This window comes from Aegilops tauschii, chromosome 5, assembly GCF_002575655.3.
Source record: "Aegilops tauschii subsp. strangulata cultivar AL8/78 chromosome 5, Aet v6.0, whole genome shotgun sequence".
In the NCBI taxonomy this organism is placed as follows: domain Eukaryota; kingdom Viridiplantae; phylum Streptophyta; class Magnoliopsida; order Poales; family Poaceae; genus Aegilops; species Aegilops tauschii.
The window spans coordinates 390,849,656-390,993,542 of NC_053039.3; the positions used below are offsets into that span (position 1 = coordinate 390,849,656).

General features: G+C 46.4%; 9 protein-coding genes and 1 pseudogene across 12 annotated transcripts; 6 read left to right on the forward strand and 4 right to left on the reverse strand.

Moving 5' to 3' along the window:
- The first annotated feature begins 7,577 nt into the window (after nucleotides 1–7,577).
- On the forward strand, nucleotides 7,578–9,392 carry LOC109773716 (splicing factor U2af small subunit A). 2 transcript variants are annotated; one of them, XM_020332426.4, is made up of 2 exons: nucleotides 7,578–7,712; nucleotides 7,900–9,392. In XM_020332426.4, exon 2 carries the CDS (start codon nucleotides 8,055–8,057, stop codon nucleotides 9,159–9,161), a length of 1,107 nt encoding a protein of 368 aa, XP_020188015.1. In that variant the 5' UTR covers nucleotides 7,578–7,712; nucleotides 7,900–8,054; the 3' UTR covers nucleotides 9,162–9,392. The 2 variants fall into 2 exon arrangements, with proteins under 2 accessions (XP_020188015.1, XP_020188016.1); XM_020332427.4 differs by having other exon boundaries at nucleotides 7,610–7,712; nucleotides 8,176–9,392.
- An 881-nt stretch (nucleotides 9,393–10,273) lies between these two features.
- Nucleotides 10,274–10,901, forward strand: LOC109773717 (uncharacterized). Its single transcript, XM_020332428.4, has one exon. The coding sequence runs from the start codon at nucleotides 10,328–10,330 to the stop codon at nucleotides 10,742–10,744; it is 417 nt and encodes a 138-aa protein (XP_020188017.1). The 5' UTR covers nucleotides 10,274–10,327; the 3' UTR covers nucleotides 10,745–10,901.
- Nucleotides 10,902–13,140: 2,239 nt separating this feature from the next.
- On the forward strand, nucleotides 13,141–13,917 carry LOC109773725 (uncharacterized). The gene has a single exon (XM_020332437.4). The coding sequence runs from the start codon at nucleotides 13,377–13,379 to the stop codon at nucleotides 13,791–13,793; it is 417 nt and encodes a 138-aa protein (XP_020188026.1). The 5' UTR covers nucleotides 13,141–13,376; the 3' UTR covers nucleotides 13,794–13,917.
- A 2,752-nt stretch (nucleotides 13,918–16,669) lies between these two features.
- On the forward strand, nucleotides 16,670–17,356 carry LOC109773726 (uncharacterized). Its single transcript, XM_020332438.4, has one exon. The coding sequence runs from the start codon at nucleotides 16,738–16,740 to the stop codon at nucleotides 17,152–17,154; it is 417 nt and encodes a 138-aa protein (XP_020188027.1). The 5' UTR covers nucleotides 16,670–16,737; the 3' UTR covers nucleotides 17,155–17,356.
- Nucleotides 17,357–29,381: 12,025 nt separating this feature from the next.
- On the forward strand, nucleotides 29,382–33,363 carry LOC109773728 (uncharacterized). The gene has a single exon (XM_073500470.1). It carries the CDS (start codon nucleotides 29,858–29,860, stop codon nucleotides 30,560–30,562), a length of 705 nt encoding a protein of 234 aa, XP_073356571.1. The 5' UTR covers nucleotides 29,382–29,857; the 3' UTR covers nucleotides 30,563–33,363.
- Nucleotides 31,787–33,276, reverse strand: LOC109773737 (E3 ubiquitin-protein ligase UPL5-like; annotated as a pseudogene).
- A 6,447-nt stretch (nucleotides 33,364–39,810) lies between the features above and the next one.
- LOC109773729 (uncharacterized protein At5g01610-like) lies at nucleotides 39,811–40,236 on the forward strand. The gene has a single exon (XM_020332440.1). It carries the CDS (start codon nucleotides 39,811–39,813, stop codon nucleotides 40,234–40,236), a length of 426 nt encoding a protein of 141 aa, XP_020188029.1.
- A 662-nt stretch (nucleotides 40,237–40,898) lies between these two features.
- Nucleotides 40,899–43,967, reverse strand: LOC109773718 (uncharacterized). Of its 3 annotated transcripts, XR_012184965.1 has the most exons (7): nucleotides 43,343–43,967; nucleotides 43,154–43,259; nucleotides 43,054–43,070; nucleotides 42,737–42,895; nucleotides 41,611–42,324; nucleotides 41,350–41,471; nucleotides 40,899–41,264 (listed from the first exon to the last, which is right to left on the reverse strand). XR_012184965.1 is itself a non-coding variant. In XM_045229002.2 (6 exons), exons 4-6 carry the CDS (start codon nucleotides 42,064–42,066, stop codon nucleotides 41,219–41,221), a joined length of 624 nt encoding a protein of 207 aa, XP_045084937.1. In that variant the 5' UTR covers nucleotides 42,067–42,324; nucleotides 42,737–42,895; nucleotides 43,054–43,259; nucleotides 43,343–43,962; the 3' UTR covers nucleotides 40,899–41,218. The 3 variants fall into 3 exon arrangements, 1 of the variants encoding a protein (XP_045084937.1); XR_002235404.4 differs by lacking the exon at nucleotides 43,054–43,070 and having other exon boundaries at nucleotides 43,191–43,259; XM_045229002.2 differs by having other exon boundaries at nucleotides 43,054–43,259; nucleotides 43,343–43,962.
- Nucleotides 43,968–45,638: 1,671 nt separating this feature from the next.
- LOC141022904 (uncharacterized) lies at nucleotides 45,639–46,541 on the reverse strand. Its single transcript, XM_073499184.1, has 3 exons — nucleotides 46,414–46,541; nucleotides 46,331–46,346; nucleotides 45,639–46,145 (listed from the first exon to the last, which is right to left on the reverse strand). Exons 1-3 carry the CDS (start codon nucleotides 46,539–46,541, stop codon nucleotides 45,639–45,641), a joined length of 651 nt encoding a protein of 216 aa, XP_073355285.1.
- A 545-nt stretch (nucleotides 46,542–47,086) lies between these two features.
- LOC141022406 (uncharacterized) lies at nucleotides 47,087–94,692 on the reverse strand. Its single transcript, XM_073498646.1, has 2 exons — nucleotides 94,067–94,692; nucleotides 47,087–47,753 (listed from the first exon to the last, which is right to left on the reverse strand). The coding sequence occupies exons 1-2, from the start codon at nucleotides 94,598–94,600 to the stop codon at nucleotides 47,523–47,525; spliced, it is 765 nt and encodes a 254-aa protein (XP_073354747.1). The 5' UTR covers nucleotides 94,601–94,692; the 3' UTR covers nucleotides 47,087–47,522.
- Between the last annotated feature and the right edge of the window lie 49,195 nt (nucleotides 94,693–143,887).

The window sequence follows — 143,887 nt, forward strand, 5'->3', positions numbered from 1 at the left end:
TCAGTATGCCACCTACTTTGACGTGATAAAGGCTAAGAAGAACCTCTTTGTCAATGTTCATTCCATCAACATGGATGCTATGGAGAAGGACCCGGAGTACTTTGGTGATGCCCTTCAGATGTGCTCTCAGTTGAACATTCTCAGGATCATGCAGTTCAACAAGGACTTTGATGCAGATTTGGTGGCTCAGTTCTATGCCACTGTCCACCTAGGAACTGATGTAGACAGGACTCTGACTTGGATGACTAATGGGAAGTTGCTAGCTGTCAAGTGGAAGGCCTTCATGGAGTTGCTTGAGGTGGAAGATCAAGGGCTCGAGACTCCAGTCAGGTTCCGTCCTCACCACAATGTTACCTCCACTCACAAGCAAGCCCTCTGGCCCTACTGTACTCTGAAGATCAACCCTGAGACCAAGAAGGAAACCTATGAGCTGTCTGCCTTTCTGGACATCCTTCACCGTATCTTCCGCGAGACTCTCTTCCCTCGTATCGGGAATCTGGACATGGTTCACTCCTATCTCGTGGACATGCTTCTCTTCTGCCAGCGTGAGAAGGAAGCAAACACTAGCGAGTCCCTGGACATCTCTCATGTTATGTGGTCTGAACTTCTGTCTGCTGTTTCTGAGCGCAAGTGCCCGATTTATGCTCCGTTTATCATGTTGCTCATTGAGAAGTCCGGAGAAGTACCTATCCCGAGGAATTGCTGGAAACTGGAGAGTTGGTTTCTCATGAGATCAAGCGTCTGAGGAAGAAGGACAATTGGGGCACCTCCATTCCTAAATCTGGGGTTCCTTCTTCTGCTGCTGCCATGGAGACCGAGGGCGAGGCTGATACTGGTGTTGACCATGACTATGTGCCTTATGAGGCAGAGCCCTCTTGGGCAAAGAAGCTCAAGCTCAAGATGAAGAAGTTGTTCTGCATGGAGTCTCACGGTCAGTACATGACACATGTGGCTGAGAAGAATGCCAGGGGACGCCACAAGGAGCTTATGCGTCAGTTAGGTGCGACAGTCACCAGCGGCTCTGAGGGTCACATCACTGAGGAGGAGGAGTGGATCCAGCAGCACTGTCCGTGGACCGATTCAGATGCCGAGCAGTTTCCGACCGAGGACGGCGGTGCAGACGATCACGCGGAGTACTGATGTTCGAGATCCTCAGCATGCTCTCACCTGGAGCCGTAGGAGCGCTCTTTGCCCCTTTTAGTGTCTCGATGCCAAAGGGGGAGAGAGTTTAGGGATTTGCGTCGTTGTGTTGCGAGTGTGTTGCGAGTGTGTCTGTGTGCTTTCGTTGTGTTTGCTTCCATTTGCTTTGTTTGGTTTTGTGTTCCGTGAGACCTAAGTTCCAGACATATGGTGTGAGACATATGCTACCTTATCCTTATCATATCTTTATCTATGTCTCTTGTCATTTAGTATCTCATGAGTAGCTTGCTTACTATGTCATATTTCCTGCTCTCATGTATCACGCTTAGGTTGTTGGTCTCTAAAATACAGGGGGAGTGTTGATCCTAGTATGTGTGCCGTGCAGTCCAAAGCACTTATCTTGATGGCACACATCTAGGGGGAGCCCGTCTATATTTTAGAGATTTGGGGTCTGCTTATGTCCTTGTCTGTTCCCGTTTGTGCAAATCCCGTATTGTCATCAATCCACCAAAAAGGGGGAGATTGTAAGGGCATTTGTATCCCTTAGATGTTTTGGTGATTGATGACAATGCTTTTGCGGACTAATCGTGTGCATTGAGTTTTTCAGAGATTCATCCTTTGGCACGAGACGGTTCCCTCCCCTCGGAGTTTGAAGCGAAGACGGTGTAGTCTTTTGAATTAGTTTGGTGGACTAGTTTCGTAGGGATCACCGTACTATCAAGAGGAGGTCCGCTTTGGAAAGGCTAGGGTGGAATCATCACGTACACTTCCTTTGCACACCCTCCGAGCCTTTCCGCTTCGTTGATGAGCTTGTTCCCCTCTCTCAGTGTGCCCTCTCTGGTCCCAGCGGTAGTACCGCGGGCCGGAGCGGTAGTACCGCTTGGGTGCTACAAGCGGCAGTACCGCTCCACAGCGGTAGTACCGCTGTAGCCCCCAGCCGTAGTACCGCTGCGGGTTCGTGCTAGTACCGCCTCGATTCGAGGGGTCTTTTTCCGTGTCGGGTTTTACGGTACTAGCCGCGGCAGTGGGGGCGGTAGTACTGCTCGTGTGCGGTAGTACCGCCCTGACCACCGCGGTAGTACCGCTCTGGGCCCAGCGGCAGTACCACGAGGGGGAGCGGTAGTACCGCTGGCCAAGCGGTAGTACCGCTCTCTGCGGGGCTAAAGTGGGGGGTAATGGTTGGATTGCTTCCCCCACTATAAAAGGGGGTCTTCTTCCCCAAAGTTGACTCACCTCTTCCCCCAAAAGCTCCGTTGTTGCTCCAAGCTCCATTTTCGCCCGATCTCTCTCCCTAGCCAATCAAACTTGTTGATTTGCTCGGGATTGGTTGAGAAGGCCCCGATCTACACTTCCACCAAGAGATATTTGATTTCCCCCACTTATCCCTAGCGGATCTTGTTACTCTTGGGTGTTTGAGCACCCTAGACGGTTGAGGTCACCGCGGAGCCATAGTCCATTGTGGTGAAGCTTTGTGGTGTTGTTGGGAGCCTCCAATTAAGTTGTGGAGATTGCCCCAACCTTGTTTGTAAAGGTTTGGTCGCCGCCTTCAAGGGCACCAATAGTGGAATCACGGCATCTCGCATTGTGTGAGGGCGTGAGGAGAATACGGTGGCCCTAGTGGCTTCTTGGGGAGCATTGTGCCTCCGCACCGCTCTAACGGAGACGTACTTCCCCTCAAAAGGAAGGAACTTCGGTAACACATCCTTGTCTTCACCGGCTCCACTCTTGGTTATCTCTTACCTTTACTCGTGCACGCTTATATTGTGTTGTATCCCTTTCTTGCTTGTGCGCTTGTTGTTGTTGCATCATATAGATTGCTCACCTAGTTGCATATCTAGACAACCTACTTTGATGCAAAGTTTAAATTAGTAAAGAAAAGCTAAAAATTGTTAGTTGCCTATTCACCCCCCTCTAGTCAACTATATCGATCCTTTCAAAAGTAATCCAGGAGTGGATCACTGGACAGCGGTCAAGAACATCCTGAAATACCTGAAAAGGACTAAGGATATGTTTCTCGTTTATGGAGGTGACAAAGAGCTAGTCGTAAAAGGTTACGTCGATGCAAGCTTTGACACTGATCCGAACGATTCTAAATCGCAAACCGGATACGTGTTTACATTGAACGGTGGAGCTGTCAGTTGGCGCAGTTCTAAACAAAGCGTTGTGGCGGGATCTATGTGTGAAGCGGAGTACATAGTTGCTTCAGAAGCAGCAAATGAAGGAGTCTGGATGAAGGAGTTCATATCCGATCTAGGTGTCATACCTAGTGCATCGGGTCCAATGAAAATCTTTTGTGACAATACTGGTGCAATTCCTGGCAAAGGAATCCAGATTTCACAAGAGAACCAAGCACATCAAGAGACGCTTCAACTCCATCTGGGATCAAGTCCAGGTGGGAGACATAGAAATTTGCAAGATACATACAGATCTGAATGTTGCAGACCTGTTGACTAAGCCTCTTCCACGAGCAAAACATGATCAGCACCAAGGCTCCATGGGTGTTAGAATCATTACTGTGTAATCTAGATTACTGACTCTAGTGCAAGTGGGAGACTGAAGGAAATATGCCCTAGAGGCAATAATAAAGTTATTATTTATTTCGTTATATCATGATATATGTTTATTATTCATGCTAGAATTGTATTAACCGGAAACATAATACTTGTGTGAATACATAGACAAACAGAGTGTCACTAGTATGCCTCTACTTGACTAGCTCGTTGATCAAAGATGGTTATGTTTCCTAGCCATAGACATGAGTTGTCATTTGATTAACGGGATCACATCATTAGGAGAATGATGTGATTGACTTGACCCATTCCGTTAGCTTAGCACTTGATCGTTTAGTATTCTGCTATTGCTTTCTTCATGACTTAAACATGTTCCTATGACTATGAGATTATGCAACTCCCGTTTACCGGAGGAACACTTTGTGTGCTACCAAATGTCACAACGTAACTGGGTGATTATAAAGGTGCTCTACAGGTGTCTCCAAAGGTACTTGTTGGGTTGGCGTATTTCGAGATTAGGATTTGTCACTCCGATTGTCGGAGAGGTATCTCTGGGCCCTCTCGGTAATGCACATCACTATAAGCCTTGCAAGCAATGTGACTAATAAGTTAGTTGCGGGATGATGTATTACGGAACAAGTAAAGAGACTTGCCGGTAATGAGATTGAACTAGGTATTGAGATACCGACGATCGAATCTCGGGCAAGTAACATACCGATGACAAAGGGAACGACGTATGTTGTTATGCGGTTTGATCGATAAAGATCTTCGTAGAATATGTAGGAGCCAATATGAGCATCCAGGTTCCGCTATTGGTTATTGACCGGAGACGTGTCTCGGTCATGTCTACATAGTTCTCGAACCCGTAGGGTCCGCACGCTTAAAGTTAGATGACGATCGGTATTATGAGTTTTGTGTTTTGATGTACCGAAGGTAGTTCGGAGTCCCGGATATGATCACGGACATGACGAGGAGTCTCGAAATGGTCGAGACATAAAGATTGATATATTGGAAGCCTATATTTGGATGTCGGAAGTGTTCCGGGTGAAATCGGGATTTTACCGGAGTACCGAGGGTTACCGGAACCCCCCGGGAAAGTAATGGGCCTATTGGGCCTTAGTGGAGAAGAGGAGGGGCGGCTAGGGCTGGCCGCACGCCCCCTCCCCCTCTAGTCCGAATTGGACAAGGAGGGGGGGCGGCGCCCCCTTTCCTTCCCCCTCTCTCCTTCCCTTCCTTTCCCCCTCCTACTCCAACTAGGAAAAGAGGTAGTCCTACTCCCGGTGGGAGTAGGACTCCTCCCTGGCGTGCCCTCCTCCTGGCCGGCCGCCTCCTCCCCTTGCTCCTTTATATACGGGGGCAGGGGGCACCTCTAGACACACAAGTTGATCTGTTGATCTATTCCAGCCGTGTGTGGTGCCCCCCTCCACCATATTCCACCTCGGTCATATCGTAGCGGTGCTTAGGCGAAGCCCTGCGTCGGTAGCAACATCATCACCGTCACCACGCCATCGTGCTGACGGAACTCTCTCGTGAAGCTCTGCTGGATCGGAGTTCGCGGGACGTCATCGAGCTGAACGTGTGCTGAACTCGGAGGTGCCGTACGTTCGGTACTTGGATCGGTCGGATCGTGAAGACGTACGACTACATCAACCGCGTTGTGCTAACGCTTCCGCTTTTGGTCTACGAGGGTACGTGGACAACACTCTCCCCTCTCGTTGCTATGCATCACCATGATCCTGTGTGTGCGTAGGAAATTTTTTGAAATTACTACATTCCTCAACACATACCACAGAGAGTTTGAGCATCAATTCAGCTCTAAATGGACAAGAGTAGATGGGCAAGGCAGTGTTCATATCAAGCATGTTTGGAACGATGTGTGGCGGCTACGGATTCCAGGGAAAGTGAAGCACTTTGTATGGAAGGTATTACATGGTGTTCTTCCCTGTTTTTGTGTGCTTGCTGGACGTCATATCCCCTGTTCAGCTCAATGCCCAGTGTGTTTAGTGGGGGTTGAGGATATACAACACTGTTTGTTTCATTGTCATCGAGCGAAAGAAATTTGGATGCAGCTTGGCCTAAAGGAAGCAGTACAGAGGGCGGTAGTTGATGATAGATCTGGATCAATTACCATGGAAATACTGATGAAATTACCGGATGGATCAGCTGAAATCCCAAATGCCGAGTTGGTAGCCGTCGCTGCATGGTACATCTGGTGGCAACGTCATCAACGTGTCAAGGGTATTGAGGTTCAAACACAGAAAGGACAGCTTTGTCGATCAGGGTCCTAGGGACTAATTATATCAGGTCGGTATCACCTAAAATGCCAAGCAGAAAGGATGGTTGCATGTGGAAGAAGCCAAGTCACGGTGTGGTGAAAATAAATGTGGACGCATCGTTTCATGGAGATATTTTGTCAGGTGCTTCTGGAGCCATAGCTCATGATGAAAAAGGAGATTTTATTGCTGCTGCAAATTGGTTTATCCCACATATACAAGACGTTGATGCTGCTGAACTTACTGCTATCAGGAGCGGTCTTTTTCTAGCGGCTAGCGTCGGGTGCAATTTAGTCGAAGTTGAATCAGATTGCTTATTTGCCGTGGACACCTTGAACTCCATGGATTATTTGGGTCCTCATGTGGCAATAGTGGCTGATTGCAATCAGCTAACGATGGAGTTCCGAGGCATTTCTTTCAAGCATTGCTACCGTGAGGCAAATCAAGTGGCGGATGAGTTAGCAAAGAATTCTTTTGTTAGTAGATCCTCTAGTTCTTGGGAATCTGTGATTCCAGATTTTATTTCTAATTCTCTTGTAAACGACATGTCTATTATTTGAGAAGTAAAGTGTTTTACCGGTAAAAAAAAGGTTCACAAGAAATACAAAGCACCACAAACATAATAAAAAAATACATTGAGGTCCCTGGACCACCAAACAACCACAACCAACGCTAGAATGAACCGTCGACGTGCTGCTGTCACCGCTCACATACCGGAGCTGCCCTAACCTTGTTAATGAAAGATGATAAGTCTTCATGCACGTTCTTCTAAGGACCAACTCCTAGAGCCGCAGTCGACGTCGTTGAACTCTTGAATCGATCTAAAGAACCTAACATCAAATCTTGTCATCACGTACGTGACGAGAAACCTTAACCTTGCGGTCATGAAAGTCGACATTAATCTATGCCAGCTCCATCGAATCCATCCCGAGGGATGGACTCGAGGAGGATCAGAGCCTGAAAGGCCGACTCGATGATGAAGCTCTGCCCCTGCAACGAGTAAAATCCTAACCTATCTACTAGCCCGAGCGAGGCACTAGGATTTTCCTCCTCACCATCGGCCTCCGGAGCAGCAGGCACATGGGGAGGCAAATCCACAAGCTCGTCGACAGAGATGAAGGGGAGGAAGGCCTTGCCCTAGTCGCCTTGCGAGAAGGGAAATAAATTTTTTTAAGGTTTTTTTTCTTTATAGGGTTTAACAGATTCTCCTACGTGTAGTATCCGGTTTTAAAGCATGTTTGGTTTGTAGCAAAAACTGGTTGGCCAATGTTTTGGCAAGTTAACATTTGTCAATGCAAAAAAATTCTAAAATTTGGCAACTTTATAGAAATTGATAACAATTTAGTAGGCCTTTTTGAGAGAGAGCAAGCAAAATTTCTTTTGAGAAACACCAACAATTTAGTAGGCAACCAATTGATTTATTTTTTATTTTTTTGAAATGCAATTGATAATATTATTACCCTGCCCACACACGGGCGATGTCAACCGCTCATAATTGGACTTTTTCTTTTAACCTCTCACAATTGGACTTGATGGGCTTACAATGTTCAACACATAAAAGACCCACCTCGCTGGACCGGGCCAGCGATGGGCTGTCCCATAACCCCTGGAAGGTTCTAGCAGTCTCCAGCCTACCACATCTCCACCGTCCGAAACCCAACCAACGTCCAGATACGCCGCCACGGCCTTTATATCCGCTTTTCCAGATGCTACTGGAACAGCTATCCAAAACAAATCTGCCCTGCTCCACCTTCTGCTTCCCCTCCGGCGACGGCGGCGCTGATCTCCGGTAAGCCGCCGCCTCCTCCTCCGCGCCCGTACATCGCCTATAGTAGATCTATACATGCATCTTGTAGGTTCGAAAGGATTGTGTTGCCCGTGCCCGCGCATCACGCTCGTTCTTTTTTTCTCTCGGTTCGAACGGATCGGATTGATTGACGATGCTTTCGTGTGTCTTCTCTGTCGATTCTTATCAGGTCGGGAGATAGGTTCTTCCCCCCTCGCGAATCGAGGAGATAAATAAAGTTATGGATTAGTCTTACTCTCGTTTAGTTCCGTTTTCTTTCGATCTGATCCGGAATTTAAGTGCCTGCTGATTTTGAAGGTTTCGTCAGTTTCCACCGGAATTGGGATGAATTGCATGCAGTATCAAGTTCTTGTCCCCCCTCCTTTGAATTATCTGGAATGTTATCCCGTTAATCTTGGCTGCAACTTCGTGTGTTTGATTTGTGATTCGTGTGGTGGGAGTGCAGAGATCTGTAGCTTCTCTCCGGGGGGGGCGAACCCAGGGGGCGCCGCCATGGCCGAGCACCTCGCGTCTATCTTCGGCACGGAGAAGGACCGCGTGAACTGCCCGTTCTACTTCAAGATCGGCGCGTGCCGGCACGGCGACCGCTGCTCCCGCCTGCACAACAAGCCGTCCGTCTCGCCCACGCTGCTGCTCTGCAACATGTACCAGCGCCCCGACATGATCACCCCGGGCGTGGACGCGCAGGGCAACCCCATCGACCCCGTCAAGATCCAGGGCGACTTCGAGGACTTCTACGAGGACATCTTCGACGAGCTCAGCAAGCACGGCGAGGTCGAGAACCTGCACGTCTGCGACAACCTCGCCGACCACCTGATTGGCAACGTGTACGTGCAGTTCAGGGAGGAGGACCAGGCCGCCAAGGCCCTCCAGGCGCTGCAGGGGAGGTTCTACTCGGGCCGCCCCATCATCGCTGAGTTCTCGCCCGTCACCGACTTCCGGGAGGCCACCTGCCGGCAGTTCGAGGAGCACAACTGCAACCGTGGAGGGTACTGCAACTTCATGCATGTCAAGGAGATTGGCAGGGACCTGAGGAAGAGGCTCTATGGGCACCTGCATAGGTCCAGGAGGAGCCACAGCAGGAGCCCGAGCCCCTACCGTCACCACGCCAGGGACCGTGATCGCTCCTCACGGTCTAGGGACCGCGGCGACTACTATGGAGGCAGCCTGGACCGTGGTGACTACGGCGACTACTACCACCACAGCCGGAGGAGCAGCGAGAGGAATCGCAACTATGACAGCGATGGGAGCAGGCGGCGCCGGCGACACAGGTCTAGGACTAGGAGCCCGGTCAGGGAGGGCAGCGAGGAGAGGAGGGCAAAGATTGAGCAGTGGAACCGTGAAAGGGAGGCGCCTGCCAGGCAGGGCAGCGAGGAGAGGAGGGCGAAGATCGAGCAGTGGAACCGCGAAAGGGAGACTGCTCAGGCGTGAGATCTCCTGTCTGACTGCAGGTTGCAGTGTTGCCTTGTTCACCGGATGTTCTGCTTGCTTGTCTGATCTTGTAATGGTAGATGGAGTTGGATTGTGGTCCTAGTGAACTTACTTGGATGCCTGATGTAACATCTTCAGTGTTGTTCTTGTTGAACTTCCTCTATGGATTTGTTGATGGAACATATTTCGTGTTGAACTTGTTATTGTTATGATTGTAGTGTGTTCCCTGAATGTTCTTTTGCTCAGATTTCTTGTTTCGGTCTAAATGCATTAGGGATTGAAATTTTGTACCACTCGAGATCAACTTATGTTCCTTAAGATTTCCTGCCAGTTTAAAAGGCACAGAGTTTAGCACTCAAGTTTAAGTTGCAGGTGGGAAACTTTTGGCGAATAATGCTCGCCAAAATCAGATCGTCCGAGACTATTTCCCAGTTTAGGTTCAGGTAGATGCGGAAAACAAGTTTTTCTCAGGCACGCATTGCTATGTGAAAACAAGTTCAGCATTCGTCACGAAGCTTGTTCAAGTGCGATTGCAATGGGCACTGAATTTTGTATCACTCGAGATCCCCAGCTCATGTTTCTTTCAAGAATCTTGAGTTTTTCTTTACTTGGTACGGATCACAGGAACTTCTACACTATGGTCACAGGGACTTTTACACTATGATCTTTTAAGAATCTTGGACAAGATCACAGGGATTTTTACACTATGATCTTTAAAGAATCTTGGACAAGATCATAGGGATTTTTACACCATGGTCAATTTAGTCGCTCGAGATCAGAGGTTCTTATATAAGCAATGGTCAATTTAGTCATCCGTGACCAGCTCAACTCCAGTGTTCTGCTGTGCAGTTCAGCACAAAGTCATTTCAATGGTCAGATGTGGCTGGACAATCCAAAATCATTTGTTTGTGACGACGTAATAATGCTCACTCCAAAGGGGAGACGTTCTTCATTTCTTTTCAGAAAAAAGAAATATACGAAAGAAGAATAAGTCCATAGAGGAGAGTTGCCGGTCTCACTGGGCTCTTCGAAGCCGCTACAGCTTGCAGCATCTATATAAGGCAGCACCATAGGGTCCTAATCTATCACTTACAACAAGCTCGTCTGCCAATTCACAAACCTAAAACCCTGCTTTCTACGCAAACCAGTCCTAGACAAGTGCTCCAATGGCGTCCCAGCTGGTCGAGAGCCACCGTGCCGGGGCCGAGGTCATCAAGGGGGGCGAAGTCTGCAAGAAGAAGTCTGTCGAGCTCCTTGAAGAGCTCGGCCTCCCTAAAGGCCTCTTTCCAATGGACGACATCGAGGAGATCGGGTACAACCGCGAGAGCGGGTTCGTTTGGATGCTTCAGAAGAAGAAGAGCGAGCACACCTTCAAGAAGATTAACCAGACCGTCTCCTACGACATCGAGGTGACCGCTTTTGTGGAGAAGGGCAAGATCAAGAAGGTCACAGGGGTCAAGTTCGAGGACCTGTCTTTGGTCGAGGTCTATGTGGATGAGTCTTCTGCTGATAAGGTCACCGTCAAGACCGACACCGGTCTGTCTGACACCCATGATGCGGTCGCGTTCGCTCTCGGAGAATAGGGAGCTAAGTAGAAATGGCACAAAATAAAGTCAGTGAATGGTTCGACACTATGGTTCGCATGTCATGCAAAAGTATCTTTCCGTTTTCTTGTAATCTAAAGGCTGCTGCGTGAATGTTGCTCCCTTTGGGCTGGTAATCTTTCGACAGTGAATTGAATAATTGCATTTATAGTTCTATACCCCCTCCTCTATCCCACATCGATGACTCTCAACTTTCATCTCAGTGAATGGTTTAGAATCTTCAAATCGATGTGAAAAACAAGTTTTTTCTTAAGCACATATTTTTATGTGAAAACAAGTCCTTCTCTCGAATGTTGTTTTGTAGTATTAGAAGAACACTGAGAAAAAGGCAAAGGGAAAAAAATGGGACAAAAGCAGAAACCAGAGCAAACCTAAACTAGCCAAAATCTAAGACTAGCAAAGAGAATGACACAACCAAGACAGAGCAAAGTTCACACTGCTATGGTTGAGGCTGCATGATCCATAGATTATTTTCTCTTTCTAAGTTCAGGTTGATGTGAAAACAAGTTGCTTTAATGATGCATCATTCGCCACGGTCTAGAGACTATGGAGGCAGCTTGGACCGCGGCGACTATGGTGGCTACTACCCAGGCCCGTATGTGGGCAGGTGCAACCGGAGCAGCTGCACAGGGCCCCCAGAATCTTGGGGCCCCAATTTTTTAAAGTACTGCTACGTTATTACTACTCATCAGGTGTATTAATAAGAGACTAAGCAAGTCATGGCCACACTTGCCCACGGCCCAGTCATGTCACAGCCTCACCTTCACGGGAGTCAAAGCAGTCTGCATGCGTTGCAATCCTTCGTCTCCTCGGCTCGTCCCTCGATTCTTCTCCAGTGGATTCATAATTTTTTTGGAAACAGAGCCATTGATGGCTATGAACTGCTGCTTCGTTTGGCTATACGGTGCTACTACCTCATAGGAGTACTTATAAATTGGGTGGATTTGTATTGATTCCGCGTTCTCTCTTTCAAAGTCTCATCCCTCAGAGCAGATCAACCAGACTTTCTTTTCTTTCTCTTGGTTGAGGTGCAGAGCAATCGGAGTCCTATGTGCCATCATTTCTTCATGGTGTGTATTCCTCAACAACAACAAAACCGTTTGGGTTATTTGTCCCTTTTTGTTTTGTACACCCCTGTTCTTAAGTTAATTTGCTGCTCTTTCATGAATTTATTCATCCGGCTGGCATAATAATAGTTCAAAGTAATAAAGATTTTCTTTTGGCCTGTAAATGGGGCCTAAAATGTGATTACGCACCGGGGCCCGGATTTCTGAGGTACGGCCCTGCTACTACCACCATAGCCGGAGGAGCAGTGAGAGGAATCGCAACTATGACAGCCATGGGAGCAGGCGGCAGCGACGCAGGTCTATGACTAGGAGCCCGGTCAGGCAGGGCAGCGAGGAGAGGAGGGCGAAGATTGAGCGGTGGAACCGTGAAAGGGATACGGTGCAGGCGTGAGACCTCCGGTCTGACTGCAGGTTGCCTTGTTCACCGGATGTTCTGCTTGCTTGTCTGATCTTATAATGGTAGATGGAGTTAGATTGTGGTCCTAGCGAACTTACTCGGATGCCTGATGTAACATCTTCAGTGTGGTTCTTGTTGAACCTCCTCTTTGGATGTGTTGATGGAACATATTTGGTTTTGAATTTGTTATTGTTATGACTATAGTGTTCTCTGAATGTTCCTTTGTAAGCATTCGGTGCATTGCTTTGCTCACATACCTTCGGGATTGCATTTCTGTATCACTCGGCATCAACTTATGTTCCATCAGATTTCCTGCCAGTTAAATGGAGCAGAGGTTAGCACTGGAGGCTATGTTGCAGATGGGAAACTTTGGCAGATGGTGCATATAGACATCTAATCTAGCTTTTCAGCTTGCGGCATTGTTGAATAGTTACTGACTTTCTGTGTTGTTGATTTTTATTCTGGCCATCAGAGAAAATTTCCCGGTTTTAGGTTCAGGTAGATGTGGAAAACAAGTCTTTCTTAGGCACGCAGTGTTATGTGAATACTAGTTCAGCATTCATCGTATTGCTTTGGTCACAAAGCTTGTTCGAGTGTAAGTGCAATGGGAGCTGAACTTTGTATCACTCGAGATCGCCAACTCATGTTTCTTGTAAGAATCTATTTTTTTTCTTACTTGGGACGGAGCTCAGCTTCCTAATTGGACAAGAGCACTGGGACTTCTACACTCTGGTCAATTTAGTCGCTCGAGATCAAAAGACTTGAAGATTCTTCTTGTGTAAGCAATGGCCAATTAGTCATCCTTGACCAGTGTTCTGGTGTGGAGTTCAGCATAAGGCATTTCAATGGTCAGATATGGCTGGACGTAATGAGCTAACTCCAAACGGGATACGTTCATCTTTTTTCTTTAAAACAAGAATTATCTGAAAGAAGTCCATAAAAGACAACTGCCGGTCTCACTGGGTTGGCGCGCGCAGCCGCGCATGAATCCATCCGAGAGGCCTTTAGGAGCCGTTACAGTTTGCACCATCTATATAAGGCAGCACCATCAGATCCTGGTCTATCAAGTACCACAAGCTCATCTGCCAATTCACAAACCTAGAAAACCACTCCAAAGCAAACAAGCACCAGCTAAGAAGGTGCTCAAATGGCGTCCCAGCTGGTTGAGAGCCACCGTGCCGGCGCCGAGGTCCACAAGGGGAACGATATCTGCAAGAAGAAGACCGTCGAGCTTCTCGAAGTGCTTGGCCTCCCGAAAGGCCTCTTTCCTATGGATGACATCGAGGAGGTCGGGCACAACTGTGAGAGTGGGTTTGTGTGGATACTTCAGAAGAAGAAGAAAGAGCACATGTTCAACAAGCTCAACCAGACCGTCTCCTACGACACTGAGGTGACCGCTTTTGTGGAAAAGGGCAAGATGAAGAAGGTCACCGGGGTCAAGGTCGAGGAGTTTTCTTTGGTCGAGGTCTATGTGGATGAGTCGTCTCCTGATAAGGTCACCATCAAGACCGATACCGGTCTGTCTGACACCCATGATGCGGCCGTGTTCGCTCTCGGAGAATAGGGAGCTACTAGTTAAAAAGGCCAGAAGAATAAAGTTAGTGAATGGTTCGGCGCAGCAGTTCACATGTTATGCAGAAGTATATGCTTTCGTTTTCTTGTTGATCTAATAAAGGTTGTTGCATGAATGTTGCTCCCTTTCAGCCCATGTTATGCAGAAATATAGGTTTCCGTTTTCTTTGTAATGTAATAAAGGATGTTGCATGAATGTTGCTTCCTTTCAGCCCGTAAGCGTTCGCCAAATGTAATGAATAACACTTATACCGTGTCCTATACCCCATATCGACCACTCTCAGCTTCCCACTGTTGTCCCTATCTTTGTGTGCCAGAGAATAACGGCCTTATCAACCAATAATTAAGCAAGGCTTTGAAATACAACATGAACCATGACATGCACAGAAGAATTCTAATGATTCTCGGTATTTGTATTTTCATGTTGATTTTAACATTTCATAATTTTAGATGTATGTTATATCAGTTTCTAAAAAAAAACAAGGAGATCGACAGCAAGGCTCGAATAGAAACATTGTGGAACAATTTCCTGTTTTGTTGATTTTAATTTTCTCGCTAATATCAAATCATCGGAGTTTATTTCCACATTTATGGTTCAGATCGATGTGAAAAACAATATATTTTTTTTCTTAGGTTGCGTGGAAAGATTGCTGAGAAAATGCAAAGGAAAAAAAGAGGACAAAAGCAGAAACCAGAGCAAGCCAAAACTAGCCAAATTTAAGTACTGGTAAAAGAGAATGACAAAACCAACACAGAGCAGAACTCCTACTGCTATGGTTGAGGATTAGATTATCGAAACTGCTCCACACACAATGTTTCTGCCCGATCTATGCATGACCTGAAAATCCAGCAGCCGGTACCCTGCTCATTCATGCGCATGTCCGGCTGGATTTATGTGTCGTGTGTGAATTGTCTGAATTCTGTCGTCCGTATAGCACTGCTATTAGATTATTTTCTAATTCCAAGTTCAGGTTGATGCGAAAACAAGTTGCTCACGACATTTTTAATGTTCCTCCATTACATCTCTAAAGGTTTGTTTATAGACAACATAAAACGGAAAGAACTCATCATGCCACAACCCTCTACTCAGTTGAGAACAGGAAGGGTTCGAAATCAGTTAGTTTGAGGCTAAGTTTGTGACTGTTGAAATGCTAAAAAATGCTAAATTGTCTTACAATTTGATGTGGAAAATACCTATAAAATGGTTAAGTTTGTGATTGCTAAACTATGGATTTTTTTAGATTTGTGAGGAAAAACAGCCATGAAATATGCAAAAGTAAACTATTCCAAACATTTAAGTAGGCAAAAATAATTCGGTGAATGGAACCACCAAAACCTATGAAGATTTCAAGCTAGTCTATTCTTTAATGGGAAATGATTCCTTTCAACCGGTCGACCTCGTGCGAGCGTTCACCACCTCCGCGTCCGTTAGATGGGCTCTTAATCAGACAGTCAGGAGCTAACCCCTTCGTATCCACGTTCTACAACTGGTCCGTTATTTCATAAAGTGGTTATGCAACTAGCCCCTTGTTGCAAACCGACCAGAGGTTAGATCCTGCAGCGGCCGGGACTATGGAGGGTGACAGCGGCTGGGACTAGGGAGGGCAGCGGCGCAGGCTTACCGGCAGACCCCCCGCGGCGGAGATGACGATGGGATCTCCGCCGATGATGGCCAGCCTCTGTACGGATCCAGAGATCCCTTTTTCCCTGTTCCTGTAGGCCGGCGCAAGTGGTAGGTGGTGGTCGCCGGTGGTGGTGGTGGTGCTCCCCGACGGCGGTGATTCGTGCTCCCCAGCGTGCTTCTGAAACCATGGGAGCGACAACACTCTTTGTTGTGGTCAGTGGCGGCGCGCTCGACTCAAGCAACGGCAGCGTTGTTTCTGCACATTTTTTCATTTTAAAATTTTCTGCAACATTACCTATGTTGCAAAAGTTCTCCCACCACATCGCCGTTGTTGAAAAAAAAAGTAAAGACAAGAAAAAAAATTCTGCAACACAACCTATGTTACAAAAAAAAATCCCGCAACACAATCTATGTTGCAAGAAAAACTGTAACATAACTTCTATTTGTAAATGCTTCCCAACAAGCCCTCTATTGCAAAATAAAGTAAGACGTTCGGCCGTCTGATTGTGTCAGATCCCACGGCTCGCGAGGCGGCGGACCGGCCGACGCATAGCAGCCCCTTTCTTTAATAGCATACTTTTTTAACGAGTCAAAAGACTTATTATTTTCATTAATTGAGAGAAGAGTGAGAATTGCCCGCTTAATTAAGGAGAAATAGGGTAAAAATCAATACAACCTAACCCACGTAACATGAGCACGAGCGACCGACCTGGCCACTGACAAGGAGACCACGGAGGATGGTTACAACAGAATATTAGAGAGGTATACATGTCCACGTGACTTTAACACTGAACCTGTTGTTGGATGCTTGCTCTAGAGGGATCAACTCCTCTGCAACGTTCACCAGATGAGACAAAACGAACACTGCTTTGGTTCCTTCTTGCAGAACTATGGAAAGCACATTGCTTCCATGCGCGCACGTACGATTCCTTCGACCGCACGCAGCTGCGATGACACACCAATATACGCAATGGTCAATTCAGTCATCCGTGACCAGCTCAACTCAGAGTGTTCTGCTGTGGAGTTCAGCATAAGGCATTTCAATGGTCAGATATGGCTGGACGTAATGAGCTAACTCCAGAGGGGAGACGTTCATCTTTTTCCTTCAAAACAAGAAGTATCTGAGAGAAGTCCACGTAGGAGAGCTGCCGGTCTCAATGGGTTGGCGCCGGCGTAGCAGCTTCAAAGAGGCTCTTCGCAGCCTGTACAACTTGCAGCATCTATATAAGGCAGCGCCATCGGGTACTGATCTATCACGTTCAACAAGCTCATCTACCAATCCAGCAAACTAGCTAAAACCCACTTCTCCAAAATGGCGTCCCAGCTTGTCGAGAGCCACCGCCCCGGTGCCGAGGTCCACAAGGGGAACGATATCTGCAAGAAGAAGACGGTTGAGCTTCTCGAAGAGCTCGGCCTCCCAAAAGGCCTCTTTCCTATGGATGACATCGAGGAGGTCGGGCACAACTGTGAGAGTGGGTTCGTGTGGATACTTCAGAAGAAGAAGCTAGAGCACACGTTCAACAAGCTCAACCAGACCGTCTCCTACGACACTGAGGTGACCGCTTTTGTGGAAAAGGGCAAGATGAAGAAGGTCACCGGGGTCAAGATCGAGGACATGTCTTTGGTCGAGGTCTATGTGGATGAGTCTTCTGCTGATAAGGTTACCATCAAGACCAACACCGGTCTGTCTGACACCCATGATGCGGCCGTGTTCGCTCTCGGAGAATAGGGAGCTACTATTTACAAAGGCCAGAAGAATAAAGTCAGAATGGTTCGGCACTGCAGTTCAAATGTTATGCAGAAGTATATGTTTCCGTTTTCTTTGTAATCTAATAAAGGCTGTTGCATGAATGTTGCTTCCTTTCAGCCCATGTTATGCAGAAATTTATGTTTCCGTTTTCTTTGTAATGTAATAAAGGATGTTGCACGAATGTTGCTTCCTTTCAGCCCGTAAGCGTACTCCAAATGTAATGAATAACACTTATACCGCCTCCTATATCCCACATCGACCACTCTCAACTTCCCGATGTTGTCCCTATCTTTGTGTGTGAGAGAGTAAGGGCCTTATCAACAAATAATTAAGCAAGGCTTTGAAATACAACATGAACCATGACATGCACAGAAGAAATCTAATTTTGATTCTCGATATCTGGATTTTCATGTTGATTTTAACATTTCAAAATTTTGATAGCAGTGTCTAAAAAAAAGAGATCGACAGCAAGGCTCAAACGGAAACATTGTGGAATAATTTCCTGTTTTGTTGATTTTAATTTTCTCGCTAATATCGAATCATCGGAGTTTATTTCCACATTTATGGTTCAAACCGATGTTCTTGTGTTGAAAGATTTTTATGCGAAAAGAAGTTCTTGTCTTGAATATTTTCTTGTGTTGAAAGATTGCAGAGAAAATGCAAAGGAAAAAAGAGAGGACAAAAGTAGAAACCAGAGCAAGCCAAATGTTGAGTATATTGATTATTAGGAAAGACGAGATAGACTAGGATTTGTTCTTGCATTGTCTTGTACTTCAAGTTGGTCTTTGTACTTCTATATGTATGCCCACGAGGCTCAAGCAATACAACAAATTATTCCACCAATCCCTCTCTCTCCCTACTAACATGGTATCACCCTAACCGACCCAAACCCTAGCCGCTGCCCGAGGCTTCCGCCCGCGCGCCGCCCCCGGGGCGGTCGGCCTCCATGACCACCGCCAGGGGCCGCGCCACCCATACCTAGGGTTCGTCCGCCGTTCATGTTGACCGGCTGCCCTAGAGAGTCTTTTTCCCGATCCTTTGATCTGGGTTTTCTCTCTCTCTCTCGTCAGTCGCTTTGATCGGCATTTTCTTTTTGGTCTTCCGATCTTTGCTTGATCGGTTTGCGTCGTCCACCGCCACCGTCGACCCCCGTGCGCCTCTACTCCGACACCGGCGTGACTGGCAAGCTTCTTCACCGACACGGCGGCCTCGCGCGACATGCGGCCCCTCACAACAGTCGTCCGCACGCCGGCCCGCTCGTCGATCTACGTCGGCTGTCAGCGCCCTCTTCGACCGGGACACCTGCATCGCCCCGACCCGGCGGCCTCGCACCATGCGGCGGACCATCATAGCCGCCGTACGCGCACCGGCCTGCCCATCGGTCCACGCCACCCGCCTCCGCCAAGTCCGCACGGCGGCCCTGCGGTCTACCTCGCCGGCCGCGTCCCCGACGGCGTCAGGCTCGCCGACCGTCTCCGCTCGGGCGCCGCTGCTCCGTTGGTCGCTCGGGCCTCGCTGCCCAAGGCCGGCGCTGCTTCCGCAGTCCAGGTGCCGGTCGCACGACGTCCCACGCCGTCCGTCATCGCCGGCTTCATCTCGGACCCTATCGCCACCCCGCCTCCACCGAGCGCCGTCCCTGACCTCGCACGCGATCGGCTTGATCACCTGCTCGCCGCCGCGCTCCGCCTCATCTACGCCCCACGACCGACATGGCCCGTCGGTTGCTCGTGCCTCCGCAGGTCCCGTGAAGATCGTGTTGGAAATATGCCCTAGAGGCAATAATAAATAGGTTATTATTATATTTCCTTGTTCATGATAATCGTTTATTATCCATGCTAGAATTGTATTGATAGGAAACTCAGATACATGTGTGGATACATAGACAACACCATGTCCCTAGTAAGCCTCTAGTTGACTAGCTCGTTGATCAATAGATGGTTACGGTTTCCTGACCATGGACATTGGATGTCGTTGATAACGGGATCACATCATTAGGAGAATGATGTGATGGACGAGACCCAATCCTAAGCCTAGCACAAGATCGTGTAGTTCGTTTGCTTAGAGCTTTTCTAATGTCAAGTATCATTTCCTTAGACCATGAGATTGTGCAACTCCCGGATACCGTAGGAATGCTTTGGGTGTACCAAACGTCACAACGTAACTGGGTGGCTATAAAGGTACACTACAGGTATCTCCGAAAGTGTCTGTTGGGTTGGCACGAATCGAGACTGGGATTTGTCACTCCGTATAAACGGAGAGGTATCTCTGGGCCCACTCGGTAGGACATCATCATAATGTGCACAATGTGACCAAGGAGTTGATCACGGGATGATGTGAGTTACGGAACGAGTAAAGAGACTTGCCGGTAACGAGATTGAACAAGGTATAGGGATACCGACGATCGAATCTCGGGCAAGTAACATATCGATAGACAAAGGGAATTGCATACGGGATTGATTGAATCCCCGACATCGTGGTTCATCCGATGAGATCATCGTGGAACATGTGGGAGCCAACATGGGTATCCAGATCCCGCTGTTGGTTATTGACCGGAGAACGTCTCGGTCATGTCTGCATGGTTCCCGAACCCGTAGGGTCTACACGCTTAAGGTTCGATGACGCTAGGGTTATAGGGAAAGCATGTACGTGGTTACCGAATGTTGTTCGGAGTCCCGGATGAGATCCCGGACGTCACGAGGAGTTCCGGAATGGTCCGGAGGTAAAGATTTATATATAGGAAGTATGGTTTTGGCCACCGGAAGTGTTCCGGGCATCACCGGTAATGTACCGGGACCACCGGAGGGGTCCGGGGGTCCACCGGGAGGGGCCACGGGGCCCCGGAGGCATACATGGGCCAAGTGTGAGAAGGGACCAGCCCCTAGGTGGGCTGGGGCGCCTCCCCACCAAGGCCCATGCGCCTGGAGAGAAGAGGGGGCAAACCCTAGGGCAGATGGGCCCTAAAGGCCCATGCCTGGTGCGCCTCCCTCTCCCCCCCACTTGGCCGCCACCCTAGATGGGTTTTGGGGCTGCCGCACCCCTTGGGGTGGAAACCCTAGAGGGGGCGCAGCCCCCTCCCTCTCCCCTATATATAGTTGAGGCATTGGGGGCTGCAAACACATGAGTTTTCCTCTCCCTGGCGCAGCCCTACCTCCTCCTCCTCCTCTCCCGCGGTGCTTGGCGAAGCCCTGCAGGATTGCCACGCTCCTCCATCACCACCACGCCATCGTGCTGCTGCTGGATGGAGTCTTCCCCGACCTCTCCCTCTCTCCTTGCTGGATCAAGGCGTGGGAGACGTCACCGGGCTGCACGTGTGTTGAACGCGGAGGCACCGTTCTTCGGTGCTTAGATCGGAATCAACCGCGATCTGAATCGCTACGAGTACGACTCCCTCATCCGCGTTCTTGCAACGCTTCCGCATCGCGATCTACAATGGTATGTAGATGCACTCTCCTTCCCCTCGTTGCTAGATTACTCCATAGATTGATCTTGGTGATGCGTAGAAAATTTTGAATTTCTGCTACATTCCCCAACAGTGGTATCAGAGCCAGGTTTATGCGTAGTTTCTATGCACGAGTAGAACACAAAGTAGTTGTGGGCGTCGATGTTGTCAATTCTTCTTGCCGCTACTAGTCTTATCTTGTTTCGGCGGCATTGTGGGATGAAGCGGCCCGGACCGACCTTACACGTACGCTTACGTGAGACAGGTTCCACCGACTGACATGCACTAGTTGCATAAGGTGGCTAGCGGGTGTCTGTCTCTCCCACTTTAGTCGGAACGGATTCGATGAAAAGGGTCCTTATGAAGGGTAAATAGAAATTGGCATATCACGTTGTGGTTTTACGTAGGTAAGAAACGTTCTTGCTAGAAACCTATACAAGCCACGTAAAAACTTGCAACAACAATTAGAGGACGTCTAACTTGTTTTTGCAGCATGTGCTATGTGATGTGATATGGCCAGAAGATGTGATGAATGATATATGTGATGTATGAGATTGATCATATTCTTGTAATAGGAATCACGACTTGCATGTCGATGAGTATGACAACCGGCAGGAGCCATAGGAGTTGTCTTTATTTTTTGTATGACCTGCGTGTCATTGAATAACGCCATGTAAATTACTTTACTTTATTGCTAAGCGCGTTAGCCATAGAAGTAGAAGTAATCGTTGGCGTGACAACTTCATGAAGACACAATGATGGAGATCATGATGATGGAGATCATGGTGTCATGCCGGTGACAAAGATGATCATGGTGCCCCGAAGATGGAGATCAAAGGAGCAAAATGATATTGGCCATATCATGTCACTATTTGATTGCATGTGATGTTTATCATGTTATGCATCTTATTTGCTTAAGAACGACGGTAGTAAGTAAGATGATCCCTTATAATAATTTCAAGAAAGTGTTCCCCCTAACTGTGCACCGTTGCGAAGGTTCGTTGTTTCGAAGCACCACGTGATGATCGGGTGTGATAGATTCTAACGTTCGAATATAACGGGTGTTGACGAGCCTAACATGTACAGACATGGCCTCGGAACACATGCGAAACACTTAGGTTGACTTGACGAGCCTAGCATGTACAGACATGGCCTCGGAACACAAGAGACCGAAAGGTCGAACATGAGTCGTATAGCAGATACGATCAACATGGAGATGTTCACCGATGATGACTAGTCCGTCTCACGTGATGATCGGACACGGCCTAGTTTGACTCGGATCATGTATCACTTAGATGACTAGAGGGATGTCTATCTGAGTGGGAGTTCAATAATCAGATGAACTTCATTATCATGAACATAGTCAAAAGGTCTTTGCGAATTATGTCATACGCTTTAGTTCTACTGTTTAAGATATGATCCTAGAGAAAATTTAGTTGAAAGTTGGTAGTAGCAATTATGCGGACTGGGTCCGTAAACTGAGGATTGTCCTCATTGCTGCACAGAAGGCTTATGTCCTTAATGCACCGCTCGGTGTGCTGAACCTCAGCGTCGTCTGTAGATGTTACGAGACATCTGACATACACGTTTTGATGACTACGTGATAGTTCAGTGCGTAATGCTAACGGTTTAGAATTGTGGCACTAGAGACGTTTTTGAAACGTCGCAGAACATGTGAGATGTTCCGAAGACTGAAATTGGGATTTCAGACTAATGCCCAAGTCAAGAGGTATGAGACCTCTGACAAGTTTCTTAAGCCTGCAAACTAAGGGAGAAAAGCTCAATCGTTGAGCATGTGCTCAGATTGTCTGAGTACTACAATCACTTGAATCGAGTGTGAGTTAATCTTCCAGATGAGATAGTGATGGTTCTCCATAGTCACTGCCACCAAGCTAGTAGAGCTTTGTGATGAACTATAACATATCAGGGATAGACATGATGATCCTTGAGCAACTCGCGATGTTTGACACCGCGAAAGTAGAAATCAAGAAGGAGCATCAATTGTTGATGGTTAGTAAAACCACTAGTTTCTAGAAGGGCAAGGGCAAAGGGGATACTTCATGAAACAGCAAATCATTTGCCGCTCTAGTGAAGAATCCCAAGGTTGAACCCAAACCCGAGACTAAGTGCTTCTGAAATGAGGGGAACGGTCACTGAAGCAGTACTACCCTAGATACTTGGTAGATGAGAAGGCAGGCAAGGTCGACAGAAGTATATTGGATATACGTTATATGAATGTGTACTTTACTAGTACTCCTAGCAGCACCAGGGTATTAGATACCGGTTCGGTTGCTAAGTGTTAGTAACCCGAAATAAAAGCTGCGGAATAAACGGAGACTAGCTAAAGGTGAGATGACGATATGTGTTGGAAGTGTTTCCAAGGTTGATGTGATCAAGCATCGGATGCTCCCTCTACCATCGAGATTGGTGTTAAACCTAAATAATTGTTATTTGGTGTTTGCGTTGAGCATAAACATGATTGGATTATGTTTATTGCAATACAGTTATTCATTTAAGGAGAATAATGGTTACTCTGTTTATTTGAATAATACCTTCAATGGTCTTGCACCTAAAATGAATCTCGATCGTAGTGATACACATGTTCATGCCAAAAGTAATGATAGTACCACATACTTGTGGCACTGCTATTTGAGTCATATTGGGATAAAACGCATGAAGAAGCTCCATGTAGATGGATCTTTGGACTCACTCGTTTTTGAAAAGATTGAGACATGCGAACCATGTCTGTTGGTATATATGCATGAAGAAACTCCATGCAGATGGATCGTTTGGACTCACTTGATTTTGAATCACTTGAGACATGCAAATCATACCACATGGGCAAAATGACTGAAAGGCCTCGTTTTCAGTAAGATGGAACAAGAAAGCAACTTGTTGGAAGTAATACATTTTGATGTGTGCAGTCCAATGAGTGCTGAGGCACGCAGTGGATATCGATATGTTCTTACTTTACAGATGATTTGAGTAGATGCTGAGAATATTTACTTGATGAAACACAAGTCTGAATTATTGAAAGGTTCAAGTAATTTCAGAGTGAAGTTGAAGATCGTGGTGACAAGAGGATAAAATGTCTATGATATGATCATAGAGATATCTGAGTTACGAGTTTGGCACACAATTAAGACATTGTGAAAAGTGTTTCACAATTAATACCGCCTGGAACACCACAGTGTGATGTGTGTCCGAACATCATAACTGCACCCTATTGGATATGGTGCATACCATGATGTCTCTTATCGAATTACCACTATCGTTTATGGGTTAGGCATTAGAGACAACCGCATTCACTTTAATAGGGCACCACGCAATTCCGTTGAGACGACACCGTTTAGAGAAACCTAAGTTGTCGTTTCTTAAAAGTTTGGGGCTGCGATGCTTATGTGAAAAAGTTTCAGGCTGATAAGCTCGAACCCAAAGCGGATAAATGCGTCTTCATAGAATACCCAAAAACAGTTGGGTATACCTCCTATTTCAGATCTGGAAGCAAAAGTAATTGCTTCTAGAAACAGGTCCTTTCTCGAGGAAAAGTTTCTCTCGAAAGAATTGAGTGGGAGGATGGTGGAGACTTGATAAGGTTATTGAACCGTCACTTCAACTAGTGTGTAGCAGGGCACAGGAAGTTGTTCCTGTGGCACCTACACCAATTGAAGTGGAAGCTTATGATAGTGATCATGAAACTTCGGATCAAGTCACTACCAAACCTCGTAGGACGACGAGGATGCGTGCTACTTCAGAGTGGTACGTGATCCTGTCTGAGATATCATGTTGTTGGACAATACTGAACCTACGAGCTATGGAGAAGCGATGGTGGGCCCATATTCCGACAAATGGTTAGAAGCCATGAAATCCGAGATAAATGGATCTATGAGAAAAAGACGGACGTGGACGGTAATGTTACCGTCTATGAAGCTCGACTTGTGGCAAAGAGTATTTCCACAAGTTCAAGGAGTTGACTACGATGAGATTTTCTCATCCGTAGCGATGCTTAAGTCCGTCGGAATCATGTTAGCATTAGCTGCATTTGTGAAATCTGGCAGATGGATGTCAAAATAAGTTTCCTTACCAGTTTTCGTAAGGAAAGGTTGTATGTGATACAATCAGAAAGGTTTTGTCGATCCTAAGGATGCTAAAAGGTATGCTAGCTCCAGCGATCCTTCCATGGATTAGAGCAAGCATCTCGGAGTCAGAATATACACTTTGATGGAGTGATCAAAGTTTTTGGGTTTATACAAAGTTTGTGAGAAACTTGTATTTACAATAAAGTGAGTGGGAGCACTACAACATTTCTGATAAGTATATGTGAATGACATATTGTTGATCCGAAATGATGTAATATTTCTGGAAAGCATAAAGGGTTGTTTGAAAGGAGTTTTTCAAAGGAAGACCTGGATAAAAGCTGCTTACATATTGGGCATCAAGATCTATAGAGATAGATCAAGACGCCCGATGATACTTTCAAAGAACGCACACCTTGACATGATTTTGAAAGAGTTCAAAAATAGATCAGCAAAGAAGGAGTTCTTGGCTGTGTTACAAGGTGTGAGTATTGAGTAAGACTCAAGACCTGACCACAGCAGAAGAGAGAGAAAGGACGAAGGTCGTCCCCTATGCTTCAGACGTAGGCTCTACAGTATGCTATGTTGTGTACCGCACATGAAGTGTGCCTTGCCATGAGTTGGTCAAGGGGTACAATAGTGATCCGAGAATGGATCACATGACAGCAGTCGAACTTATCCTTAGTATATAGTGGACTAAGGAATTTTCTCGATTATGGAGGTGAAAAGAGTTCGTCGTAAAGGGTTACGTCGATGCGAACTTTGACACTAATCCGGATGACTCTGAGTAGTAAACCGGATTCGTATAGTAGAGCAATTATTTGAAATGGCTCCAAATAGCGCGTGGTAGCATCCACAAGATGACATAGATATTCGTAAAGCACACGGGGATATGAAAGGTTCAGACCCTTCGACTAATAACCTCTCTCACAAGCATAACATGATCAAACCAGAACTCATTGAGTGTTAATCACATAGTGATGTGAACTAGATTGTTGACTCTAGTAAACTCTTTGGATGTTGGTCACATGGTGATGTGACCTATGAGTGTTAATCACATGGTGATGTGGACTAGATTATTGACTCTAGTGCAAGTGGGAGACTGTTGGAAATATGCCCTAGAGGCAATAATAAATAGGTTATTATTATATTTCCTTGTTCATGATAATCGTTTATTATCCATGCTAGAATTGTATTGATAGGAAACTCAGATACATGTGTGGATACATAGACAACACCATGTCCCTAGTAAGCCTCTAGTTGACTAGCTCGTTGATCAATAGATGGTTACGGTTTCCTGACCATGGACATTGGATGTCGTTGATAACGGGATCACATCATTAGGAGAATGATGTGATGGACGAGACCCAATCCTAAGCCTAGCACAAGATCGTGTAGTTCGTTTGCTTAGAGCTTTTCTAATGTCAAGTATCATTTCCTTAGACCATGAGATTGTGCAACTCCCGGATACCGTAGGAATGCTTTGGGTGTACCAAACGTCACAACGTAACTGGGTGGCTATAAAGGTACACTACAGGTATCTCCGAAAGTGTCTGTTGGGTTGGCACGAATCGAGACTGGGATTTGTCAATCCGTATAAACGGAGAGGTATCTCTGGGCCCACTCGGTAGGACATCATCATAATGTGCACAATGTGACCAAGGAGTTGATCACGGGATGATGTGAGTTACGGAACGAGTAAAGAGACTTGCCGGTAACGAGATTGAACAAGGTATAGGGATACCGACGATCGAATCTCGGGCAAGTAACATATCGATAGACAAAGGGAATTGCATACGGGATTGATTGAATCCCCGACATCGTGGTTCATCCGATGAGATCATCGTGGAACATGTGGGAGCCAACATGGGTATCCAGATCCCGCTGTTGGTTATTGACCGGAGAACGTCTCGGTCATGTCTGCATGGTTCCCGAACCCGTAGGGTCTACACGCTTAAGGTTCGATGACGCTAGGGTTATAGGGAAAGCATGTACGTGGTTACCGAATGTTGTTCGGAGTCCCGGATGAGATCCCGGACGTCACGAGGAGTTCCGGAATGGTCCGGAGGTAAAGATTTATATATAGGAAGTATGGTTTTGGCCACCGGAAGTGTTCCGGGCATCACCGGTAATGTACCGGGACCCCGGAGGGGTCCGGGGGTCCACCGGGAGGGGCCACGGGGCCCCGAAGGCATACATGGGCCAAGTGTGAGAAGGGACCAGCCCCTAGGTGGGCTGGGGCGCCTCCCCACCAAGGCCCATGCGCCTGGAGAGAAGAGGGGGCAAACCCTAGGGCAGATGGGCCCTAAAGGCCCATGCCTGGTGCGCCTCCCTCCCCCCCACTTGGCCGCCACCCTAGATGGGTTTTGGGGCTGCCGCACCCCTTGGGGTGGAAACCCTAGAGGGGGCGCAGCCCCCTCCCTCTCCCCTATATATAGTTGAGGCATTGGGGGCTGCAAACACATGAGTTTTCCTCTCCCTGGCGCAGCCCTACCTCCTCCTCCTCCTCTCCCGCGGTGCTTGGCGAAGCCCTGCGGGATTGCCACGCTCCTCCATCACCACCACGCCATCGTGCTGCTGCTGGATGGAGTCTTCCCCGACCTCTCCCTCTCTCCTTGCTGGATCAAGGCGTGGGAGACGTCACCGGGCTGCACGTGTGTTGAACGCGGAGGCACCGTTCTTCGGTGCTTAGATCGGAATCAACCGCGATCTGAATCGCTACGAGTACGACTCCCTCATCCGCGTTCTTGCAACGCTTCCGCATCGCGATCTACAATGGTATGTAGATGCACTCTCCTTCCCCTCGTTGCTAGATTACTCCATAGATTGATCTTGGTGATGCGTAGAAAATTTTGAATTTCTGCTACGTTCCCCAACAGATCGTCCCCGGGTTCACCGCGGCCCTCCACCATCGAGCAACGAGCTGCTGCTGCGTCGCCCCGTGGTTCTCCTCGTGGCTGCATCGACTTGCGCGTCGCCCCTTTGGGTCGTAATGCCACGATACGCGGTTCCCGCCGCCGCCCCGAGGCCGTCCCCGTGGTTGCACCGACCCGCGCGTCGCCGCTGCATCGCCCCTTCGGGCCTTAGTGCCGTGATACGCGGTCCCCGCCGCCGCCCCGACCCGCCCGCCGCCGTTGCGTCGCCCCTTCGGGCCGTAGCATCGCGGCCTGCAGTCCACCGCCATCCCCGCACGTCGACCTCTCGTGGTATGCGCCGTGCCGCCTCCCTTGGCGCGGGAACGCCACTGTCCGCGCCGGTCTTCGTCACGTTGTTGGGTTCTCATTGCCTACTTCGGGCATCGCCGTCGCTACCCGCGTAGCCGCCGCCTGTCCACCTCCTTCGTCTTCGTCCAGCACCAGCCCGTCGCCAGCGTCACCGTCATCTACCCCGACCACTTCATCTACTCCGACAACCGCGGATGACATCGACCCCGTGCCAATTGGCGTAGCAACCGTCGTCAATTCCTTCTCTGCTGGCCTCTCCGACTTCTTCGACGTGGCGTACAGATCGTGCAGGTCCCAGTCTACGCATGCCCGATGCTGGCAACACCGAAGCATGCCTTCGTCCATGATGTGTCCCGGGCCTGGCAAACCTGGTGCGACGTTTTCGTCAACTTCGTCTTCGCCCGTCTACGCATGCCCGGTGCTGGCAACACCGGTGCATGCCTTCGTCTATGATGTGTCCCCGGGCTTGGCAACCCCAGGGCGACGCATCGTCTCTTCTTCCCGGCGCACCACTACTTCGACACCACTGCGCCCATGACTAACTCGGCGCCTCCTTGCGCCCGCGGCTCCACGGCGACTTCCTCGACACCGGCTACCCCGACTCGACATCGACCACGGCGTTCTTCTCACGGCTACCTCGACCACGGATACACCACTCTACGCTCTCGGCTACCTTGACAAACGGCACAAAGGGCTACCGCATTACTTGAGCAACCTCGTCTGTTTTCACACCAGCCACGGCTTCCGCGATGCATCGCCCATTACGACTTGGGGGGGGGGGGGGCGTTGTCGGCTTACCTTCGGATTCTTCTCCAGTCTCACCGTCTGCGTTGCTACCGTTGTGACTGCGGGGGAATGTTGGGTATATTGATTAGAAAAGACGAGATAGACTAGGATTTGTTCCTGCCTTATCTTGTACTCCAAGTTGGTCTTTGTACTCCTATATATATGGCCACGAGGTTCAAGCAATACAACAAACTATCCCACCAATCCCTCTCTCTCCCTTCTAACACCAAAATTAGCCAAAATTTAAGAACTAGTAAAAGAGAATGACAAAACCAACACAGAGCAAAACTCCTACTGCTATGGTTGAGGATTAGATTATTTTCTAATTCTAAGTTCACGTTGATGTGAAAACAAGTTGCTCACAACATTTTTAATGTTCCGCCATTACATCTCTAAAGGTTTGGTTACAGACAACATAAAACGGAAAGCACTCATCACGCCACAACCCTCTACTCAGTTGAGAACGGGAAGGGTTAGAAATTAGTTAGTTTTGACTTTTGAGGCTAAGTTTGTCACAGTTGAAATGCTAAATTATCTTACAATTTGATGGGGAAAATGCCTATAAAAAGGCTAAGCTTATGATTGCTAAACTATGGATTTTTTTCAATTTAGTGAGGAAAAACAGCCATGAAATATGCAAAAGTAAGCTATTCCAAACATTTAAATAGGCAAAAATAATTCGGTGAATGGAACTACCAAAATCTACGAAGATTTCAAGCTAGTCTATTCTTTAATAGCATATCTTTTTAGCAAGGCAAAATACTAGTTATTTTCATCAATTAAGAAGAGAGCGAGAATTGCCTGCTTAATTAACGGGAAAGAGCACCAGCGACCGACCTGGCCACTGACAAGGAGACCCCAAAGCATGGTTACAACTTACAACAGAATATCGGAGAGGTACATGTCCACGTGACTTTAACACTGAACCTGCAGTTGGACGCTTGCCCTAGACATGCTAGGGATCAACTCCTCGTGCTTTCGATCACACGGTACCTCTGCATCGTTCACCAGATGAGACAAAACGATCTCTGCTTTGGTTCCTTCTTGCAGCTGCGATGACACACCAATATACGCAATGGTCAATTCAGTCATGCGTGACCAGCTCAACTCCAGTGTTCTGGTGTGGAATTTAGCATAAGGCATTTCAATGGTCAGATATGGCTGAACGTAATGAGCTAACTCCAAAGGAGATACGTTCATTTTTCTTCTTCAAAACAGGAAGTATCTGGAAGAGGAAGTCCACAGAGGAGAGCTGCTGGTCTCACTGGGCTGGCGCGCACGTAGCAGCTTCGAAGAGGCTCTTCGCAGCCAGTACAACTTGCAGCATCTATATAAGGCAGCACCATCGGATCCTGATCTATCACCTTCAACAAGCTCATCTACCAACCCAGCAAACTAAAACCCCACTTCCCAAGCAAACAATTCCTAGACAAGACACTGCTCAAATGGCATCCCAGCTGGTCGAGAGCCACCGTGCCGGTGCCGAGGTCCACAAGGGGAACGATATCTGCAAGAAGAAGACGGTCGAGCTTCTCGAAGAGCTCGGCCTCCCAAAAGGCCTCTTTCCTATGGATGACATCGAGGAGGTCGGGCACAACTGTGAGACTGGGTTCGTCTGGATAGTCCAGAAGAAGAAGAAAGAACACACCTTCCGGAAGATCAACCAGACCGTCTCCTACGACACCAAGGTGACCGCTTTTGTGGAGAAGGGCAAGATCAAGGAGGTCACCGGGGTCAAGATCGAGGCGCTCTCTTTGGTCGAGGTCTCTGTGGATGAGTCTTCTGCTGATAAGGTCACTGTCAAGACCGACACCGGTCTGTCTGACACCCATGATGCGTCCGCGTTCGCGCTCTGTGAATAGGGAGCTACTAGCTAAAAAGACCAGAAGAATAAAGTCAGTGAATGGTTCGGCACTACAGTTCACGTGTTATGGAGAAGTATATGTTTCCGTTGTCTTTGTAATCTAATAAAAGGCTGCTACATGAATGTTGCTTCCTTTCAGCCCGTAAGCATTCGCCAAATGTAATGAATAACACTTATATCGCCTTCTATATCCCACTTCGACCACTCTCAACTTCCCACTGTTGTCCCTATCTTTGTGTGTGAGAGAATAAGGGCCTGATCAAACAAATAATTAAGCAAGGCTTTGAAATACAACATGAACCATGACATGCACAGAAGAATTCTAATTTTGATTCTCGGTATCTGGATTTTCATGTTAATTTTAACATTTCATAATTGTAGATGTATGTTGTATCAGTGTCTCAAACAAACAAAGAGAGCGACAGCGAGGCTGGGATGGCAACATTGTGGAATAGTTTCCTCTTTTGTTGATTTTATTGTTCTCGCTAAAATCAGATAATCGGAGATTATTTCCAGATTAAGGTTCAGATCGATGTGAAAAACATTTTTGGTTTTCTTAGGCACATATTTTTATGCGAAAACGACTTGTCTTGAATTTTTTGTTGTTGTACTAAAAGATTGCTGAGAAAATGCGAAGGAAAGAAAAACGGGACAAAAGCAGAAACTAGAGCAAACCTCAACTAGCCAAAACCTAAGAACTACCAAAAGTGAATGGGAAAACCAACACAGAGGAAAACTCCTACTGCCATGGTCAAGGCTGCATGATCATCAGATTATTTTCCCATTCTAAGTTCAGGTTGATGTGAAAACAAGTTCCCCAGGAACTTTTAATATTCCATCATTACATCTCTAAAGGCTTGGTTTCAGCCAACATAAAACGGGAAGAACTCACCGTCTACTCAGTTGAGAATGGGAAGCGCTAGAAATTAGTTAGTTTGAGGCTAAGTTTGTGATTGTTTGCTAAATTATCTTACAATTTGATGTGGAAAAAAGATATAAAAAGGCTAAGTTTGTGACTGCTAAAATATGGAATATATTTATTAATTTGGTAAGAAGAAATGGCTCTGAAATATGCAAAAGTAAGTTATTCCAAGCAGTTAAATAGGCAAAAGTAATTTGGTGAATGGAACTATCAAAATCCACAGCGACACCAGGCTACTCTGTTCTTTGATAGCATGAGATAATTTGACGGCTATTGGAAACGAAAGCAAGATGCAGGACAGGAACTTTGGGAGATGCTGAATATACCTGCATGATATAATCAGGCCTGTTAGACTGCTACATTGTATACTTTCTCAGTCCATGTGAAAACAAGCTCAGCGTTTGGTGGATTTCTCAATTTAAGTTACTTGCTACGAAGCAAAGCAGATCCTTATGCTTCACGAACCAGTGGAGATGCTCGTTCATCTTGGAACAGCGCACGAGTGCATTGAGAGGTGCTTTGTCTGCCAGCAATGGTACTAACCGAAGGTTGTGCACCACATCCTCGAATATCCAGTTCTGTCAATATGGCAAGTATATGTAATCGGCTGGCCATGAATGGTTCACTTTCTATGACCCCCATACTGTCAGATGATAAAGATGAAAGATCCATCTCCAACCTCTCCAGACACTCATCCATCCTTTTCAGCAGGTTCGTCGACATTTCGTGCAGTGCAACTCCCACACCCATGTGTTGGTACGCTTACACTCCCTGCTGTACACATTCTTTGGCATCCAAAGGAGCACCTGCTGGCGCAAGACTTCAAAGAAGTTTGAGAGCTCGTCAAGGTCTGTCCTTGACACCATCATGGACTTGGACTCTGATCCAAGTCCATCCAGAACCAGTTCAACTATTTCTCTGGCAAACGGGAGGACCTGCTCGATCACCTTGGTAGGAGAATTGGAGGCAACGAGCCCTGAGAGTGGCAAGCAGAGTACCGATGCAAGTGTATGACGGCATGACTTGTAGAGGGAATCCTTATTGCCCGCGGTCAGAGAAAGCAAACGGCAGAATTCCAGCAGCACCGGCGCCGTGACGAGCCTTACATTGGGCGGTAAGGTCGCAGGGTCGGTGCTGAGAAAGCACCTGATGGCGCGCTCGGCGTAGAAGCGAGAGGAGGAGAAATCCGAGAGGTAGAGGTGAACCAGCGCGATGGCGGCGCCCGACTGGAGGAAGATGTCGAGGTGCTCCTCGGCGCCCTTGGCCCTGCGATCGCTCCGGTTCTGCTCGCTGCCGAGGTCGCACCAGACGATGTACTCCTTGACGAGGTCTTCCAGGGTGTTGGCGGTGCCGGCGGACCCGGAGGCGGCGTTGGCGGCGATGTGCGAGGCGAGCTGCCAGGCCTTGGGGTGCGGGGTGGAGCGGAGGCGCGCCGCGAGCTGGAGGGTGGAGTCGGGCGGGAGGCCGAGCGAGGCCACGGTGGCCTCCGGCTCGAGCTGGCGCCCCGCGTGGAGGAGGCGCAGGTCGCGGCCGTAGCCGCGGTCGGCGAGGTGGGCGGGCACGGCGGCGGCGGTGTCGTCCGCGGCCGCGTGCATCGGGATGGTCTTGGAATCGGTGGCGCGCACGAAGAAGTGGAGGCGGCGGGAGGGCGGCGCGTAGAAGGACGGCGACGCGCCCGCCGCGCCGGAGTGGGCCGTCGTCATGACGGGCGCCTTGGAGGAGGGCGGGAGGGCGGGCTTCGCGGCGGCGCTTGGCGCGGCGGCGGGGGAATCGCGGAGGGGGCGAGGGTTTTGCCGCGGAAATTGGGGGACGACGCTGATGGGGAGGGAGGAGGAGAGGGGCTGCTCTGTTTTGCTCGTGGTCAAGACTCGAGACTCAAGACTCTCTCTGCCCCCGTTCTACTTTGAGCATTTTCTTTTTCTTTTTCTTTTTGCGGGGATTAATCCACACACTGATACGGAAGCCGAACATCTAAAGCTAGCCCCAAATGTTCGCAGACATTTCAAACGAAATTTAACAAAAATAAATAAATTTGATACAATTTTAAACAAATTGGACGATTTATATTCAAACTTGGATAGTTTTTACATAAAACCGGGCGTTATTTGGTCCGGTGAACTAAAAAAATACCCTATATTTGACGGTGACCTCATACGCCATGTCGGGCAGATTGGCGGCACCTTCATCACTGTCGTCCTCAGAGTCGTCTGGCGCTCGCGGATGAACTTCTCCGTTTGCTCCTGCGTCGCACGCAGTGTGGCCGTGACCACCGCAGACGTGGGTGGGGGGAGAGACGGGCGGTTGCAGCGGCGGTGGTTTCGCGAAGAGACCACTCATGTACTTGCCCATCTACTCGTCGAGGCGGCGGAGACGACACTTGCTCCTCTCCGCCGTGGTCTTTGAGATTTCGACCGGTCCATGACCCAGGCCGTTGCGAGCTCCGGGTCGTTGGAGATTTCCGGCGGTGGGACATCAGACACCGCGAACTCCACCTCGCGCGAGGCGTTGTGCCTACCCCGCAGCCGTCGCTCCCTGTCCGCGTACTCCTGTGCCATCATGGCGCTCCGGGAGGATGATTTGTCGCCATTGCTCCCTCCACGGCGGCCGTCGAGGTAGTGCAGTATCCGACCGCACACTTTCGCGTCGATCATGTGGGGCCGGCCACCACCGGCACGACTAGGAGGTGGCGAGAGCAGCTCCTCCTTGACGCGGCTGGGAGGCGGCGGCGACAACTGCTCCTCCTTTCCCATGCGGCGTTCGTTCGGACGTCGCGGTTGCATGGGGAGAGCAGAGAGAGGAAGGAGGCTCCGACTTGGTGGCGCAGAGAAGCGTCTTTGGTGGCGCCACCCGACCAATGTCGTGGAGGAGCGAGCGACGGAGCATCAGCTTCATCTGCTCCTCGTACTCGGTGTCCGTCACTGCATACACTGCGTTCTGCAAGAGGACGGGCGTCTGCGGCGGCTGGTCCTCTTCGTCGCCAGAGAAGATGACAATCTCCTTCTTCGCGGAAGAGCTAGCCACCAAGGGCCAAGACTTGCCCGTCGCCGATGAAGAGGAAAGAGGCGGAGGTGCGCGAAGACTTGGCGCTGAGATGTGGAGTGAAGAGTGCGATGTGGATGGCCCCGACACCGTGCTTAAATTGCCATGGTCAGGCCAGGCGAACGGACTGTTAAGCCGCTTCAATGCGGCGTAGCGGGCTCAGTTGATTTCTCGGGACGAGTGTCCGCATTGAAGTGGCGTCACCCGAGAGGTCGCGTCGATCAGCGCCGCCCTGTCGTACGGTCACATCGTGTGGCATCAATGCCGGCGTGAATGCGACACGGAAAGCGACGTGCCCGTTGGAAAGAAAGCGCGCGCGAGGCGAGCGAGGTTTAGGGTGAACTAGAGTTGTCGTATGTGTGCGTGGTAGCGGTCCGGTCGCCGGCAAAGCCCCTTCCCCTCCCCGTTTACTTCCGATTTACGAGAAAAAAGCCGTCCGCGTCGGTCCGCGCATGAATGCAAGACTGCATTCGATGACAAAACACGTCAGTACCGCACGGTCCACGGATGAGGACGGTTTAAGAGTCAGCTTTGAATATGTCCTCGCGATCGCTTATGCCTTTTCCTTCTTCTTTTTTTTCTCTTCTTGAGACTGCATTTTCCTCGGCCCGTTTTCGGGCTTCAATTATTTGAAGTTGTACATCAACCTACAACCTAGCCAGCATTCATCGTAAAATATCATTTTACTCCCCTTTTGAATGCAAACATATGCAAGGTTTTCTTAGAATAGCATGACCTCATGAATAACTATGGTTTCATTTACTTTTAGGTGCTCGGACCGAATCCGTTGAGTCTCTTAAAAGTGTTCATAAGTTTAAGGAACACACATGTGGTTACAAAAGTGAGTGCATGTATGCGTTTGCGAGCGTCTAGCACGCCGATCGACCGAACGAATTTTTGGCCGGTCGCCGTGCGGCCCTCCTATTGAAGCCCACGGCACCGTTGGATTCCCCAATTCGTTTTCCTTCCTCGCGCGTGAAAAAAATACTCAACTGGAGGCTAGTCACCGCGCGCCGCGTGCGCTTCCCCCTCCGTCGTGCGCTCCTAGTGAGGCGTGACAATCGTGTCCGTCGGCATCGTCATCCTCGGCTACTAGCCAGCGGTCGTGCTGCCCCTGGCCTGCCACCATTAGTTGCAGCTCGTGTCGAGGTTGGAAGCTTGCACAGGAGGCCATCATAGTGCACATCATCGCATTGATGTATCACCCTGACGCCCTCCGTTCGAGCAAGTGGGTGCGCTACTTCATTCTCACCATCGAAACACCGCACGTAGAGGTTGCAGCATTGGTAGCGCCGGGCATCGCAGCAAAAAACACCCTGGCCTTGTCTCTCGGGTCACCGCGTGTCCATGGCCATCACAGTAAAACAAAATGCTTGGCGTAGCTTTTGCAGGCTCCGGTTGCAGCCCACGGTTGCGCCACCCGTCATTGTCACAAAAACCGCATTCGTCGATTGAAGCCAAAAAAACCTATCAGTTCTAGCTTCGCCGGCAGCGGTCCAGCATCCCCATCATCGCTTGCAGCTCCTTTTCCCGCTGCTGGTTGAAGCTTTTCTGTCGCAGCTTGCACAAGCAAACCGCTGGTCGCAGCAACAAATCACACTGCCAGTTGAAGCTTTTCTGAAGCCGGTTGAAGATTTTCTGTCGCAGCTTGCACAAGCAAACCGTTGTTCGCAACAACAAATTGCTGTGTCGGTTGAAGCTCTTCTGAAGCCGATTGAAGCTTTTCTGTCGCGGCTTGCGCTAGTCGTGACAACAAATCGCGCTACCGGTTGAAGCTTTTTTTAAGCTAGTTGAAGATTTTTGTCGCAACTAGCAGAAGCAAAAGTGTTGGTCGCAACAACAAAATTGCCTGCTAGTTGAAGCTTTTCTGTCGGTCGGTTGAAGCTATCGACGATGTTGGTGTATCATCTGCAGAGGTGTGTTCAGCCCCCCGTGTCCGTTGTCTCCAGCGCCGGTAAGTGTCGATTGCAGCATGCTCGTGTCCGGGGACCCAAAAACTAAATCCCGACCTGGCCCGAAACAAATAGGAAGTGCACTTTTCCCATTAAATAACCCACTTTAATCATTTTTGGGCATATAAATAATATAGCATAGCTATATATCTATCAAGACCCTATTTTTGACTTATTTTAGGCTTTTAATTTGGGCCGAATCTAGAGCCCGAGCACAGGCCAACCATTAGTCTTCGGGTTTGGGCTGTCAGGCTCTCATCATGCCCAAGTCTTATTTTGGCTGTGTACATCCTAACTATGCAGTCAACCCTTTTGAATTAATAAAATTCATCTTTAATCCAAGAAATCTCTAAAGGCTTGGTTTCACACAACCAAAACCCGAAAAGAACTCATCATGTCACAGCCCTCTACTCAGTTGAGAACAAGAAGGGTCAGAAATTAGTTAGGTTGAGGCTAAGTTTGTGACTGTTGAACTATTAGATTATCTTACAATTTGATGTGAAAATAGCAATAAAAAGGCTAAGTATGTGATTGCTAAACTATGGAATATGTCGTATTAATTTGGTGAGGAAAAACAGTTGTGAAATATTTGAAATTAAGTTATTCCAAACACTTAAATAGGCAAATAAATAATTCAGTGAATGGATACCGAACTATAAAAATCTATGGTGATGTCACGCTACTCTGTTCTTTAGGGGGTGTTTGTTTCCAGGGACTTTTTTGTGTAGGGACTAGAAAAAGTCCCTCTTAGAGACTTTTTTACCAAACGAAAGGGACTTTTTAGGGACTAAACTAGGCATTTGGGACTAAATAAAGAAGACTCTCAAGGAGAGTCTTTTTGGGACTTTTTGGGACTTTTCCAATAATGCCCCTCCATGCACCCATTGGCCCGCCACCCCATGGTGTTGTTTGATTGTTATTTTTCTATATACTAGGGGCAACATGGTCATTTAATAACCTTTAGGAAGGGACTAGGGACTTTTTAGTCTCTGGAAACAAACAGGGAGGGACTTTTTAGGGACTAGGGACTTTTTAGTTGGGACTAGAAAAGGTCCTAGGACTAGAGAACCAAACACCACCTTAATGGCATGACATAATTTGACAGCTACCGGGAGTGAATGCAAGATGCAAGTGAGCAACTTTGGAAGATACTGAATATACATACATGATATAATCGGGTCTGTTATACTGCTACATTGTTGAATAATTATTTCTCAGTTTATGTGAAAACAAGTTCATCGTTCGGTGGATTGCTTTGCTCACAAAGCTTATTTGAGTCTAAATGCAATGGGAATTGATTTATTTATTTATTTTGCTCGGTTTATTTATTTATTTTGACTCCCGAACTGATTTTATTTTTATTTCGACTCGGGAACTGAATTTTTGTTTCACTCGAGATCACCAACTTATATGTTTCTAATAAGAATCTCGATGAGCGTTGTTTTGTTACTAGGTACGGAGCCCAGCTTCTTAGACAAGGTCACAAGTACTTCCACGCCAATATAAGCATGGTCAATTTAGTCATCCGTGACCAGCTCAACTCTAGTGAGGTAAGGGGTTCCGAGATATCTTTAATCTGGTATCGTTAGCTAAATAAGCATGGCGTCTACTTAATACTCCAGAGTCTTTATGTGCTACTATTTTGAGAGCTAAATATTTTCCGAACAGCGATTTAATGAGTGCAAATCTAAAAAAGGGCTCCTCTTTTACTTGGCAAAGTATCATGGCGGGAGTGAACTGTCTGAAAAAACGGTTATATTTGGCGAGTTGGAAACGGACATAAAATTGATATTTGGAGAGATGCATGGATTCCTAACTGTGCGAATAGAAAAATTATTACTTATAGAAGGGGACAACTACTATCAAAGGTCTGTGATCTTATTGACCCAGTCACGAATTTTTGGGATGAAGATCTGGTGAGACAAACATTCTGGCCAATTGATGCACAAAGGGTATTAGCAATTCCACTTCCCATATGTAATATGCCTGACTTTATTGCTTGGAGCCATAAAAAAATGATAAGTTCACTATTTGGAAGAATGGAACCAACAACATGAGAAAAAATTAGAATACGCACACGTAATGGGTAGAACCAATGTCAACCCTATATGGGGTAAGATTTGGAAACTATCCTGCCCGGCAAAAATTAAAATTTTCATATGGCGTACACTGCATGGTACCCTCCCATGCCGAGTTACACTTGCCAACAGACATATAGAAGTTTCACCCATTTGCCCTTCATGCTCGAATGGACCGGAGGATACAAAACATGTCTTGTTTCGGTGTCAGAAGGCGAAAGAAGTTTGGGAAAAATTAGGCCTACAAGAGGTGATCCATAAAGTCTGTGTTGTTGATCACTGAGGGAGAGGCGGTGCTAGAATTCTTACTCCTTATGAAAGATCAAGAATTAAACATTAAGGGCATCCAGAATGCACATGAGTTAATAGCTATTACAGCTTGGTATCTATGGTGGGATAGAAGTCAACTGGTCCATGAAGGAAAGTTACAGGATGCAAATCAAACTTCGATGGGGGCTCGTGCTATAACGGCAAGCTATGTCAATGCATACTCCCCTAAGGCAACTCACAAAACAGGGGGATGGAGTATCCCTCCTAGGGGATTTGTGAAACTGAATGTTGATGCCGCTTTCGATCATGATCTTCTTCAAGGTGCAGCTGGGGCGGTCCTGAGAGATGATAAGGGAAGGTTCATTGTTGGAGGAAACTGGAGGATTGACTGGTGCGATGATGTATTAACAGCAGAAATTCTAGCTCTTAAATTTGGTTTATTCCTAGCACAGAAGGCGGGTTGCAATCGCCTTGTTGTAAACTCAGATAACATGGAAGTGATCGACATAATGAAGAATGGAGGACACTCGGCGGGAGCGGCAGCTGCAGTTTTTGATGATTGTTACTTTTTGGCTTGTGATTTTCCTATAGTTAAATTTAAACACTGTAATAGTGAAGCAAATAGAGTGGCCCATGAAATAGCTAGGTTAGCAAAAATTCCAACCACTAGGGATTGGTTTGAGGAGCCTATGAAGGATATTGTACCTCTTCTTATGGACGATGTAACTATTATTTCTAATTAATAAAGTTGAAGTTTTATTTCAAAAGAAAACTCTAGTGTTCTGTTGTGGACTTCAGAGTGGTATTTTTTCCAGAAAAAGAAGTATCTGAAAGAAGAAGTCCAGAGAGGAAAGCTGCAGGTCTCACTGGGCATCTATATAAGGCAGCACCATATTCTGTTCTATCACCTACAGCAAGCTCATCCACCAATCCACAAACCTAAAACCACACTTCTAAAGCAAACCAATCCTAGACAATAGCTCAAATGGCGTCCCAGCTGGTCGAGAACCACCGCGCCGGCGCCGAGGTCGTCAAGGGGGGCAATGTCTGCAAGAAGAGGTCCGCTGAGCTACTCGAAGAGCTCGGCCTCCCGAAAGGCCTCTTTCCAATGAGCGACATCGAGGAGGTCGGATACAACCGTGAGAACGGGTTCGTGTGGATGCTTCAGAAGAAGAATGAGCACACCTTCAAGAAGATCAAGCAGACTGTCTCCTATGCCACCGAGGTGACCGCTTTCATCGAGAAGGGCAAGATAAAGAAGGTCACCGGGGTCAAGGTCAAGGAGCTGTTTCTGTGGCTCAGTTTGGTCGAGGTCTATGTCAATGAGTCTTCTGCTGAAAAGGTCACCTTCAAGGTGGGCACCGGTCTGTCCGACACCCATGATGCATCAGCGTTCGCTCTTGGAGAATAGGGAGCTAGTAAAATATGCTCCGGAAAAAGAGTGGTTCGGCACTATGTTCACATGTAGTATGTGTTTCCGTTTTCTTGTAATCTAAAGACTGTTGCATGAATGTTGTAAAGTGTTCCTCAATACTGTGGAATGAATGTTGTAAGTGTTCCTCAATGAAATGAATAATTGCACTTATAACCCTTCCCACAACGATCACTCTCAACTTCCCATGTGTGTGTGATAGAGAGGCCTTATCAACAATTTCTATTTCATTGATTTTGATGTTCTCACTCTTAGGTAAAAGTTGTTTGAGCGTTGCATTTCATCTCTAAAGGATAGGTTTCAGATAACATAAAACGCAAAGAACTTCTCATGCTACGACCTCCTGGTGCTGAACTGCCGAAATTTGGAAGTTGATAATATGGATCAGAGGGAGGTGCTAAGATACAAATGTATTTAGACTAATTTGAGACAAAGGGAGTACAAAAGCTTTGGATCCCTTGAGGCAAGAGAGTGAAATCTAAGTTCGACTCATTTGATCCTGCAGCTTAACCTTTCATGGTGGCGGCATAGAACATAACATGTACTATTCCTTTGTAAACAAATATAAGACGCTTTATAGATCACTATGTCTTATATTTGTTTACAAATGGAGTACATGTGAAAAATAAAATGAAAGACTATTGCAGTTTAAAACAGATAATTCCTTGAATTTCAGGTTCGCATCCTTAACAACACCTCTCCCATAGGATAACAGCAACCAAATTGCATCCAAACACAGAACAGACATCACATCCTTAACAACAACTCCCCCATAAGCATAACAACAATTAAAGTGCATCCGAGCACCACCGACCACACCACTACCAACACTACATACAGCCCCCTGAAGGTCGCATCAACACTACCCTGTACTCACACAGTCACGTCTCTGTGCAACAATGTCCTAAAGCCTCGTTGTTAGTCCTTCGCCATATGTTAAGCGTTAATGCTGCAAGCATAATCACAGCTCCCATGTCACAGCGTAAGCGTCAAGCACAACATTGACGCTGCAAGAGGAAAAGAAGGTTAGCATATAAAATATCCAAATAAAAATAAACTCAAGAAAGTATAAGACAGACAAAAAAGCATTACTCGCTGGTCACTTTCTTCTGTTGCAGAAGGTTCTTGATGCACTCTGCGAGGCAATCCTGGTCATGCGCTGCAGCAAGTAACTCGTTGTCATCTGTGCTCGACATTGTTGTCAACTTGCCATCCTGAAACAACGGAACTCATAAGAAATATCTCAAAAATAATTAAAGATCTGGGCCCTGACCAAACTGAACTAATATATATAGAAAGCTCATAATATTATGTACTAATAGCACGTGGACAAGCTAAATCTAGGAAACGTACCCTGGCATGGTCAGGACCATGATGAACAAGATGGCAATGGTACTTTATAATGCTTCCCAACAAGTTGAAATAAGGAAGGGTGTTGAAATTTGGTATCAGCTTGTACCAGAAAACCTTCCAGAGAATGTAGTTCATAGGGGTCTGCTTGATAAAATCTCGCCAGTTTGAAGAAGGAGCTACTTTGAAAACAGTATCAAAGAACGGGTTTTCCTCAAAATTCAAGTCCACCAGAAGCCAATACAGATTCCTAAGGAGATTTGCCCTTCCTATCGATGACATAACAAAGGGGTGTAGCAGGAGGTATGCATAGTACCAAGATTGGAAATCCTCTTCAGCAAGTGTGCCATGAGACTTCAACGCATTTGTGAAGTGTTCCATAAACACAGGAATCACTCCATTGATCATGAAGTTTGGAACTATTGTGTCAGCTATTTGAGTAAGGTCCTTGTTCGACATTGCTCTACTGGTGCAACGGACAGATTTGGCAATTGGATAAATGTGAGTTCCGTGACTTCCCAGTCATCAAGGCTTAATTGACCATCCCAACAGTAACCTCTTTTGTGTTCTGCTATGGTATGTTGTGTTAACTTGTGAAGCAGAATCCTTGACTCTTTTACTGTTGTTGGGACGTCTTTGCTATAGGCCTGGTTCTGGAACAGATGAGCAATTCTGCCTGCAGGATTGTTGATGAAGTGCTGACGCAATGAACATATGCTGCAATACAAGAATAAGCTCTTTTAGGAACTTTACACTAATATTTACGCAATGTCTAGATGATGCAGTATAATAGCATGGTCTAAGTGAAAATGAAATTTGCGTGCTTGTAACCAAGGGAGATCAAAAAGTAGGGGCATAGAACTCTTAAGACTTTACTACCACATTACAAAGCTAAAAGCCCATGCCGCTGTTTTGCTCCAAAAGACAACTAATATGACCTAGTTATTGCGCAAGAGAAATGTTTGAAACAAATGAAAATTTAGCTCAAAGAACACATAACATGTATTAATGCTGCACTGGCAATACCCAAATAACCAAATTAGGTAGAGAGGGAATAGTGTTGCAGTATACAAGACTGCAAGGAATGAATAGAAAACGAAACAAAGATCAGCGGGCCATGAAAAATTACCTTGAAGGCATCTGCATAACTGTCAGTTTTGTTTGGACTTGAATGAATTGTTTCATTTTATCCTCACTTGCAAACCTCTTCTTTATAGTCTCAGGACTCTGACTTTTGAAAGATTCCAATAAGAATGTTCTGAGGGCAGACTCCAAATGTACTTTTAACCTGTGGAATAATAAACGGTTGTTCAAACCACAATTCATGAACATATTTAAGGCATAGTCCACAATAACTATCAGTGCACAGATGACAAATGCAAGTGGATGATAAAAGCATTCCCTACAAAATAACTAAGGCAGTGGCTTACTTATGTCAGAACTCACCTCTCATAGTTATTACATACTCCCTCCGTAAACTAATATAAGAGTGTTTAGATTACTACTTTAATGATCTAAACGCTCTTATATTAGTTTACAGAGGGAGTATCATGTATGCAAGTTTACGATCTTCTGTTTTCAACCTGTCAAAACTCATCTTTAAGTGACAGCTACCAGATGCCCAAAGGCGGCGTGCATCTTCACCACAGCACCTAGAACAAGAATTCAATATCGTTAGCCTGTTATTAGCTGAAGCAATAGGAACAACGATAACAAAATCCAAACCATAACTAACCTTCGTAGATGCTTGAGGTAGGTCATGGTCGTGTTGCTGTCTTCAGACTGCTGGAGTGCCTGTGCATAGGATTCAGGAATGGGCTCGAAAAATGGGGAAACATCAGCATGTGGGGGTTCGACCGGTGAGGTGGCTGCCTGAGAGGCTGTGGATGTTGGTGTGGATCCGGGCGGAGGAGTCGGAGACAGAATCGCTGGAGCCTGAGGATGAGGAAGGGCAACGGGTGAGGTAACTGCCTTTGGAGACGCTGTGGATGTTGGCGGGGATCCGGGTGGAAGATTGAATTCCATCGTCCCGATCTTCAATGAAGAAGCTGTGGAGGAAGATGATGGCGTCGAAGGTGCGCCCGACGCCGACAAGGGTGATGTTGATGTTGGATTTGGGGCGACGCTGCTGCTCCCGCCTCCTCCTCCTCCTCCTCCTCCTCCTCCTCCCCTCAAAGAAGGAGGGGGGCGGCCACCTTCGCCGAGTGACGACGACGAGGAGGAACCCTCGGATGTCTTCACGTGAAGACGCACTTCCCTTTCCCTCTTCCTCTTTCCCATCTTCTCGCCGCCTCACCGCCGCGGCCGCCGCCGATCGGGTGACACGGGTTTAGGGTTTGGGGAGCGGAAGATGTGGTCGTCTCAGTTGTTCTCTCTTGTGTCTTAGAGGGGGTACCGGTGGGCTTCGGACTGTCGGCCTGCGAGAATCTGGGCTTCGAAGAAGGGAGCCCCACGCGCCCCGCGAACTAGGCCGGCCCAGGTCGCCATGTACTCTCTTCCCGCACGATCACGATGCAGGCAAACCCTATTTGACGCTGCATGCGAGCATTAACGTGTATTTCGCAAACTGGCGCCTGCAGCGCCCCGCTCGCACCAGGGTTCGACCCCTCAACCTCTCTGAGATAACCGCTACGCACTAACGACCTTGCCATTACCATGCTAGTGCACAAAAAGTTTATTTCTCTTCTTATATTCCTTATTCAGTTTGGTTTATTCTTTTTCTTTTTTTCTCATTCTTTTTTGTTTTCTTTAATGCACCGCTTCAGGTACTCGCGCCCACGCGCCCAGCAAACTGGGCTGGCCCAGGTTGCCATGTACGCTTTTCGCGTACGATCACGGTGCACGTCACTTCATTCATTTCGATCGAAGTTGACCGGTCCAGCGTTAACTGGTCAACAGTTGACTTTTGAAACAAGAAAAAAACCGAAAAAATCATGAATTCAATATATTCATGAATTTTCAAAAAAAAAATCACAGACTTCAAAATCGTTCACGGACTAAAAAAAGTTCATCCATTTGAAAAAGTTGATCGATTTTGAAAAAAAAATTCATAAAATTTGAAAAAGAGTTCACCAATTTTGAAAAAAATTCGTTAGTTTCAAAAATAGTTCACAAACTTTAAAAAAAGTTCATCGGATTTGAAAAAAAGTTCACCGACTTTTAGAAATGTTGTCGGATTTTTGGAAAAAGTGCACCGAATTTGAAAACGTTGATGGATTTTGAAAAAAGTTCACCATATTTGAAAAAACGTCCATCAAATTTGATGAACTTTTTTGTTGAATTATAAAAACGAAAAAGAAAAAAGAAAAAATAAAAGGAACAAGAAAAAAGGAATGGAAAAGAAAAAGGAAAGATGAACAAAGGAATAAAAAGGTTGCAAATAACCACATTGGTATGTTGTTCTAGTTGGCTATCGAGGCTAGCTTGCACGAGGGCGTCGCTAGTTCAAAACCTACTACTCGCTCTTTTTTGCGCCAGTTAGGGCGCCGTTTAGGATTTGCCTTCGGAGAAACTGGTGTGAGTCTTTGGCACTTCTTCTTAAATAAGGGGAGTTTTCTAATTGGTGTTGCAGGCCCACGCACCATCACCCCGTGGGGCCAATAAAGGACCATCACCCCGTGGGGCCCATAAAGGCGAGCCCAGGTGGGGTTCGCTCGCTCCGGGTCGTTCGCGTGTGGGTTCAATCATTGATTAAACTAGAAAATACCCCGCGCGTTGCGGCGGGAATTGGTTGCAGTACATTCGGAAGATATTTGGTTGTATAGTAGACAAATGTTTTGATAAATAATATGATAATTAAAACTGGAAAATACATATGTATAATAATTATTATTTATAGAAAATAAAAAGAACATAATATGTGCTAAAATTAATTTGTAGTTGCTAGGGTGGGGGTCTTCTTCGTTGATAACTATTTAGACATGTGGGGTTCCTTTCTTAATGTACTCGAAGATGTATTTGCTGGACTTATGTTCTTATTACAATCATCACAAATGGACATAATTAAGTAGATCACTAAGGAGATTGAGGGACTAGTCGAAGTCGCCAAACACGTTGTTTGCGGTGTACTCAATCAACGTGTTCTCCATTTTAGCAGCATCCTCAGGCAGATAAGGAACCACGGCGTTGCTCGGTCCAGGAGGAACATCATGCGAACCACCAGCTCCTTTTGCACTATCTGGATGAAGGTTGAAGTTGGCTTCAAACCTTTTCCCTTGAGGTGCTTTGCGTCCCTGGTACAGCATAACCAGATGCTTGGGCATTGTGCACTTTTCAGTAGAATGCGTGTAGCATCCACACTTGTTGCAAAGCTTAGATTTATCAACCCTGGGCTTTGAAGTGCCTTTTCCCTTTTCTGGGTATCTAGATCTCCTGTTCCCATTGCGCTTTCGCTTATGCTCGAAATTGGAATGTTTACCCCGAAAGGTACCATTAAACTTCTGTCTATTTGCAACATTCAAATGGACTTCAGGTAAAGGTTGTGCCCCAACTGGGCGCTGAGAGCCATTCTTAGCGAGTAGCTCATCATGATTTTCAGCCTGAAGTAACATGTGAATAAGCTCAGAATAGACAGTGTAGTTTCGAGCATGGTATTGCTGTTCGAGGATTCTATCTGAAGGGAGCATATTAGACAAAGTTTTCTCTATCTTCTCCCCCTCAGTAGGTTCCTTCTCACAAAAGCGCAGTTTGGAACATATCTTATGGACAAAATGATTGTACTCACCGATGGACTTGAAATCCTGAAGACGGAGATGAGTCCAATTATGGAGTGCTTCTGGCAGGACTACTGCCTTCTGCTATTCATACCTTGTTTTGAGGGCCAGAAACAGAGTACTAGGAGATTCCTCCTGTAAATACTCAGACTTGAGATCTGGATGAATATGGTGCCTTATGATGAATAAAGCAGCATAGTTCTGCTGTTCTGTCAGCGGCATGGCCCCAGCCGGGAGAGGAGTCTCCGGGGGTTGTATTGCATGCGCTATCCCACGGGACGCAAGACTGATCTTGATGTCCATAGCCCATGTAGGGTAATTGTGGCCATTGAGGGCAAGCTCCTCAAACTCTTTGGCAGTCATCTTCGCCTACATGAGGAACCAGAGATAATTAATAACCATCATGGTTCTGTAATAAGAATGCAAAAATTTGATATTCAAGTTTAAACTTGAAAAATTCTCAACCTCAATTGTGTGAACATAACACTTTGAAGATCACTTAGATCTCACAGTAATAGGCTACATCGCCATTACCTTGTGTATGCTATAATTCAGATATAAGGAATACACGTTGGAGGTAGACCTCATAGTAAGAGAGGATAGTCTGCAAATGTGCATTAGATCACAACCCATTACTTTGTGATTCCAAATAAGATGAGGGAGAAATATTCAAAAAAATTGCAAGTTTGATATGCGAGAGAAGATCTCAATCGCAAAAACATGTTCAATAAAAATGAGATGTGGTAAACACATGGAACATGTCATTCTTCCCAGATTAAATCCGGTACTTTATTTATATTATCAATCCATTACATAATATAAACACACTAATAATTACACAAGTCCTAGTCAGATGTAATCTAGAACTGGACTAGTATGTAAGTAGCAGTCAAACTAGGTACTAAATAGAGTCTAAAACTGCACCATATACAATAATTAGTACTAGACTAATAAAAACAGAGAAAAAATGGCGTCCACGGCCAACAGGAGGCAACCGGAGAACCCGTAGGCGCCTGGGCCTGGGCCTGCACGGCCTTTGGCTGGCCCAACCGCCGTCGCACCGCATAAGACAAAGGGGGGAGAGGGCGGTTACGGATACGGGTCGGATAATCCGACGCCCGCACCACCACTCGATCCCCTCCTCCGACACGGCGCTACCAGCGGGGGGAGCGGCCGCCGCCGCATCCCATCAGTCTCTGGTGGTCACCGTCTCGTCGCCGACGAGCCCTCCTCGTCCGAAGAGGAGACGGCGATGGTGGAGGCCTGGCGTAGCGGAGTGGTGGCGAAGCCGAGGTTCGCCGGAGCCCATGAGCCTGGGCTGCGGTCAAGGGCCGCGACGGCGCGCCTGACGAGGTGGCCGAAGCACTGCTCCGCGCGGATGCTCGGGCCCGCAGTAGCCTCCAGTGGTGGTGGAGAGTTGACGCCGGCACCTTCCTGAAGGAAATATGCCCTAGAGGCAATAATAAAGTTGTTATTTATATTTCCTTAAATCATGATAAATATTTATTATTCATGCTAGAATTGTATTAACCGGAAACTTAAACATGTGTGAATACATAGACAAACATAATGTCACTAGTATGCCTCTACTTGACTAGCTCGTTGAATCAAAGATGGTTAAATTTCCTAACCATAGACATGAGTTGTCATTTGATTAACGGGATCACATCATTAGAGAATGATGTGATTGACTTGACCCATTCTGTTAGCTTAGCACTTGATCGTTTAGTTTGTTGCTATTGCTTTCTTCATGACTTATACATGTTCCTATGACTATGAGATTATGCAACTCCCGAATACCGGAGGAACACTTTGTGTGCTACCAAACGTCACAACGTAACTGGGTGATTATAAAGGTGCTCTACAGGTGTCTCTGATGGTACTTGTTGAGTTGGCATAGATCGAGATTTGGATTTGTCACTCCGATTGTCGGAGAGGTATCTCTGGGCCCTCTCGGTAATGCACATCACTATAAGCCTTGCAAGCAATGTGACTAATGAGTTAGTTGTGGGATGATGCATTACGGAACGAGTAAAGAGACTTGCTGATAACGAGATTGAACTAGGTATGGTGATACCAACGATCGAATCTCGGGCAAGTAACATACCGATGACAAAGGGAACAACGTATGTTGTTATGCGGTTTGACCGATAAAGATCTTCGTAGAATATGTAGGAGCCAATATGAGCATCCAGGTTTCGCTATTGGTTATTGACCGGAGACGTGTCTCGGTCATGTCTACATAGTTCTCGAACCCATAGGGTCCGCATGCTTAACATTCGGTGACGATTTATATTATGAGTTATATGATTTGATGACCGAAGTTTGTTCGGAGTCCCGGATGAGATCGGGGACATGACGAGGAGTCTCGAAATGATCGAGCCGTAAAGATCGATATATTGGAAGGCTATATTCGGACATCGGAAAGGTTCCGACTGATTCGGGTATTTTTCGGAGTACCGAAGAGTTACAGGAATTCGTATTGGGCCTTAATGGGCCATACGGGAAAGGAGAGAAAAGGCCTCATGGGTGGCCGCACCCCTCCCCATGGGCTGGTCCGAATTGGACTAGGGAGGGGGGCGCCCCTTCCTTCCTTCTCCTTCTCCCTTCCCCTTTTCCTACTCCATGTGGGAGGTGGAATCCTACTAGGACTAGGGAGTCCTAGTAGGACTCCACACTTTGGGCGCACCCTATGAGGGTCGGCCTCCTCCTCCCTCCTTTATATACAGGGGCAAGGGGGGCACCCTAGAACACACAAGTTGATCATTGATCTTTAGCCGTGTGCGGTGCCCCCTCCACCATAATCCACCTCGGTCATATCGTAGCGGTGCTTAGGCGAAGCCCTGCGTCGGTAGCTTCATCAACACCGTCATCACGCCGTCGTGCTGACGGAACTTTCCCTCGAAGCTCTACTAGATCGTGAGTTCGTGGGACGTCACCGAGCTGAATGTGTGCAGATCGCGGAGGTGCCGTACGTTCGGTACTAAGATCGGTCGATCGTGAAGACGTACGACTACATCAACCGCGTTGTCATAACGCTTCCGCTTACGGTCTACGAGGGTACGTGGACGACACTCTTCCCTCTCGTTGCTATGCATCACCATGATCTTGCGTGTGCGTAGGAATTTTTTTTAAATTACTACGTAACCCAACAGTGGCATCCGAGCCAGGTTTATGCGTAGATGTTATATGCACGAGTAGAACACAAGTGAGTTGTGGGCGATAATAGTCATACTGCTTACCAGCATGTCATACTTTGATTCGGCGGTATTGTTGGATGAAGCGGCCCGGACCGACATTACGCGTACGCTTACGCGAGACTGGTTCTACCGACATGCTTCGCACATAGGTGGTTGGCGGGTGTCAGTTTCTCCAACTTTAGTTGAATCGAGTGTGGCTACGCCCGGTCCTTGTTGAAGGTTAAAACATCACATACTTGATGAAAAATCGTTGTGTTTTGATGCGTAGGTAAGAACGGTTCTTGCTAAGCCCGTAGCAGCCACGTAAAACTTGCAACAACAAAGTAGAGGACGTCTAACTTGTTTTTGCAGGGCATGTTGTGATGTGATATGGTCAAGACGTGATGAGATATAAGTTGTTGTATGAGATGATCATGTTTTGTTGAAGTTATCGGCAACTGGCAGAAGCCTTATGGTTGTCTCTTTATTGCATAAGATGCAAGCGCCAAATAATTGCTTTACTTTATCGCTATGCGATAGCAATAGTTGCAAGAGCAATAGTTGGCGAGACGACCATGTGACGACACATTGATATAGATCAAGATGATGGAGATCATGGTGTCATGCCGGTGACGATGGAGATCATGACGATGCTTTGGAGATGGAGATCAAAGGCACAAGATGATGATGGCCATATCATGTCACATATTTTGATTGCATGTGATGTTTATCTTTTATACATCTTATTTTGCTTAGTTCGGCGGTAGCTTTATAAGATGATCCCTTACTAAAATTTCAAGGTATAAGTGTTCTCCCTGAGTATGCACCGTTGCGACAGTTCTTCATGCTGAGACACCATGTGATGATCGAGTGTGATAAGCTCTACGTTCACATACAACGGGTGTAAGCCAGTTTTGCACACGCAGAATACTCGGGTTAAACTTGACGAGCCTAGCATATGCAGATATGGCCTCGGAACACTGGAGACCGAAAGGTCGAGCGTGAATCATATAGTAGATATGATTAACATAGTGATGTTCACCATTGAAAACTACTCCATCTCACGTGATGATCGGACATGGTTTAGTTGATTTGGATCACGTGATCACTTAGATGATTAGAGGGATGTCTATCTAAGTGGGAGTTCTTAAGTAATATGATTAATTGAACTTTAATATATCATGAACTTAGTCTTGATAGTATTTTGCAAATAATGTTGTAGATCAATAGCTCGCGTTGTTGCTTCCCTATGTTTATATGTGTTCATAGAGAAAACTAAGTTGAAAGATGATAGTAGCAATGATGCGGACTGGGTCCGTGATCTGAGATTTATCCTCATTGCTGCACAAAAGAATTATTTCCTTGATGCACCGCTAGGTGACAGACCTATTGCAGGAGCAGATGCAGACGTTATGAACGTTTGGCTAGCTCAATATGATGACTACTTGATAGTTTAGTGCACCATGCTTAACGACTTAGAATCGGGACTTCAAAGACGTTTTGAACGTCATGGACCATATGAGATGTTCCAGGAGTTGAAGTTAATATTTCAAGCAAATACCCGAGTTGAGAGATATGAAGTCTCCAACAAGTTCTATAGCTAAAAGATGGAGGAGAATAGCTCAAGCAGTGAGCATGTGCTCACATTGTCTGGGTACTACAATCGCTTGAATCAAGTGGGAGTTAATCTTCCAGATAAGATAGTGATTGACAGAGTTCTCTAGTCACCATCACCAAGTTAGTAGAACTTCGTGATGAACTATAGTATGCAAGGGATGACGAAAACGATTCCCGAGCTTTTCATGATGATGAAATCGATGAAGGTAGAAATCAAGAAAGAGCATCAAGTGTTGATGATTAACAAGACCACTAGTTTCAAGAAAAGGGAAAGGGAAAGAAAGGGAACTTCATGTAGAATGGCAAGCAAGTTGTCATTTCTGTGAAGAAGCCCAAAGCTAGACTAAAGCCTGAAACTGAGTGCTTCTACTGCAAAGGAAATGGTCACTAGAAGCGGAAATGCCCTGAATATTTGGTGGATAAGAAGGATGGCAAAGTGAATAAGGGTATATTTGATATACAGGTTATTGATGTGTACCTTACTAGTGTTTATAGTAGCCCCTGGGTATTTGATACTTGTTCGGTTGCTAAAAATTAGTAACTCAAAACAGGAGTTGCAGAATAAACAGAGACTAGTTGAGGGTGAAGTGACGATGTGTGTTGGAAGTGGTTCCAAGATTGATATGATCATCATCGCACACTCCCTATACTTTCGGGATTAGTGTTAAACCTAAATAAATGTTATTTGGCGTTTGCCTTGAGCATGAATATGATTTGATCATGTTTATAGCAATACGGTTATTCATTTAAAGTCAGAGAATAATTGTTGTTCTGTTTACATGAATAAAACCTTCGATGGTCATTGATGACCCACAAGTATAGGGGATCTATCGTAGTCCTTTCGATAAGTAAGAGTGTCGAACCCAACGAGGAGCAGAAGAAAATGACAAGCGGTTTTCAATAAGGTATTCTCTGCAAGCACTGAAATTGTAGGTAACAGATAGTTTTGTGATAAGATAATTTGTAACGGGTAACAAGCAATGAAAGTAAATAAAGTGCAGCAAGGTGGCCCAATCCTTTTTGTAGCAAAGGAAAAGCCTGGACAATTCCTTATAATGAGAAAAGCACTCCCGAGGACACATGGGAATTATCGTCAAGCTAGTTTCATCACGCTCATATGATTCGCGTTCGGTACTTTGATAATTTAATATGTGGGTGGACCGGCGCTTGGGTACTGCCCTTTCTTGGACAAGCATCCCACTTATGATTAACCCCTATTGCAAGCATCCGCAACTACAAAAGAAGTATTAAGGTAAACCTAACCATAGCATGAAACTAGTGGATCCAAATCAGCCCCTTACGAAGCAACGCATAAACTAGGGTTTAAGCTTCTGTCACTCTAGCAACCCATCATCTACTTATTACTTCCCAATGCCTTCCTCTAGGCCCAAATGATGGTGAAGTGTCATGTAGTCGACGTTCACATAACACCACTAGAGAAGAGACAACATACATCTCATCAAAATATCGAACGAATACCAAATTCACATGACTACTAATAGCAAGACTTCACCCATGTCCTCAGGAACAAACATAACTACTCACAAAGAATATTCATGTTCATGATCAGAGGAGTATTAATATGCATTAAGGATCTGAACATATGATCTTCCACCAAGTAAACCAATTAGCATCAACTACAAGGAGTAATCAACACTACTAGCAACCCACAGGTACCAATTTGTGGTTTTGATACAAGATTGGATACAAGAGATGAAGTAGGGTTTTGAGAGGAGATGGTGCTGGTGAAGTTGTTGATGGAGATCGTCCCCCTCCCGATGAGAGGATCGTTGGTGATGACGATGGTGATGATTTCCCCCTCCCGGAGGGAAGTTTCCCCGGCAGAATAGCTCCGCCGGAGCCCTAGATTGGTTCCGCCTTGTGGCAGCGGAGTTTCGTCCCGTAAGCTTGCTTATGATTTTTTTCCAGGGTAAAAGCCTTCATATAGCAGAAGATGGGCACCGGAGGGCCACCAGGGGGCCCAGGAGATAGGGGCGCGCCCCCACCCTCTTGGCCAGGGTGTGGGCCCCCTCTGGTATTTTCTTTGCTCAATAATTCTTATTAATTCCAAAAATGACTTTCGTGGAGTTTCAGGATTTTTGGAGCTGTGCAGAATAGATTTCCAATATTTGCTCCTTTTCCAGCCAGAATTCCAGCTGCCGGCATTCTCCCTCTTCATGATAAACCTTGTGAAATAAGAGAGAATAGCCATAAGTATTGAGACATAATGTGTAATAACAGCCCATAATGCAATAAATATTGATATAAAAGCATGATGCAAAATGGACGTATCAACTCCCCCAAGCTTAGACCTCGCTTGTCCTCAAGCGGAAGCCGAAATCGAAAAATATGTCCACATGTTTAGAGATAGAGGTGTCGATAAAAATAAAATACGGACATGAGGGCATCATGATCATTCTTATAACAACAACATATATAGATTTTGTCATATGATTTATCATGCTCAAGTACCAATCTATTCACAATGTCAAGTATGGATCATAAACTGTATTGAGAATTAGCAAACTATAATCTCAGTCATTGAAACAATTGCAATTTATCACAACATCATAAAGAGTCAAGAATAGAGCTTATCAGCAAGTCCACATACTCAACTATCATATAGTCTTCTACAATTGCTAACACTCACACAATACTTATGGTTATGGAGTCTTAATCGGACACTGAGAAAGATAGGGGCTTATAGTGTTGCCTCCCAATGTATTCACCTTTGGGTGATGTCAACAATAATAGTTCATGCTAACTTACATCCAATTGGATATATATATATCAGGATCTTTCCAACACGAGGTGCTTGCCAAAGGATAAAATGAAAAAGGGAAAGGTGAAGATCACCTTGACTCTTGCATAAAGTGAAAGACATAAAGTAAAAGATAGGCCCTTTGCAGAGGGAAGCAGAGTCTGTCATGTGCTTTTAGGGTTGGATGCACAAAATCTTAATGCAAAAGAACGTCACTTTATATTGCCACTTGTGATATGAACCTTTATTATGCAGTCCGTCGCTTTTATTACTTCCATATCACACGATCGTATAAAGCTTATTTTCTCCGCACTAATAAGTCATACATATTTAGAGAGCAATTTTTATTGCTTGCAACATGACAACTTACTTGAAGGATCTTACTCAATCCATAGGTAGGTATGGTGGACTCTCATGGCAAAACTGGGTTTAAGGATATTTGGAAGCACAAGTTGTATCTCTACTTGGTGCAAGGAATTTTGTCTAGCATGAGGGGGAAAGGAAAGCTCAACATGTTTGAAAGATCCATGACAATATACTTTAACTGAGATGTGATAAAACATAACCCATTACGTTGTCTTCCTTGTCCAACATCAACTCTTTAGCATGTTGATACGTCTCCAACGTATCTACTTTTCCAAACACTTTTGCCCTTGTTTTGGACTCTAACTTGCATGATTTGAATGAAACTAACCCGGACTGACGCTGTTTTCAGCAAAACTGCCATGATGTTGTTTTATGTGTAGAAAACAAAAGTTTTCGGAATGACCTGAAAATCCACGGAGGCACGTTTTGGAAAATATAAAAAATACTGGCGAAAGAATCAAGACCAGGGGGCCCGCACCCTGTCCACGAGGGTGGGGGGCGCGCCCACCCTGAAGGAAATATGCCCTAGAGGCAATAATAAAGTTATTATTTATTTCCTTATATCATGATAAATGTTTATTATTCATGCTAGAATTGTATTAACCGGAAACATGATACATGTGTGAATACATAGACAAACTTAATGTCACTAGTATGCCTCTACTTGACTAGCTCATTAATCAAAGATGGTTATGTTTCCTAACCATAGACATGAGTTGTCATTTGATTAACGGGATCACATCATTAGGAGAATGATGTGATTGACATGACCCATTCCGTTAGCTTAGCACTTGATCGTTTAGTATGTTGCTATTGCTTTCTTCATGACTTATACATGTTCCTACAACCATGAGATTATGCAACTCCCGTTTACCGAAGGAACACTTTGTGTGCTACCAAACGTCACAACGTAACTGGGTGATTATAAAGGAGCTCTACAGGTGTCTCCAAAGGTACATGTTGAGTTGGCGTATTTCGAGATTAGGTTTTGTCACTCCGATTGTCGGAGAGGTATCTCTGGGCCCTCTCGGTAATTCACATCACTATAAGCCTTGCAAGCAATGTAGCTAATGAGTTAGTTACGGAATGATGCATTACGTAACGAGTAAAGAGACTTGCCAGTAACGAGATTGAACTAGGTATTGGGATACCGACGATCGAATCTCGGGCAAGTAACATACCGATGACAAAGGGAACAACGTATGTTGTTATGCGGTTTGACCGATAAAGATCTTCGTAGAATATGTAGGAGCCAATATGAGCATCCAGGTTCTGCTATTGGTTATTGACCGAAAACGTGTCTCGGTCATGTCTATATAGTTCTCGAACCCGTAGGGTCCGCACGCTTAAGGTTTCGATGACAGTTATATTATGAGTTTATGAGTTTTGATGTATCGAAGGTTGTTCGGAGTCCCGGATGTGATTACGGACATGACGAGGAGTCTCGAAATGGTCGAGACATGAAGATTGATATATTGGAAGCCTATATTTGGATGTCGGAAGTGTTCCGGGTGGAATCGGGATTTTACCGGAGTACTGGGGGTTACCGGAACCCCCCGGGGGCTTAATGGGCCTACATGGGCCTTAGTGGAAATAGAGGGCAGCAAGGGGAGTGTGGGGCGCGCCCCCAAGGCCCAAACCGAATTGGTTTAGGGCAAGGGGGGTCGGCCCCCTCTTTCCTTCTCCTCCTCTCCCTTTCCTTCCCCCTTCTCCTAGTCCAACAAGGAAGGAGGGAGTCCTACTCCCGTGGGAGTAGGACTCCCCATGGCGCGCCCCCTCCTAGGCCGGCCGCCCCTCCCCCCTTGCTCCTTTATATACGGGGGCAGGGGGGCACCTCTAGACACAACAATTGATCTCTTGATCTCTTAGCCGTGTGCGGTGCCCCCTCCACCATAGTCCTCCTCGATAAATATTGTAGCGGTGCTTAGGCGAAGCCCTGCGACGGTAGAACATCAAGATCATCACCACGCCGTTGTGCTGACGGAACTCTCCCTCGACACTCGGCTAGATCGGAGTTCGAGGGATGTCATCGAGCTGAACATGTGCTAGAACTCGGAGGTGCCGTAGTTTTGGTGCTTGATCGGTCGAGCCGTGAAGACGTACGAGTACATCAACATCGTTGTTCTAATGCTTCCGCTTTCGGTCTACGAGGGTACGTGGACAACACTCTCCCCTCTCGTTGCTATGCATCACCATGATCTTGCGTGTGCGTAGGAATTTTTTTGAAATTACTACGTTCCCCAACGGTGGCATCCGAGCCAGGTTTTATGCGTAGATGTTATATGCACGAGTAGAACACAAGTGAGTTGTGGGCGATACAAGTCATAATGCTTACCAGCATGTCATACTTTGGTTCGGCGGTATTGTTGGATGAAGCGGCCCGGACCGACATTACGCGTACGCGAGACTGGTTCTACCGACGTGCTTTGCACACAGGTGGCTGGCGGGTGTCAGTTTCTCCAACTTTAGTTGAACCGAGTGTGGCTACGCCCGGTCCTTGCGAAGGTTAAAATATCACTAACTTGACGAACTATCGTTGTGGTTTGATGCGTAGGTAAGAACGGTTCTTGCTCAGCCCGTAGCAGCCACGTAAAACTTGCAACAACAAAGTAGAGGACGTCTAACTTGTGTTTGCAGGGCATGTTGTGATGTGATATGGTCAAGACGTGATGCTATATTTTATTGTATGAGATGATCATGTTTTGTAACCGAGTTATCGGCAACTGGCAGGAGCCATATGGTTGTCGCTTTATTGTATGAAATGCAAGCGCCCTGTAATTGCTTTACTTTATCACTAAGCGGTAGCGATAGTCGTTGAAGCAATAGATGGCGAAACGACAACGATGCTACGATGGAGATCAAGGTGTCGCGCCGGTGATGATGGTGATCACGACGGTGCTTCGGAGATGGAGATCACAAGCACAAGATGATGATGGCCATATCATATCACTTATATTGATTGCATGTGATGTTTATCCTTTATGCATCTTATCTTGCTTTGATTGACGGTAGCATTTTAAGATGATCTCTCACTAATTATCAAGAAGTATTCTCCCTGAGTATGCACCGTTGCGAAAGTTCTTCGTGCTGAGACACCACGTGATTATCGGGTGTGATAGGCTCTACGTTCAAATACAACGGGTGCAAAACAGTTGCACACGCGGAATACTCAGGTTAAACTTGACGAGCCTAGCATGTACAAATATGGCCTCGGAACACGGAGACCGAAAGGTCGAACGTGAATCATGTAGTAGATATGATCAACATAGTGATGTTCACCATTGAAAACTACTCCATCTCACGTGATGATCGGACATGGTTTAGTTGATTTGGATCACGTGATCACTTAGATGACTAGAGAGATGTCTGTCTAAGTGGGAGTTCTTTAGTAATATGATTAATTGAACTTAAAATTTATCATGAACTTAGTACCTGATAGTATTTTGCTTGTCTATGTTTGTTGTAGATAGATGGCTCGTGCTGTTGTTCCGTTGAATTTTAATGCGTTCCTTGAGAAAGCTAAGTTGAAAGATGATGGTAGCAATTACACGGACTGGGTCCGTAACTTGAGGATTATCCTCATTGCTGCACAGAAGAATTACGTCCTGGAAGCACCGCTGGGTGCCAGGCCTGCTGCAGATGCAACTGACGACGTTAAGAACGTCTGGCAGAGCAAAGCTGATGACTACTCGATAGTTTGGTGTGCCATGCTTTACGGCTTAGAACCGGGACTTCAACGACGTTTTGAACGTCATGGAGCATATAAGATGTTCCAGGAGTTGAAGTTAATATTTCAAGCAAATGCCCGGATTGAGAGATATGAAGTCTCCAATAAGTTCCATAGCTGCAAGATGGAAGAGAATAGTTCTGTCAGTGAACATATACTCAAAATGTCTGGGTATAATAATCACTTGATTCAACTGGGAGTTAATCTTCCTGATGATAGTGTCATTGACAGAATTCTTCAATCACTGCCACCAAGCTACAAGAGCTTCGTGATGAACTATAATATGCAAGGGATGGACAAGACTATTCCCGAGCTCTTCGCAATGCTAAAGGCTGCGGAGGTAGAAATCAAGAAGGAGCATCAAGTGTTGATGGTCAATAAGACCACCAGTTTCAAGAAAAAGGGTAAAGGGAAGAAGAAGGGGAACTTCAAGAAGAACAACAAACAAGTTGCTGCTCAAGAGAAGAAACCCAAATCTGGACCTAAGCCTAAGACTGAGTGCTTCTACTGCAAGCAGACTGGTCACTGGAAGCGGAACTGCCCCAAGTATTTGGCGGATAAGAAGGATGGCAAGGTGAACAAAGGTATATGTGATATACATGTTATTGATGTGTACCTTACTAATGCTCGCAGTAGCACCTGGGTATTTGATATTGGTTCTGTTGCTAATATTTGCAACTCGAAACAGGGACTACGGATTAAGCGAAGATTGGCTAAGGATGAGGTATGCGCGTGGGAAATGGTTCCAAAGTCGATGTGATCGCGCTCGGCACGCTACCTCTACATCTACCTTCGGGATTAGTTTTAGACCTGAATAATTGTTATTTGGCGCCAACATTGAGCATGAACATTATATCTGGATCTTGTTTGATGCGAGACGGTTATTCATTTAAATCAGAGAATAATGGTTGTTCTATTTATATGAGTAATATCTTTTATGGTCATGCACCCTTGAAGAGTGGTCTATTTTTATTAAATCTCGATAGTAGTGATACATATATTCATAATGTTGAAGCCAAAAGATGCAGAGTTGATAATGATAGTGCAACTTATTTGTGGCACTACCGTTTGGGTCATATTGGTGTAAAGCGCATGAAGAAACTCCATACCGATGGACTTCTGGAATCACTTGATTATGAATCACTTGGTACTTGCGAACCATGCCTCATGGGCAAGATGACTAAAACGCCGTTCTCCGGAACTATGGAGCGAGCAACTGATTTGTTGGAAATCATTCATACCGATGTGTGTGGTCCAATGAATGTTCAGGCTCGCGGCGGGTATCGTTATTTTCTCACCTTCACAGATGATTTGAGCAGATATGGGTATATCTACTTAATGAAACACAAGTCTGAAACATTTGAAAAGTTCAAAGAATTTCAGAGTGAAGTGGAAAATCATCGTAACAAGAAAATAAAGCTTCTATGATCTGATTGTGGAGGAGAATATTTGAGTTACGAGTTTGGTTTACATTTGAAACAATGCGGAATAGTTTCGCAACTCACGCCACCCGGAACACCACAGCGTAATGGTGTGTCCGAACGTCGTAATCGTACTTTACTAGATATGGTGCGATCTATGATGTCTCTTACTGATTTACCGCTATCATTTTGGGGTTATGCTTTAGAGACGGCCGCATTCACGTTAAATAGGGCACCATCAAAATCCGTCGAGACGACGCCTTATGAACTATGGTTTGGCAAGAAACCAAAGTTGTCATTTCTTAAAGTTTGGGGCTGCGATGCTTATGTGAAGAAACTTCAACCAGATAAGCTCGAACCCAAATCGGAGAAATGTGTCTTCATAGGATACCCAAAAGAGACCCTTGGTACACCTTCTATCACAGATCTGAAGGCAAGACTTTTGTTGCTAAATTCGGATCCTTTCTAGAGAAGGAGTTTCTCTCGAAAGAAGTGAGTGGGACGAAAGTAGAACTTGATGAGGTAACTGTACCTGCTCCCTTATTGGAAAGTAGTTCATCACAAGAACCGGTTCCTGTGACAACTACGCCAATTAGTGAGGAAGCTAATGATATTGATCATGAAACTTCAGATCAAGTTACTACCGAACCTCGTAGGTCAACCAGAGTAAGATCCGCACCAGAGTGGTACAGTAATCCTATTCTGGAAGTCATGTTACTTGACCATGGCGAACCTACGAACTATGAGGAAGCGATGATGAGCCCAGATTCCGCAAAATGGCTCGAGGCCATGAAATCTGAGATGGGATCCATGTATGAGAACAGAGTATGGACTTTGGTTGACTTGCCCGATGATCGGCAAGCCATCGAGAATAAATGGATCTTCAAGAAAAAGACTGACGCTGATGGTAATATAACTGTCTACAAAGCTCGACTTGTTGCGAAAGGTTTTCGACAAGTTCAAGGGGTTGACTAGGATGAGACTTTCTCACCCGTAGCGATGCTTAAGTCTGTCTGAATCATGTTAGCAATTGCCGCATTTTATGATTATGAAATATGGCAAATGGATGTCAAAACTGCATTCCTGAATGGATTTCTAGAAGAAGAGTTGTATATGATGCAACTAGAAGGTTTTGTCGATCCAAAAGGTGCTAACAAAGTGTGCAAGCTCCAGCGATCCATTTATGGACTGGTGCAAGCCTCTCGGAGTTGGAATAAACGCTTTGATAGTGTGATCAAAGCATATGGTTTTATACAGACTTTTGGAGAAGCCTGTATTTACAAGAAAGTGAGTGGGAGCTCTGTAGCATTTCTGATATTATATGTAGACGACATATTGTTAATTGGAAATGATATAGAATTTCTGGTTAGCATAAAGGGATACTTGAATAAAAGTTTTTCAATGAAAGACCTCGGTGAAGCTGCTTACATATTGGGCATCAAGATCTATAGAGATAGATCAAGACGCTTAATTGGACTTTCACAAAGCACATACCTTGATAAAGTTTTGAAAATGTTCAAAATGGATCAGGCAAAGAAAGGGTTCTTGCCTGTATTACAAGGTGTGAAGTTGAGTCAGACTCAATGCCCGACCACAACAGAAGATAGAGAGAAAATGAAAGATGTTCCCTATGCTTCAGCCATAGGCTCTATCATGTATGCAATGCTGTGTACCAGACCTGACGTATGCTTAGCAATAAGTTTGGCAGGGAGGTACCAAAGTAATCCAGGAGTGGATCACTGGACAGCGGTCAAGAATATCCTGAAATACCTGAAAAGGACTAAGGATATGTTTCTCGTTTATGGAGGTGACAAAGAGCTAGACGTAAATGGTTATGTCGATGCAAGCTTTGACACTGATCCGGACGATTCTAAATCGCAAACCGGATACGTGTTTATATTGAACAGTGGAGCTGTCAGTTGGTGCAGTTCTAAACAAAGCGTCGTGGCGGGATCTACATGCGAAGCGGAGTACATAGCTGCTTCAGAAGCAGCAAATGAAGGAGTCTGGATGAAGGAGTTCATTTCCGATCTAGGTGTCATACCTAGTGCATCTGGACCAATGAAGATCTTCTGTGACAATACTGGTGCAATTGCCTTGGCAAAGGAATCCAGATTTCACAAGAGGACCAAGCACATCAAGAGACGCTTCAATTCCATCCGGGACCAAGTCCAGGTGGGAGACATAGAGATTTGCAAGATACATACGGATCTGAATGTTGCAGACCCGTTGACTAAGCCTCTTCCACGAGCAAAACATGATCAGCACCAAGGCTCCATGGGTGTTAGAATCATTACTGTGTAATCTAGATTATTGACTCTAGTGCAAGTGGGAGACTGAAGGAAATATGCCCTAGAGGCAATAATAAATTTATTATTTATTTCCTTATATCATGATAAATGTTTATTATTCATGCTAGAATTGTATTAACCGGAAACATGATACATGTGTGAATACATAGACAAACTTAATGTCACTAGTATGCCTCTACTTGACTAGCTCATTAATCAAAGATGGTTATGTTTCCTAACCATAGACATGAGTTGTCATTTGATTAACGGGATCACATCATTAGGAGAATGATGTGATTGACATGACCCATTCCGTTAGCTTAGCACTTGATCATTTAGTATGTTGCTATTGCTTTCTTCATGACTTATACATGTTCCTACAACTATGAGATTATGCAACTCCCGTTTACCGGAGGAACACTTTGTGTGCTACCAAACGTCACAACGTAGCTGGGTGATTATAAAGGAGCTCTACAGGTGTCTCCAAAGGTACATGTTGAGTTGGCGTATTTCGAGATTAGGTTTTGTCACTCCGATTGTCGGAGAGGTATCTCTGGGCCCTCTCGGTAAGGCACATCACTATAAGCCTTGCAAGCAATGTAGCTAATGAGTTAGTTACGGAATGATGCATTACGTAACGAGTAAAGAGACTTGCCAGTAACGAGATTGAACTAGGTATTGGGATACCGACGATCGAATCTCGGGCAAGTAACATACCGATGACAAAGGGAACAACGTATGTTGTTATGCGGTTTGACCAATAAAGATCTTCGTAGAATATGTAGGAGCCAATATGAGCATCCAGGTTCCGCTATTGGTTATTGACCGGAAACGCATCTCGGTCATGTCTACATAGTTCTCGAACCCGTAGAGTCCGCACGCTTAAGGTTTCGATGACAGTTATATTATGAGTTTATGAGTTTTGATGTACCGAAGGTTGTTCGGAGTCCCGGATGTGATTACGGACATGACGAGGAGTCTCAAAATGGTCGAGACATGAAGATTGATATATTGGAAGCCTATATTTGGATGTCGGAAGTGTTCCGGGTGAAATCGGGATTTTACCGAAGTACCGGGGTTACCGGAACCCCCCGGGGGCTTAATGGGCCTACATGGGCCTTAGTGGAAATAGAGGGCAGCAAGGGGAGTGTGGGGCGTGCCCCCCAAGGCCCAAACCGAATTGGTTTAGGGCAAGGGGGGCCGGGCCCCTCTTTCCTTCTCCTCCTCTCCCTTTCCTTCCCCCTTCTCCTAGCCCAACAAGGAAGGAGGGAGTCTTACTCCCGGTGGGAGTAGGACTCCCCATGGCGCGCCCCCTCCTAGGCCGGCCGCCCCCTTCCCCCTTGCTCCTTTATATACGGGGGCAGGGGGGCACCTCTAGACACAACAATTGATATCTTGATCTCTTAGCCGTGTGCGGTGCCCCCCTCCACCATAGTCCTCCTCGATAATATTGTAGCGGTGCTTAGGCGAAGCCCTGCGACGGTAACATCAAGATCGTCACCATGTCGTCGTGCTGACGGAACTCTCCCTCGACACTCGGCTGGTTCGGAGTTTGAGGGACGTCATCGAGCTGAACGTGTGCTAGAACTCGGGGTTGCCGTAGTTTCGGTGCTTGATCGGTCGGGCCGTGAAGACGTTCGACTACATCAACCGCGTTGTTCTAACGCTTCCGCTTTCGGTCTACGAGGGTACGTGGACAACACTCTCCCCTCTTGTTGCTATGCATCACCATGATCTTACGTGTGCGTAGGAATTTTTTTGAAATTACTACGTTCCCCAACACACCCCCCTGGGCGCGCCCCCTGTCTCGTGGGCCCCCTGAGGCTCCACCGACCTCAACTCCAACTCCATATATTCCGTTTCACGGAGAAAAAAATCAGAGAGAAAGTTTCATCGCGTTTTACGATACGGAGCCGCCGCCAAGCCCTAATCTCTCTCGGGAGGGCTGATCTGGAGTCCGTTCGGGGCTCCGGAGAGGGGGATTCGTCGCCGTCGTCATCATCAACCATCCTCAATCACCAATTTCATGATGCTCACCGCCGTGCGTGAGTAATTCCATCGTAGGCTTGCTGGACGGTGATGGGTTGGATGAGATTTACCATGTAATCAAGTTAGTTTTGTTAGGGTTTGATCCCTAGTATCCACTATGTTCTGAGATTGATGTTGCTATGACTTTGCTATGCTTAATGCTTGTCACTAGGGCCCGAGTGCCATGATTTCAGATCTGAACCTATTATGTTTTCATGAATATATGTGTGTTCTTGATCTTATCTTGCAAGTCTATAGTCACCTATTATGTGTTATGATCCGACAACCCCGAAGTGACAATAATCGGGATACTTCTCGGTGATGACCATAGTTTGAGGAGTTCATGTATTCACTAAGTGCTAATGCTTTGTTCCAGTTCTCTATTAAAAGGAGGCCTTAATATCCCTTAGTTTCCGTTAGGACCCCGCTGCCACGGGAGGGTAGGACAAAAGATGTCATGCAAGTTCTTTTCCATAAGCACGTATGACTATATTCGGAATACATGCCTACATTACATTGATGAACTGGAGCTAGTTCTGTGTCACCCTATGTTATAGCTATTACATGAGGAATCGCATCCGACATAATTATCCATCACTGATCCAATGCCTACGAGCTTTTCACATCTTGTGCTTCGCTTATTTACTTTTCCGTTGATACTATTACAATTACCACAAAACTATTATCTTTACGTTTGCCACTGTTACCATTACTATCATACTACTTTGCTACTAAATACTTTGCTGCAGATACTAAGTTACCCAGGTGTGGTTGAATTGACAACTCAACTGCTAATACTCAATAATATTCTTTGGCTCCCCTTGTGTCGAATCAATAAATTTGGGTTGAATACTTTACCCTCGAAAGCTGTTGCGATCCCCTACACTTGTGGGTTATCAAGACTAATTTCTGGCGCCGTTGCCGGGGAGCATAGCTCTATTCTTTGAGTCACTTGGGATTTATATCTGTTGATCACTATGAGGAACTTGAAAGACGAAACAACCAAGATTTTGCCCTCAACTACGAGGGGAGGTAAGGAACTGCCATCTAGCTCTGCACTAGATTCTCCTTCCGTTATTAGTAAGCTTGCTGTGACGCCCGAATAATTAAGCTACAGTAACCTCTACTAATGATGCCACGTCAGAATGGTTACTGTTGATAAACTCGCGTTGATTCAAACCCCGTTCAAAATTCAAAATTTTAAATTAAAGTCAAAGTATTTTTTTCCTTCAAACTACAAAACAAAAGTGTTCATAATTTGGCAAATGTTCTCTAAGAATTTGTCATGATGAAACGAACCTCTTTTGTATTTCCAAAATGCCCCTGGGATTTAACTTATTGATCCAGCAACAATTAAAATTGGCCTTTCCAAATTTCTAAAAATTGGTTAGACAACTCCTTTTGGCCCCAAACTTTTTGTGTCATCTAATATTGTTGTGCCTGATTTATGTGCAAAGTTTCATAAGTAACAAAACTCATTTGCTAGCTAGAATAAATAGAAAACAGTAGCGAGAGTGTAAAACAGTAAAAGAATACAAAATGAATAAAGCCTATTGTGCCACTAGGCCATAAGTGGCCTCAGCACACAAGGCCCAGCCCACCAAGAGCCATCCTCCTCCTTGTTCACAACAGGAGGTCGTGGCACGCATCCGACCACCATGGCCGCGGCTGTGGATGCGTGTTGGACATCCCGCGGCTTACCCCGGCGCCTACTTGATGCCCCGAGCCCCCCTCTCCCTCCCTGGTAACCCTAGTCCCCAAATCCCCCTCTCCCTCGCTCATATCCGATGAACTGGAAGAGGCTGAGCTCGCGGTCGTCGTCATCATCGTCGATCCCGCGGCCACCGGCCTCCATTCGTCGCGCCAAGACGTCGAGGAACTCCGCCATCGTCGTCTCCGTCGCCCTCACCTATCGGTTAGAGCTCGGACGGCCTACTACCTCACCATCACGCGGTCTTCTCTGCCACGGCAGCCGCATCTCGTCGATGAGCGCGATGCGTCCGGCCACCTCGAGTCGTCCTCGGGCCGTCCTTGCAATGGCAGTGAGCTCCTGTTCGATTCCCCTCCTCCCCCTCTCGAATCCATTCCGTAGGCCGTCGTAAGCCACTTCCGTCGATCTCGCGCTCACCAACCGTCATCCGTCATGGCTACGAGCTCGTCGTGGCCGTGCCTTCCCCCGCGTCCCTGTCCGCCCCAGTCCGCGCCCTCGCGCGTGCGCATCTGCACGGGGTCGCGCCCCCTGCTCTGCGTGCTTGCCCTGCTGCTGCTCCTCGGCATCGGCTACGCCGCAGCCTCGCGCTCGTCCATGCCCGTGTCGCCCAAGCTCCGGCCGTTGGCCGCGGTCCGCCCCCGCGCCTCGTGCCACGACGCCCGGTACGCGCTCCCTGGCCACGACAGGCCGCGCACCGGCCGTCCCCTGGCCGCACCCCGCCGCTCCCGTCGTCGTGCGTTGCGCCCGCAACTGCTACTTTTCGCCGCTGCCTGCAGCGCTTAACTGCTTGTGCCGCTGCTCTCTGCTGCTGTTTATTACTGCTGTATCTGCTAGTTGCTGTTACTGCTGCTTCGTGCTTAGGCCGCTGCTACGCTGCTCTGTTGCTGGTACTGCTGCTGCCCACTACCACCGGCTGCTGCTGCTACCGGCCATGGCCAAGTGTGTTGTGTGGTGTGTGTGCAGCGTATGTGTGGCTGGCTTTTGCCACAACCGTGTGTGGCCGGCCCTTTGCTAGCTTACGGGCTAATCCCTAGTTAAACAAGCCCCTTTGTTAGACTAATTTATATTAGACTTAGTTTTAGTTGTACCCTATGACATGCGGGACAGCCCCTGTAAAACAGAAAAAAAGAACGAAAAAGTAAATAATAAAATAAATAAATAATTAATTAATTAGCAATATGATTAGTTAACTTAATTAACATGCTTAATAACCTGATTAACTAGATTAGTTAATCTTATACTGTTTAACTAAACTGTGTCTATGACAGTGGGATCCATACGTCAGTTTTGACAAGTCAACGCCCTGTTGACTGCTGACATCACTCTGACCTCATGCTGACGTCATTATTCCTTTTTTTGTCGAGTTTAATAATTAGAAATAATTTCAGAATATTGTTTAGACTTCAGAAATTCATAGAAAATAAACCGTAACTCGGATGAAAAAGTTTTATACATGAAAGTTGCTCAGAACGACGAGACGAATCCGAATACGCTCTCCGTTCATCTGTCACACGTCCATAGCATAGCAAACGTTGAAATTTTCCCCTCCGGTTCATTTGTCTGACAAACGTCCGGAACCGGGAAAACCTTCCCGGATGTTTTCCCCCTTCGCCAGTATCGCCTAGCGCTGCGTTAGAACACCTCTAGCCCCGCTTATTGTGTTGTTATGCTTATGTTTGCATGTATTTACCGTTTCTTCCCCCCTCTTCTCTCCGGTAGACCCTGAGACCGCTGCTGATGCCCCTGTGATCGACTACGTCGACGACGACCCTTCTTCTTGTCTGAGCAACCAGGCAAGCCCCCCCTTTGATCATCGCGATATCGCCCATTCCATTCTCTCATGCTTGCATTAGATTTTGCTATTGTTATTGTTTGCTCCTATTCTGATGCATAGCCTGCTTTTGTAACCCGCTCATTGTACCTTACCTGCTTATCCTAAACTACTTAGTATAGGTTGGTTAGTGATCCATCAGTGACCCCCAGTACTTGTCCTTGTTGCCCCTGCTTCATCATCAATGCCTCGATCGACGTGATCGACAACCAGAGCCTGACACCTCACATCACATCACGCCCCTTTAGTTTCTCGACTCTGCAGAGCTACTATCGAGTGCCGAGGGTGATCCCTCATAATGCACTCCTGATGATAATTCTGTAGTGTAGCTATTCGTTTGTGGTCATCGAGGGTGATTTCCTCTTTCACCATTCCCGATATGGCTCTGTCGTTCAACACCTCAAGTGTGAACCTCGAGGGTGGTCCCTCTTACGTTCACCTTGATGATTACATTGAGTGGAATCCACCGGGGGTGATTCCTCGGGTTTTCCCCTTGATGTTTGGACACACGGTTACCTTGACTTTAGTTGAGACCATTGTTGAAGTAGGGTCGGCCCTAAGGGGTACCCGCGAGTTGGTGTGGAAGTCGGGCGGGCCCGTTGAGCACCCGCGAGTTTTCCACGTGGCACGGCCGGGCAGTCTGGGCCCTTGTCGTAAGTCCACGAGACGGGGCGACGGGGTCACCTTATCGTGAGTCTCTGCTCATCTCTGCGAGCCCCCAATGCACTAACAGGTTTGGGTATTTGTTCTGAGTTGGCCTCTGGCCTTTATGCACTAACCACCACGCGATAATAGTTATGGGCCTCGACGTCGTGGTATCAGCCGAAGCTTTGTCAGACGTCCAGTCCAGCATTGTGGCCGGGCCGGATCGTGCCATCCACTTCACGGGTGGTGCTGGTATCCCCTTGCGCACAATGATCCAGAGTGCAACGGGCGATGGGCCCAGACCCGTAGTGCTTAGGATGTAGACCGGCGGGGACCTCTCTGCTGAGCCTAGGTAGGGCTACGACGTGTTGATCTTCCGAGGGCGGGCATTGACCCCAGAAAGGTGTGTCCGGCCAGAGTGATCGAGCGTGTTGGGTAACGTGGTGTACCCCTGCAGGGAAGTTATATATTCGAATACCGTGTCCACGGTAAGGGACGTTCAGACTTGTTCCGGATCTTATATAACTAGAAATGGATACTTGAGATATGTGATGGATATGTGGCTCCGAGATTACTTTCCCGCAGGGAGTCGGGGAAGGATCTCTGGGCGTTGATGTTACAACATGCTTGTTAAATATTATAAACTTCTATTCTTTACTCTTCTACTTGCTGCAAGATGCTTGGAGCTGCTTGAAGATGCTAGTCTTCGATAGGCTAGGCCTTCCCTCTATTCTGGTTTTCTGCAGTTCAGTCCACAAATACAAACCTTCCATTTGATACCAGTGCATACTTAGTATAGATCTGATGCTTGCGAGTACTTTGGATGAGTACTCACGGTTGCTTTGCTACCCCTTTTCCCCCTTCTTTCTTCTTTCCGGTTGATGCAACCAGATGGTGGATCCCTGGAGCCAGATGCCACCGCCGATGGATGCTACTACATGGAGACCACCGACGACCAGGAGTAGTTTAGGAGGTCCCAAGCAGGAGGCCTTGCCTCTTCGATCATTGTTGCTTTTGTGCTAGCCTTCTTAAGGCATCCTTGTTTAACTTATGTCTGTACTCAGATATTGTTGCTTCCGCTGACTCTTGTGTATCAAGCTATGTATTCGAGCCCTCGAGGCCCCTGGCTTGTAATATAAAGCTTGTATTATTTTTGACTTGTGTCTAGAGTTGTGTTGTGATATCTTCCCGTGAGTCCCTGATCTTGATCGTACACACTTGCGTGTATGATTAGTGTACGGTCGAATCGGGGGTGTCACAAGTTGGTATCAGAGCCGACTGCCTGTAGGATCCCCCTTTCCAACTCCTTGGCCGAAGTTGAGTCTAGTCTTTGAAAAATGTTTTACTAACATGGCTGTGTGGCTTATGGGCCCACGTCGCCAATTGGGTGGTATTAGGATCTTTTACTCCTCGACCTTTACTCTTGGACTCTGATCTCTCTTCTATTCGGGTTAAATGGTTTTGTTAACTCTAACTCTAGGTTCTCGTAAATACTTTCTCCCGGTGAGCCCCTCACTCCAGATGATTGCTTGGTGCACCAGAAGATTCTGAAGATACTCTCTGATGTTTTCCCGAGACCCTTGTGCCCTTCGTCGTTGCGATCCCTACCACCGATAAATCCTTAGGTGTAACTACCTACATTGTCGTTCATACAGTCATTCCTCGTTGATCTTGTTATTACAAGATGTCCTGAAATACTCTCCGATGTTCCGAGAATCCTTTATGCTTACTGCCCTGCAGTTTCTTGCCGCATGAATACCCCTATGGATATTGTTTAGACTTCAGAAATTCATAGAAAATAAACCGTAACTCGGATGAAAAAGTTTTATACATGAAAGTTGCTCAGAACGACAAGACGAATCCGAATACGCTCTCCGTTCATCTCTCACACGTCCCTAGCATAGCAAACGTTAAAATTTTCCCCTCCGATTCATCTGTCTGACAAACGTCCGGAACCGGGAAAACCTTCCCGGATGTTTTCCCCCTTCGCCAGTATCGCCTAGCGTTGTGTTAGAACACCTCTAGCCCCGCTTATTGTCTTGTTATGCTTATGTTTGCATGTATTTACCGTTTCTTCCCCCCTCTTCTCTCCGGTAGACCCCGAGACCGCTGCTGATGCCCCTGTGATCGACTACGTCGACGACGACCCTCCTTCTTGTCTGAGCAACCAGGCAAGCCCCCCCTTTGATCATCCCGATATCGCCCATTCCATTCTCTCATGCTTGCATTAGATTTTGCTATTGTTATTGTTTGCTCCTATTCTGATGCATAGCCTGCTTTTGTAACCTGCTCATTGTACCTTACCTGCTTATCCTAAACTGCTTAGTATAGGTTGGTTAGTGATCCATCAGTGACCCCCAGTGCTTGTCCTTGTTGCCCCTGCTTCATCATCGACGCCTCGATCGACATGATCGACGACCAGAGCCCGACACCTCACATCACATCACGCCCCTTTAGTTGCTCGACTCTGCAGAGCTACTATCGACTGCCGAGGGTGATCCCTCATAACGCACTCCTGATGATAATTCTGTAGTGTAGCTATTCGGTCGTGGTCATCGAGGGTGATTTCCTCTTTCACCATTCCCGATACGGCTCTGTCGTTCAACACCTCAAGTGTGAACCTCGAGGGTGGTCCCTCTTACATTCACCTTGATGATTACATTGAGTGGAATCCACCGGGGGTGATTCCTCGGTTTTCCCCCTTGATGTTTGGACACACGGTTACCTTGACTTTACTTGAGACCATTGTTGAAGTCGGGTCGGCCCTGAGGGGTACCCGTGAGTTGATGTGAAAGTCAGGCGGGCCCGTTGAGCACCCGCGAGTTTTCCACGTGGCACGGCCGGGCAGTCTGGGCCCTTGTCATAAGTCCACGAGACGGGGCGACAGGGTCACCTTATCGTGAGTCTCTGCTCGTCTCCGCGAGCCCCCAATGCACTAACAGGTTTGGGTATTTGTTCTGAGTTGGCCTCTGGCCTTTACGCACTAACCACCACGCGAGAATAGTTATGGGCCTCGACGTCGTGGTATCAGCCGAAGCTTTGTCAGACGTCCAGTTCAGCATTGTGGCCGGGCCGGATCGTGCCATCCACTTCACGGGTGGTGCTGGTATCCCCTTGCGCACAACGATCCAGAGTGCAACGGGCGATGGGCCCAGACCCCGGAGTGCTTAGGATGTAGACCGGCGGGGACCTCTCTTCTGAGCCTAGGTAGGGCTGCGACATGTTGATCTTCCGAGGGCGGGCATTGACCCCAGAAAGGTGTGTCCGGCCAGAGTGATCGAGCGTGTTGGGTAACGTGGTGCACCCCTGCAGGGAAGTTATATATTCGAATACCGTGTCCATGGTAATGGACGTTCAGACTTGTATCCGGATCTTACATAACTAGAAATGGATACTTGAGATATGTGATGGATATGTGGCTCCGAGATTACTTTCCCGCAGGGAGTCGGGGAAGGATCTCTGGGCGTTGATGTTACAACATCCTTGTTAAATATTATAAACTGCTATTCTTTACTCTTCTACTTGCTGCAAGATGCTTGGAGCTGCTTGAAGATGCTAGTCTTCGATAGGCTAGGCCTTCCCTCTATTATGGCTTTCTGCAGTTCAGTCCACAGATACAAACCTTCCATTTGATACCAGTGCATACTTAGTATAGATCTGATGCTTGCGAGTACTTTTGATGAGTACTCACGGTTGCTTTGCTACCCCTTTTCCCCCTTCTTTCTTCTTTTCGGTTGATGCAACCAGATGGTGGATCCCTGGAGCCATATGCCACCGCCGATGGATGCTACTACATGGAGACCGCCGACGACCAGGAGTAGTTTAGGAGGTCCCAGGCAGTAGGCCTTGCCTCTTCGATCGTTGTTGCTTTTGTGCTAGCCTTCTTAAGGCATCCTTGTTTAACTTATGTCTGTACTCAGATATTGTTGCTTCCGCTGACTCTTGTGTATCAAGCTATGTATTCGAGCCCTCGAGGCCCCTGGCTTGTAATATAAAGCTTGTATTATTTTTGACTTGTGTCTAGAGTTGTGTTGTGATATCTTCCCGTGAGTCCCTGATCTTGATCGTACACACTTGCGTGTATGATTAGTGTACGGTCGAATTGGGGGCGTCACACTTGCGACACCTAAACCTGCTACTGCTATGAATTCTGATATGTTGCATGTTATTGTTGATGCCACTTCTGCTATGCATGATCCATATGATGAAACTACTTCTGTGCGTGATACTACTTTGCCATTAGGTGAATTTCTTGATGAACAACTTGCTAGGGTTAGAGAGAATGAAATTATTGAAGATGCTATTATTGATGATAGTGATGATGAAAGTTCTCCCCCTGATTATGAATTACCTGTTGTTCCTGAGTGTTATGTTATGGATGAGGAAGCTGCTAGAGCTATCTTTGCTTGCAAAGATAGATATGATCTTAAAAGGTTATTTGGGCACGCCCCCTGTCTCGTGGGCCCCCTGAGGCTCCACCTACCTCAACTCCAACTCCATATATTCCGTTTCGCGGAGGAAAAAACTAGAGAGAAAGTTTCATCGAGTTTTATGATAGGGAGCCGCCGCCAAGCCCTAATCTCTCTCGGGAGGGCTGATTTGGAGTCCGTTCGGGGCTCCGGAGAGGGGGATTCCTTGCCGTCGTCATCATCAACCATCCTCCATCACCAATTTCATGATGCTCACCCCCGTGCGTGAGTAATTCCATCGTAGGCTTGCTGGACGGTGATGGGTTGGATGAGATTTACCATGTAATCAAGTTAGTTTTGTTAGGGTTTGATCCCTAGTGTCCACTATGTTCTGAGATTGATGTTGCTATGACTTTGCTATGCTTAATGCTTGTCACTAGGGCCCGAGTGCCATGATTTCAGATCTGAACCTATTATGTTTTCATGAATATATGTGTGTTCTTGATCCTATCTTGCAAGTCTATAGTCACCTATTATGTGTTATGATCCGACAACCCCGAAGTGACAATAATCGGGATACTTCTCGGTGATGAAAATAGTTTGAGGAGTTCATGTATTCACTAAGTGCTAATGCTTTGTTCCGGTTCTCTATTAAAAGGAGGCCTTAATATCCCTTAGTTTCCGTTAGGACCCCGCTACCACGGGAGGGTAGGACAAAAGATGTCATGCAAGTTCTTTTCCATAAGCACGTATGACTATATTCGGAACACATGCCTACATTACATTGATGAACTGGAGGTAGTTCTGTGTCACCCTATGTTATAGCTATTACATGAGGAATCGCATCCGACATAATTATCCATCACTGATCCAATGCCTACGAGCTTTTCACATCTTGTGCTTCGCTTATTTACTTTTCCGTTGCTATTGTTACAATTACCACAAAACTATTATCTTTACTTTTTCCACTATTACCATTACTATCATACTACTTTGCTACTAAATACTTTGCTGCAGATACTAAGTTACCCAGGTGTGGTTGAATTGACAACTCAACTGCTAATACTCAATAATATTCTTTGGCTCCCCTTGTGTCGAATCAATAAATTTGGGTTGAATACTTTACCCTCGAAAGCTGTTGCGATCCCCTACACTTGTGGGTTATCAAGACTAATTTCTGGCGCCGTTGCCGGGGAGCATAGCTCTATTCTTTGAGTCACTTGGGATTTATATCTGTTGATCACTATGAGGAACTTGAAAGACGAAACAACCAAGATTTTGCCCTCAACTACGAGGGGAGGTAAGGAACTGCCATCTAGCTCTGCACTAGATTCTCCTTCCGTTATTAGTAAGCTTGCTGTGACGCCCGAATAATTAAGCTACAGTAACCTCTACTAATGATGCCACGTCAGAATGGTTACTGTTGATGAACTCGCGTTTATTCTTTTTATTCTTTCTATTTTCTCAAGATCATAGCAAGATAGCAAAGCCCTTGACTCAACACTAATCTTTATTATATAGCTCACGGACTCAATTACATAAAGAGATCACAAAGCAAAACTCAAAACTACTCCATACCAAAACTTTATTCTACTAGATCAAGATATTACTAAAGGGATCGGACTAAGTAAACGGTAAAGATAGGAGTGGTATTACGATACCGGGGCACCTCCCCCAAGCTTGGCAGTTGCCAAGGGGAGTGCCCATACCCATGTAATTATGTCCTCGGAGGTGGTGAAGAAGGAGTTGTTGATGATGTAGACTTCTTCCTCGATTTACGCTTGAGGATAGTGTTTTGCTCCTTTAGATCATCGATCTCCTGCTCAAGTCTTAATATTCTTTTGCATAGTTCCTGTTTGTTTTCCTGCAAGAGACAAAAAGGGATAAACTCGATCTTTGGTTTCTTTGCTCTATCAGGGAGGCTTGACTTTTTAAACTCCACATGCATGTCTCCAGGTTGAGGTAATGGGACTTCATCCTCATCTGAGCTCATCTCCTCCTTTTCTTTTTGCTCGTAGTCTTCCTCTTCTTTAGTGGTCCAGCCAGAATGCTCCAAGTCCCCGTAGACCTTAGGGTCTGCAAGGTAATCAGCCACATAGCTTTCTCCTTCCGAATCCTAAGATGAAATATTGCTCTAATCTGCTACAGAGACAGCTCGAAACGAAAACAGAGGATTTTTGCGTGATATGGTGGTCAAAACCTTCGAGAGATTATATAATGAATTTTTACCGACCAAAAGAAGGAACGTGCAAGAAAACGGAGTCCGGGAGGCACACGAGGTGCCCACGAGATAGGGGGGCGCGCCCAGTAAGGGTGGGCGCGCCCTCCACCCTCGTGGAGGCCTCGTGTCCTTCCCGGATTACTTCTTGCTTCCCAAAATTATTAAATATTCCAAAACGGAGAAAAATTGCCATTAGAATTGTTTTGGAGTCGGTTTACTTACCGTACCACATACCTATTCCTTTTCGGAGTCTGAAATGTTCTGGAAAGTGTCCCTTATGTATTCCTCCGGGGTTACGGTTTCAATAATATTAGTTTCAACATTGATAGGATTACCTGAGATATAATGTTTGATTCTTCAACCGTTCACCACCCTCGGACTTGTGCCTTCGAAGTTGTTGATTTTTATGGCACCGGAACGATAGACTTCCTCGATAATGTAAGGACCTTCCCATTTAGAGAGAAGTTTTCCTGCAAAAAATCTTAAACGAGAGTTGAATAGCGACACATAATCACCTACGTTAAACTCACACTTTTGTATTCTTTTGTCATGCGATCTTTTAACTTTTTCTTTGAACAGCTTGGCATTCTCATAGGCTTGGGTTCTCCACTCATCAAGTGAGCTAATATCAAATAACGTTTTCTCACCGGCAAGTTTGAAATCATAGTTGAGCTCTTTAATAGCCCAGTATGCTTTATGTTCAAGTTCGAGAGGTAAGTGACATGCTTTCCCATATACCATCTTATACGGAGACATACCCATAGGATTTTTATATGTAGTTCTATAGGCCCATAATGCATCATCAAGTTTCTTGGACCAATTCTTCCTAGATCTATTAATAGTCTTTTGCAAAATTAATTTGAGCTCTCTGTTGCTCAATTCTACTTGACCACTAGACTGTGGGTGATAAGGAGATGCAATTCTATGATTAACATCATACTTAGCAAGCATTTTACGAAAAGCACCATGAATAAAATGTGAACCACCATCAGTCATGAGATATCTAGGGACTCCAAATCTCGGAAAAATAACTTCCTTAAGCATCTTAATAGAAGTTTTATGATCAGCACTACTACTTGGAATAGCTTCTACCCACTTAGTAACGTAATCAACAGCAACTAAAATATGTGTATATCCATTAGAGGCAGGAAAAGGTCCCATATAATCAAAGCCCCAAACATCAAATGGTTCAATAACAAGAGAATAATTCATAGGCATTTCTTGACGTCTACTAATATTACCAATTCTTTGACATTCATCGCAAGACAAGACAAACTTACGGGCATCTTTAAAGAGAGTAGGCCAATAAAAACCGGATTGCAATACCTTATGTGTAGTTCTGTCTCCAGCGTGGTGTCCTCCATATGGTTCGGAGTGACACTTGCGTAGGATCTGTTCCTGTTCATGCTCAGGTACACAACGTCTAATAACACCATCTACTCCTTCTTTATAAAGGTGCGGGTCATCCCAGAAGTAATGTCTTAAATCATAAAATAACTTTTTCTTTTGCTGGTATGTGAAACTAGGTGGTATAAATTTAGCAACAATATAATTAGCATAATCAGCATACCATGGAGCAGTACGAGAAGCATTAATGACCGCTAATTGTTCATCAGGAAAGCTATCATCAATATGTAGTGGGTCATCAAGAACATTCTCTAACCTGGACAAGTTGTCTGCAACGGGGTTCTCAGCTCCCTTTCTATCAATAATATGCAAATGAAATTCTTGGAGAAAGAGAACCCATCTAATAAGTCTAGGCTTAGCATCTTTCTTTTCCATAAGATATTTAATAGCAGCATGATCAGTGTGAATAGTAACTTTGGAATCAACAATATAAGGTCTGAACTTATCACAAGCAAATACAACTGCTAGGAATTCTTTTTCAGTAGTAGCATAATTTCTTTGGGCAGTGTCAAGAGTTTTACTAGCATACTGGATAACATTTAATTTCTTATCAACTCTTTGCCCTAGAACAACACCTACAGCATAATCACTAGCATCACACATAATTTCAAAGGGTAAATTCCAATCGGGTGGCTGAACAATAGGTGCAGTGATCAAAGCTTTCTTAAGTATTTCAAATGCTTCTACACAATCATCATCAAAGACAAAAGGAATATCTTTTTGCAATAAATTAGTCAGAGGCCTAGAGATTTTAGAAAAGTCCTTAATGAACCTCCTATAAAAACCGGCATGACCAAGGAAACTTCTTATACCTTTAATGTCCTTGGGACATGGCATCTTTTCAATAGCATCAACTTTAGCTTTATCAACTTCAATACCTCTTTCAGAAATTTTATGCCCCAAGACAATGCCTTCATTAACCATAAAGTGGCACTTTTCCCAATTCAAGATGAGACTAGTGTCTTCACATCTCTGCAAAACTCGATCAAGGTTGCTCAAGCAATCATCAAAAGAGGATCCATAAACGGAGAAGTCATCCATGAATACCTCACAAATCTTTTCACAAAAGTCAGAGAATATAGCCATCATGCATCTTTGAAAGGTAGCAGGTGCATTACATAAACCAAAAGGCATACATCTATAAGCGAAAGTACCGAAAGGGCAAGTAAAAGTAGTTTTTGATTGATCCTCCGCTGACACAGGTATTTGAGAGAAATCAGAATAACCATCTAGGAAGCAGAAATGTGTATGTTTGGATAGTCTTTCTTGCATTTGATCAATAAAAGGTAAAGGGTAATTATCTTTCTTAGTAGCTTTATTTAATTTACGGAAATTAATTACCATCCTATAACCTGTAATAATTCTTTGCGGGATCAATTCATCTTTATCATTAGGAACGACAGTAATACCTCCCTTCTTAGGAACGCAAGGGACAGGACTTACCCAATCACTATCAGCAACGGGATAAATTATACCTGCCTCAAGAAGCTTTAGTATCTCCTTTCTTACCACTTCTTTCATCTTAGGATTTAGCCGTCGTTGAGGATCTCTAACTGGTTTGGCATCTTTCTCCACTTTTATTTTGTGTTGGCATAGAGTGGGACTAATGCCCTTAAGATCCTCCAGAGTATATCCAATAGCAGCACGGTGCTTCTTCAGAGTTTTCAATAATATTTTTTCTTCCTGCTCTAAAAGGTTAGCACTAATAATAACAGGATATATCTTCTTTTCATCAAGATAAGCATATTTAAGATTATCAGGTAATGGTTTGAGCTCAAACACGGGATCACCCTTGGGTGGAGGAGGACCCCCTAGGATTTCAATAGGTAAGTTGTGTTTCAAAATAGGACCATGTTGAAGGAATACTTTATCTATTTCCCTCCTTTCATTCATAAACATATCATTTTCATGGTCTGGCAAATATTGTTCTAACGGATCAGTAGGAGGCACGACAATAGAAGCAAGACCAATAATTTCATCCTTACTAGGTAATTCTCTATCAAGGGGTTGTCTACGGAATTTAGCAAAATTAAACTCATGTTTCATATCCCCTAGGCCAATTGTAACAACATCCTTTTTGCAATCAATCTTAGCATTAACAGTATTCAAGAAGGGTCTACCAAATATAATGGGACAAAAGTCATCTTGTGGGGAACCAAGAACAAGAAAATCAGCAGGATATTTAACTTTCCCACACAAGACTTCAACATCTCTAACAATCCCAACTGGTGCAATAGTATCTCTATTGGCAAGCTTAATAGTAACATCAACACCTTCTATCTCAGCGGGTGCGATATCATGCATAATTTTTTCATATAAAGAATGAGGTATTGCACTAGCACTAGCACCCATATCACATAAGCCATGATAACAATGATCTCCTATTTTAACAGAAATAACAGGCATGCCTACAATAGGTCTATGTATCTTAGCATCTGGTCTAGCAATATTAGCGGCCTGTTCACAGAAGTAAATAACATGCCCATCTATATTATCATCTAAGAGATATTTAACCATAGCAATACTAGGTTCAACATTAATTTGCTCAGGAAGTGTATATGTTCTAGTATTACTCTTACGAACCACAGTTGAAGCTTTAGCATGATCCTTTATTCTAACAGGAAAAGGGGGTTTCTCAACATAAGTAGTAGGAACAATAGGGTCATTATAAGTGATAATCTTTTCTTCAACTGTAATAGGTGCAACTACTTTTACTTCAGTGGGAGGATTATATTTAAACCACTTCTCTTTAGGGAGATCAACGTGAGTAGCAAAAGATTCACAGAAAGAAGCTACTATCTCAGAGTCAAGTCCATATTTAGCGCTAAATCCACGAAAAGCATCGGTATCCATAAAAGATTTAACACAATCAAACTTAGGTGTCATACCTGACTCCTTACCATCGTCGGAACCCCAATCTTCAGAGTTGCGTTTAATTCTTTCCAATAAGTCCCACTTGAATTCAGTAGTCTTCAACATATAAGAACCAGCACAGGAAGTATCGAGCATGGTGCGATCATTTTGAGAAAGCCGAGCATAAATTTTTTGAATAATCATTTCTCTTGAGAGCTCATGATTGGGGCATGAATATAACATTGAATTAAGCCTCCCCCAAGCTTGAGCGATGCTTTCTCCTTCGCGAGGCCAAAAATTATATATATATAATTACATAGCCTATACCATGTCAATGCATCTCCCTTCAAAGATAAAGGGAAGATCTTCCTCTTAACAACATCATCGGGAATACCTGCAAGCTTAAATAATCCACAAACTTCATCCACAAAGATAAGGTATAAATCGGGATGCAATGTTCCATCTCCTGCAAAAGGATTAGCTAGCAGTTTCCCTATCATACCCGAAGGAATCTCAAAGTAAACATTTTCAGTAGGTTGAGGAGCAACTCTTTGCTCTACTGGTCGGGGTGAAGATACCCCGAACAAGCCCCTCAAAGGATTAGTTTCCATAGTAACAAGTAACAGAAAATTTCAGCACACTATATAAATGTTTCCTTACCAAGTTCCACTCACCAAAGGCGCTTCACTCCTCGGCAACGGCGCCAGAAAAGAGTCTTGATGACCCATAAGTATAGGGGATCTATCTGTTGGGTAACGTAGCATAAATTCAAAATTTTCCACGCATCACCAAGATCAATCTATGGAGTAATCTAGCAACGAGGGGAAGGGGAGTGCATCTACATACCATTGTAGATCGCTAAGCGGAAGCGTTGCAAGAACGCGGATGAAGGAGTCGTACTCGTAGCGATTCAGATCGCGGTTGATTGCGATCTAAGCGCCGAACCACGGCGCCTCCGCGTTCAACACACGTGCAGCCCGGTGACGTCTCCCACGCCTTGATCCAGCAAGGAGAGAGGGAGAGGTTGGGGAAGACTCCGTCCAGCAGCAGCACAACGGCATGGTGGTGATGGAGGAGCGTGGCACTCCAGCAGGGCTTCGCCAAGCACTGCGAGAGACGAGGAGGGAGAGGGGTAGGGCTGCGCCAAAGAGAGAGATGTTCTCGTCTTATGGCAGCCCCAAAACCTCCACTATATATAGGGGAGGGGGAGGGGCTGCGCCCCCATCTAGGGTTCCCCCCAAAGGGGTGCGGCTAGCCCTAGATGGGACTTGGAGGGGCGGCCAAGGGGGGAGAGAGGGGGGCGCACCACTAGGTGGGCCTTAGGCCCATCTGAGCCTAGGGTTTCCCCCTTCCCCCCTTCCGTGCGCCTTGGGCCCCTTGTGGGAGGCGCACTATCCCACCTAGGGGCTTGTCCCTTCCCACACTTGGCCCACGCAGCCCTCTGGGGCCGGTGGCCCCACCTGGTGGACCCCCGGGACCCTCCCGGTGGTCCCGGTACGTTACCGATAGCACCCGAAACTTTTCCGGTGACCAAAACAGGACTTCCCATATATAAATCTTTACCTCCGGACCATTCCGGAACTCCTCACAACGTCCGGGATCTCATCCGGGACTCCGAACAACATTTGGTAATCACGTATATCTATTCCCTATAACCCTAGCGTCATCGAACCTTAAGTGTGTAGACCCTACGGGTTCGGGAACCATGCAGACATGACCGAGACGTTCTCCGGCCAATAACCAACAGCGGGATCTGGATACCCATGTTGGCTCCCACATGTTCCACGATGATCTCATCGGATGAACCACGATGTCGGGGATTCAATCAATCCCGTATACAATTCCCTTTGTCAATCGGTATGTTACTTGCCCGAGATTCGATCGTCGGTATCCCGATACATTGTTCAATCTCGTTACCGGCAAGTCTCTTTACTCGTTCCATAACACATCATCCCGTGATCAACTCCTTGGTCACATTGTGCACATTATGATGATGTCCTACCGAGTGGGCCCAGAGATACCTCTCCGTTTACATGGAGTGACAAATCCCAGTCTCGATTCGTGCCAACCCAACAGACACTTTCGGAGATACCTGTAGTGCACCTTTATAGTCACCCAGTTACGTTGTGACGTTTGGTACACCCAAAGCATTCCTACGGTATCCGGGAGTTGCACAATCTCATGGTCTAAGGAAATGATACTTGACATTAGAAAATCTCTTAGCAAACGAACTACACGATCTTGTGCTAGGCTTAGGATTGGGTCTTGTCCATCACATCATTCTCCTAATGATGTGATCCCGTTATCAACGACATCCAATGTCCATGGTCAGGAAACCGTAACCATTTATTGATCAACGAGCTAGTCAACTAGAGGCTTACTAGGGACATGGTGTTGTCTATGTATCCACACATGTATCTGAGTTTCCCATCAATACAATTTTAGCATGGATAATAAACGATTATCATGAACAGGGAAATATAATAATAATAACCAATTTATTATTGCCTCTAGGGCATATTTCCAACAGTCTCCCACTTGCACTCGAGTCAATAATCTAGTTCACATCGCCATGTGATTAACACTCATAGTCCACATCGCCATGTGACTACACCCAAGAGTTTACTAGGGTTTGATCATGTTCTGCTTGTGAGAGAGGTTTTAGTCAACGAGTCTGAACGTTTCAGATCCGTGTGTGCTTTACGAATATCTATGTCATCTTCTAGATGCAGCTACCACGCGCTACTTGGAGCTATTCCAAATAACTACTCTACTATACGAATCCGGTTTACTACTCAGAGTCATCCGGATTAGTGTCAAAGTTTGCATCGACGTAACCCTTTACGACGAACTCTTTTACCACCTCCATAATCGAGAAAAATTCCTTAGTCCACTAGATACTAAGGATAAGTTCGACCGCTGTCATGTGATCCATTCCCGGATCACTATTGTACCCCTTGACTAACTCATGGCAAGGCACACTTCAGGTGCGGTACACAGCATAGCAAACTGTAGAGCCTACGTCTAAAGCATAGGGGACGACCTTCGTCCTTTCTCTCTCTTCTGCCGTGGTCAGGTCTTGAGTCTTGCTCAATACTCACACCTTGTAACACAGCCAAGAACTCCTTCTTTGCTGATCTATTTTGAACTCCTTTAAAATCTTGTCACGGTATGTATTCATTTGAAAGTACTATTAAGCGTTTTTGATCTATCCTTATAGATCTTGATGCTCAATGTTTAAGTAGCTTAATCCAGGTTTTCCATTGAAAAACATTTTTCAAATAACCCTGTATGCTTTCCAGAAATTCTACATCATTTCTGATCAACAATATGTCAACCACATATACTCATCAAAAATTCTATAGTGCTCCCACTCACTTCTTTGGAAATACAAGTTTCTCATAAACTTTGTATAAACCCAAAATCTTTGATCATCTCATCAAAGCGTACATTCCAACTCCGAGATGCTTACTCCAGTCCTTAGAAGGATTGCTGGAGCATTGCATACTTGTTAGCATCTTTCAGGATTGACAAAACCTTCTGGTTGTATCACATACAACCTTTCCTCAAGAAAATCGTCGAGGAAACAATGTTTTGACATCCTATCTGCAAGATTTCATAAATAATGCAGTAACTGCTAATACAATTCCAACAGACTCTTAGCATCGCTACGAGTGAGAAAGTCTCATCGTAGTCAACTCCTTGAACTTGTCGGAAAAATCTTAACGACAAGCCGAGCTTTCTTAATGGTGACACTTACCATCATTGTCTGTCTTCCTTTTAAAATCCATCTGCACCCAACAGCCTTACGACTATCAAGTATTTGGATCCTCTCTCGAATTTTATGGCCTCGAGCCATTCGTCGGAATCTGGGCCCACCATCGCTTCTCCATAGCTCGTAGGTTCATTGTTGTCTAGCAACATGACTTCCAAGACAGGATTACGTACCACTCTGAAGTAGTACGCATCCTCGTCGTCCTACGAGGTTTGGTAGTGACTTGATCCGAAGTTTCATGATCACTATCATAAGCTTCCACTTCAATTGGTGTAGGTGCCACAGGAACAACTTCTTGTGCCCTGCTACACACTAGTTGAAGTGACGGTTCAATAACCTCATCAAGTCTCCACCATCCTCCCACTCAATTCTTTCGAGAGAAACTTTTCCTCGAGAAAAGACCAGTTTACTTTCAGATCTGAAACAGGAGGTATACCCAACTGTTTTGGGTATTCTATGAAGATGCATTTATCCGCTTTGGGTTCGAGCTTATCAGCCTGAAACTTTTTCACATAAGCATCGCAGCCCCAAACTTTTAAGAAACGACAACTTAGGTTTCTCTAAACGGTGTCGTCTCAACGGAATTGCGTGGTGCCCCTTTTAAAGTGAATGCGGTTGTCTCTAATGCCTAACCCATGAACGATAGTGGTAATTAGATAAGAGACATCATGGTATGCACCATATCCAATAGGGTGCAGTTATGATGTTCGGACACACAATCACACTATGGTGTTCCAAGCGGTATTAGTCGTGAAACAATTTCCACAATTTCTTAATTGTGTGCCAAACTCGTAACTCAGATATTCATCTCTATGATCATATCACAGACATTTTATCCTCTTGTCACGACGATCTTCAACTTCACTATGAAATTACTTGAACCTTTCAATAATTCAGACTTGTGTTTCATCAAGTAAATACACTCAGCATATACTCAAATCATCTGTGAAGTAAGAACATAACGATATCCATTGCATGCCTCAGCACTCATTGGACTGCACACATCAAAATGTATTACTTCCAACAAGTTGCTCTCTTGTTCCATCTTACTGAAAACGAGGCCTTTCAGTCATCTTTCCCATGTGGTATGATTTGCATGTCTCAAGTGATTCAAAATCAAGTGAGTCCAAATGATCCATCTGTATGGAGTTTCTTCATGCATATATACCAATAGACATGGTTTGCATGTCTCAATCCTTTCAAAAACGAGTGAGTCCAAAGATCCATCAACATGGAGCTTCTTCATGCGTTTTATCCCAATATGACTCAAATAGCAGTGCCACAAGTATGTGGTACTATCATTCCTATCTTATATCTTTTGGCATGAACATGTGTATTACTACGATCGAGATTCATTTTAGGTGCAAGACCATTGAAGGTATTATTCAAATAAACAGAGTAACCATTATTCTCCTTAAATGAATAACGTATTGCGATAAACATAATCCAATCATGTTTATGCTCAACGCATACACCAAATAACAATTATTTAGGTTTAACACCAATCTCGATGGTAGAGGGAGCATGCGATGCTTGATCACATCAACCTTGGAAACACTTCCAACACATATCGTCATCTCACCTTTAGCTAGTCTCCGTTTATTCCGTAGCTTTTATTTCGAGTTACTAACATTTAGCAACCGAACCGGTATCTAATACCCTGGTGCTGCTAGGAGTACTAGTAAAGTACACATTCATATAATGTATATCAAATATACTTCTGTCGACCTTGCCTGCCTTCTCATCTACCAAGTGTCTAGGGTAGTTCTGCTTCAGTGACCGTTCCCCTCATTACAGAAGCACTTAGTCTCGGGTTTGGATTCAACCTTGGGATTCTTCACTAGAGCAGAAAATGATTTGCTGTTTCATGACGTATCCCTTTTGCCCTTGCCCTTCTAGAAACTAGTGGTTGTACTAACCATCAACAATTGATGCTCCTTCTTGATTTCTACTTTCGCGGTGTCAAACATCGCGAGTTGCTCAAGGATCATCATGTCTATCCCTGATATGTTATAGTTCATCACGAAGCTCTAATAGCTTGGTGGCAGTGACTATGGAGAACCATCACTATCTCATCTGGAAGATTAACTCCCACTCGATTCAAGTGATTGTAGTACTCAGACAATCTGAGCACATGCTCAACGATTGAGCTTTTCTCCCTTAGTTTGCAGGCTTAAGAAACTTGTCAGAGGTCTCATACCTCTTGACGTGGGCATTAGTCTGAAATCCCAATTTCAGTCTTTGGAACATCTCATATGTTCTGCGACGTTTCAAAAACGTCTTTGGTGCCACAATTCTAAACCGTTAGCATTACGCACTGAACTATCACGTAGTCATCAAAATGTGTATGTCAGATGTTTCGCATCATCTACAGACGACGCTGAGGTTCAACACACCGAGCGGTGCATTAAGGACATGAGCCTTCTAGGCAGCAATGAGGACAATCCTCAGTTTACGGACCCAGTCCACATAAGTGCTACTATCAACTTTCAACTAAATTTTCTCTAGGAACATATCTTAAACAGTAGAACTAAAGCGTAAGCTATGACATAATTTGCAAAGACCTTTTGACTATGTTCATGATAATTAAGTTCATCTGATTATTTAATGAACTCCCACTCAGATAGACATCCCTCTAGTCATCTAAGTGATACATGATCCGAGTCAAACTAGGTCGTGTCCGATCATCATGTGAGACGGACTAGTCATCATCGGTGAACATCTCCATGTTGATCGCATCTACTATACGACTCATGTTCGATCTTTCGATCTCTTGTGTTCCGAGGCCATGTCTGTACATGCTAGGCTCGTCAAGTCAACCTAAGTGTTTCGCATGTGTTCCGAGGCCATGTCTGTACATGCTAGGCTCGTCAACACCCGTTGTATGCGAACGTTAGAATCTATCACACCCGATCATCATGTGGTGCTTCGAAACAACGAACCTTCGCAATGGTGCACAGTTAGGGGGAACACGTCTCTTCAAATTTTAGTGAGGGATCATCTTATTTATGCTACCGTCGTTCTAAGCAAATAAGATGTAAACATGACAAACATCACATGCAAATCATAAAGTGACGTGATATGACCAATATCATCTTGCGCCTTTGATCTCCATCAATGAGGTGCGACATGATCACGTTCGTCACCGGCATGACACCATGATCTCCATCATCATGATCTCCATCATTGTGTCTTCATGAAGTTGTCTCACCAACTATTACTTCTACTACTATGGCTAACGGTTAGCAATAAAGTAAAGTAATTACATGGTGTTTTCATTGACACGCAGGTCATACAATAAATTAAGACAACTCCTATGGCTCCTGCCGGTTGTCATACTCATCGACATGCAAGTCGTGATTCCTATTACAAGCATGATCAATCTCATACATCACATATATCATTCATCACATCCTTTTGGCCATATCACATCACATAGCATACCCTGCAAAAACAAGTTAGACGTCCTCTAATTGTTGTTGCATGTTTTACGTGGCTGCTATGGGATTCTAGCAAGAACGTTTCTTACCTACGCAAAAGCCACAACGTGATATGCCAATTTCAATTTACCCTTCATAAGGACCCTTTTCATCGAATCCGATCCGACTAAAGTGGGAGAGACAGACACCCGCTAGCCACCTTATGCAACTAGTGCATGTCAGTCGGTGGAACCTGTCTCACGTAAGTGTACGTGTAAGGTCGGTCCGGGCCGCTTCATCCCACGATTCCGCCGAATCAAGATAAGACTAGTAACGGCAAGTAAATTGACAAAATCGACGCCCACAACTACTTTGTGTTCTACTCGTGCATAGAAACTACGCATAAACCTGGCTCTGATACCACTGTTGGGTAACGTAGCATAAATTCAAAATTTTCTACGCATCACCAAGATCAATCTATGGAGTAATCTAGCAACGAGGGGAAGGGGAGTGCATCTACATACCATTGTAGATCGCTAAGCGGAAGCGTTGCAAGAACGCGGATGAAGGAGTTGTACTCGTAGCGATTCAGATCGCGGTTGATTCCGATCTAAGCGCCGAACCACGGCGCCTCCGCGTTCAACACACGTGCAGCCCGGTGACGTCTCCCACGCCTTGATCTAGCAAGGAGAGAGGGAGAGGTTGGGGAAGACTCCGTCCAGCAGCAGCACAACGGCATGGTGGTGATGGAGGAGCGTGGCACTCCAGCAGGGCTTCGCCAAGCACTGCGAGAGACGAGGAGGGAGAGGGGTAGGGCTGCGCCAAAGAGAGAGATGTTCTCGTCTTATGGCAGCCCCAAAACCCCCACTATATATAGGGGAGGGGGAGGGGCTGCGCCCCCATCTAGGGTTCCCCCCAAAGGGGTGCGGCCAGCCCTAGATGGGACTTGGAGGGGCGGCCAAGGGGGGAGAGAGGGGGGCGCACCACTAGGTGGGCCGTAGGCCCATCTGAGCCTAGGGTTTCACCCTTCCCCCCTTCCCTGCGCCTTGGGCCCCTTGTGGGAGGCGCACCAGCCCACCTAGGGGCTGGTCCCTTCCCACACTTGGCCCACGCAGCCCTCTGGGGCCGGTGGCCCCACCTGGTGGACCCCCGGGACCCTCCCGGTGGTCCCGGTACGTTACCGATAGCACCCGAAACTTTTCCGGTGACCAAAACAGGACTTCCCATATATAAATCTTTACCTCCGGACCATTCCGGAACTCCTCGCGACGTCCGGGATCTCATCCGGGACTCCGAACAACATTCGGTAACCACGTGTATCTATTCCCTATAACCCTAGCGTCATCGAACCTTAAGTGTGTAGACCCTACGGGTTCGGGAACCATGCAGACATGACCGAGACGTTCTCCGGCCAATAACCAACAGCGGGATCTGGATACCCATGTTGGCTCCCACATGTTCCACGATGATCTCATCGGATGAACCACGATGTCGGGGATTCAATCAATCCCGTATACAATTCCCTTTGTCAATCGGTATGTTACTTGCCCGAGATTCGATCGTCGGTATCCCGATACCTTGTTCAATCTCGTTACCGGCAAGTCTCTTTACTCGTTCTGTAACACATCATCCCGTGATCAAATCCTTGGTCACATTGTGCACATTATGATGATTTCCTACCGAGTGGGCCCAGAGATACCTCTCCGTTTACATGGAGTGACAAATCCCAGTCTCGATTCGTGTCAACCCAACAGACACTTTCGGAGATACCTGTAGTGCACCTTTATAGTCACCCAGTTACGTTGTGACGTTTGGTACACCCAAAGCATTCCTACGGTATCCGGGAGTTGCACAATCTCATGGTCTAAGGAAATGATACTTGACATTAGAAAAGCTCTTAGCAAACGAACTACACGATCTTGTGCTAGGCTTAGGATTGGGTCTTGTCCATCACATCATTCTCCTAATGATGTGATCCCGTTATCAACGACATCCAATGTCCATGGTCAGGAAACCGTAACCATTTATTGATCAACGAGCTAGTCAACTAGAGGCTTACTAGGGACATGGTGTTGTCTATGTATCCACACATGTATCTGAGTTTCCTATCAATACAATTTTAGCATGGATAATAAACGATTATCATGAACAGGGAAATCAAATAATAATAACCAATTTATTATTGCCTCTAGGGCATATTTCCAACACTATCATAGTCATTTCGATAAGTAAGAGTGTCGAACCCAACGAGGAGCAGAAGGAAATGACAAGCGGTTTTCAGTAAGGTATTCTCTGCAAGCACTGAAATTGTAGGTAACAGATAGTTTTGTGATAAGATAATTTGTAACGGGTAACAAGCAATGAAAGTAAATAAAGTGCAGCAAGGTGGCCCAATCCTTTTTGTAGCAAAGGACAAGCCTGGACAATTTCTTATAATGAGAAAAGCGCTCCCGAGGACACATGGGAATTATCGTCAAGCTAGTTTCATCACGCTCATATGATTCGCGTTCGGTACTTTGATAATTTGATATGTGGGTGGACCGGTGCTTGGGTACTGCCCTTTCTTGGACAAGCATCCCACTTATGATTAACCCCTATTGCAAGCATCTGCAACTACAAAAGAAGTATTAAGGTAAACCTAACCATAGCATGAAACTAGTGGATCCAAATCAGCCCCTTACGAAGCAACGCATAAACTAGGGTTTAAGCTTCTGTCACTCTAGCAACCCATCATCTACTTATTACTTCCCAATGCCTTCCTCTAGGCCCAAATAATGGTGAAGTGTCATGTAATCGATGTTCACATAACACCACTAGAGAAGAGACAACATACATCTCATCAAAATATCAAACGAATACCAAATTCACATGACTACTAATAGCAAGACTTCACCCATGTCCTCAGGAACAAACGTAACTACTCACAAAGCATATTCATGTTCATGATCAGAGGAGTATTAATATGCATTAAGGATCTGAACATATGATCTTCCACCAAGTAAACCAATTAGCATCAACTACAAGGAGTAATCAACACTACTAGCAACCCACAGGTACCAATTTGTGGTTTTGATACAAGATTGGATACAAGAGATGAACTAGGGTTTTGAGAGGAGATGGTGCTGGTGAAGATGTTGATGGAGATTGTCCCCCTCCCGATGAGAGGATCGTTGGTGATGACGATGGTGATGATTTCCCCCTCCCGGAGGGAAGTTTTCCCGGCAGAACAGCTCCGCCGGAGCCCTAGATTGGTTCCGCCTCGTGGCGGCGGAGTTTCGTCCCGTAAGCTTGCTTATGATTTTTTCCAGGGTAAAAGCCTTCATATAGCAGAAGATGGGCACCGGAGGGCCACCAGGGGGCCCAGGAGATAGGGGCGCGCCCAGTAAGAGGGGGCGCGCCCCCACCCTCTTGGCCAGGGTGTGGGCCCCCTCTGGTATTTTATTCGCTCAATAATTCTTATTAATTCCAAAAATGACTTTCGTGGACTTTCAGGATTTTTGGAGCTGTGCAGAATAGGTTTCTAATATTTGCTCCTTTTCCAGCCAGAATTCCAGCTGCCGGCATTCTCCCTCTTCATGATAAACCTTGTAAAATAAGAGAGAATAGCCATAAGTATTGAGATATAATGTGTAATAACAGCCCATAATGCAATAAATATTGATATAAAAGCATGATGCAAAATGGACGTATCAGTCATACACCCAATGAAAATAGTTTGTTGGATCTCGATCGTAGTGATACACATATTCATAATATTGATGCCAAAAGATGCAAAGTTGATAATGATAGTGCAACTTATTTGTGGCACTGCCGTTTGGTTCATATCGGTGTAAAGCGCATGAAGAAACTCCATAAAGATGGATTTTTGGAATCACTTGGTTATGAATCATTTGATGCTTGCGAACCGTGCCTTTTGGGCAAGATTACTAAAACTCCTTTTTCTAGAACAATGGAACGAGCTACTGACTTGTTGGAAATAATACATAACGATGTATGCGGTCCAATGAGTGTTGATGCTCGTGGCGGGTATCAGTATTTTCTGACCTTCACAGATGATTTGAGCAGATATGCGTATATCTACTTAATGAAGCACAAGTCTGAAACATTTGAAAAGTTCAAAGAATTTCAGAGTCAAGTGGAGAATCATCGTAACAAGAAAATAAAGTTTCTACAATCTGATCGTAGAGGAGAATATTTGAGTTACGAGTTTGGCCTTCATTTAAAAACAATGTGGAATAGTTTCACAGCTCACGCCACATAGAACACCACAGCGTAATGGTGTGTCCGAACGTCGTAACCACACTTTATTGGATATGGTGCGATCTATGATGTAGCTTACCGATTTACCACTATCGTTTTGGGGTTATGCATTAGGGACAGCTGCATTCACTTTAAATAGGGCACCATCAAAATCCATTGAGACGACGCCTTATGAACTGTGGTTTGGCAAGAAACCAAAGTTGTCGTTTCTTAAAGTTTGGGGCTGTGATGCTTATGTGAAAAAGTTTCAACCTGATAAGCTCGAACCCAAATCGGAGAAGTGCATCTTCATAGAATACCCAAAGGAAACTGTTGGGTACACCTTCTATCACAGATCCGAAGGCAAGATATTCGTTGCTAAGATGGATCTTTCTAGAGAAGGAGTTTCTCTCAAAAGAAGTGAGTGGGAGGAAAGTAGAGCTTGATAAGGTAATTGTACCTTCTCCCGAATTGGAAAGTAGTTCATCACAGAAATCAGTTCCAGTGATTCCTACACCAGTTAGTGAGGAAGCTAATGATGATGATCATGAAACTTCAGATTAAGTTACTACAGAACCTCGTAGGTCTTCCAAAGTACAGTCTGCACCAGAGTGGTACGGTAATCCTGTTCTGGAAGTCATGTTACTAGACCATGATGAACCTACGAACTATGAGGAAGCGATGATGAGCCCAGATTCCGCGAAATGGCTTGAAGGCCATGAAATCTGAGATGGGATCCATGAGAACAAAGTGTGGACTTTGGTGGACTTGCCCGATGATCGGCAATCCATAGAAAATAAATGGATCTTCAAGATGAAGACAGACGCTGATAGTAGTGTTACTATCTACAAAGCTCGACTTGTCGCAAAAAGTTTTTCAATAAGTTCAAGGTGTTGAATACGATAAGATTTTCTCACTCGTATCGATGCTAAAGTCTGTCCGAATCATGTTAGCAATTGCCACATTTTATGAAATCTGACAAATGGATGTCAAAACTGCATTTCTTAATGGATTTATTAAAGAAGAGTTGTATACGATGCAACCAGAAGGTTTTGTCAATCCTAAAGGTGCTAACAAAGTGTGCAAGCTCCAGTGACCCATCTATGGACTGGTGCAAGAATCTTGGGAGTTGGAGTATACGCTTTGATGAGTTGATCAAAGCATATAGTTTTACACAGACTTGCGGTGAAGCCTGTATTTATAGGAAAGTGAGTGGGAGCACTACAGCCTTTCTGATAAGTATATGTGAATGACATATTGTTGATCAGAAATAATGTAGAATTTTCTGGAAAGCATAAAGGAGTGTTTGAAAGGAGTTTTTCAAAGAAAGACCTCGGTGAAGCTGCTTACACATTGAGCATCAATATCGATAGAGATAGATCAATACGCTTGATAAAAAATTTCAATGAGTACATACCTTGATAAGATTTTGAAGTAGTTCAAAATGGAACAGTCAAAGAAGGAGTTCTTGCCTGTGTTGCAAGGTGTGAAGTTGAGTAAGACTCAAAACCCGACCATGGCGGAAAATAGAGAGAGAATGAAAAGTCATTCCCTATGCCTCAGTCATAGGTTCTATAAAGTATGCTATGCTGTGTACTAGACCTATTGTATACCTTGCTCTCAGTTTGGCAAGGGAGTACAATTTTGATCTAGGAGTAGATCACTAGGACAGCGATCAAGAATATCCTTAGTGAGGACTAAGGAAATGTTTCTTGATTATGGAGGTGATAAAAGAGTTCGTCGTAAAGAGTTACATCGGTGCAAGCTTTTACACCGATCCAGATGACTCTAAGTCTCAATCTGGATACATATTGGAAGTGGGAGCAATTAGCTAGAGTAGCTCCATGCAGAGCATTGTAGACATAGAATATTTGCAAAATACATACAGCTCTAAATGTGACAGACCCGTGGACTAAACTTCTATCACGAGCAAAACATGATCATACCTTAGTACTCTTTGGGTGTTAATCACATAGCAATGTGAACTAGATTATTGACTCTAGTAAACCCTTCGGGTGTTGGTCACATGACGATGTGAACTATGGGTGTTAATCACATACGGATGTGAATATTGATATTAAATCACATGGTGATGTGAACTAGATTATTGACTCTAGTGCAAGTGGGAGACTGAAGGAAATATGCCCTAGAGGCAATAATAAAGTTGTTATTTATATTTCCTTATATCATGATAAATGTTTATTATTCATGCTAGAATTGTATTAACCGGAAACTTAGTACATGTGTGAATACATAGACAAACATAGTGTCACTAGTATGCCTCTACTTGACTAGCTCGTTGAATCAAAGATGGTTAAGTTTCCTAGCCATAGACACGAGTTGTCATTTGATTAACGGGATCACATCATTAGAGAATGATGTGATTGATTTGACCCATTCCGTTAGCTTAGCACTTGATCGTTTAGTTTGTTGCTATTGCTTTCTTCATGACTTATACATGTTCCTATGACTGAGATTATGCAACTCCCAAATACCGGAGGAACACTTTGTGTGCTACCAAACGTCACAACGTAACTGGGTGATTATAAAGGTGCTCTAGAGGTGTCTCCGATGGTACTTGTTGAGTTGGCATAGATCAAGATTAGGATTTGTCACTCCGATTGTCGCAGAGGTATCTCTGGGCCCTCTCGGTAATGCACATCACTATAAGCCTTGCAAGCAATGTGACTAATGGGTTAGTTGCGGGATGATGCATTACGAAATGAGTAAAGAGACTTGCCGGTAACGAGATTGAACTAGGTATGGTGATACCGATAATCGAATCTCGGGCAAATAACATACTGATGACAAAGGGAACAACATATGTTGTTATGCGGTTTGACCGATAAAGATCTTCGTAGAATATGTAGGAGCCAATATGAGCATCCAGGTTCCGTTATTGACCGGAGACGTGTCTCGGTCATGTCTACATAGTTCTCGAACCCTTTAGGGTCCGCACGCTTAACGTTCGGTGACGATTTATATTATGAGTTATATGATTTGATGACCGAAGTTTGTTTGGAGTCCCGGATGAGATCGGGGACATGACGAGGAGTCTCGAAATGATCGAGCCGTAAAGATCGATATATTGGAAGGCTATATTCGGACATCGGAAAGGTTCCGAGTGATTCGGGTATTTTTCGGAGTACCGGAGAGCTACGGGAATTCGTATTGGGCCTTAATGGGCCATACGGGAAAGGAGAGAAAAGGCCTCAAGGGTGGCCGCACCCCTCCCCATGGACTGGTCCGAATTGGACTAGAGGGGGGCGCCCCCTTCCTTCCTTCTCCTTCTCCCTTCCCCTTTTCCTACTCCATGTGGGAGGTGGAATCCTACTAGGACTAGGAAGTCCTAGTAGGACTCCACACTTTGGGCGCACCCTATGAGGGCCGGCCTCCTCCTCCCTCCCTCCTTTATATACAGGGGCAAGGGGGCACCCTAGAACACATAAGTTGATCATTGATCTTTAGCCGTGTGCGGCGCCCCCCTCCACCATAATCCACCTCGGTCATATCGTAGCGGTGCTTAGGCGAAGCCCTGCGTCGGTAGCTTCATCAACACCGTCATCACGCCGTCGTGCTGATGGAACTCTCCCTCGAAGCTCTACTAGATCGTGAGTTCATGGGACGTCACCGAGCTGAACGTGTGCAGATCGCGGAGGTGCCATACGTTCGGTACTAAGATCGGTCGATCATGAAGACGTACGACTACATCAACCGCGTTGTCATAACGCTTCCTCTTACGATCTACGAGGGTACGTGGATGACACTCTCCCCTCTCGTTGCAATGCATCACCATGATCTTGCGTGTGCGTTGGAAATTTTTTAAAGTTACTACGTAACCCAACACTTCCATCCCTACTCCAAGGCGGATGACGCCGGAGGCGCCGATGGGCGCTGACACGAAGCCAAGCGCGGCCTCTTCGTCCACAATGGCACGCATCGGGACGGGAGCGTAACCAGGAGGGCCACGGCTCGGGCCAATAGCCTCGCCGGTGGGCGTCGGCGTCGCGGGCGGGAGCCACGTGGCCGGTGGAGGAGGAGGTGGAGGCGGAGATCCGGGGGGCGATCTAGGCACAGTGGCGGCCCCGTTCATCATCGGGGCGCTCGGGCCGGCCTCCATCAGAGGGTCGAGCCCCATGTGCGCATGGCCATGGGTGCGGGGAGCACCGCAGTGGGCGCGTCCTGTGGCGCGGCGACCCTGTCCCGGGGCGTGGTGAGCACCACGGGCGCCTCTCCTAGCGCCACGGTGGTCGCGTCCATCGGCGCGACGGATAGCCTGGCGACGGAATCGCCGGAGTCTACCCAGTCCGTGGAAACGGCGACCGTAGCGACGACCATCCTCGTGGATCAGGCGGAGGAAGGAGGAGACGAGGCTCGGCATCTCACCGGCGGCGAGTGCTCTTTCCCTCCCTTTCTTTTCTCTTTCGCTCTGCGCTGGTTGTTCTACGTGCGTGATAACGTGTTTCGAATCAGAAGTGATCGAGTAAATTGATCGATGGTTACAGGCCCCTTTTATATGTCCCGAAGAGACACGACGATCCCTCTAGGGGGCGTCGGTTCCAGGAGATCGAAGGGAGGCGTCGGTTGCGGGACAAACCGCAACGACAGTTGGGCAAGGGGAGATTTTCCCCTAATTATAGAATTAGTTTTAACAGTCGCTAGTTCAAAACCTGCTACTCGCTCTTTTTTACGCCAGTTAGGGCGCCGTTTAGGATTTTCCTTCGGAGAAATTGGTGTGAGTCTTTTGGCACTTCTTCTTAAATAAGGGGAGCTCCTAATTGGCGCTGCAGGCCCACGCACCATCACCCCGTGGGGCCAATCATCACCCCATGGGGCCCATAAATGCGAGCCCAAGTGGGGTTCGCTCGCTCCGGGTCGTTCGCGTGTGGGTTCAACCATTGATTAAACTAGAAAATACCCCGCGCGTTGCGGCGGGAATTGGTTGCAATACATTCGGAAGATATTTGATTGTCTAGTAGACAAATGTTTTGATAAATAATATGATAATTAAAACTGGAAAATACATATGTATAGTAATAATTATTTATAGAAAATAAAAAGAACATAATATGTGCTTAAATTAATTTGTAGTTGCTAGGGTGGGGGTCTTCTTCGTTGATAACTATTTAGACATGTGGGGTTCCTTTCTTAATGTACTCGAAGATGTATTTGCTGGACCTGTCTAGATAGTTGGACGTGAAGACGGGTGACCCTCAGATTATTTGGTGTCGATGTCTTCACATGCAACGGTTTCTCTGGAAGTAATACACATTGGTGGTTTCATAGTATTCTTCATCTTTGCAGTAGAATCCATGTACTTCTTCGAGTCTCCCTTTATGAATAAGTTGATGAGTGGGGCAAAACATTATTTGGTCCACCCTAGAGAAAGATTCAAGTGTATATTGTTATTTGAGGCAGGCACCGGGAGCTAGCAGCTAGCAGACATAGACCTCTATGAAGAGAAATATGGGTTAATTAAGATTAGTAACTAAAATTCTGAATACATTTGTGATTTTTTTTGAAAAGGGGGACACATCTACTGGATGGCAGGCAACATCCGTCCTTATCCATGAAATACAATGGTTCCTTCTATAGGGGAAATAAGAATAGTTCTTTGAATGGGGATTGCTAAATATTGCATCAGTCAAAAACATAACTAAGACTAACACTTGTTAATATTTAACATCTATCGCAAAAATGAGGAAGAAACTCTCATCGACAAAAAATATATAGTTCTTTTCTAATCTCAGGTTGGGTTGTCATACAACACATCCTACACCTTGAGATTTATTTTGGAAAATTCAGTATTAATTAGTTAGGTCTAGCTAGCTAGCCCCATAGGACATAATCCATGAAAGAAAAATAGTACCTTGACCAACTGCCTAGAGGTGGATTGTGTAGGGCCTTGCAAACTGGCATATATGCACCTCATTCGACAGTTGAAGTTGAAATTTTTGGAAGAAAGAGAATTACTATCATCCACATCAGTTGTAATTAGAATGTCTTGGCTATGTTAGTTAGGAGTGAAGGAATCAAGTCGATGTGGTCCAACTAATGGGCATGCTAGTTGATGGCCCTGTTTAATGATGATCATGATACTTTGATGGCTAATTAGTATATCTCTGTGATAGTATATGCACTGTCTTTTCTTTTGCGAATTATAGTATATGCACTGTCATTCAACTATATCTATGATTCGTGTCCACGAACTATCCAGAAAAAAAAATCTGTCTACAAACAACCCAATTTCATGATAGGCATTCATATGATCGAATTGTAGAAAATAAACGCTATGCTCCAGTACAATACAACATAAAACCATCAAAAGAAAATGCAGAGAACGTACCTGGTAATTTAATTTGACTGCATCTGCACCGATTGCTTGCCTATAAATAAAATGGATATGTATCAAGATGAGCGAGACGATTTTCACACATGCATCATTTACCGTCCAGTTTCAAGGTCGATGAACAGTAGTAAGTAGTACATCCTGCAACTTATAGTTTGTTGCAACACAAAAATCAAGTGTTCTTCAATGTTTTAGACAATTAGTCGCAGAAGGAAAAAAATATCGCTTCCTCCAATTAAATCCAAATGCATGGTCTTTGATGTTGTAGACAAATAATCGCAGATGAAGAAACAATAATCACTTCTTCCAATTTTAATCCAAACATCTTGAATAAAAAACAAATTGAATGGTTAGGAAGCAAGAGTCCACGTATTGGTTATTAATAACACATCGTACTTGTATGGGTGGATTCACCGCATCCAGCACACGTTGTACCATCAGGAGATGTGTATCGATGCCGGGGCTTGAGTTCACGCCGACTTCTTGTTTTATGAAATTCATTGCTGTGGAGTGTGGACCTGTGGTGGTGGTGGTAATGGACTAATGGAGAAGCCGATGAGGGAAATGAAAAGATTTGGTGAACAGCAAGAGAGACGAAGAGGCACCGTATTTGGCGCGGACAAGGCTCCTCTGACGTACTGCACCCTATAGTACGTCAGAGGAGCTGAGTCTGGCGCAGAACAAGGGTAGACAGAAATCGAAAATGCTGCTTCGCGCGCGAGCGTATCGTTTCCTTACTGGAAGAAATAGTAGTGGGAGGCAGAGGAATAGAATTCGGTGGAGAAAGTGAAGAGGGGGAGGGGAATAAATAAGCGGAAACGTTTTTTCAAGGATACGTCAAAGTTGACGTATCAAGATCATAGATAGAAGGCGCCAAGATGGCGAAAACAACCAATTACAAAGAGTCCACGGCCGCAAGGGCCAACACACACCTCATGCTAATTACTCGCTACTCTCCACCATTTCTACCCTAACCGGGAGCGATCCCGGCTGCCGTAGCAATGACGCAGCCCTCCAGCTCTCCCCTTCCGCGTCGATTGCCTCGAGCACCACGTCGACGGAAGGTAGAGCGCCGTTGAACACGACGTCGTTTCTGTGTTTCCAAATTGTCCATGCCACCAACGTGATCACCGTCCAAGCTTCCTTCCGCATCCTCGTCTCGACGTTCAAAGAAGACCATCATTGAACTAGCTTCGCTCCGTGGGTAGGGGTCCATTGGGGTTTTCCCCAATTGCCTGTGATGTCCGACTAGACCTATCTCGCAAACACGCATCCATGTAGTAAGTGGTCAATCGTCTCTGGTTCCTGATCGCATAGTGGACAGGCCGGCGGGTGCGGCATCAGACGCCTCTGCAGCCTGTCAGCCGTCCAACATCTCCTCCTACCAGTGAGCCACGAGAAGATCTTGCATGTGTTCGGAGCCCGCGACTTCCACATTTGCACAGCACCCGCAGCTTCAATCCGTCCGACGAAGTGTGCACGATAGGCAGAGCGCGCCGAGAATAGCCCATTTGAGCCCCATATCCAGGTGATGATGTCCTGTATCCCCACCTCCACCTGGACAAGTTGCATTTGGTCCACCAGAGTGAGAAACTCCTGTATTGCCTCCGCGCCCATATTTGGCGACACGTCCTGCCACCAACCTCTCGCGACCGCCTGTCCCACGGTTCTCACCATGATCGCACTTCTCTTTGCAACTTTGAACAGGTGTGGCATGATATCCTGTATGCGTCCCTCTTGCAGCCACCAATCCGTCCAGAATAGAGTGGATTCACCGTTCCCAATGGTGCATTTGGTGGCTGCCTTGTAAATAGCCATCGAGTCCGACGAGACCTGAATGTTGAATTCTGTCCATGGCCTATCCATATCCGTCCTGGCCAACCATGGCCATCGTGCTCGAAGAGAGGTGTTGAGCAGTCGCAAGTTGGGCACCCCCAGACCACCGTATTCCCTGGGTGCGCAGACTTGATCCCACGCCACCAAGCAGTGTCCACCGTGGACATCTCGTCTCCCTTCCATAGGAAGCCTCTACAAATCTTATTGGCAGCTTCGATTGTTTTGACTAGAAGATCAATTGCCATCATGGCATGGATTGGCATTGATGCGAGGGTGGTTTTGAGGAGTTCCAGCCTCCCCGCTTTGAACATCATCCAAGCCTGCCACACGGGGAGCCTGTCGGCCATCTTGTCAACAATATACTGCAACTGGCCAGCCGTGATCTTTTTTAGGCTTACGGGGAGGCCCAACTATCGACAAGGCCAACCCACCATCGGGCATCCCATCTCATCATTTAACAGAGCGACCTGCTCATCAGAGCATCTGATTGGGTGTGCAGAACACTTCGCCAGGTTCGTGCGGAGTCCAGAAGCCACTCCAAAGTCCTCGAGGATCACGTTGCAGGCCCGGATGCTCTGAATGTCAGGTTTGATGAAAGTCACCACATCGTCCGCATATATGGAGGTGCGGTTTCTGGGACCCGTAGGAGCCAACGGCGTTAGAACGCCAGTGTTGGCTGCATGCTGGAGTAAGGCGTGCAAGCTACTCATGATCATGACGAAGAGGAGGGGGGACAGAGGGTCCCCTTGCCGGAATCCACACTTGTTGTATATAACCTCGCCGGGGACACCATTGAGCAGGATCCGTGTCGAGGAGGAGGCCAGCAGTCCGGCCACCCAAGCAATCCACTTATCTCCAAAACCCAGGTGGCGCAATATCTCCAGCAGAAAAGCCCAGTCGGCTGTGTCAAAAGCTTTTGTAATGTCTAACTTAAGCATCACCGCCGGCCTCTTAGTCGATTGTAGCCACCGCACCATGCCTTGCACCAGCATGTAGTTGTCATGCAGACTACGCCCCTGAATGAATGCGCTCTGGTGAGTTCCAACAATGTTTGGCATATCGGATGCCACCCGCATGGACATGACTTTAGCGACAAGCTTTGGAAAGCTATGAATCAGACTGATCGGTCGGAAGTCCTTGATCTCAATCGCCGTCGCGGATTTGGGCAGAAGTGTGACAAAAGCCTGGTTAATAGATGTCAGCCCTCTAAAGTCCATCCTCCCAAAGGCTCCAAATGCCTCCATAATATCCTCCTTTATGATGCTCCAACAGGCCACATAGAATCTAGCCGGGAACCCATCCGGCCCAGGAGCCTTGTCCAGGCCTTGCGCCCGCACGACAGCCCAAACTTCTTCTTCGGTGAAGTCACCATCCAAGTGCTCCAAATCTCTGTGCGACAGCCCAATCTCATGGAGATCCAGCGAGAAAGCCCGGTCTGGTGCTTCACCCAGCAGATTAGCGAAAAACGAGTCCACTGCCTCTGCCATCTCCTCATGATCGGATGTGATCACCCCTTCCACTTGCAGCTTGGAGATGAAATTCTTGCGTCTTCTATGGCTCGCATATGTGTGGAAGAACTTCGTACATGCATCCCCATCCTTGAGCCAGAGCACCCTAGATCGCTGCCGAGCGATTGAGCGCTGCAGCGATGCCAATCCGAGCAGTTTCTGCTTCAACATGCGCCGCAAGTTGGTCTCCTCGTCTGTCAAAGGCCTACTCTCCATGGCGGTATCCAGCCGCAAGATAACCTCAGTAGCAATGAGCAGCTGCTGCTTAACACTGCCGATGTAGCGATCGCTCCATCTCGGTAGAGCTCTAGCCGTGGCCTTGAGCTTCACTGCCAGCCGCTTGAAAGGATTCCGCTCCCTGGTTTCACTCGTCCATGCCAACCGGACCACCTCCTGGAACCCGTCAATCTTCGTCCAGAAAGATTCAAAGTGGAATCTTCTCCCTCGTCGCAGGTCGGTATCGAGTTGTCCTGGAATTTGTAGAAGGTTGGATGCATTGATGTGCTAGGTTCCATGGGTTGCATGCCTACTTGCCATTTTTCTTTTCTTTTCTTTTTGAGAGAGAGAGAGAGAGTGCGGCTGGAAACGGACGCATGCATGATGTGGACGGAGATTGACGTCCATGTGCAGCGCTGGTCCGTTCTCCTGTCCATTTGTAACTGAAAGGTGATATGGCTGTTCTTTATACTTGTCTACGCTGGTGAACTTCTGGTTGGGCCCACCTGTAAGCCTGTAGTGGGACGATGATGTGGATGGCCTGCTGATGTGGATAGGCTGCATGTAGAGATAAATAATATAGTGGAGATGAATCTCTTAGGTATATAAGATATGAAAAAAATGAAAAACACGCAAAAATCGAAAAAGTTTGTGAATTAAAAATGTTCATGGATTTTGAAGAAAAGTTCACGCATTTTAAAAAGAAAATCACTGTATTTCAAAAAGAGTTCACCGAATTTCAGCGGATTTGAAAAAAGTTCGTCGAATCTAAAAAAAGTTCATCGGATTTGGAAAAAAGTTCATCAATTTTAAAAAAATCACCGGATCTGAAAAAAGTTCGTCAAAATTGAAAAGGAATTCATCAATTTTTAAAAGGTTCACAGAATTTGAAAACAGTTCATTAATCTGAAAAGGCGCATTAAAGAAAACAAAAAGGATGAGAAAAAAGAAAAAGCAAAAACCGAACTGACATATACAATAAGGTTCGCCCTCCTAACCGGCGCCTTCAGCGTCGGTTCCAACATCTGGCGCGTACAGAGGTATTTCTACTGGGCTTTTATTTGAAGCCAAATCGGGGTTGTGTCTCCGACTGTTTCTCTGGTGATTCTCGGAAAAAAAGATTGTTTCTTTGGTTTGCCATTTCTCGATACCGTCTTTCTCTAGTTTGATGTTTCTCTAGTTCTCATTTATGCATTAACACGAATAAAAACATGCTTTGAATTCTTGTAACTCCTTATTTGTTCAAATTTTATTAAAAAGATCTAGTATGTCTATCGTTTTAGATAGTAATAAAAAATAGAGCATGAATAAATTTATTTTAAAAAACTTAGTATATTATTTTTAAAGAAAAGCTATGAGAAAAAATTGTGTCATATTTTTGCTGGGAAAAAATTAATTACAAAACCAAAAACTATTATCTCGAATCCAGTTGTGATAAATGAGCAATTAGAACATTCAACATTTAGTATCGGAAAAAAATATATTTGAATGGAAGTGTTCCTTCAACCAGGAAAAAAAATTCATTTGTAGAACAATCCTTCTGGGACAAAGAGTGCGCTAGACTTGTACCTTGAACCTGTTACAAAAAAATGTTTTAGGTATGTTGTTGGCCATATGAGTGGAGTTACCATTGGCTGGAATAAGTAACTTGTTCATTTTGAACTTTGATGTATTTGAGGGGGATCTTACTTCCTCAAAAAGAAGATGACAAAAAAAAGCCGGTGAATTGATTCGCATGAATAGCCGGAAACCCTGTGAGAAAAAAGAGAAGAAGGTTACTAATCCTTGTTGTCGGAAAAGGGCAATGCCGCATGCCCTGTTTTTCACCACTATTCTACCTTATCACTCAGTCCCTGGACGAGTACGGTTCCCTTTCATCCGCTTAATGATGATCTGGTCATGACATCAGTGTCCTGCAACATGATCACCAAATCCGTCCTCACCCCTAAGCCTGTCCAGATGCAACCGGCGTTGAGTGATATCTACTACGCAACCTTCTTCTTATAGACGTTGTTGGGCCTCCAAGTGCAGAGGTTTGTAGGACAGTAGCAAATTTCCCTCAAGTGGATGACCTAAGGTTTATCAATCCGTGGGAGGCGTAGGATGAAGATGGTCTCTCTCAAACAACCCTGCAACCAAATAACAAAGAGTCTCTTGTGTCCCCAACACACCCAATACAATGGTAAATTGTATAGGTGCACTAGTTCGGCGAAGAGATAGTGATACAAGTGCAATATGGATGGTAGATATAGGTTTTTATAATCTGAAATATAAAAACAGCAAGGTAACAATTAACAAAAGTGAGCGAAAACGGTATTGCAATGCTTAGAAACAAGGCCTAGGGTTCATACTTTCACTAGTGCAAGTTCTCTCAACAATGATAACATAATTAGACCATATAACAATCCCTCAACGTGCAACAAAGAGTCACTCCAAAGTCACTAATAGCGGAGAACAAACGAAGAGATTATTGTAGGGTACAAAACCACCTCAAAGTTATTTTTTCCGATCAATCCGTTGGGCTATTACTATAAGTGTCACAAATAGCCATAGAGCTCGTAGTAAAATAACACCTTAAGACACACATCAACCAAAACCCTAATGTCACCTAGTTACTCCAATGTCACCTCAAGTATCCGTGGGTATGATTATACGATATGCATCACACAATCTCAGATTCATCTATTCAAACCAACACAAAGAACTTCAAAGAGTGCCCCAAAGTTTCTACCGGAGAGTCAAGACAAAAACGTGTGCCAACCCCTATGCATAGATTCCCAAGGTCACGGAACCCGCAAGTTGATCACCAAAACATACATCAAGTGAATCAATAGAATACCCCATTGTCACCACGGGTATCCCACGCAAGACATACATCAAGTGTTCTCAAATCCTTAAAGACTCAATCTGATAAGATAACTTCAAAGGGAAAACTCAATCCATTACAAGAAGGTAGGGGGAGAAACATCATAAGATCCAACTATAATAGCAAAGCTCGCGATACATCAAGATCGTGCCATATCAAGAACACGAGAGAGAGAGATCAAGCACATAGCTACTGGTACATACCCTCAGCCCCGAGGGTGAACTACTTCCTCCTCGTCAAGGAGAGCGCCGGGATGATGAAGATGGCCACTGGTGATGGATCCCCCCTCCGGCAGGGTGCCGGAACAAGGTCCCGATTGGTTTTTGGTGGCTACAGAGGCTTGCGGCGGCGGAACTCCCGATCTAGGTTTCTTTCTGGAAGTTTGGGGATTTATAGGAGGAGTTGGCATCGGTCTCACGTCAAGGGGCCCCACAGGGAGTCCAGGAGGCAGGGGGCGCGCCCTCCACCCCCGTATGAAAGAATTATGAATGGTGGCTTTGCCATAAATACGATGTCAACTACATGATCATGCAAAGCAATATGACAATGGTGGAGCGTGTCATAATAAACGGAATGGTGGAAAGTTGCATGGCAATATATCTCGGAATGGCTATGGAAATGCCATAATAGGTAGGTATGGTGCCTGTTTTGAGGAAGGTATATGGTGGGTGTATGATACCGGCGAAAGTTGCGCGGCACAAGAGAGGCTAGCAATGGTGGAAGGGTGAGAGTGCGTATAATCCATGGAATCAAAATTAGTCATAAAGAACTCACATACTTATTGCAAAAATCTATTAGTTATCGAAACGAAGTACTACGCACATGCTCCTAGGGGTATAGATTGGTAGGAAAAGACCATCGCTCATCCCCGACCGCTACTCATAAGGAAGAAAATCAATAAATAAATCATGCTCCAACTTCATCACATAACGGTTCACCATACGTGCATGCTACGAGAATCACAAACTTTAACACAAGTATCTCTCAAATGCACAACCACTACACTAGCATGACTCTAATATCACCATCTTCATATCTCAAAACAATCATAAAGAATCAAACTTCTCATAGTATTCAATGCATTTTATATGAAAGTTTTTATTATATCCCTCTTGGATGCCTATCATATTAGGACTAAATTCATAACCTAAGCAAATTACGATGCTGTTTAAGACTCTCAAAACAATATAAGTAAAGCATGAGAGTTCATCTATTTCTTCAAAATAAAACCACCACCGTGCTCAAAAAAGATATAAGTGAAGCACTAGAGCAAATGACAAACTACTTCGAAAGATATAAGTGAAGATCAATGAGTAGTCGAATAATTATATAACTATGTGAAGACTCTCTAACATTTAAGAATTTCAGATCTTGGTATATTATTCAAACAGCAAGCAAAACAAAATAAAACAAAATGACGCTCCAAGCAAAACACATATCATGTGGTGAATAAAAATATAGCTCCAAGTAAAGTTACCGATGAACGAAGACGGAAGAGGGGATGCCATCCGAGGCATACCCAAGCTTAGGCTCTTGGTTGCCCTTGAATATTACCTTGGGGTGCCTTGGGCATCCCCAATCTTAGGCTCTTGCCACTCCTTATTTCATAGTCCATCGAATCTTTACCCAAAACTTGAAAACTTCACAACACAAAACTCAACAGAAAACTCGTAAGCTCTGTTAGTATAAGAAAATAAATCACCACTTAGGTACTGTTGTGAACTCATTCTAAATTCATATTGGTGTAATATCTATTGTATTCCAACTTCTCTATGGCTCATACCCTCCGATACTACACATAGATTCATCAAAATACGCAAACAACACATAGAAATCAGAATCTGTCAAAAACAAAACAGTCTGTAGTAATCTGTAACTCTCGAATACTTATGTAACTCCAAAAATCCTGAGAAATTAGGAAGTCCTAAGAAATTTGTGTACCAATACATAGCAAAAATAATCAGATCAAAATAACGTATCCGTGAATTTTCAAAACTAATTTACTGGGTGCGAAAGTTTCTGATTTTCAGCAAGTTCAACACAACTCTCACCGTAAGCTATCCTAAAGGTTTATTTGGCACTTTATTGAAACAAAAGCTATAAAACATGATTACTACAGTAGCATAATCATGTGAACACACAAAAATAGTAAGGGTAAATATTGGATTGTCTCCCAACAAGCGCTTTTCTTTAATGCCTTTTAGCTAGGCATGATGATTTCAATGATGCTCACATAAAAGATAAGAATTGAAACATAAAGAGAGCATCATGAAGCATATGACTAACACATTTAAGTCTAACCCACTTCCTATGCATAGGGATTTCGCGAGCAAACAACTTATGGGAACAAGAATCAACTAGCATAGGAAAGCAAAACAAGCATAACTTCAAGATTTTCAATACATAGAGAGGAAACTTGATATTATTGCAATTCCTACAAGCATATATTCCTCCCTCATAATAATTTTAAGTAGCATCATGAATGAATCCAACAACATAACTATCACATAAAGCACTCTTTTCATGATCTACATGCATATAAATTTTACTACTCTCCACATAAGCAAATTTATTCTCGTGAATAATAGTGGGAGCAAACTCAACAAAATAACTATCATGTGAGGCATAATCCAATTGAAAATTAAAATCAAGATGACAAGTTTCATGGTTATCATTAATCTTTATAGCATACATGTCATCACAATCATCATAGATAGCAATTTTGTTCTCATAATCAATTGGAACCTCTTCCGAAATAGTGGATTCGTCACTAAATAAAGTCATGACCTCTCCAAATCCACTTTCATAATTATCACAATAAGATTCAACACCCTCCAAAATAGTGGGAACATTACTTCCTAAAGTTGACACTCTTCCAAACACACTTTCATCAATATAATCATCATAGATAGGAGGCATGCTTTCATCATAATAAATATTCTCATCAAAACTTGGGGGACTAAAAATATCATATTCATCAAACATAGCATCCCCAAGCTTGTGGCTTTGCATATCATTATGTCGGACATCGGATTCCGGCAAAACCCTTAAGGTTCGAACTCTGGGGTGCGCACGAAGATCTTCTCCCTATCGATCCACGCCCCAAAGCCTCGTCGCGAATCTAAGCTACACGATGAACAACACAAGGGACACAAGGTTTATACTAGTTCGGGCCACCGTTGTGGTGTAATACCCTACTCTAGTGTGTGGTGTGGTGGATTGCCTCTGGGGCTGATGATGAACAGTACAGAGGAAGAACAGCCTCGCGACGGGTGTTCTTTGAAGGAAATATGCCCTAGAGGCAATAATAAAGTATTATATATTTCCTTATATCATGATAAATGTTTATTATTCATGCTAGAATTGTATTAACCGGAAACATAATACATGTGTGAATACATAGACAAACAGAGTGTCACTAGTATGCCTCTACTTGACTAGCTCGTTAATCAAAGATGGTTATGTTTCCTAGCCATACACATGAGTTGTCATTTGATTAACGAGATCACCTCATTAGGAGAATGACGTGATTGACTTGACCCATTCCGTTAGCTTAGCACACGATCGTTTAGTATGTTGCTATTGTTTTCTTCATGACTTATAAATGTTCCTATGACTATGAGATTATGCAACTCCCATTTACCGGAGGAACACTTTGTGTGCTACCAAACGTCACAACATAAATGGGTGATTATAAAGGTGCTCTACAGGTGTCTCCAAAGGTACTTGTTGGGTTGGCGTATTTCGAGATTAGGATTTATCACTCCAATTGTCGGAGAGGTATCTCTGGGCCCACTCGGTAATGCACATCACTATAAGCCTTGCAAGCATTGCAACTAATGAGCTAGTTGCGGGATGATGTATTACGGAACGAGTAAAGAGACTTACCGGTAACGAGATTGAACTAGGTATCGAGATACCGACGATCGAATCTCGGGCAAGTAACATACCGATGACAAAGTGAACAACGTATGTTGTTATGCGGTCTGACCGATAAAGATCTTCGTAGAATATGTGGGAGCCAATATGGGCATCCAGGTCCCGCTATTGGTTATTGACCGGAGACGTGTCTCGGTCATGTCTACATAGTTCTCGAACCCGTAGGGTCCGCACGCTTAACGTTACGATGACAGTTTTATTGAGTTTTGATGTACCGAAGGAGTTCGGAGTCCCGGATGAGATCGGGGATATGACGAGGAGTCTCGAAATGGTCAAGACGTAAAAATCGATATATTGGACGACTATATTCGGACTTCGGAAAGGTTCCGAGTGATTCGGGTATTTTTCGGAGTACCGGAGAGTTACGGGAATTCGTATTGGGCCTTAATGGGCCATACGGGAAAGGAGAGAAAGGCCTCAAAAGGTGGCCGCACCCCTCCCCATGATCTGGTCCGAATTGGACTAGGGAAGGGGGGCGCACCCTTCCTTCTTTCTCCTTCCCCCTTCCCTTCTCCTACTCCCACAAGGAAAGGAGGAGTCCTACTCCCGGTGGCAGTAGGACTCCCCCCTATGGCGCGCCTCTCCTCTTGGCCGGCTGCCTCCCCCTTGCTCCTTTATATACGGGGGCAGGGGGGCACCCCAGAGACACAACAATTGATCCTTGAGATCTCTTAGCCGTGTGCGGTGCCCCCCTCCACCATATTACACCTCGATAATACCGTTGCGGAGCTTAGGCGAAGCCCTGCGTCGGTGGAACATCATCATCGTCACCACGCCGTCGTGCTGACGAAACTCTCCCTCAACACTCGGCTGGATCGGAGTTCGAGGGACGTCATCGAGCTGAACGTGTGTAGAACTCGGAGGTGCCGTACGTTCGGTACTTGATCGGTCGGATCATGAAGACGTACGACTACATCAACCGCGTTGTGATAATGCTTCCGCTGTCGGTCTACGAGGGTACGTGGACAACACTCTCCCCTCTCGTTGCTATGCATCACCATGATCTTGCGTGTGCGTAGGAAATTTTTGAAATTACTACGTTCCCCAACAGTGGCATCCGAGCCTGGTTTTATGCGTTGATGCTATGCACGAGTAGAACACAAGTGAGTTGTGGGCGATATAAGTCATACTGCTTACCAGCATGTCATACTTTGGTTCAGCGGTATTGTGAGATGAAGCGGCCCGGACCGACATTACGCGTACGCTTACGCGAGACTGGTTTCATCGTTCGGAGCACTCGTTGCTTAAAGGTGACTGGCGGGTGTCTGTCTCTCTCACTTTAGTTGAACCGAGTGTGGCTACGCCCGGTCCTTGCGAAGGTTAAAACAGCACCAACTTGACAAACTATCGTTGTGGTTTTGATGCGTAGGTAAGAACGGTTCTTGCTAAGCCCGTAGCAGCCACGTAAAACTTGCAACAACAAAGTAGAGGACGTCTAACTTGTTTTTGCAGGGCATGTTGTGATGTGATATGGTCAAGACATGATGTGATATAATTTGTTGTATGAGATGATCATGTTTTGTAACCGAGTTATCGGCAACTGGCAGGAGCCAGATGGTTGTCGCTTTATTGTATGAGATGCAATCACCATGTAATAGTTTTACTTTATCACTAAGCGGTAGCGATAGTCGTAAAAGCAATTAGTTGGCGAGACGACAACGATACTAAGATGGAGATCAAGGTGTTGCGCCGGTGATGATGGTGATCATGACGGTGCTTCGGAGATGGAGATCACAAGCACGGTGCTTCGGAGATGGAGATCACAAGCACAAGATGATGATGGCCATATCATATCACTTATATTGATGGCATGTGATGTTAATCCTTTATGCATCTTATCTTGCTTTGTTTGACGGTAGCATTATAAGATGATCCTTCACTAAATTATCAAAGTATAAGTGTTCTCCCTGAGTATGCACCATTGCGAAAGTTCTTCGTGCTGAGACACCACGTGATGATCGGGTGTGATAGGCTCTACGTTCAAATACAACGGGTGCAAAACAGTTGCACACGCGGAATACTCAGGTTAAACTTGACGAGCCTAGCATATAACAGATATGGCCTCGGAACACGGAGACCGAAAGGTCGAGCGTGAATCATATAGTAGATATGATCAACATAGTGATGTTCACCATTGAAACTACTCCATCTCACGTGATGATCGGACATGGTTTAGTTGATATGGATCACGTGATCACTTAGAGGATTAGAGGGATGTCTATCTAAGTGGGAGTTATTAAGTAATATGATTAATTGAACTTGAATTTATCATGAACTTAGTCCTGATAGTATTTTGCAAATTATGTTGTAGATCAATAGCTCGCGTTGTTCCTTCCCTGTGTTTATTTTTGATATGTTCCTAGAGAAAAATTATGTTGAAAAATGTTAGTAGCAAAGATGCGGATTGGATCCGTGATCTGAGGATATCCTCATTGCTGCACAGAAGAATTATGTCCTTGATGCACCGCTAGGTGACAGACCTATTGCAGGAGCAGATGCAAACGTTATGAACGTTTGGCTAGCTCAATATGATGACTACTTGATAGTTTAGTGCACCATGCTTAACGGCTTAGAATCGGGACTTCAAAGACGTTTTGAACGTCATGGACCATATGAGATGTTCCAGGAGTTGAAGTTAATATTTCAAGCAAATACCCGAGTTGAGAGATATGAAGTCTCCAACAAGTTCTATAGCTAAAAGATGGAGGAGAATCGCTCAACTAGTGAGCATGTGCTCAGATTGTCTGGGTACTACAATCGCTTGAATCAAGTGGGAGTTAATCTTCCAGATAAAATAGTGATTGACAGAATTGTCTAGTCACCATCACCAAGTTAGTAGAACTTCGTGATGAACTATAGTATGCAAGGGATGACGAAAGTAATTCCCGAGCTCTTCGTGATGCTGAAATCGACGAAGGTAGAAATCAAGAAAAACATCAAGTGTTGATGGTTAACGAGACCACTAGTTTCAAAAAAGGGCAAAGGGAAGAAGGGGAACTTCAAGAAGAACGGCAAGCAAGTTGCTGCTCAAGTGAAGAAGCCTAAGTCTGGTCCTAAGCCTGAGACTAAGTGCTTCTACTGCAAAGGGACTGGTCACTGGAAGTGGAACTACCCCAACTATTTGGTGGATAAGAAGGATGGCAAAGTGAACAAAGGTATATTTGATATACAGATTATTGATGTGTACTTTACTAGTGTTTATAGCAACCCCTCGGTAATTGATACTGGTTCAGTTGCTAAAGAGTAGTAACTCGAAAACGGGAGTTGCAGAATAAACAGGGACTAGTAAAAGGCGAGGTGACGATGTGTGTTGGAAGTAGTTCCAAGATTGATATGATCATCATCGCACACTCCCTATACTTTCGGGATTAGTGTTGAAACTAAATAAGTGTTATTTGGTGTTTGCGTTGAGCATTAATATGATTTGATCATGTTTATTGCAATACGGTTATTCATTTAAGTTAGAGAACAACTGTTGTTCTGTTTACATGAATAAAACCTTCTATGGTCATACACACCAACGAAAATGGTTTGTTGGATCTCGATCGTAGTGATACACATATTCATAATATTGAAGCCAAAAGATGCAAAGTTAATAATGATAGTGCAACTTATTTGTGGCACTGCCGTTTAGGTCATATTGGTGTAAAGCGCATGAAGAAACTCCATACTGATGGGATTTTGGAATCACTTGATTATGAATCACTTGATGCTTGCGAACCGTGCCTCATGGGCAAGATGACTAAAACGCCGTTCTCCGGAACTATGGAGAGAGCAACAGATTTGTTGGAAATCATACATACAGATGTATGTGGTCCGATAAATATTGAGGCTCGTAGCAGGTATCATTATTTTCTGACCTTCACAGATGATTTGAGCAGATATGGGTATATCTACTTAATGAAACAAGAGTCTGAAACATTTGAAAAGTTCATATAATTTCAGAGTGAAGCAGAAAATCATCGTAACAAGAAAATAAAGTTTCTACGATCTGATCGTGGAGAAGAGTATTTAAGTTACGAGTTTGGCCTTCAGTTAAAACAATGTGAAATAGTTTCACTACTCGCGCCACCTGGAACACCACAGCATAATGGTGTGTCCGAACGTCATAACCGTACTTTATTGGATATAGTGCACTCTATGATGTTTCTTACCGATTTACCACTATAGTTTTGGGGTTATGCATTAGAGACAGCTGCATTCACGTTAAATAGGGCACCATCAAAATCCGTTGAGACGACGCCTTATGAACTGAGGTTTAGCAAGAAACCAAAGCTGTCGTTTCTTAAAATTTTGGGTTTGCGATGCTTATGTGAAAAAGTTTCATCCTGATAAGCTCAAACCCAAATCGGAGAAATGTGTCTTCATAGGATACCCAAAGGAAACAGTTGGGTATACCTTCTATCACAGATCCGAAGGCAAGACATTCGTTGCTTAGTATGGATCCTTTCTAGAGAAGGAGTTTCTCTCGAAAGAAGTGAGTGGGAGGAAAGTAGAACTTGATGAGGTAACTGTACCTGCTCCCTTATTGGAAAGTAGTTCATCACAGAAATCTGTTCCTGTGACTCCTGCACCAATTAGTGAGGAAGTTAATGATGATGATCATGGAACTTCAGATCAAGTTATTACTGAACCTCGTAGGTCAACCAGAGTAAGATCTGCACCAGAGTGGTATGGTAATCTTGTTCTGGAGGTTATGTTACTAGACCATGACGAACCTACGAACTATGAGGAAGCGCTAATAAGCCCAGATTCCGCGAAATGGCTTGAGGCCATGAAATCTGAGATAAGATCCATATATGAGAACAAAGTGTGGACTTTGATTGACTTGCCCAATGATCGGCGAGCCATTGAGATTAAATGGATCTTCAAGAGGAAGACGGACGTTGATAGTAGTGTTACTATCTACAAAGCTAGACTTGTCAAAAAAAGGTTTTTGACAAAGTTCAAGGTGTTGACTACGATGAGATTTTCTCACTCGCAGCGATGCTTAAGTCTGTCCGAATCATGTTTAGCAATTGCCGCATTTTATGAAATCTGGCAAATGGATAAACAAAACTGCATTCCTTAATGGATTTATTAAAGAAGAGTTGTATATGATGCAACCAGAAGGTTTTGTCAATCCTAAAGGTGCTAACAAAATATGCAAGCTCCAGCGATCCATCAATGGACTGGTGCAAGCATCTCGGAGTTGGAATATACGCTTTGATAAGTTGATCAAAGCATATAGTTGTATACAGACTTGCGGTGAAGCCTATATTTACAAGAAAGTGAGTGGGAGCACTACAACATTTCTGATAAGTATATGTGAATGACATATTGTTAATCAGAAATAATGTAGAATTATTCTGCAAGCATAAAGGAGTGTTTGAAAGGAGTTTTTCAAAGATAGACCTCGGTGAAGCTGCTTACATATTGAGCATCAAGATCTATAGAGATAGATGAAGACGCTTGACAAGTTTTTCAATGAGTACATACCTTAACAAGATTTTGAAGTAGTTCAAAATAGAACAGTCAAAGAAAGAGTTCTTGCCTGTGTTACAAGGTGTGAAATTGAGTACTCAAAGCCCGACCACGGCAGAAGATAGAAAGAGAATGAAAGTCATTCCCTATGCCTTGGCTATAGGTTCTATAAAGTATGCCATGCTGTGTACCAGATCTATTATATATCCTACACTGATTTTGGCAAGGGAGTACAATAGTGATCTAGGAGTAGATCACTGGACAGCGGTCAAAATTATCCTTAGTGGAATAAGGAAATGTTTCTCGATTATGGAAGTGACAAAAGGTTCGTCGTAAAGGGTTACGTCGATGCAAGTTTTGACACTAAATCTAGATGACTCTAAGTCTCGGTCTAGATACATATTGAAAGTGGGAGCAATCAGCTAGAGTAGCTCCGTGCAGAGCATCGTAGACATAGGAATTTGCAAAATCCTTATGGATCTGAATGTGACAGACCCGTTGACTAAAATTATCTCACAATCAAAACATGATCACACCTTAGTACTCTTTGGGCGTTAATCACATAGCGATGTGAACTAGATTATTGACTCTAGTAAACCCTTTGAGTGTTGGTCACATAGAGATGTGAACTATGGGTGTTAATCACATGGTGATGTGAATTATTGATGTTAAATAACATGGCGATGTGAACTAGATTATTGACTCTAGTGCAAGTGGGAGACTGAAGGAAATATGCCCTAGAGGCAATAATAAAGTATTATATATTTCCTTATATCATGATAAATTTTTATTATTCATGCTAGAATTGTATTAACCGGAAACATAATACATGTGTGAATACATAGACAAACAGAGTGTCACTAGTATGCCTCTACTTGACTAGCTCGTTAATCAAAGATGGTTATGTTTCCTAGCCATAGACATGAGTTGTCATTTGATTAACGAGATCACCTCATTAGGAGAATGACGTGATTGACTTGACCCATTCCGTTAGCTTAGCACTCGATCGTTTAGTATGTTGCTATTGCTTTCTTCATGACTTATACATGTTCCTATGACTATGAGATTATGCAACTCCCGTTTACCGGAGGAACACTTTGTGTGCTACCAAACGTCACAACGTAAATGGGTGATTATAAAGGTGCTCTACAGGTGTCTCCAAAGGTACTTGTTGGGTTGGCGTATTTCGAGATTAGGATTTATCACTCCAATTGTCGGAGAGGTATCTCTGGGCCCACTCGGTAATGCACATCACTATAAGCCTTGCAAGCATTGCAACTAATGAGCTAGTTGCGGGATGATGTATTACGGAACGAGTAAAGAGACTTACCGGTAACGAGATTGAACTAGGTATCGAGATACCGACGATCGAATCTCGGGCAAGTAACATACCGATGACAAAGGGAACAACGTATGTTGTTATGCGGTCTGACCGATAAAGATCTTCGTAGAATATGTGGGAGCCAATATGGGCATCCAGGTCCCGCTATTGGTTATTGACCGGAGACGTGTCTCGGTCATGTCTACATAGTTCTCGAACCCGTAGGGTCCGCACGCTTAACGTTACGATGACAGTTTTATTGAGTTTTGATGTACCGAAGGAGTTCGGAGTCCCGGATGAGATCGGGGATATGACGAGGAGTCTCGAAATGGTCGAGACGTAAAAATCGATATATTGGACGACTATATTCGGACTTCGGAAAGGTTCCGAGTGATTCGGGTATTTTTCGGAGTACCGGAGAGTTACGGGAATTCGTATTGGGCCTTAATGGGCCATACGGGAAAGGAGAGAAAGGCCTCAAAAGGTGGCCGCACCCCTCCCCATGATCTGGTCCGAATTGGACTAGGGAAGGGGGGCGCACCCTTCCTTCTTTCTCCTTCCCCCTTCCCTTCTCCTACTCCCACAAGGAAAGGAGGAGTCCTACTCCCGGTGGGAGTAGGACTCCCCCCTATGGCGCGCCTCTCCTCTTGGCCGGCTGCCTCCCCCTTGCTCCTTTATATACGGGGGCAGGGGGGCACCCCAGAGACACAACAATTGATCCTTGAGATCTCTTAGCCGTGTGCGGTGACCCCCTCCACCATATTACACCTCGATAATACCGTTGCGGAGCTTAGGCGAAGCCCTGCGTCGGTGGAACATCATCATCGTCACCACGCCGTCGTGCTGACGAAACTCTCCCTCAACACTCGGCTGGATCGGAGTTCGAGGGACATCATCGAGCTGAACATGTGTAGAACTCGGAGGTGCCGTACGTTCGGTACTTGATCGGTCGGATCGTGAAGACGTACGACTACATCAACCGCGTTGTGATAACGCTTCCGCTGTCGGTCTACGAGGGTACGTGGACAACACTCTCCCCTCTCGTTGCTATGCATCACCATGATCTTGCGTGTGCATAGTAAATTTTTGAAATTACTACGTTCCCCAACATTCTTGAGCTGGTGCGGTGTTCTACCTGGGATGGATTCGATCTCCTCCTACTGTGGTGGCTAGCTCTATATATAGGAGCCCTGGTCCTCTTCCCAAATATTGAGCGGGAAGGGAGCCAACAACGGCTATCTTGAAGGGGGACAGCTAGTACAAGTTATCCTGACTAAAGTTGGTCTTTGACTGCCAAAGGCACTGGCGATGACGCCGTCTCGGGCTCCACAGTGACCTTCGTCCTGCCGTCCTGCTGGTCTTGGTCTCGTTGCACCGATATGGTAACCTTTGCTTGATGCCTCGGTACTCCGCGCCTGCGCTATCCCCCTTTGCACCAAAGAGGAAACGAGGACACTGCACAGGCTGGCGCCCGCCTGGCGCCCGCCTGATCCTGATCGTCCTGGCTTGCGTCACGAGCACCTCGCGAGGTACTCCTTGCCTTGATCTCTCTACCTCCTCGCGAGCCTGCCTGGTGAGGCCGCCCCTGAGGAAGCCTTGCGTCGTCCGCCCCGCGAGGCTTGGCCCCTCGCGAGGGTCTTGAGCTTGGGTCGATGTAGACGGGCCGTATTGGGCCACTGCTTGAGCCACGCCGTAGGCCGCAGGGCAGGCAAGTCTGGGGACCCCCGTTCCCAGAACGCAGACAGTAGCCCCCGGGCCCAAGGCGCGCTCGGACTTGGCTTAGCAGCGAAGCCAAAGGGCAGGTGCGGAGCGCCGCGGGCCCCAACAGCCTGCGGCCTTGGTCGCCGCATGGCGGTTGATTGGATGTGGGCGTCTCCGCTTCCCCACGCTCCCCTAATACTCGCCTGGCTAGGCGGCCACGAAACCTTACACAGTTATTCCGTCCTTGCTGCCCGCGTGCTTCCTGTTCCCCTTTCTTCCTTGAGCCTCTGCTTCCACCTCCAATCTGACTTGAGCTCTGCCCCCTTCCGTTGCCATGGCGCCAGCAAAAAGGGAGAAGGGGAAGAAGCCCGCGCCCTCGGCCAACTCGCCTCCTGCAATCGCGCCCGCCGTCGTCCGGTCGTTGATACTCAATCCAGAAGCCTTGGACAAGGTCCGCTCCGCCCTCGCCTCCAGCTTTAACGAGTGCGGAAGGATGACGGCTTGGCCTGCGTCCCATGCCTCCTTCGACAGGATCGTCACGGAGGTTCGATTCTTCGCCGACGCTCTGTGGGCTGGCCTGGTTCCCCCTTTCTCTGCTTTCTTCAATGCGGTGCTTTCCCACTACCAGATCCATATGATGCATCTCGATCCTCAATCCATTACTCTTCTTGCTGTCTTCGCCTTCGTCTGCGAAGCCATGGTGGGAATTGCCCCTTCCATTGCTATCTTGTGCCACTTCTTCTCCTTGCGCCTGACCGACCCACTGCAGTGCTCAGGGTGCGTGAGCTTCCAGGCCGTGCCAGAGACGGCTGCCTCGGGGATTGTTTTTGGCCTTCCACCTTCCATGAGCAGGTTCCGGACGCGGTGGCTGTACGTGGATGTCGGGGTGCCCAGCCCCCTGCTCGCGCATCTGACATTGCCTGCTATCCCCAATCTAGGCTGGGGCCACGAGAAGCTCACGAGCCCCCAGCTCTCCTTCGTCTGGCGCCGATTCGAGAGGTTGAGGGCGCTTGGCGTGACGGCGCCCCAGGTGGTGAAGGAGTTCCTCCAGTGTTGCATCGCTCCCCTCCAGCGTCACTCCCGACCGATGTGGACCCTGACTGGGTATCAGGACCGCATGAGGCTTCAGGAGGAGGAGCTTGCCCCTGCAACACTGAAGAAGGTGCTGGAGGTCTTGACCGGCGACCCCTCTCCGGGCGACATCCGGCACGGGGGCGGCCTCCTGTATCTTTGCTCGGGCAGGGCCGAGTTCGCGAGGCAGATGCCCCACTTTGACGAGTGGGGGTTGCGCCCGGCCGACCTCGTGTGGCCCCCTAAAATCCCATCGCCGTGGCCCCTCTCCCCGTCGCCCACGTCGATCTTGCCTCAGGAGGTGGTGCAGGGAGGCAAGCATCACTGGAGGCTGGGGGATCCGGCGTCGAGATGCCGGTGTTGCGCGGGGCTCCCGAGGCGTCATCCTCCGGAGCTTGCGAAGCTCGTCCTGAGGCGGTCGTTGATGAGGGGACGCAACCTGCGGCTCCTGAGGCCGAATCCCCCGAGGCCTCGGCAGGCCACCAAGAGGTGGCGCCTGATCGCTCCCCCCAGCTGGCGCCCCTGAGGCAGGTCGCCTTGGTGCTTCTTCGTCCACGCCACGCGCCGGCCCTCACGTCGAGAGCTTGGGTCGGTTCCGTATAGACTTCGACGCCCTCCGTAAGAGGAAGGAGCCTTCGAGTGGAAGTGATCGCCCCTGCCGCCCATTGAAGCACATGAAGTACTTCGCCATGGACGAGTAAGTACCTCATTCTTGTAGTTCCTCAATCGCTGGTCTCCTTCCTGATTGTGGCCTTTCAGGATCCCTCCTGCCAAGCTCGCGGAATCTGCCAAGAAACAACTTCCTCTGGCCTCGCCTCCATCGTTGACCTTGAGTGCCCCGAGCTCGCATGCCGCCCATGACGCGGATTCGTCTGGAGAAGCAAGCCGGCCCGCATGGTGCCTCGAGCCCGTGTCCTCGCCACCTTTCCTTCGCGACCTTGCCCGGGACGTGATCAGCTTGCCCCGGGCCCCTTCTTTGATCATGGACAACGAATGGTTGAAGTCAATCTTCGGCTCTTCTTCTGGGGATGGATCTGCGCCGGGCTGGGTCCCTTGCGGGGCCCGTCTGGCGATTGTGGGGGCGCCAGCCCCCAGCCCCCTGCCGAGAGGGGGCGAACCTCTTCAGGGCCCTCCGCCAACACCGACGGCGGAGGACGATATTGACGACGTGCTCAAGCGTGCGCGGGAGCGCAGCGCCATCCGCCAAGAGTTTCTCCGAAAGGCGACGGACGCGATGGGCCGGCTCGGTGGAGAGCTCGCGGACGTGGACGCATGTCTTGAAGCCGAAGGCCTGCGGCTGGTTGAGGAGCGGCGCAAGCTGAAGGTGGCAGTCAGCCTTGCGCGTCATCAGCGTGATCTTGACAACGCAAGGGCCGAAGCATCTCTCGTGGCCTCGCGAAAGGCCTGCTCCCGAGCCATTGAGGAGGCTCAGGAGGCAGACCGACGACGCGAGATCGCGGAGAAGCGCGCATGGGAGCTCCAAGCCTGGAGCACTTCCCTGGAGCAGCAAGTGGAGCTGCGGCAAGCTACCCTTGCATCACTGAAGGGGACGCCTGTCGAAGAGGAGGAGCTCCGGAAGCGCGAAGAAGCGCTGATGCTGGAGGCTGCCGAGCGCAACCTCGATCTTGAATGGTTGGAGACGAGGGAGCGCCAGGTTACCCAGGCGGAGGACGACGTTGGCGCGCGGAAGGCCTGAATCCAAGGAGAGATCGACCGCCGCGTGGCGGAAGTTCACGCGGGTCTTGTGCACGAGTATGGCGAGAGGTTGGAGCTGATTGAAGCCGAGGCTGCGGGCAGGACTGCCGCTCTCAGGACCAAGCTGGCTGAAGCGACGCAGCGCGCGGAGGCCACCACAGCCGCCCTAGTCGCTGCACAGGCCGAGTTGGCCTCCTCCCGTACCGCAACGGAGGGTCGATGAGGCCGAGTCCATTGCATGGCAGAACAAAGATGAGATTCGCCAGCGGCAGACGCTGGAGCACATGCATGGCCCCAGGCTCCAAACGCTCAGGGACAGGGCCAACACGGCCCTAGGCAATATCTGCGACGCGACCGCTGCGCAACCTCATGTGACCAACTACGCTGGCAATCTCTAGTTCTTCACTGACGTGGTGACGCATCTGGAGGATCGCTCTGAGAGAGCTCGCTTGCTTGTCGAGGAGAGGAGCCGCGGCTTGCTCGCGCATGCGTTCTCCCATGTCTTCAGCCACCTTCAGGATAGGGATCCTCACTTTGACTTTGATGCTGTCATTGCTCCGGTGCCCGTGGCCATTCGAGGCGACCTGGCGCGGTGGGTGGAGGACAACGTGGATGCACTTGTCTGGGCCTTCACCTCTGATGATGACGGGGTGGTAGTTGCTGCGGATGAAGGTGACGTACTGAACGGCGGCGAAGATGGCGCCAACGACGGCGATGGTGAAGCCAGCGACAGCGACAGTGGCGCCAGCGATGCTTCCGGAGACTACCAAGAGGATGCGGTGAGCGACATGTCTGATTGATTCTGCGCCCCCCTGCTGTTTATCCTGCGCGGAAAAAGCTCGGGCGTGGCCCTGAAGGTTGTAAGAGCATTTTGGGAGGGGAAGCCCCTCATGTAAAAAAGGATTACTGTCGACACGTTGTTAAGAACGACACCGAATGGGCGCCCGTATGACGTTACGGGCCCTGCGATGGGTTAGTTGCTATGATTTACCTTTATCCTGAGCAAGCCTTGAGTAGGCTTGTGGTGATTATCCGAGGGTCCTTCGGGAGACCTGTTGGCCATTTGTTCAGGGCCTCGCGAGAGCGAGCGCTGGCCGCAGGACGGCATGTGCGAGAGTGCCAAACCCAGCCCCGCCCGCGAGTGGCTCACGAGGGGGAGGCAGCTAGTGCGAATTCCGACTTGGGCAGAACCGGAATACGAGGAATCATGCGAACTAGACAAGACACCCCTCCCCGCATACGCAAACACAAATTCAACTTCAACTAAAATCCGAAGCGAGAAAGCTCGACCACATAAAAGGAAGCGAAAAACAAAAGGCCGCGTCCGACACCTAGTCTAGTCTTCGACGTCTTCTCACCAGCGCGGAGCTAAGTGCTGCCACTGGGCGTGGGAGGGAGCCCCCGAGGCCCGAGGGCGGCTCTCCGGAGACTCCGGGGCGTGTACAGCCCCAACTCATTATTACATGAGAGTGTCACGGGCGGCGAGCTTCATAGGCACTGGGCCTTCTTCACAGGTACCGGCCTTGCTTCATATCGCCAGACGAGGGCCCCGCCTTGCGCCACCCTCGACCGCCATTGACGGCGACCGGAAACTAAGGACGATGCCAATGGGGTAAAGGGGACGCCAGCGGTTCCCTCGACGACCACGGGTCCTCTGCCAGGGGCAGGCCTTGCGGCACCTCCCCAGCAGAGGGCCTACCTCCGAGAAATGCCTTGCTCCGTGCGCCGTGGGGAGGGGCCTGGCTCCCGGCCCCTCTCCTACAGCCCCCAGTGCACTCCTCCTGGCGGGAGAGAGGCTGCCGAACGGGGCAGCCTTCCGCTGCAGTGACCTGGACTTCCTGCGACCCATGGTTAGCATAAGCTTGCTCCTGAGGAATTAGTGGTACCCGATAGCTGCTGCCGCCGGCGCGGTTGGCGAGGCTTCCTTGAGGCTCCTGAAAGGGCTCGGCTTCTGGCGTCTCTTCCTCCCATCCTGGCCCGAGGAACGAGCCGTGGTCTTCTTCCAGTGCGTATTCCCGATCCACCACGTGGGGCACGTACGCCTCCGAGGTCGCCGCCCCGAAGACTTCGCTGTAGTGGCCCACGCTCCATGCGTCTTGGCTCGAAGCACCATCTTGGGGGTGATAGGGTGGCAGCCCGCCCGGGCCGTAGGCGGCGATGCGCATGACCTCGCTCACCAGGGGCGGTGCTGGTACAGCTTGACGCCCGGTGCTGATGATCGAGTTGGTGTTGATGAAGCCTTGGGGTACGCCTGAGGGCGCACGGGTGCGGATGCGCCCGCCGTGCGATCCTCCCGGGGCCTGGGGTGGAAGCTGGACGCAGAAAGGAGGCGCCCCTGAAGCAGCGGCATCCAGGAGCTCGGCGATGCCCTCCAGCAGCACGTCATGGCCGCTTTCTTGCAGCCTGCACCATAGCAGTTCTCGAGCCACCGTGAGTGCGGCCTTCATGTTTGCCTGCTCCCGTCGGGTGTGCGGCGCTGTGGCCGTGGCGTGGTTTGAGGCCCTTGCTGCTGATCGCACCTGGCGCGGAGTGAGGGCAGGCGGCGCTTGACCGCGTCGCCCGCGTCCCACAGCATTCTGCGGAGCGCGGTCTGCCTGAGGCACAGGGTTAAGGTCACCTTGGGCAGGCGGCGCGGTGTGGGTAGGCCATGCTGCCCAGTGGTCGGTGTTGGCCGTTGGGTCACCGGACATGGATGCGACGAAGCAGTGGAACGCAGGTTGGCGGAAAGAGGATTTCGGCGCACCCCTACCTGGTGTGCCAAATGTCGGATATCGGGTTCCGGCAAAACCCTTAAGGTTCGAACTCTGGGACACAAGGTCTTCTTCCTATCGATCTTCTTCCTATCGATCCACGCCCCAAAGCCTCGTCGCGAATCTAAGCTATACGATGAACAACATGAGGGACACAAGGTTTATACTAGTTCAGGCCACCGTTGTGTGTAATACCCTACTCTAGTGTGTAGTGTGATGGATTGCCTCTGGGGCTGATGACGAACAGTACAGAGGAAGAACAGCCTCTTGAGGGGTGTTCTTGAGCTGGTGCGGTGTTCTACCTGGGATGGATTCGATCTCCTCCTAATGTGGTGGCTAGCTCTATATATAGGGGCCCTGGTCCTCTTCCCAAATATTGAGCGGGAAGGGAGCCAACAACGGCCATCTTGAAGGGGGATAGCTAGTACAAGTTATCCTGACTAAAGTTGGTCTTCGACTGCCAAAGGCACTGGCGATGACGCCGTCTCGTGCTCCATGGTGACCTTCGTCCTGCCGTCCTGCTGGTCTTGGTCTCGTTGCACCGATATGGTAACCTTTGCTTGATGCCTCGGTACTCCGCGCCTGTGCTTTCCCCCTTTGCACCAAAGAGGAAACGAGGACACTGCACAGGCTGGCGCCCGCCTGATCCCGATCGTCCTGGCTTGCGTCACGAGCACCTCGCGAGGTACTCCTTGCCTTGATCTCTCTACCTCCTCGCGAGCCTGCCTGGTGAGGCCGCCCCTGAGGAAGCCTTGCGTCGTCCGCCCCGCGAGGCTTGGCCCCTCGCGAGGGTCTTGAGCTTGGGTCGATGTAGACGGGCCGTATTGGGCCACTGCTTGAGCCACGCCGTAGGCCGCAGGGCAGGCAAGTCTGGGGACCCCCGTTCCCAGAACGCAGACAGTAGCCCCCGGGCCCAAGGCGCGCTCGGACTTGGCTTAGCAGCGAAGCCAAAGGGCAGGTGCGGAGCGCCGCGGGCCCCAACAGCCTGCGGCCTTGGTCGCCGCATGGCGGTTGATTGGATGTGGGCGTCTCCGCTTCCCCACGCTCCCCTAATACTCGCCTGGCTAGGCGGCCACGAAACCTTACACAGTTATTCCGTCCTTGCTGCCCGCGTGCTTCCTGTTCCCCTTTCTTCCTTGAGCCTCTGCTTCCACCTCCAATCTGACTTGAGCTCTGCCCCCTTCCGTTGCCATGGCGCCAGCAAAAAGGGAGAAGGGGAAGAAGCCCGCGCCCTCGGCCAACTCGCCTCCTGCAATCGCGCCCGCCGTCGTCCGGTCGTTGATACTCAATCCAGAAGCTTTGGACAAGGTCCGCTCCGCCCTCGCCTCCAGCTTTAACGAGTGCGGAAGGATGACGGCTTGGCCTGCGTCCCATGCCTCCTTCGACAGGATCGTCACGGAGGTTCGATTCTTCGCCGACGCTCTGTGGGCTGGCCTGGTTCCCCCTTTCTCTGCTTTCTTCAATGCGGTGCTTTCCCACTACCAGATCCATATGATGCATCTCGATCCTCAATCCATTACTCTTCTTGCTGTCTTCGCCTTCGTCTGCGAAGCCATGGTGGGAATTGCCCCTTCCATTGCTATCTTGTGCCACTTCTTCTCCTTGCGCCTGACCGACCCACTGCAGTGCTCAGGGTGCGTGAGCTTCCAGGCCGTGCCAGAGACGGCTGCCTCGGGGATTGTTTTTGGCCTTCCACCTTCCATGAGCAGGTTCCGGACGCGGTGGCTGTACGTGGATGTCGGGGTGCCCAGCCCCCTGCTCGCGCATCTGACATTGCCTGCTATCCCCAATCTAGGCTGGGGCCACGAGAAGCTCACGAGCCCCCAGCTCTCCTTCGTCTGGCGCCGATTCGAGAGGTTGAGGGCGCTTGGCGTGACGGCGCCCCAGGTGGTGAAGGAGTTCCTCCAGTGTTGCATCGCTCCCCTCCAGCGTCACTCCCGACCGATGTGGACCCTGACTGGGTATCAGGACCGCATGAGGCTTCAGGAGGAGGAGCTTGCCCCTGCAACACTGAAGAAGGTGCTGGAGGTCTTGACCGGCGACCCCTCTCCGGGCGACATCCGGCACGGGGGCGGCCTCCTGTATCTTTGCTCGGGCAGGGCCGAGTTCGCGAGGCAGATGCCCCACTTTGACGAGTGGGGGTTGCGCCCGGCCGACCTCGTGTGGCCCCCTAAAATCCCATCGCCGTGGCCCCTCTCCCCGTCGCCCACGTCGATCTTGCCTCAGGAGGTGGTGCAGGGAGGCAAGCATCACTGGAGGCTGGGGGATCCGGCGTCGAGATGCCGGTGTTGCGCGGGGCTCCCGAGGCGTCATCCTCCGGAGCTTGCGAAGCTCGTCCTGAGGCGGTCGTTGATGAGGGGACGCAACCTGCGGCTCCTGAGGCCGAATCCCCCGAGGCCTCGGCAGGCCACCAAGAGGTGGCGCCTGATCGCTCCCCCCAGCTGGCGCCCCTGAGGCAGGTCGCCTTGGTGCTTCTTCGTCCACGCCACGCGCCGGCCCTCACGTCGAGAGCTTGGGTCGGTTCCGTATAGACTTCGACGCCCTCCGTAAGAGGAAGGAGCCTTCGAGTGGAAGTGATCGCCCCTGCCGCCCATTGAAGCACATGAAGTACTTCGCCATGGACGAGTAAGTACCTCATTCTTGTAGTTCCTCAATCGCTGGTCTCCTTCCTGATTGTGGCCTTTCAGGATCCCTCCTGCCAAGCTCGCGGAATCTGCCAAGAAACAACTTCCTCTGGCCTCGCCTCCATCGTTGACCTTGAGTGCCCCGAGCTCGCATGCCGCCCATGACGCGGATTCGTCTGGAGAAGCAAGCCGGCCCGCATGGTGCCTCGAGCCCGTGTCCTCGCCACCTTTCCTTCGCGACCTTGCCCGGGACGTGATCAGCTTGCCCCGGGCCCCTTCTTTGATCATGGACAACGAATGGTTGAAGTCAATCTTCGGCTCTTCTTCTGGGGATGGATCTGCGCCGGGCTGGGTCCCTTGCGGGGCCCGTCTGGCGATTGTGGGGGCGCCAGCCCCCAGCCCCCTGCCGAGAGGGGGCGAACCTCTTCAGGGCCCTCCGCCAACACCGACGGCGGAGGACGATATTGACGACGTGCTCAAGCGTGCGCGGGAGCGCAGCGCCATCCGCCAAGAGTTTCTCCGAAAGGCGACGGACGCGATGGGCCGGCTCGGTGGAGAGCTCGCGGACGTGGACGCATGTCTTGAAGCCGAAGGCCTGCGGCTGGTTGAGGAGCGGCGCAAGCTGAAGGTGGCAGTCAGCCTTGCGCGTCATCAGCGTGATCTTGACAACGCAAGGGCCGAAGCATCTCTCGTGGCCTCGCGAAAGGCCTGCTCCCGAGCCATTGAGGAGGCTCAGGAGGCAGACCGACGACGCGAGATCGCGGAGAAGCGCGCATGGGAGCTCCAAGCCTGGAGCACTTCCCTGGAGCAGCAAGTGGAGCTGCGGCAAGCTACCCTTGCATCACTGAAGGGGACGCCTGTCGAAGAGGAGGAGCTCCGGAAGCGCGAAGAAGCGCTGATGCTGGAGGCTGCCGAGCGCAACCTCGATCTTGAATGGTTGGAGACGAGGGAGCGCCAGGTTACCCAGGCGGAGGACGACGTTGGCGCGCGGAAGGCCTGAATCCAAGGAGAGATCGACCGCCGCGTGGCGGAAGTTCACGCGGGTCTTGTGCACGAGTATGGCGAGAGGTTGGAGCTGATTGAAGCCGAGGCTGCGGGCAGGACTGCCGCTCTCAGGACCAAGCTGGCTGAAGCGACGCAGCGCGCGGAGGCCACCACAGCCGCCCTAGTCGCTGCACAGGCCGAGTTGGCCTCCTCCCGTACCGCAACGGAGGGTCGATGAGGCCGAGTCCATTGCATGGCAGAACAAAGATGAGATTCGCCAGCGGCAGACGCTGGAGCACATGCATGGCCCCAGGCTCCAAACGCTCAGGGACAGGGCCAACACGGCCCTAGGCAATATCTGCGACGCGACCGCTGCGCAACCTCATGTGACCAACTACGCTGGCAATCTCTAGTTCTTCACTGACGTGGTGACGCATCTGGAGGATCGCTCTGAGAGAGCTCGCTTGCTTGTCGAGGAGAGGAGCCGCGGCTTGCTCGCGCATGCGTTCTCCCATGTCTTCAGCCACCTTCAGGATAGGGATCCTCACTTTGACTTTGATGCTGTCATTGCTCCGGTGCCCGTGGCCATTCGAGGCGACCTGGCGCGGTGGGTGGAGGACAACGTGGATGCACTTGTCTGGGCCTTCACCTCTGATGATGACGGGGTGGTAGTTGCTGCGGATGAAGGTGACGTACTGAACGGCGGCGAAGATGGCGCCAACGACGGCGATGGTGAAGCCAGCGACAGCGACAGTGGCGCCAGCGATGCTTCCGGAGACTACCAAGAGGATGCGGTGAGCGACATGTCTGATTGATTCTGCGCCCCCCTGCTGTTTATCCTGCGCGGAAAAAGCTCGGGCGTGGCCCTGAAGGTTGTAAGAGCATTTTGGGAGGGGAAGCCCCTCATGTAAAAAAGGATTACTGTCGACACGTTGTTAAGAACGACACCGAATGGGCGCCCGTATGACGTTACGGGCCCTGCGATGGGTTAGTTGCTATGATTTACCTTTATCCTGAGCAAGCCTTGAGTAGGCTTGTGGTGATTATCCGAGGGTCCTTCGGGAGACCTGTTGGCCATTTGTTCAGGGCCTCGCGAGAGCGAGCGCTGGCCGCAGGACGGCATGTGCGAGAGTGCCAAACCCAGCCCCGCCCGCGAGTGGCTCACGAGGGGGAGGCAGCTAGTGCGAATTCCGACTTGGGCAGAACCGGAATACGAGGAATCATGCGAACTAGACAAGACACCCCTCCCCGCATACGCAAACACAAATTCAACTTCAACTTAAATCCGAAGCGAGAAAGCTCGACCACATAAAAGGAAGCGAAAAACAAAAGGCCGCGTCCGACACCTAGTCTAGTCTTCGACGTCTTCTCACCAGCGCGGAGCTAAGTGCTGCCACTGGGCGTGGGAGGGAGCCCCCGAGGCCCGAGGGCGGCTCTCCGAAGACTCCGGGGCGTGTACAGCCCCAACTCATTATTACGTGAGAGTGTCACGGGCGGCGAGCTTCACAGGCACTGGGCCTTCTTCACAGGTACCGGCCTTGCTTCATATCGCCAGACGAGGGCCCCGCCTTGCGCCACCCTCGACCGCCATTAACGGCGACCGGAAACTAAGGACGATGCCAATGGGGTAAAGGGGACGCCAGCGGTTCCCCCGACGACCACGGGTCCTCTGCCAGGGGCAGGCCTTGCGGCACCTCCCCAGCAGAGGGCCTACCTCCGAGAAACGCCTTGCTCCGTGCGCCGTGGGGAGGGACCTGGCTCCCGGCCCCTCTCCTACAGCCCCCAGTGCACTCCTCCTGGCGGGAGAGAGGCTGCCGAACGGGGCAGCCTTCCGCTGCAGTGACCTGGACTTCCTGCGACCCATGGTTAGCATAAGCTTGCTCCTGAGGAATTAGTGGTACCCGATAGCTGCTGCCGCCGGCGCGGTTGGCGAGGCTTCCTTGAGGCTCCTGAAAGGGCTCGGCTTCTGGCGTCTCTTCCTCCCATCCTGGCCCGAGGAACGAGCCGTGGTCTTCTTCCAGTGCGTATTCCCGATCCACCACGTGGGGCACGTACGCCTCCGAGGTCGCCGCCCCGAAGACTTCGCTGTAGTGGCCCACGCTCCATGCGTCTTGGCTCGAAGCACCATCTTGGGGGTGATAGGGTGGCAGCCCGCCCGGGCCGTAGGCGGCGATGCGCATGACCTCGCTCACCAGGGGCGGTGCTGGTACAGCTTGACGCCCGGTGCTGATGATCGAGTTGGTGTTGATGAAGCCTTGGGGTACGCCTGAGGGCGCACGGGTGCGGATGCGCCCGCCGTGCGATCCGCCCGGGGCGTGGGGTGGAAGCTGGATGCAGAAAGGAGGCGCCCCTGAAGCAGCGGCATCCAGGAGCTCGGCGATGCCCTCCAGCAGCACGTCATGGCCGCTTTCTTGCAGCCTGCACCATAGCAGTTCTCGAGCCACCGTGAGTGCGGCCTTCATGTTTGCCTGCTCCCGTCGGGTGTGCGGCGCTGTGGCCGTGGCGTGGTTTGAGGCCCTTGCTGCTGATCGCACCTGGCGCGGAGTGAGGGCAGGCGGCGCTTGACCGCGTCGCCCGCGTCCCGCAGCATTCTGCGGAGCGCGGGCTGCCTGAGGCGCAGGGTTAAGGTCACCTTGGGCAGGCGGCGCGGTGTGGGTAGGCCATGCTGCCCAGTGGTCGGTGTTGGCCGTCGGGTCACTGGACATGGATGCGACGAAGCAGTGGAACGCAGGTTGGCGGAAAGAGGATTTTGGCGCACCCCTACCTGGCGTGCCAAATGTCGGATATCGGGTTCCGGCAAAACCCTTAAGGTTCGAACTCTGGGGTGCGCACGAAGATCTTCTCCCTATCGATCCACGCCCCAAAGCCTTGTCGCGAATCTAAGCTACACGATGAACAACATGAGGGACACCAGGTTTATACTAGTTCGGGCCACCGTTGTGGTGTAATACCCTACTCTAGTGTGTAGTGTGGTGGATTGCCTCTGGGGCTGATGACGAACAGTACAGAGGAAGAACAGCCTCTTGAGGGGTGTTCTTGAGCTGGTGCGGTGTTCTACCTGGGATGGATTCGATCTCCTCCTAATGTGGTGGCTAGCTCTATATATAGGGGCCCTGGTCCTCTTCCCAAATATTGACGGGAAGGGAGCCAACAACGGCCATCTTGAAGGGGGATAGCTAGTACAAGTTATCCTGACTAAAGTTGGTCTTCGACTGCCAAAGGCACTGGCGATGACGCCGTCTCGGGCTCCACGGTGACCTTCGTCCTGCCGCCCTGCTGGTCTTGGTCTCGTTGCACCGATCTGGTAACCTTTACTTGATGCCTCGGTACTCCGCGCCTGCGCTTGCCCCCTTTGCACCAAAGATGAAACAAGGACACTGCACAGGCTGGCGCCCGCCTGATCCCGATCGTTATGGCTTGCGTCACGAGCACCTCGCGAGGTACTCCTTGCCTTGATCTCTCTGCCTCCTCGCGAGCCTGCCTGGTGAGGCGGCCCCTGAGGAAGCCTTGCGTCGTCCGCCCCGCGAGGCTTGGCCCCTCGCGAGGGTCTTGAGCTTGGGTCGATGTAGACAGGCCGTACTGGGCCACTGCTTGAGCCACGCCGTAGGCCGCAGGCAGGCAAGTCTGGGGACCCCCGTTCCCAGAACGCCGACACATTAGCATCATGGATATTCAAATAATTCACACTAAGAACATTGCGATCATGCTCATCATTCAAAGATTTAGTGCCAAACATTTTAATGCATTCTTCTTCTAAAACTTTGGCACAATTATCGGAATCCTTATTTTCATGAAAGACATTAAAAAGATGAAGCATATGAGGCAACCTCAATTCCATTTTTTTGTAGTTTTCTTTTATATACTAAACTAGTGATAAAACAGGAAACTAAAAGATTCAATTGCAAGATCTAAAGATATACCTTCAAGAACTAACCTCCCCGGCAACGGCGCTAGAAAAGAGCTTGATGCCTACTACGCAACCTTCTTCTTGTAGACGTTGTTGGGCCTCCAAGTGCAGAGGTTTGTAGGACAGTAGAAAATTTCCCTCAAGTGGATGACCTAAGGTTTATCAATCCGTGGGAGGCATAGGATGAAGATGGTCTCTCTCAAACAACCCTGCAACCAAATAACAAAGAGTCTCTTGTGTCCCCAACACACCCAATACAATGGTAAATTGTATAGGTGGACTAGTTCGGCGAAGAGATGGTGATACAAGTGCAATATGGATGGTGGATATAGGTTTTTGTAATCTGAAAATATAAAAACAGCAAGGTAGCAAGTAACAAAAGTGAGCGAAAACGGTATTGCAATGCTTAGAAGCAAGGCCTAGGGTTCATACTTTCACTAGTGCAAGTTCTCTCAACAATGATAACATAATTAGATCATATAACAATCCCTCAACGTGCAACAAAGAGTCACTCCAAAGTCACTAATAGCGGAGAACAAACGAAGAGATTATTGTAGGGTACGGAACCACCTCAAAGTTATTCTTTCCGATCAATCCATTGGGCTATTCCTATAAGTGTCACAAACAGCCATAGAGTTCGTAGTAAAATAACACCTTAAGACACACATCAACCAAAACCCTAATGTCACCTAGATACTCCAATGTCACCTCAAGTATCCGCGGGTATGATTATACGATATGCATCACACAATCTTGATACATCTCCAATGTATCTATAATTTTTGATTGTTCCATGCTATTATATTGTCTGTTTTGGATGTTTAATGGGCTTTATTATACACTTTTATACTATTTTTGGGACTAACCTATTAACTGGAGGCCCAGTCCAAATTGCTGTTTTTTATACCTATTTTAGTGTTTCGCAGAAAAGGAATATCAAACGGAGTCCAAATGGAATGAAACCTTCGGGAGAGTCGTTTTTGGAACAAACGCAATCCAGGAGACTTGGAGTGGACGTCAAGGAAGCAACGAGGCGGCCACGAGGCAGGGAGGCGTGCCCAGGGGGGTAGGCGCACCCCCACCCTCGTGGGTCCCTCGTGGCTCCCCTGACCGACTTCTTTTGCCTATATATACTCATATATCCGGAAAACATCCAAGAGCACCATGAAATCCTATTTCCATCGCCGCAACCTTCTGTACCCGTGAGATCCCATCTTGGGGCCTTTTCCGGTGCTCCGCCGGAGGGGGAATCGATCATGGAGGGCTTCTACATCAACACCATAGCCTCTCCGATGATGTGTGAGTAGTTTACCTCAGAACTTCGGGTCCATAGTTATTAGCTAGATGGCTTCTTCTCTCTCTTTGGATCTCAATACAAAGTTCCCCTCGATCTTCTTGGAGATCTATTCGATGTAATTCTTTTTGCGGTGTGTTTGTCGAGATCCGATGAATTGTGGGTTTATGATCAAGATTATCTATGAACAATATTTGAATCTCCTCTGAATTCTTTTATGTATGATTTGTTATCTTTGCAAGTCTCTTTGAATTATCAGTTTGGTTTGGCCTACTAGATTGATCTTTCTTGCAATGGGAGAAGTGCTTAGCTTTGGGTTCAATCTTGCGGTGTCCTTCCCAGTGACAGCAGGGGCAGCAAGGCACGCATTGTATTGTTGCCATCGAGGATAAAAAAGATGGGGTTTATATCATATTGCTCGAGTTTATCCCTCTACATCATGTCATCTTGCCTAATGCGTTACTCTGTTCTTATGAACTTAATACTCTAGATGCATGCTGGATAGCAGTCGATGTGTGGAGTAATAGTAGTAGATGCAGAATCGTTTTGATCTACTTGTCGCGGACGTGATGCCTATATACATGATCATGCCTACATATTCTCATAACTATGCACTTTTCTATCAATTACTCGACAGTAATTTGTTCACCCACCGCAATACTTATGCTATCTTGAGAGAAGCCACTAGTGAAACCTATGGCCCCCGGGTCTATTTTCCATCATATAAGTTTCCGCTAATTTATTTTGCAATCTTTACTTTTAAATTTATATCATAAAAATACCAAAAATATTTATCTTATTATCTCTACCAGATCTCACTTTTGCAAGTGGCCGTTAAGGGATTGACAACCCCTTTATCACGTTGGTTGCAAGGTTCTTATTTGTTTGTGCAGGTATGAGGAATTTGAGTGTATCCTCCTACTGGATTGATACCTTGGTTCTCAAAAACTGAGGGAAATACTTACGCTACTTTGCTGCATCACCCTTTCCTCTTCAAGGGGAAACCAACGCATGCTCAAGAGGTAGCAAGAAGGATTTCTGGCATTGTTGCCGGGGAGTCTACGCACAAGTCAAGACATACCAAGTACCCATCACAAACTCTTATCCCTCACATTACATTATTTGCCATTTGCCTCTTGTTTTCCTCTCCCCCACTTCACCCTTGCCATTTTATTCACCCTCTTTTTCCCGTTCGCCTCTTTTTCGCTTGCTTCTTGTGGTATTTGCTGCCACTATGTCTGAAACTAGGGAGGTTATCGTTGATAAGGACAATTGTAATAACGTGGGAAACTTTGATGCTTTTGATGATCCCGCTGAAGAACCCACTATTTTGGATTTCAAGGAATTTAATTATGATAGTTGTTCTTTAATAGATTGTATTTCCTTGTGGCAATCTGTGTTAAATTCTCCTAATGCTTATAGTCAAAATAAAGCTTCTACTAAACATATCGTTGATGCTTTAATGCAATCTTATGAACAAAAACTTGAATTACAAGTTTTTATCCCTAGAAAACTTTATGATGATTGGGAACCTACTATTAAAATCAAAATGAAAGATCATGAATGCTATGCTTTGTGTGATTTGGGTGCTAGTGTTTCCACGATTCCAAAAACTTTGTGTGATGTGTTAGGTTTCCGTAAATTTGATGATTGCTCTTTAAACTTGCACCTTGAGGATTCCACCATTAAGAAACCTATGGGAAGAATTAATGATGTTCTTATTATTGCAAATAGGAATTATGTGCCCGTATATTTTATTGTTCTTGATATAGATTGCAATCCTTCATGTCCTACTATTCTTGGTAGACCTTTCCTTAGAACGATTGATGCAATTATTGATATGAAAGAAGGAAATATTAGATTCCAATTTACATTAAGGAAAGGCATGGAAAACTTTACTAGGAATAAAATCAAATTACCTTATGAATCTATTATGAGAGCCACCTATAAATTGAATACCAAAGATGGCAATACTTAGATCTATGCTCGCTTTTATGCCTAGCTAGGGGCGTTAAACGATAGCGCTTGTTGGGAGGCAACCCAATTTTATTTTTTGTTCTTTGCTTTTTGTTCCTGTTTAGTAATAAATAATTCATATAGCCTCTGGTTAGATGTAGTTTTATGTTTTAATTAATGTTTGTGCCAAGTAAAACCTATAGGATCTTCTTGGGTGATAGTTAATTTGATCTTGCTGAAAAACAGAAACTTTTGTGCGCACGAGAATAATTTTCATAAATCACAAAAACGTGATTTTCAGTTGATTCTTTTTGTAGAAGATTAATAAACAAATTATCTAGGACTTCCTATTTTGGTAGAATTTTTGGGGTTCCAGAAGTATTCGAGAGTTACATATTGCTACAGACTGTTCTGTTTTTGACAGATTCTGTTTTTTCGTGTGTTGTTTGCTTATTTTGATGAATCTATGGCTAGTATCGGGGGGGGGGGGGGGGGGGGATGAACCATATAGAAGTTGGAATACAGTAGGTTTAACACCAATATAAATAAAGAATGAGTTCATTACAGTACCTTAAAGTGGTGGTTTGTTTTATTTCGCTAATGGAGCTCATGAGATTTTCTGTTGAATTTTGTGTTGTGAAGTTTTCAAGTTTTTGGGTAAAGATTTGATGGATTATGGAATAAGGAGTGAAAAGAGCCAAAGATTGGGGATGCCCAAGGCACCCCAAGATAAAATTCAAGGACAACCAAAAGCCTAAGCTTGGGGATGCCCCGGAAGGCATCCCCTCTTTCGTCTTCGTCGATCGGTAACTTTACTTGATGCTATATTTTTATTCACCACATGATATGTGTTTTGCTTGGAGCGTCTTGTATGATTTGAGTATTTGCTTTTTAGTTTACCACAATCATCCTTGCTGTACACACCTCTTGGGAGAGACACACAGAATCAGAATTTATTAGAATACTCTATGTGCTTCACTTATATCTTTTGAGCTAGATAATTTTGCTCTAGTACTTCACTTATATCTTTTTAGAGCACGGCGATGGTTTTATTTTATAGAAATTATTGATCTCTCATGCTTCACTTATATTATTTTGAGAGTCCTTTAGAACAGCATGGTAATTGCTTTGGTTAAAATTTTAGTCCTAATATGATGAGCATCCAAGATAGGTATAATAAAAACTATCATATAAAGTGCATTGAATACTATGAGAAGTTTGATACTTGATGATTGTTTTGAGATATGATGATGGTAATATTAGGGTCATGCTAGTTGAGTAGTTGTGAATTTGAGGAATACTCGTGTTAAAAGTTTGTGATTCCCGTAGCATGCACGTATGGTGAACCGTTATGTGATGACGTTGGAGCATGATTTATTTATTGATTGTCTTCCTTATGTGTGGAGGTTGGGATCGCATGATGGTTAACTCCTACCAACCCTTCCCCTAGGAGCATGCGTGTAGTACTTTGTTTTGATAACTTGTAGATTTTTGCAATAAGTATGTGAGTTCTTCATGACTAATGTTGAGTCCATGGATTATACGCTCTCTCACCCTTCCACCATTGCTAGCCTCTCTTGTGCCACGCAACTTTCGCCGGTATCATACACCCACCATATACCTTCCTCAAAACAGGCACCATACCTACCTATTATGGCATTTCCATAGCCATTCCGGGATATATTGCAATGCAACTTTCCACCATTCCGTTTATTATGACACGCTCCACCATTGTCATATTGCTTTGCATGATCATGTAGTTGACATCGTATTTGTGGCAAAGCCACCATTCATAATTCTTTCATACATGTCACTCTTGATTCATTATCCCGGTACACCGCCGGAGGCATCCACATAGAGTCATATTTTGTTCTAAGATTCTTGAGTTGTAAGTAGATAAAAGTGTGATGATCTTCATTATTAGAGCATTGTCCCATGTGAGGAAAGGATGATGGAAGCAATGATTCCCTCAAAAGTTGGGATGAGTGTCCAGACTTTACGAAAAATAAAAGAGGCCAAAGAAACCCAAATAAAAAAATAGGCCAAAGAAGCCCATGAGAAAAAAATGAGAGAAAAAGAGAGAAGGGACAATGTTACTATCCTTTTACCACACTTGTGCTTCGAAGTAGCACCATGATCTTCATGATAGAGAGTCTCCTATGTTGTCACCTTCATATGCTAGTGGGAATTTTTCATTATAGAACTTGGCTTGTATATTCCAATGATGGGCTTCCTCAAATTTCCCTAGGTCTTCGTGAGCAAGCAAGTTGGATGCACACCCACTTAGTTTCTTTTAATGAGCTTTCATACACTTATAGCTCTAGTGCATCCGTTGCATGGCAATCCCTACTCACTCACATTGATATCAATTAATGGGCATCTCCATAGCCCATTGATACGCCTAGTTGATGTGAGACTATCTTCTCCTTTTTTGTCTTCTCCACAACCACCATCATATTCCACCTATAGTGCCATATCCATGGCTCACGCTCATGTTGGGGAACGTAGTAATTTCAAAAAAATTCCTACGCACGCGCAAGATCATGGTGATGCATAGCAACGAGAGGGGAGAGTGTTGTCCACGTACCCTCATAGACCAAAAGCAGAAGCGTTAGCACAACACGGTTGATGTAGTCGTACGTCTTCACGATCCGGCCGATCAAGTACCGAACGCACGGCACCTCCGAGTTCAGCACACGTTCAGCCCGATGACGTCCCTCGAACTCCGATCCAGCCGAGTGTTGAGGGAGAGTTTCGTCAGCACGACGGCGTGGTGACGATGATGATGTTCTACCGACGCAGGGCTTCGCCTAAGCACCGCTACGATATTATCGAGGTGGAATATGGTGGAGGGGGGCACCGCACATGGCTAAAAGATCAAATCAATTGTTGTGTCTATGGGGTGCCCCCTGCCCCCGTATACAAAGGAGCAAGGGGGGAGGCGGCCGGCCAAGGAGGAGGGCGCGCCAAGGGGAGAGTCCTACTCCCACCGGGAGTAGGACTCCTCCTTTCCTTGTTGGAGTAGGAGAGAAGGAAAGAGGGGGAGAGGGAGAAGGAAAATGAGGCTGCACCCCTTGTCCAATTCGGACCAGAGGGGGGGTGCGCGCCTCCTTCCTTTTGGCCTCTCTTCTCTATTCCCGTATGGCCCAATAAGGCCCAATACTTCTCCCCGGCGAATTCCCGTAACTCTCTAGTACTCCGATAAATACCCGAATCACTCGGAACCTTTCCGAAGTCCGAATATAGTCGTCCAATATATCGATCTTTACGTCTCGGCCATTTCGAGACTCCTCGTCATGTCCCCGATCTCATCCGGGACTCCGAACTCCTTCGGTACATCAAAACACATAAACTCATAATATAACTGTCATTGAAACTTTAGGTGTGCGGACCCTACGGGTTCGAGAACTATGTAGACATGACCGAGACACGTCTTCGGTCAATAACCAATAGCGGAACCTGGATGCTCATATTGGCCCCCACATATTCTACAAAGATCTTTATCGGTCAGACCGCATAACAACATATGTTGTTCCCTTTGTCATCGGTATGTTACTTGCCCGAGATTCGATCGTCGGTATCTCAATACCTAGTTCAATCTCGTTACCGGCAAGTCTCTTTACTCGTTCCGTAATACATCATCCTGCAACTAACTAATTAGTTGCAATGCTTGCAAGGCTTAAGTGATGTGCATTACCGAGTGGGCCCAGAGATACCTCTCCAACAATCGGAGTGACAAATCCTAATCTTGAAATACGCCAACCCAACAAGTACCTTCAGAGACACCTGTAGAGCACCTTTATAATCACCCAGTTACGTTGTGACGTTTGGTAGCACAAAAAGTGTTCCTCCGGTAAACGGGAGTTGCATAATCTCATAGTCATAGGAACATGTATAAGTCATGAAGAAAGCAATAGCAGATTACTAAACGATCGAGTGCTAAGCTAACGTAATGGGTCAAGTCAATCACATCATTCTCCTAATGATGTGATCCCGGTAATCAAATGACAACTCATGTCTATGGCTAGGAAACATAACCATCTTTGATTAACGAGCTAGTCAAGTAGAGGCATACTAGTGACACTCTGATTGTCTATGTATTCACACATGTATTATGTTTCTAGTTAATACAATTCTAGCATGAATAATAAACATTTATCATGAAATAAGGAAATAAATAATAACTTTATTATTGCCTCTAGGGCATATTTCCTTCAGTCTCCCACTTGAACTAGAGTCAATAATCTAGCTCACATCGCCATGTGATTTAACAACAATAGTTCACATCACCATGTCATTAACACCCATAGTTCACATCGCTATGTGACCAACACTCAAAGGGTTTACTAGAGTCAGTAATCTAGTTCACATCGTTTATGTGATTTAACACCCAAAGAGTACTAAGGTGTGATCATGTTTTGCTTGTGAGAGAAATTTAGTCAATGGGTCTGCCAAATTCAGATCCGTATGTATTAAGCAAATTTCTATGTCAACAATGCTCTGCACGGAGCTACTCTACCTAATTGCTCCCACTTTTAATATGTATCCAGATTAAGACTTAGAGTCATCTGGATCAGTGCCAAAACTTGTATCGATGTAACCCTTTACGACGAACCTTTTGTCACCTCCATAATTGAGAAACATATCCTTATTCCACTAAGGATGATTTTGACCGCTGTTCAGTGATCTACTCCTAGATCACTATTGTACTCCCTTGCCAAAATCAGTGTAGGGTATACAATAGATCTGGTACACAGCATGGTATACTTTATAGAACCTATGGTTGAGGCATAGGGAATGACTTTCATTTTCTTTCTATCTTCTGCCGTGGTCGGGCTTTGAGTCTTACTCAATTTCATTCCTTGTAACACAGGCAAGAACTCTTTCTTTGACTGTTCCATTTTGAACTATTTCAAAATCTTGTCAGGGTATGTACTCATTGAAAAAACTTATCAAGCGTCTTGATCTATCTCTATAGATCTTGATGCTCAATATGTAAGCAGCTTCACCGAGGTCTTTCTTTGAAAAACTCTTTTCAAACACTCCTTTATGCTTTGCAGAATAATTCTACATTATTTCCGATCAACAATATGTCATTCACATATACTTATCAGAAATGCTGTAGTGCTCCCACTCACTTTCTTGTAAATACAGGCTTCACCGAAGTCTGTATAAAATTATATGCGTTGATCAACTCATCAAAGTGTATATTCCAACTCCGAGATGCTTGCACCAGTCCATAGATGGATCGCTGGAGCTTGCACATTTTGTTAGGACCTTTAGGATCGACAAAACCTTCTGGTTGCATGATATACAACTCTTCTTTAAGAAATCCATTCAGGAATGCAGTTTTGTTTATCCATTTGCCAGATTTCATAAAATGCGGCAATATGCTAACATGATTCGGACAGACTTAAGCATCGCTACGAGTGAGGAAATCTCATCGTAGTCAACACCTTGAACTTGTCGAAAACCTTTTTGCAACAATTCGAGCTTTGTAGATAGTAACACTACTATCAGCGTCTGTCTTCCTCTTGAAGATCCATTTATTCTTAATGGCTTGCCGATCATCGGGCAAATCAACCAAAGTCCACACTTTGTTCTCATACATGGATCCCATCTCAGATTTCATGGCCTCAAGCCATTTCGCGGAATCTGGGCTCATCATCGCTTCCTCATAGTTCGTAGGTTCGCCATGGTCAAGTAACATGACCTCCAGAACAGGATTACCGTACCACTCTGGTGCGTGTCTTACTCTGGTTGACCTACGAGGTTCGGTAGTAACTTGATCTGAAGTTACATGATCATCATCATTAGCTTCCTCACTAATTGGTGTAGGAATCACAGGAACAGATTTCTGTGATGAACTACTTTCCAATAAGGGAGCAGGTACAGTTACCTCATCTAGTTCTATTTTCCTCCCACTCACTTCTTTCGAGAGAAACTCCTTCTCTAGAAAGGATCCATTCTTAGCAATGAATATCTTGCCTTCGGATCTGTGATAGAAGGTGTACCCAACTGTCTCCTTTGGGTATCCTATGAAGACACATTTCTCCATTTTGGGTTTGAGCTTATCAGGATGAAACCTTTTCTTATAAGCATCGCAACCCCAAACTTTAAGAAATGACAGCTTAGGTTTCTCGCCAAACCATAGTTCATACGGTGTCATCTCCACGGATTTAGATGGTGCCCTATTTAACGTGAATGTAGTTGTCTCTAATGCATAACCCCAAAACGATAGTGGTAAATCAGTAAGAGACATCATAGATCGCACCATATCTAGTAAAGTACGATTATGACGTTCGGACACACCATTACGCTGTGGTGTTCCGAGTGGCGTGAGTTGCGAAACTATTCCGCATTGTTTCAAATGAAGACCAAACTCGTAACTCAAATATTCTCCTCCACGATCAGATCGTAGAAACTTTATTTTCTTGTTACGATGATTTTCAACTTCACTCTGAAATTCTTTGAACCTTTCAACTATTTCAGACTTATGTTTCATCAAGTAGATATACCCATATCTGCTCAAAATATCTGTGAAGGTCAGAAAATAACGATACCTGCCACGAGCCTTAATACCCATTGGTCTGCATACATCAGTATGTATTATTTCCAACAAATCAGTAGCTCGTTCCATTGTTCTGGAGAACGGAGTTTTAGTCATCTTGCCCAAAAGGCACGGTTCGCAAGCATCAAATGATTCGTAACCAAGTGATTCCGAAAATCCATCTTTATGGAGTTTCTTCATGCACTTTACACCGATATGACCCAAACGGCAGTGCCACAAATATGTTGCACTATCATTGTCAACTTTGCATCTTTTCGCATCAATATTATGAATATGTGTATCACTACTATCGAGATCCAACAAACTATTTTCATTGGGTGTATGACCATTGAAGGTTTTATTCATGTAAACAGAACAACAATTATTCTCTAACTTAAATGAATAACCGTATTGCAATAAACATGATCAAATCATATTCATGCTCAACGCAAATACCAAATAACACTTATTTAGGTTCCACACTAATCCCGAAAGTATAGCGAGTGTGCGATGATGATCATATCAATCTTGGAACCACTTCCAACACACATCGTCACTTCACCCTTAACTAGTCTCTGTTCATTCTGCAACTCCCGTTTCGAGTTACTAATCTTAGCAACTGAACTAGTATCAAATACTGAGGGGTTGCTATAAACACTAGTAAAGTACACATCAATAACATGTATATCAAATATACCTTTGTTCACTTTGCCATCCTTCTTATCCGCCAATTACTTGGGGTAGTTTCCGCTTCCAGTGACCAGTCCCTTTGCAGTAGAAGCACTTAGTCTCAGGCTTAGGTCCAGACTTGGGCTTCTTCACTTGAGTAGCAACTTACTTGCCGTTCTTCTTGAAGTTCCCTTTCTTCCCTTTACCCTTTTTCTTGAAACTAGTGGTCTTGTCAACCATCAACACTTGATGTTTTTCTTGATTTCTACCTCGCCGATTTTAGCATCGCGAAGAGCTTGGGAATTGTTTTCGTCATCCCTTGCATATTATAGTTCATCATGAAGTTCTACTAACTTGGTGATGGTGACTAGAGAACTCTGTCAATCACTATCTTATCTGGAAGATTAACTCCCACTTGATTCAAGCGATTGTAGTACCCAGACAATCTGAGCATATGCTCACTGCTTGAGCTATTCTCCTCCATCTTTTAGTTATAGAACTTGTTGGAGACTTCATATCTCTCAACTTGGGTATTTGCTTGAAATATTAACTTCAACTCCTGGAACATCTCATATGGTCCATGACGTTCAAAATGTCTTTGAAGTCCCGATTCTAAGCCGTTTAAGCATGGTGCACTAAACTATCAAGTAGTCATCATATTGAGCTAGCCAAACGTTCATAACGTCCGCATCTGCTCCTGCAATAGGTCTGTCACCTAGCGGTGCATCAAGGACATAATTCTTCTGTGCAGCAATGAGGATAAACCTCAGATCACGGATCCAATCCGCATCATTGCTACTAACATCTTTCAACATATTTTTCTCTAGGAACATATCAAAAATAATAAACGAGGAGCAATATCGCGAGCTATTGATCTACAACATAATTTGCAAAATACTACCAGGACTAAGTTCATGATAAATTAAAGTTCAATTAATCATATTACTTAAGAACTCCCACTTAGATAGACATCCCTCTAATCCTCTAAGTGATCACGTGATCCATATCAACTAAACCATGTCCGATCATCACGTGAGATGGAGTAGTTTCAATGGTGAACATCACTATGTTGATCATATCTACTATATGATTCACGCTCGACCTTTCGGTCTCAGTGTTCCGAGGCCATATCTATTATATGCTAGGCTCGTCAAGTTTAACATGAGTATTCCGCGTGTGCAACTGTTTTGCACCCGTTGTATTTGAACGTAGAGCATATCACACCCGATCATCACATGGTGTCTCAGCACGAAGAACTTTCGCAACGGTGCATAGTCAGGGAGAACACTTACACCTTGATAATTTAGTGAGAGATCATCTTATAATGCTACCGTAAATCAAAGCAAGATAAGATGCATAAAAGATAAACATCACATGAAATCAATATAAGTGATATGATATGGCCATCATCATCTTGTGCTTGTGATCTCCATCTCCGAAGCACCGTCATGATCACCATCGTCACCGGCGCGACACGTTGATCTCCATCGTAGCATCGTTCTCGTCTCGCCAATCTTATGCTTCTACGACTATCGCTACCGTTTAGGGATAAAGTAAAGCATTACAGGGCGATTGCATTGCATACAATAAAGCGACAACCATATGGCTCCTGCCAGTTGCCGATAACTCGGTTACAAAACATGATCATCTCATACAATAAAATATAGCATCATGTCTTGACCATATCACATCACAACATGCCCTGCAAAAACAAGTTAGACGTCCTATACTTTGTTGTTGCAAGTTTTACGTGGCTGCTACTGGGCTTAGCAAGAACCGTTCTTACCTACGCATCAAAACCACAACGATAGTTTGTCAAGTTGGTGCTGTTTTAACCTTCGCAAGGACCAGGCGTAGCCACACTCGGTTCAACTAAAGTTGGAGAAACTGACACCCGCCAGCCACCTGTGTGCAAAGCACGTCGGTAGAACCAGTCTCGCGTAAGCGTACGCATAATGTCGGTCCGGGCCGCCTCATCCAACAATACCGCCGAACCAAAGTATGACATGCTGGTAAGCAGTATGACTTGTATCGCCCACAACTCACTTGTGTTCTACTCGTGCAAATAACATCAATGCATAAAACCTGGCTCTGATACCACTGTTGGGGAACGTAGTAATTTCAAAAAAATTCCTATGCACACGCAAGATCATGATGATGCATAGCAACGAGAAGGGAGAGTGTTGTCCACGTACCCTCGTAGACCGAAAGCGGAAGCGTTAGCACAACGCGGTTGATGTAGTCGTACGTCTTCACGATCCGACCGATCAAGTACCGAACGCACGGCACCTCCGAGTTCAGCACACGTTCAGCCCGATGACATCCCTCGAACTCCGATCCAGCCGAGTGTTGAGGGAGAGTTTCGTCAGCACGACGGCGTGGTGACGATGATGATGTTCTACCGACGCAGGGCTTCGCCTAAGCGCCGCTACGATATTATCGAGGTGGAATATGGTGGAGGGGGGCACCGCACACGGCTAAAAGCTCAAATCAATTGTTGTGTCTATGGGGTGCCCCCCTGCCCCCGTATATAAAGGAGCAAGGGGGGAGGCGGCCGGCCAAGGAGGAGGGCGCTCCAAGGGGGGAGTCCTACTCCCACCGGGAGTAGGACTCCTCCTTTCCTTGTTGGAGTAGGAGAGAAGGAAAGAGGGGGAGAGGGAGAAGGAAAAGGGGGCTGCACCCCTTGTCCAATTCGAACCAGAGGGGGGGTGCGCGCCTCCTTCCTTTTGGCCTCTCTTCTCTATTCCCGTATGGCCCAATAAGGCCCAATACTTCTCCCCGGCGAATTCCCGTAACTCTCCGGTACTCCGATAAATACCCGAATCACTCAGAACCTTTCTGAAGTCCGAATATAGTCGTCCAATATATCGATCTTTATGTCTCGGCCATTTCGAGATTCCTCGTCATGTCCCCGATCTCATCCGGGACTCCGAACTCCTTCGGTACATAAATACACATAAACTCGTAATATTACTGTCATCGAAACTTTAAGCGTGCGGACCCTACAGGTTCGAGAACTATGTAGACATGACCGAGACACGTCTCCGGTCAATAACCAATAGCGGAATTTGGATGCTCATATTGGCTCCCACATATTCTACGAAGATCTTTATCGGTCAGACCGCATAACAACATACGTTGTTCCCTTTGTCATCGGTATGTTACTTGCCCGAGATCCGATCGTCGGTATCTCAATACCTAGTTCAATCTCGTTACCGGCAAGTCTCTTTACTCGTTCCGTAATACATCATCCTGCAACTAACTCATTAGTTGCAATGCTTGCAAGGCTTAAGTGATGTGCATTACCGAGTGGGCCCAGAGATACCTCTCCGACAATCGGAGTGACAAATCCTAATCTCGAAATACGCCAACCCAACAAGTACCTTCGGAGACACCTGTAGAGCACCTTCATAATCACCCAGTTACGTTGTGACGTTTGGTAGCACACAAAGTGTTCCTCCGGTAAACGGGAGTTGCATAATCTCATAGTCATAGGAAAATGTATAAGTCATGAAGAAAGCAATAGTAGATTACTAAACAATCGAGTGCTAAGCTAACGGAATGGGTCAAGTCAATTACATCATTCTCCTAATGATGTGATCCCGTTAATCAAATGACAACTCATGTCTATGGCTAGGAAACATAACCATCTTTGATTAACGAGCTAGTCAAGTAGAGGCATACTAGTGACACTCTGTTTGTCTATGTATTCACACATGTATTATGTTTCTAGTTAATACAATTCTAGCATGAATAATAAACATTTATCATGAAATAAGGAAATAAATAATAACTTTATTATTGCCTCTAGGGGATATTTCCTTCAGCTCATGTATTGCGTGAAGATTGAAAAAGTTTGAGAATACTAAAGTATGAAACAATTGCTTGGCTGAAACCGGGGTTGTGCATGATTTAAATATTTTGTGTGATGAAGATAGAGCATAGCCAGACTATATGATTTTGTAGGGATAGCTTTCTTTGGCCATGTTATTTTGAGAAGACATGATTACTTTGTTAGTATGCTTGAAGTATTATTACTCTTATGTCAATATTAAACTTTTGTCTTGAATCTTTCAGATCTGAACATTCATGCCACAATAAAGAAAATTACATTGAGAATTATGCTAGGTAGCATTCCACATCAAAAAATTTGTTTTTATCATTTACCTACTCGAGGACGAGCAGGAATTAAGCTTGGGGATGCTTGATACGTCTCCAACGTATCTATAATTTTTGATTGTTCCATGCTATTATATTATATATTTTGGATGTTTAATGGGCTTTATTATACACTTTTATACTATTTTTGGGACTAACCTATTAACCGGAGGCCCAGTCCAAATTGCTGTTTTTTTTGCCTATTTCAGTGTTTCGCAGAAAAGGAATATCAAACGGAGTCCAAACGGAATGAAACCTTCGGGAGAGTCGTTTTTGGAACAAACGCAATCCAGGAGACTTGGAGTGGACATCAAGGAAGCAACGAGGCGGCCACGAGGCAGGGAGGCGCGTCCGGCGGGTAGGCGCGCCCCCACCCTCGTGGGTCCCTCATGGGTCCCCTGACCGACTTCTTTCGCCTATATATACTCATACACGCTGAAAACATCCGAGAGCACCACGAAACCCTATTTCCACCGCCGCAACCTTCTGTACCTGTGAGATCCCATCTTGGGGCCTTTTCCGGTGCTCCGCCGGAGGGGGAATCGACCACGGAGGGCTTCTACATCAACACCATAGCCTCTCCGGTGATGTGTGAGTAGTTTACCTCAGACCTTCGGGTCCATAGTTATTAGCTAGATGGATTCTTCTCTCTCTTTGGATCTCAATACAAAGTTCTCCTCGATCTTCTTGGAGATCTATTCGATATAATTCTTTTTGCGGTGTGTTTGTCGAGATCTGATGAATTGTGGGATAATGATCAAGATTATCTATGAACAATATTTGAATCCCTCTGTATTCCTTTATGTATGAT

What these genes read in the sequence shown, in the direction of transcription:
- LOC109773716 (XM_020332426.4), top strand. Translation starts at nt 8,055, where the DNA reads ATGAATTGCATGCAGTATCAAGTTCTTGTCCCCCCTCCTTTGAATTAT.
- LOC109773717 (XM_020332428.4), top strand. Translation starts at nt 10,328, where the DNA reads ATGGCGTCCCAGCTGGTCGAGAGCCACCGTGCCGGGGCCGAGGTCATC.
- LOC109773725 (XM_020332437.4), top strand. Translation starts at nt 13,377, where the DNA reads ATGGCGTCCCAGCTGGTTGAGAGCCACCGTGCCGGCGCCGAGGTCCAC.
- LOC109773726 (XM_020332438.4), top strand. Translation starts at nt 16,738, where the DNA reads ATGGCGTCCCAGCTTGTCGAGAGCCACCGCCCCGGTGCCGAGGTCCAC.
- LOC109773728 (XM_073500470.1), top strand. Translation starts at nt 29,858, where the DNA reads ATGGCTGAACGTAATGAGCTAACTCCAAAGGAGATACGTTCATTTTTC.
- LOC109773729 (XM_020332440.1), top strand. Translation starts at nt 39,811, where the DNA reads ATGGCGTCCCAGCTGGTCGAGAACCACCGCGCCGGCGCCGAGGTCGTC.
- LOC109773718 (XM_045229002.2), bottom strand. Translation starts at nt 42,066, where the DNA reads ATGTCGAACAAGGACCTTACTCAAATAGCTGACACAATAGTTCCAAAC. An exon ending in ATGGTCCTGACCATGCCAGG is followed by an intron (nt 41,472 to 41,610) that starts GTACGTTTCCTA and finishes CCGTTGTTTCAG; the next exon opens with GATGGCAAGTTGACAACAAT. An exon ending in CAGAAGAAAGTGACCAGCGA is followed by an intron (nt 41,265 to 41,349) that starts GTAATGCTTTTT and finishes TTCCTCTTGCAG; the next exon opens with CGTCAATGTTGTGCTTGACG.
- LOC141022904 (XM_073499184.1), bottom strand. Translation starts at nt 46,541, where the DNA reads ATGCCGCTGACAGAACAGCAGAACTATGCTGCTTTATTCATCATAAGG.
- LOC141022406 (XM_073498646.1), bottom strand. Translation starts at nt 94,600, where the DNA reads ATGCCGAGCCTCGTCTCCTCCTTCCTCCGCCTGATCCACGAGGATGGT. An exon ending in GCCTTGGAGTAGGGATGGAA is followed by an intron (nt 47,754 to 94,066) that starts GTGTTGGGTTAC and finishes TATTTCCTTCAG; the next exon opens with GAAGGTGCCGGCGTCAACTC.